At 35.6% G+C, this 144179-nt stretch overlaps 3 protein-coding genes and 2 pseudogenes across 6 annotated transcripts; 2 read left to right on the plus strand and 3 right to left on the minus strand.

Moving 5' to 3' along the window:
• Positions 1-5197: 5197 nt before the first annotated feature.
• LOC114199445 (cyclin-G2 pseudogene) lies at positions 5198-6337 on the minus strand (annotated as a pseudogene).
• A 9383-nt stretch (positions 6338-15720) lies between these two features.
• Positions 15721-60231, minus strand: CAPS2 (calcyphosine 2). 4 transcript variants are annotated; one of them, XM_028091342.2, is made up of 18 exons: positions 60135-60231; positions 56345-56447; positions 53416-53465; positions 51273-51318; positions 51059-51184; positions 48936-49109; positions 44481-44603; positions 41588-41655; positions 38643-38762; positions 35112-35186; positions 34165-34260; positions 33984-34077; positions 30876-30994; positions 29018-29094; positions 27290-27444; positions 23707-23826; positions 21582-21678; positions 15721-16015 (listed from the first exon to the last, which is right to left on the minus strand). In XM_028091342.2, exons 2-18 carry the CDS (start codon positions 56423-56425, stop codon positions 15840-15842), a joined length of 1797 nt encoding a protein of 598 aa, XP_027947143.1. In that variant the 5' UTR covers positions 56426-56447; positions 60135-60231; the 3' UTR covers positions 15721-15839. The 4 variants fall into 4 exon arrangements, with proteins under 4 accessions (XP_027947143.1, XP_027947147.1, XP_027947146.1 ...); XM_028091346.2 differs by lacking the exon at positions 51059-51184; XM_028091345.2 differs by lacking the exon at positions 38643-38762.
• Positions 60232-66248: 6017 nt separating this feature from the next.
• Positions 66249-102053, plus strand: GLIPR1L1 (GLIPR1 like 1). Its single transcript, XM_028091337.1, is given in 5 exon segments — positions 66249-66425; positions 84506-84751; positions 87893-88005; positions 97335-97423; positions 101962-102053. Coding segments are annotated over 5 exon segments (717 nt in total).
• Positions 76995-77760, minus strand: LOC114199448 (small ribosomal subunit protein eS6 pseudogene; annotated as a pseudogene).
• An 8599-nt stretch (positions 102054-110652) lies between the features above and the next one.
• On the plus strand, positions 110653-131594 carry GLIPR1L2 (GLIPR1 like 2). Its single transcript, XM_028091335.2, is given in 5 exon segments — positions 110653-110883; positions 113321-113566; positions 115385-115488; positions 131407-131512; positions 131514-131594. Coding segments are annotated over 5 exon segments (768 nt in total).
• Positions 131595-144179: the final 12585 nt, after the last annotated feature.

Here is a 144179-nt window from a genome sequence, read left to right on the forward strand (position 1 = left end):
GGAAATAAAATCTATTGGTTAGTTGAATATGGGTATGCACATGCCCTATAATCAGAAAAAAAATTCTAGGGAAATCCTTGCTCAGGTACACAAAAAGGCATCGATAAAAGTCCTCACTGAAGTACAATAGTAGTAAAAGGTTGAAAGCACTCCGGATATCAGTCAACAGAAGACTCGATAACTTGGGGGAGGTACTGAAAAGGATAATTCCAATATTTATCAAAATAAAATTTCCAGTTCTATATAGGTTGAGTGAAAATAATAAGAAATACAATGCAACACATGTAGTTATATATGAATCTGATATTTATATGAGACTTACGCAATTCATACATATATATAAATATGTATGCATTATGAGAAATAATACTATATATTTTACACTGACACCCATAAGAAATTTATGGAGGGTGTGGATTGGAAGGATATAAAGCAAGCACGAAATAGACCAAAAGCATATGAGAATGGGACCATATAGGGAGATGAGGGACATAAAACTATAAAAATGAATATTTATCAGACATTGACTGGTAATGTACCAAGAACTACACCTCAGTTTAATCAGTGTCCTTGAGATCCTCCTCAAATTGTAACATTCAGCATGGGGGAGGCCATAGTGCAACAAGCATTCATGTATGTGACTGTCAGACGATACTTTTCAGGACCTAAACTCCAATCTGTGTTTTTGGAATATATAATAACCTAGTCAGTTCCTGAGTATATAATAATGGATAGGAGCAGTTTTACCACTCTTGACTAGCAAGGCCACTTTTAACCACCTCCGTCTTAGTCTTTGTCTAGTTTCTAAGATATTTCTGTTTTATTCATTCAGTAGATGTTTACTGAACTCTAATTACATACCACAAACTCTCAGAATTTATCCCTGTCCTGTGTTGATAACCCTTCCACTTCTCTGATTGCTCCATTATTTTATTTTTTTTAATTTTAATCTACCCCTAAACCTCAAAATAGCCAAAACTAAACCATTCTATTTTTGCCTAAAATACTCTTTAGATTAATCCTCTATTCTCATAGTTTCTTCATATTGTCAGTTTGCAAATCCAAATCTATTTTTTTCATCTGGACATTGATGCTTTCATATCATCCTACTACCTCAAACTCAAATATAAATCAGTTGACTTTCATCATCTTCCCCCCAAAAATCATCTTGGATTGCCAATTACTATTGTCTTCCTTGAACACTAAAAAAAAAAAATAATAATAATTCATATATTTGTTTTGCTCTTCTCTTTCCTTCACCAATCATATCAATTCCCCATAAATCCGTATTAGTTTCTTATTGCTATTGTAACAAATCGCTACTAACTGGCTTAAAACAATATAAATTTATTATCTTATGGATCTGGAGGACAGAAGTCTGAAATGGGTCTCACTGGGCTAAAATCAAGGTGTCAGTGAGGCTGCATTCCTTACTTATTCTAGGGAAAAATCAGTCCTTCCTTCCTTCCGTCCTTCCTTTTTTCTTTCCTTTCCCTCCTCTCCTCTCCTCTCCTCCCTTCCTTTTCTATCTTCTAGAGGGTGCCCACATTCCTAGGTTTATGGTCCCCTTCCATCTTCAAAGCCCACAGTGGTTGGCTGTCTTTTTTATGGTGCCATTCCTCTGGTTCTCTTTTTTGTCTGTCTCCCTCTTCCTCAATGACCCTTGTGTATATACTGAACCCACCTGGATAATCCAGAATAATTTCCTGGAACAGCTGGTTCGATCCTCAACCCTAATTTCTCCTTGCCATGAACATTCACAGGTTCTGGGGATAAGGATTTGAACATGTTTGTGGACCCATTATTCTACCCACCACACCATTCAATCCATATCAATTCAAATATCACCCCCCTTTTTTTGCTTTTCTCCATATTTCATAATTTAGGACCAAACCCTGCAAAATCCTTTTCCTTCCAAACCCTTCTAGGGTTCCCCACCAGGTACCTTGCATGTGCTCAAACCAAGTCATTTTGGTTTAACATCTCACCTGGGCCGTTATCCTAATTCTTACGTCACAAATGTTCTTTTTCAAATTAAGTCACATCATCTTTAAGTATCCACCACAAACTCCCACCCCCTCTCAAAAGAGTTGTGAAATTTCCTAAGACAATTTAATCCATCTTTTTAAAAATTCAGTAAATATTTGATGCTTAAATGACTGAATAAATTCAGACCTTGTTTAGTAGATATACAGGCTTTATTGTACCTAGGAGAGAACAGTATCTCTTAAAAGTAAAAATTAAACAGTTCATCCTAGGGTTAGTATTACTTTATTACCGCCCCCTTCCCATCCCCGCCCACACTAGCAAACTACTGAGAACAGCCCCAGGTGTTACTCTGTCCTTTCCTGCAGGATTTAAACCAATGATTTCCAGGTTAAGCCTCATCTTGATATCCTCAAAAACCCAATTTGGCAATTCCCTATTATCATCTGCCCGTACCCAGAGCCTTTAGCAAACCTCCTTTCCTGAGGCCACTGCCTGTCTTTTTAGAAAAATTCCTTTTTCAATTCCTCCAAACTCACAGTCTTTTCCAACTGGCTTGCATTCAGTTTCTTCTGGAAATGACTACAGGTCTTTCAGGCTACACCAAAAATATAATTCTTTAAATTCCAGAATTTCTCAGAAAAAGTTTTTTATTTCACCATTCATGGCCCTTGCAGGCCAAATTACTGCTACATGATCATTAATAAATCATGATATTAGTTTATCTGAAGATAATGTGATCACTTTCACTGACAGGGAAACCAGGGACTGTAATTCAATATCCAATAACATTTGAAGAAGGAAGTATTTCTTCACAAAGCTTTCTGGGTAAAAAGTGCTGTATAATTTCAAAATAACAGAATCATTTTGGCAACAGAGGAAACGAGCTTCAAGGATTCTGGGCTATGTCTTTCCTCTGATGCATTTTTAGAGATCTCTCTGAGGGAGAAAAGTCCTAGGTTGGGGGGGAAACCAGTGTTGCTGTAATTGTTGATAAAAAATCAATAGTTCTAACAAAAGAACCAGGATCTAAGACACTGTGAGTGGAAGACCAAAACATTTGGGGACTTAAAAGTTAAGTGTGCTGAGGTGCCCAGTGCTGTTCAGCAGTTCACACGTATCTTTGCTGTTGTCAAAAGGTCAAAAAGACAAGCATCATGGAAACCAAATAGAGAAAAAGTAAACTCCCGTTTTGGGGTCTTCATTGGTTGTCTCTGACCTGGAAGAAGGAGTTACAGAGCCATAAAGTAAGTCATCTTGTCACTCTTTGAATTAATTATAAGCTACCTGGAGGGTTACGATGAGGGAACCAACAACTCGTCACTGCTTCCAGCACCATGAAAATGCCCAGAATCTATCAGAACAAGAGTTCTTGCTGAAAATCTCCTCACACGTGATCCTGACTGCTTCCCTGAGACAGGCAGGGTATAGCACTGCCTGCACACAAATGATGTGTGCAAAATTTAGAATAGGAAATATCTGAGGGCGATCGCTTATGAACACTCTTCATTCCTGTTTCAATCACTGAAAGTCTTCAACATCCCACACTTCCTCCTCCTTTCTTTGCCAGGACACCTGACTGGTACTGTTTTCAGAATTCTCTTCCTGACCTTTTTCTCTATTGAACAACCCAACGCCCCCCCAACTCATCCATTGTCATGCAAGACTCTTTCCGATGGATAATGAACTGTTCTATGTCCCTAAGCTTTCTCCCAGGACCTCTTCAAAGTTTTCCCACACAGATGACAGTGGAAAGACAGTCTTCCAAAGGAGCCAGAGGACTAGCCCAAAGCAGCATTTCAGAAGTGTAAATTTTCTTTCACATTTGCTGTGTTATCATTAACATGTGCATAAATTTTGCTTCCTACGTCAATTGTATCTGAGTTTGTATGAATCTAAGATGTATGATATTGTTTACCAACCACTGAAAATTGGTACTACTGGAAGATAGGCTTTGATTAATTATGACTTTCAGTATTCCCATAAGCCTCTTTCCTGAAGCCCTTTCTTTTCCTCCTGTCCAAGGGAACGTACATGTGTATACTGAGAGATTGTAGAGGTGACATTCCCCCTCATTCCCTAATTCTACTTCCTGACCCCTACTTTTCCAACTGCCTATAAAATTTGATCTTCATTTAAGACTATTTATCTCATATCATGCTTGTTAAGCTCACTTTATTCAATGTGGACTTTCAGACCTGGCTCTGTCTTTTCCTACCAGACTTCTACCACAATTCTGGGAGATTTCAGTGTTTATATAAACAACAAAAAAAATCACATTCTAATTTCAAACTCCCCAGACCTCTTTCACCTTACCCTTTCCTCCTCTGCACTGTAGGCCTTTTCCAAGGGACATGCCTTTAAGAGGTCACTCGAAACCTCAAAGTTCTGCATTCCCTATATTGGGTACAAATTCTTGGTTTTTCACCTCTCTCATCCTATCCTTCCCACCAGATATGCACAAGAATCACAACGAACCCTCTGGTCCCAGTTCTCCCATTGTCTTTGAATTTATCAGTTTCAACCTAGTCTACTTCATTTCTCACTGACAAGGTCTTTCATCTGAAGTTCGACATCACAAGCCACCTGCTAAACCCAAATCCTTGAGCAGTAAGAGCTACTCTGTTCTGTTTCTGCATTTTGGAAGTTGAGAATACTAGAGAAAAAGCCCTTAGTTCTTTGATCTGGCATGACTATGAATTCATGGTTTCCAACCTTAGCTAGGACCTCAGCCTCATGTCAGTAATCTTACTTGTCCTAATCAGTTCCCTCCAACTTCCCCTCAAAACCCATTCAGCACCTGCTCCCCTCAAACCTCTTCTCCTCTCAGACAGGAATCTTTTTATTTCAGTAGATTTCAGCCTCCTACTTCATACTTCAATCAAGAAAACAAATGTTCTCTCCTTCAACTTCCTACATCCTTTCTCACAAAATTTATTATCATATTAACAAATAGCTCAAGATCATTTTTATTTAAAGTGAAAAACAAAGTGCCTATATCTAAGTTATTCTCAATCATTTGAGAGGTCCTATCCTATTTGATAGCTTAGAATATGAAAATAGACCAGATCTGGTCTGAATAATTATAGACAACAGGTGCTCTAGTCTATGTATTCCTGCCTCAATGGGAGCGAGATAAAATATTACCCGGTCCTCCATTTATTGCTTATAAACCACTTACTTTAAATTCTGACATAGTACAATTAGAGTTCTAAAATGGAAAGCTCAGAGACTGTGCCACTTTCAAGTTGAAAAAGACAGTGCATCTTTGATCACTGCAATGGAGAGAGAGCTGCTGAGACCTCATTCTTTAGAATTCACCTCTTCAGAGTCCTCACTTTCATCAAAGCACTGTCTGCTGGTATCGTTTACAACTCAGGAACACCACAGTTGCTGTGTTAGTGGTCTGGGCTCTGCACCTAGAAACAATCCCAACCAACTTCTTGCAACATTCGAGAGAAAATAGTCAGCTAGACATTTGAAATTACCTCTCTCCAATGAAAGAACTCAGTGTCATTAATCTTCAAATGCTTTATCACAAGCAGGAGAACTTGTGATAATTTAATGAACTATGTTTGTACTTCCAGATTGAGAAGGCACAAAGCTAATGCAGATGGCTTTGCTTTTGAAAAGACTAGTTGAAAACTGCAAGCTTTCAGCTGAGCTTCCAGTTTACCAAGCCTCAATATTTCTTTCCTTTCTGAAATATGAAGTACAACAGCCTTATATAAGTAGAAAAACTTTAAGACAGCACTGTGTTCCATTTCATAGTTCTGAATTTTTTTTCCCAAAATTGTGTTCTCCCTTCATTTTCTGTCAGAAGCAGTGCATTTACATTGACTAATCTGGATTACTTCATGAGTGGGAAATGCATCCTTCTTCAACTATTCTGGCAAGCCAGCAAAAACAACAGACTCCAATGTGAGGCAAATTTTAGGTTTCACCTTCATAAAAAAATCAAGGATCTGTCCAAAATACTGGCAGCTAGGATAAAAGTTTACGTGCAAGTTCCCCCCAAAATGTTGGTTAAATCCCATAGATCTTGGCATTTTCCTGTCTTCAGCACAAAATGTTATCATTCTCAAGGGTAACTTTCCTCAGGCTCAGCCCTTTTTTCTTGTGGTTGGGATTTCTGTTCTTACTCCAGGTAGACTTTCAACAGCTCAGATAGCTGGACTCACTCCAGACTGCCAAGACCTATGCCCCCAGGTCCTTCACTAGATAGGAGATGCAGCCTCTGGCTTTGAGATGGCTGAGCACGGAGGAGCCTGATGGACTCCACCCTGAGTCCGGTATCCACCAGTTTAGCAGCGCCTCCAACAGGCATCCAACTCTCCACTGGCACTGACATCTCCGCCTCAGCCTCAGAGTCCCAGCTTCATGCCTCTGCCCATGCCTACCCTCCTGCTGGCTGTATCTTCTCCTGCAGACTCTGGGGTGGCAGGTCTACTAGCCCCTCTGGGGCCATGCTATGCCATCAGCAGAGGCTGAAGCTTTTTGTTCATCATATTTTTAATATCTGAAGTTAAAAACTGTTCTCTGATTTTTTTATAGGACCCCATTTTTGTTTCATTGGCAGATATCTTTTCTCATATCCTTGATGATATTAACTACACTTTGTTTTATTTCTTCTGTTGCACCGATGGTCTTTGTTTTCGTGTAAGTTTTTTTTTCCTGTTTTTGTCTCTTCTAAACTGTCTTTTCTTAACTCTCTAGTGATTCTTGGCTGTTCTTTCATTTGTATAAGTGAGAAGCTAACTGGAAGAAGTGCACTGGTGTGTGTTGGTGGGTGGAGAGTATAAACCTGGCTGTCTAGAATTCTAGGAGCTAGGCAGGAGAAGCAGCCTGCTGGTCTTGCATTTCAGTTTGCAGATTTCTGCATCCTACCATGTTTCGCTCCTACTGTGTTTAGCTCCCCACCTTATCCTGTGCCTGTTGTCTCTGAACCCAGAAGCAGCTTGGCTCAGTTTCTCCAGACTAAGCGTATTATTACCTATGACAGATGTGGGTGGGGTGGTTTCCTGACTGCTCAGAAAGTTTAAAGGACCGGGGAAATTCAATCTATTGGTATATAGATTTTCAACCAATCATGTTGCCAATCATACCTCACCCCATGTTCTAAGCATTCTGTAAGGAAAATCAGATCAATTCTTAGAGATACTCCATTTCTTGTAGGCATTTGGAATCCTGTTTCTTCTAGTCTGCTAAGACCATTAAACTTCCTCCATCAGCTTGTTGTCTAACTTAAAAAAAATTCTTTCATCCACTATTCTTCATTGATTATTTTAGTGAAATTTTTAGAGGAACTGAGGCACAAGGATGGTTAATCTGCCAAGTTTAACGGGAAGGGCTCAATAGTTAACTGTTGGTATTTCTAAAACAAGGCTTTCAGTTTCCTCCCCAGATATAAATCTGACCTAACGTTCATTTGTCATCTTAATGACAATTAAGGAAGGGAGTTAAGCCTGCTCACCAGCCTCTTAACTCCCTTCCATGCCTGTCTTTTATAGAAGGAGCCCGACATGGGGCTCGATCCGAGGACCTTGAGATCATGACCTGAGCCGAAACCAAAAGTCGGCGGCTTTACCAACTGTGCTGCCCAGGCCCCTCTCCCCCTCATCCTTTAAGGCCATCTCTGGCTTCAACTCTGAGAAGCATTTTCCTCTGATTAGCCACCACCAAAAATTGCTGGGACTTCCATAGTTCCTTGTATTTTATAATTTGGCTTATATTTTTATAATATGACTGTTTCCTACATTAGACAAATCATCACATGAGTGTAATGAGTCTGTCATTCATGTTTGCATTCTCTCAGTGCCTGGCACAGTGCCTCACATATAGTAAGTACTCAATATGTACTTGTTGAAGGAAAGAACAAAGGAGAACTACGGGCTTGCTTAAGGGTAAAAAGCAATTAGGCTAAATACTTTCAATTAAGATTAGTGTTTATCTCTAGCTTCAGAATTAACCAACCATAAGGAACACCAGTGAGACTCCTAATGAAGAAACTAGAATTCAATCATCTAATTGGAAAATAATACTGGAACAGGGACTGTAGAAAATAATTGTTTCCGGGGCACACATAGCACAGATTCTTTTCTTCCATTTTTCTGTAAGATAACTTCTTCTTACTGAGTTCTGAGGAAAAGATGTCTCAGGAAATACAATCAATAAATCCTACCTTGAGGATGGGAGAGGGAAGCTTGCAAGCTAACAGAGAAAAATGGAGAAACATTAACTTGGCTCCACTGAGAAAAAAAGATCTTTAATAGAAGGAAAGGATAGAATGACATATAAATATGCCATTTATAAGACAGACGATCAAGATTCAAGAAAAATATGGAGAACAGCAATAATTTAAGAGAATATGGAATGGATATTATATCACTGAAATCAAACCTTAAAATACATGAAGAAAACACCTGAATTACATAGAGCAAAATTGATAATCAACATAATATAAAATGGTATCAAAGGAACAAGCTGAAGTCAATACTGGGATATGTCCTAATAAAAGCCTTAAGTTTCAAGAAATAATCAAGAATTCTCTACACTTCAAAAGCAGAAGGAAAGTAAACAGATCACCATCAGGAAACCGAAGTCAAGAGCACTTCAGACTACCAGACAGTGGAGTGACATCTCCAAAAGTCTGAAAGAGAAAGTGTGTGACCCAAGGCTGCTCTGCCCTCAAGCTGTCCCTGTTACATGGTGGCTATGCGAGCTTCTAAGAGATGCCAATTTCCGAGAGCCTTTCCACTCCTACACTTCCACTTCCACTCCTACTCCACTTCTCATACTTAACAGTCACTGACTTCTACGACTGCAGTTTCTGGGACCCAAAAGGCTTCTTGAGGAAAGAAAGCATGTTTTATTCTACTTTGGACCATCAGGGCCAGGGAAACCCCTCTCTTCTTTGTTTCAGTATAAACTCTCTAAAGTCCCCTTTTCCACTTCAGGTGGGCCTATATCCATTACCATCTACTTACACACACACACACACACACACCACTCAAGGACAGGTGGGGTTCAGATTCTGAGTTAAGTTCTTGGCATTTCTGCTTCCAACCCTGGCACTGTAAAAACAAAAAGCAGGCCTGTCTTCTTGGAATGAGGCTGGAGGAATCATTTATTCTTTTCTGAGTCTTATAGCAATAGGAACCAAACATAAATGATTATCTCTACAAATTATCTTGCCATATTCATCAGAGTCCTTGGTGAAACAGAGGGAATGGACAAAGTCTTTCAGCAAGAAAAGTATATGATACTTAATCTAAGTGATAAACTCACTAATTGCCAGAACTAAAACAATATAATGAGTAACTGTTGCAAGGGTAAAATATATGTTCTGCAAAGCTTTGACTTTATTTGACAGTTCAATTTCATTTATCTTTAATAAAGTATAACTTTTGGATTCTGTGTATCACTCATTCGATCAGATCACTTTCTTCCGCCCAGCTCAGATCATACAGACTTATTGTGCCCACTTTCTTCTTTAATGTCTCAAAAGGATTTTATAAACTGTGGCCATATTAACTAAATCTCCTGAATATTTGACAAAATGTTTTTAATATCCTTACTTTATTCAAATTCTAATTAAGAATTTGTTATACTTACTATATTTATATTAAAAAATAGCCCCCAAACTTAGCAGCCTAAAGCAAGGTGGTTCTCACTTGGGGTCTGTACCATGAATATAGTGAGATGTTAGCTGGGGCTGTAATCAACTCAAGATGACTCAATCACATGGTAGACAATTGATATTAGCCAGGTACCAGCTGGAAGCTCAGATCTGGCTGTTGAGCAGAGCACTTCATATAGCGCCTCCAGTTTGGCAGTCTCATATAGTCTGACTTACTTGGTGGCTCAAGTCTTGCAACAAGCAATGAAGACACTTTATGGCTTTTTCTTGCTTAGTTTGAGAAGTCACACAGCCTCACTGCAGCCCCAATCTATTGTTACAATCAAGTGACAAATCACTTTACCCAACTAGAGAAGACATACACCCCACCTCTTGATGTGAGGTCAAGTTCACTATGTAACAACACTTTATGGGATGAGATACTGTTCCAGCCATCTTTGGAAAACACAATCTCTTATTGGATTCAAGGCAGTCGACTGTCTGTGTAGACACCAAAGATATTAGGAATGTTGCCTTACGTCTCTATAGGTATAAAATTAGTCTTCCACATATATCATCTTCCAATTAATTCCAGTAACAATAAATTCTGTTACTAATTACTCTTTCAAATTGTCACCTTGCTATAAGCTTTGAAGGAAAAGAACTGATAGCCTTCATATAAGATTTTGATTTCCTGCATGGGCTCTGATGAAGGAAGAAAACTGATCTCTCTTTAAAATAATGGTTCTAATGATGGCCATTTGGGATTAATCAGAAAAAATAAAGAAAACTCTTCATTATTTTTTTATTTCATGCAAAAAACACAAAGGAGATAAATGTATACTGAGTTACATTTGTCTGCTAGATTGTGCTAAGCACTATACCTAGATATATATCTACATCTACATCTCTAAGTATATCCATACTTACACCTATAGTCAGTCAGTCCTTCAGTAGAGACAGTGACATTCAGTAGCTTCCCAAAGTCATACCTAATTTGTAGCAGAGTTCAACTTTTGAAATTCATTATTCAGTTACTTCAAAGCTTGTGCCCTTTCCACATCATTTATGTTAAAATATTAAAGTACATGCTTTTTCTTGATGTAATGGTCATCTGAATATATCCTCAAAATTACCTTTCCTTGACAACATGTATTTTCTTAAGTTCTACACGAATCTCTTCAACTACTGGATAAGTGTGCAACTTTCATAAGTGACATATAATGATTTCCTTGAATATAGTCACGTGTTCCATATTGGCTTTCTCATCACCTGAAAATCCCAGGAAACTCAACATACAGTTGCAAAGGTGAAAATCTTTTCATTTATATCTAAACTTATTCAGCCATAGCTCAGAAATCCCATCCTAACCTGATAAAAGGAATATATAAACACAAGAGACCTTGCATAAAATTTGTCACCAGATGGGTAATTCTTTTATTCAAATCCTTCCAAATAACTTTGCCTTGCTTAGATATCCAAAAACTACACAAATTAGCTCACATAGGTTACTGAAGAAAGAAATCTGAAAATGTGTATCTGCTAATACATTTTTATAATCTACACAATCAAATCTCCAAAATTTTTACCATTTCGGCTTTTCTATAGAACATTCGAAATGCCATCTCAATAATATCTTAATATATATCACATGATTTCAGAGGGATGAATTATTATTATTATTACCTCCCTGAGATGACACAAAAAGTTCTTCCATGTTCCACTATGCCTACTTTATACCTGTGTTATAACAATCATGAACTAGGGGTATTTAAATTTTTAAGTCTGTTACCTCAGGCATTGTGCCATGCTATATTTGGATCTGTGATGTGGTGTCTGATAGAGAATTATAGCTGCAAACTGACAACTGTATTAAGAATAGCTAATTTAGTTGTGCACAATAGGGTTTTTTATGGTAAACTGTGATACCTCCCCCCAGAGTCCCCCAGCCAAAAATCTTTGAGATTGGGGAGAACTAGTTACTCCTCCTACCCAACTATAATGAAATTCAGACCAAATTCTGCCACACATACAGACATTTATTAAACAAGCATTTCTGGGGCACCTGGGTGGTTGTCAGTTGAGCTTCCAACTCTTGATTTCCACTCAGGTCATAATCTCAGGGTCATGGGATTCAGCCCCGCATCGGGCTCCATGCTCAGCGTGGAGTCTGCTTAGGATTCTCTCTCTAATAAATAAAATCTTTAACAAACGAGCATTTCTTAGCAAGGAGGCATAAGGAGATGACACAACCTAATCTGTAAACTCACTGAAATCCCAGTAGTTTGTCCCACTGGGAGCCCTAACCATCCCAGTGCACAAAAGCTCCCCAGAAGCAGCAACAGCACATGCAAGGGGAGGCATCTGGTTACCGTACTGTTATAGTTGGGCAACCAGAAGTTCTAATCCACAGGTGGACACAAGACCATTTAGGGATTCAATGATGCCCTATTTTTATGGACCAAATCCATTGTGCTTAGGAGGCTAGTTCTATAGGCATCAAATACTGACTGAATTCCAGCTGAAGTGAATATTGGTAGCCCCTGGAGTAGTGAAGTCTTGTTGATAAAGTGCTAACTGAACCACCTCCAGTCTGTGCACTCTTTGTTAGGGAAACTTACTGCCCCCATAATTGAAGCTTGCACTAATGTGCACATTCATACTATTCAATAGTCTATGCTACAGTATTTTAAAGCAACAGTGTTAAAATTAAGAACCATAACAATTGTTGCTCAAAATCACACTTACCCAGTTAGCAAATTTTGGTTGAACACCTACCACATGTCAGGCATCCTGCATTAGATACCAGGCTCATAAAGTGAAATAAGACATGGTTCTTACCCTCGAGAAGCTTACAAATCAGTGGGAAAACAAGCGAAGTAAAAACTATAGTATGAAGTGATAAATGCTGGATGAAGGGCTCATACAGGCTGCCTCTGAGATCCCAAGAAGGACAACTATATCAGACTCAAGAGTTTCTCTGTTTTAGCTTTCCAGAAGAGATGGTTCTTGAAGTAGTATTAGAAAATCAGTGTGAGTTAACTTCGATGCACTAATGGAGGAAACCATTTTAGACAAAAGCAACAGAGCAGTTCTGAAGTCACAGAGGTTTGACGCCTCACAATCTAGTTTAAAAACTGTAAGTAGCTCTGAATGGCTGGGGGGACAAGGAGAGTGGAGTGTGGAGAGGGAGTTGAGCTTAGGGAGACCAGGCTATTTAGGTTTTATGTGTTAAGGTGAGGAGTCTGAACTTCTCTTAAAGGTATAGGATACCGTGGAAGGACTTAAATCATGGAAGTACATTTTAGAAAGATCATTCTAACAGCAATGTGTAGGATGGGTTAAAGTAGGATTGGGGAGGAGGCAGAGTTGATGTGGGGGTAATACACATGAAAGGTGGTAAGAGCTTGAGCAAAGGAATAGGCATTGAGAACAGTGAAAAGGATGGATTCAAAAGTAAGAAACCAAAGGACTTGAGACAAAGTGGATATACAGCATGTGAGAAAAATCTAGACTATCGAGACTCTTGGAAATTGCATGGAATAGTGCCACACAGTAAATACTGCTGACCCTTGAACAATATGGGTTTGATTTGTGCAGGTCTGCCTACACTAGAATTTTTTTTGATACAGTATTGAAAATGATTTTAACAACTTTTTCTTTTCTCTACCGTACTCGAAGAATGCAGTATATAATGTAACATACAAAATAAGGGTTAGTCGACTATATATGTTATTGGTAAGGGTTCGGTCAACAGTAGGCTATTAGTACTTAAGTTTTGGGGGAGTCAAAAGTTATAGGCGGATTTTCAACCAAACAGGGGATCAGCGCCCTTACCCTCCGTGTTGCTTAAATTGTCAACCTTTTACATGACCGGTTAAATGAAATCATGATCAAATGAACAATGGCTACACCATGAGGCACTTATATATGAAGGCATTCAAAAAATACGTTTTCCTTATAAGTCTGTATGACCATAAAATAAAAATGGAAGGCCATAACAGGAGCTTTTCCTCATTATCAGATTCTAACCCTTTCCTATCAACCCACCGAATTCTCTATGCTCTTCTCTTGCTCGGCTTGTTATGTTGGTTCAATTCCTTCTACTTCTTTAAGCACTTTCACTATAGATGTTTGTCCTTGCTGGCCAACCTAGTAGTGACTACATTTTATCACAGTACATATTTTATTTATTCAAGCACTATAAACCATAATCTCACATATATATGCATGTTAAATAATCTGCAGTAAGTATAGCCTATTAAACACAATCTCTCCTGAAGTAATTCACAACTTTGACTGGAAATCAAAGTAATTAATAAAATGTGTTTTATAGCTGTATCAGAATTATGGATTATTTTAAGTGACTCTACCCTGTGTAGAGTCACTTGTTCATTAAGTACATATGGTCTTTTGCTATAAAATTTAAAACAGGAACATATACTTTTATCTATATTATGCTCTAGTTGTCCTATCATTCAAATGTATATTCTTTCCTAATTAAAATATAGCTTAAAATTCATAAATAATATCCTTTGTTTTCTAATACAGTTTGAGTTTTCCCAAAAATTCCGTAAAATCTTATTTATAAGAATAGGGATGCTAAAATTAATATGTAGAATTCAATAAACAGTATGGAAGCAACTCTATGCCACAAAAACCTTTTAAAGATCTAAAGAATGATGAAATATACTTGACTATAAAATTCACGTAACATCACTACAACATATAATTTCATATTTAATATTTTAAAGTTAATCAAGATATTTTAAACTCTTGAAGACTGTTAAGCATAGAATTTCAAATGTCAGTTATTATGTTGTGGGTGATTGAAAATGTAACTACGTAATTAAATGCTCTTCTAGTAAACTGGATACTAAATAATAGATCTTATTGTACCAAAATCAAAGAATTCAGACAGTAAAGCAAATGCAGAATGATTTATTGTGCCACCAATTAAAATTTAACAAAATACACAAATAACATATTGAATATGTATTTTCTAACTCTACACTGAAATAACAATGTAAAATAATGAGAAATTAACTATTCCTAAGCTCCTAAGTAGAGAAACTTTTTGTAAACACAGACGATTATTTATATTAAAAGGGTGGAGGATATTTAAGACTATGCTGTGACATTAACATGTTAAATCCCAGAAGAATCTTCCGTTTTTTTACAAGATGACAGCCTATACATTTTCTGATTATATTCACAAGAAAATATGACCTAACAACATAAGAATAGAAAGGACAATTACAATATATCTAACCATTAAATAATATCTATTTAGAAGAAAATGTTTTCGTTGTTTAGCATAACAAAAAGAGATGTTTAGAATAACATACGTTCATTTTAGGACACAAACATCCTTTTTCATTTTGTTAAGAATTACTAAATTATCCCTTAGTCCATACATGGGATAATGCACTTTTTCAGATCTTTATTTAAAAATCTAAGAAAATATTCTCCATCCCATTTTGTATTGTTTCTAGCTAAACAGTAATTCTGCATAGGTAATAAGGATTGCAGTTAAAAATAGGACAAAAGATCAAACAGATCTGATCACTTGAATAATTACATTGTGCTCTACTGGACAATAAACAGCACATAATTTAGAAGAATCCACAAGACAAGTCAGTGTTTAAATAAGCATTTTAAGGGTAAGCTTCCATCATTCTAAATATTTATGTTACAGAAAACATCTACACCGCATGGAAAATTTCTCTTGCATATCCTCTAATTCCTTTAACATTTTCATATGTTTGAAACAAGCTGAACTATTTGAAGTCTTACAGGCTTTTGGGTCCAATTCCAGTTCTTCAAATTGAGAATGGGCAGCAATCATATTTTGGAGAATGGGTAACCAAAAAACAATGGACGAGTAACTTGGTTACTATATAGAAGCTCTCATATAGTTTGATACAGATGTAACTTTCTTATGAAGGCTAATTTAAAAAATGACCTTTAAAATATATTCAAGATAAGTAATGAATCAACAAGATAGAGCTTTAGACACTTAGAAGACAGGCAGGCACACAGACATGCTCATGACCAGACACATACCCCTTCAGCTCTCTTTCTGATTTCTCCTTCCAGACTCAACCTGTTTGAGAAAAAAAAAAAAAAAAAAGAAATCCTAGAAAAATATATTCCAGGGTTTGACCATATTTTACATTCAATTCATCTCTCTTTTGAAATGCTTAGTGCTGAAGACACACTCATTCTAAAAAAACTAAATCCCCCACGGAGTACGTACGATATTAACAAAATCTTCATCATTTACTATCCCTATACTTAGACCTTCATAGTAATCTTCAAATTCACCATAGGACACTTCATCCAACTTGCTGCAGGCATCTTTTAATGTTTCTAGAAACGATAATTTTATTTCTTCCTCTGTGGAAAGGCCTGTAAGATAGTACCGACTGTGAAACAATCTCCTTAAAACACTAGTAAAATGACTGATGACGATACAGAAATACTTAATCACCTTATGAAATCTTTTCAACAGTTTCAAATCTTATGTCAAAATACCCTCCAATTTATTTAAACATTTTCTTGCATGAATCAGAATTTAATGGTGATGACTTTATACACATTTGAGGCATCTTTTAAGCCTCTGATCAGATGTGTCCTATAGGTATAAACAAAGTAACAGTCACTACTGTCCATATTCTTATATATCTTAATGTTGTAGAGGACTCAGCTTTATTCCCATTAGAAATGAGGAAAGAAGAAAACAAGTAAATAATTTCAAAGATTTATAGGCTGTTAACACAGTAATGCAATGTGTGAAAAACATCCCTATATTCAGGCATTAGTTATTTTATGAATCAGTTACTCATAATTGCAGCTAGAAAATATTACTGCAAACAAGATTCGGAAGCCTATGAAAATCTTTGTCAGAAGAATTTTCACTGGATTAAATCACTCTATTTTAGGGCGCCTGGGTGGCTCAGTTTGTTAAGCAACTGCCTTCGGCTCAGGTCATGATCCTGGAGTCCTGGGATCGAGTCCTGCATCGGGCTCCCTGCTCAGCGGGGAGTCTGCTTCTCCCTCTGACCCTCTTCCCTCTCATGCTCTCTATCTCTCATTCTCTCTCTCTCTCAAATAAATAAATAAAATCTTTAAAAAAAATTAAAAAAAATAAAAAAAATCACTCTATTTTAATCTCTGACATTAAGGAGGCTATTTCCACTACGTCATACGAAATAGGATTAATTTCATTCTATAGGAAGATGCTACTGAGAATCACATATGTAAAAAAATTACAATTCTTCAGTTTGTTATTTAAAGAGAGAACATAATTGCTAAGCAAAATAAGTCAGTCAGAGAGACAAATACCATATGATTTCATTCATATGTGGAATTTAAGAAACAAAACAGATGATCACAGGGAAAGGGAAGGAAAAATGAAATAAGTGGAAAACAGAGAGGGAGGCAAACCATAAGAGACTCAGCTATAGGGAACAAACTGAGGATTGCTGGAGGGGAGGGGGGTAGGGGGATGGGGTAATTGGGTGATGGGCATTAAGGAGGGCACCTGATGTAATGAGCACTGGGTGTTGTATGCAACTGATGAATCACTAAACTATTCTGAAACTAATAATACACTATATGTTAACTAACCTGAATTTAAATAAATAAATAAATAAATACATAAATAGAATCTAAAAAAAAAAAGAAAGAAAATTATTCATTTGACCATGCTATACCCATTAAGATTCCTAACCCTGTGTATTGCTGAGATTGAGACATTGTAGTCTCCACCCATAGATTGTGACTGAAAAGTACTTCTAAAAAGAATATTTCAGAGTTCAATTTGGGAGAAGCAGGTCAATTTTAGCAAATAAGGAAGAATATATTATGCCTGGGAATTTTATATCTCTAGAATCACCCTTTCACAGTCGTTTAAATTCAATTAAAATATGGTAAAAGTTCTTAAAAAAAAAAAAAAAAACAGGACGCCTGGGTGGCTCAATTGGTTAAGCATTTGCCTTCAGCTCAGGTCATGATCCCAGGGTCCTGGAATCAAGTCCCCGCATCGGGCTCCTTACTTAGCAGGGAGCCTGCTTCTCCCTCTTCCTCAGCTGCTCCCCTTGATTGTGTGCTCGCGCAATCTGTCTCTCTCTGACAAATAAATAAATAAAATCTTTAAAAAAACAAAAGAAAAAAAACAAAGAAAGAACATAAAATATCTGATGCAGTCTTTTAATTCATTTGATTTTTTTTAATTCAGAAAGAGAACAATAAGCTATTTAAATAAGTAGCGTAGGTTATATTGTCGTCAGTTAAAGGGAAGGAGCAATCTCACATGCTACCCTATTCACATGGATCTAGATCTACTCCCAGGATCCTAGCATGTAAAAGGAAAAAAGACATGCATTAAGTTTTTAATAAGAGGAATTAAAAGATGAAAGGAGCTACAAATATGGTCAGATAATACTCAAAGAAAATAGAGACCCATATATAAAGGCAAAAGAGTGTCAGAAAAATATAAATGACCCTCAAATCATTTTGAAATCATGTTGCATTTTAAAATAACAAACTTAAATTGGGAATACCACCTTAATTGTCTAATGAGGTGGGCAAAATTAGGATAAGAGTTGTATCTTTTTTAAAAACCAGAGGTTCTCTAATGGACTTAGATAATAATTCACTGTTAAGTGTCTTTCAAACTAAAAAAATGCTTCAGACGTTTGCTGTCTTTTAAAAATGTGTGCAAAACAGAGAACAATTATTTTATTTTTAAAAAAGGCTGAATGAACAAGGACTGAATAATTATGCTCTGCAGAAATGGTAATATAAAACAATAGAGTAAATTTGTGATTGTTAGTCAAGGATTAAAATTAACCAAGATCTAATCTATATAAAAATATATAGCTGTTAGCAGAAGAGATTTCCTCCTCTGTTTACCATCCATACTTTTGAACAAATGAGTTTTAATACTGTTTTTTAGTGCTCGCTTCAGCAGCACATATACTAAAATACTGTTTTTTAATGAAAACATTTTTTATTTAAATTTGTGTTTCAAATACTCAAGAATTTTATACCTCCACTGTATCACCACCCAAGAAATACATACATACCTTTTATCATTTGTAACTAACCTTTCTTTCTCTCTTCTTAGACACCATGAAGTATTTTAATAAACAATGATACAGAAATACATTTGGGACATCCCATTTCTATTAAAGCTGAAAATACCTTTTTCTAAGAAATTATTTAAGTAAAGTAAAAAGAAAGTATTTTCTATAGTTAAATTGTGCTCTAAAAGCCTTAATTTGAAATTAATTATAAATTGTAAATAATCTAGGGGCACCTGGGTGACTTAGTTGAGCGTCCAACTCTAGATTTGGTTCAGGTATGATTTGGGGGTCATGAGATCAAACCCGGCCTTAGGCTCCGAGTTCGTTGGGAAGTCTACTTCTTTCCTTCTCTCTCTGCCCCTCCCCCTGCTCACTCTTTCTCTCTCTCTCTCTCTCTCTCTTTCTCAAATAAATAAATCTTTTTTTAAAAAATTGTAAATAATTTATTTTACAGAGATGGACATGTGAAGAGACTATAATTTGTAATAATAGATAATAATAAATTTTTAAACTTTAAATTTTAAAAAACTGTAATGGGTGTTCCTCTTTTTAAGACTACTTGTACCTACTAGCTTATCTTCCTTAATGTAATGCAAAGATGAGGTATGGAATTTCTTAAACTAATGAAGGCTTATCCAACAAGAACAAAACCCTCACCAACAATTCAATGACATCTAACAAAACTAATGTTACTTTAGCAACTTAATTAAAATTATTAGAAGGGAGAAAATAAAGAGAAAAACAATATAGGATGTTGAAATCACCTAATTTTGAAATAAGTAAACTATCTTGTTCTTATATTTAGTAAAATTAATTAAAGAAGAAAAGCAGAGAATGACATAGGTTTAAAGGAATAGATATGCTAACTCCAATAATGCTCGAAATTTTCTTATGGCAACTGCAGTTCATTTAAAGTCATTGATAAGCAAATTAAACTATTCTGACCTAAAAGAGACTATTAGAAATTGGGAAGCTAGTGATGATTAGCTTTAATCTTTATAACAAACTGTTGGTTTTTTCACTTCATAATTAAAAGTGATAAATAAACCATTTACAAGGGTTAATGATGATAAACCAAAATAATTACAATGTATCTTCTTTTAATAATAAAATATTAAAGGAAAATTCTGGAATAATAGTATTCTGTAGTATTTAACAGTATACGATCAAAATCATAAATTAGAAAGACACTTCATAAAATATAAATTACAAATGGTCAAAAAATATACAAAAATATGTTTAACCTTCCAAATAACCAGGGAAATGCAAATAAAAATTTTTAGTCTATCAGACTGGCAAAATTCTATGCTGTTGGCATGACAGTCGGGGAAATGAATTCTCCAACTAATGGCAATATAATCTGGTATAGCCACCTCATAATGCAATTTGTAAGTATCAATTAAAATTTGAAACGTAGATATTCTAGGTATTGAAATAACCACCCCCCCCCCCCGACAGGAAACAGCAGAAAATGAGCCTAAGGAGTCACAAATAAGCATATTCACTGCTTCATTGCTTAGAAATTTAAAGTCTGCCAGTAGGAGACTAGGTAAATTGTAGTGTATTGATTTTTAAAAAGAATAATATGCAACAGATAAAAATAAGGTAGCCCAATATGGATTAATATGGCAAGAGCTCCAAAACATATTTTTGAGTGTAAAAAGTAAACTACATAGCAGTGTGTTTAGTGTACCTGTCATGTTAAAAAAAAAAACAACAACTGCAAGAAGTATTTGATATATACAGTACCTATACAGCTATGAAAATTCGTAATGACTGAAATGTATATATATTAAATGATATTAAATGTTACCTCTACAGAGGAATGTGTGATGAAAAGAGGAGAGTTACTGTGGCCAAAACTTTCTTTATAATAATTTATTTATAAATCAACTATGTAAAAATTAAAGTCAGAAGCAATATAGTAGGTAATGAATCTCTAAAATTACAGATCTTCCCTGACTTACAATAAAGTTATGTCTGATAAACCCACTGTAAACTGAAACTGTCATAAGCTGAAATGCATTTAATTCACCTATACTACCAAACACCATAGCTTAGCCTAGCCTAGCTTACTCGTGCTCAGAACACTTAAATTAGCCTATAGTTGGGCAAAATCACTTAATGCAAAGCCTATTTTATAATACAGTATTGAATATCTCATATAATTTATCAACTACTGTAGTGAAAGTAAAAAACAGAATAGCTGTATGGGCATAGAATGGTTATATAAGTGTATGGGTTGTTGACCCTTCTGGTCACATGACTGGCTACCGCTGCCAGCATCATAAGAGAGGATCGTACTGCATATCGTTAGCCAGGGCAAAGATCAAAATCCAAAATTCAAAGTTCAGTTTCTACTAAATGCACATTGTTTTCACACTATTGTAAAGTCAGAAAATTGTTAAGTCAAACCATCCTAAATTGCCTGTATATATTTGAGATATTTTCTAGATCCTCAAATTTTGATAGACGTATGTATGCCCATTATATGTGTACCTCCATTCCCAGAGAAACACTTTCACTTTCTGCCTTAAATCTTCCAAGGATACAAAGATACAGTAAAACTAACTCAGAGAACTTACACATGTAATTATCTGTCCTCTAAAACCATTCTGTCCTAACTCAAATTCCTCAAGAAATAAAAGTTCAATCTCAGTTTATAAACATCAAAGAAAAAGAGTAAGCACAGACAATAGACCTCAGAATTTTTAGTATATTGCTGCCAAAGAAGGTAAAATGGCTCTTATGTTTCTGGTTTAAAAAATAATTATTTCCTCCCTTAATGGCCTCAAGTCCACACTGTAAGTTAATATAATTTAAGATATTACTTTTACTAACTAACATTTTAGAAATGTTAATGCATTTTGACTCATAATAATTACCTGAAATTACTTGAGGATGCTTCTTTGCACAGTAACATTTTCTTATGTCTATAATAGGCACACAGCCAGTTTTGTTGAAATCCAATTTCATAAAGGCCTAAATAAGAGAGAAATGTTATTTTTTTTCTATGAAATCATTAGACATGAGAACCTAATTCTCTATTCTGTAGAAGGTTATCCTTGAGCTCTAAACAAGCCAGTTTAAAAGTACTAAACTGGTATATGAAGGAAGCATCATGAACACAGGAAGATGTCGGAGCAAGATGTTAGGTAACCTGCACTTTCTGGCACCCTGACCTTGAGACAGTAAACTAACCTCTGTTGCCCTGGCTTTCCTCCTCTTACACTGCAGAGTTGGGTAAAAGACCTTTCTGGTAACTTCCAGCTCTAGGATTTATAGGAAACTGATAAATGGCCAAAACAAATTGCCAGGACCATTTTGATTCAAAAAGTAACATGCAAATATTCATCACTAAAATCAAAAAGAAAGTACAATATTTTTTAAATGGCTTATGTTACTCTATTTCCCAAAATTTAACACTACCTTTTGATATGCCAGTTGTTTTACTGCTTCTCTAATTCAATGCAATTTCTGGTATCATAAAATAAAAAAATATTTTATGGGGAAGAGGAATGGGTATATAGAAACACACAACCAACCCAAAGCAACAGCCCACATTTGCGAAAGAGTCAAAACTAGAATCAAGTTTGTTTATTCACAATAATGTGTTCACAGAAATAGGGTACCTATTATGGGCTGAATCCCCCCCTATTATACATTGAAGCCCTAAGCCAGTTTCTACTCCTGATACTCAAATCCGTCACCAGGACATGTAAAGTACAAATAAATGCAAATTTATAAATTATTATGTGATGAATTCATTTAACATAAAGTTTTTATTGTGTCTTTTGGCCAGTAAAGATTTTGATATTTTCTATTTGAGATTTATACTTCATGTAATTGTTTATACTTTTCTATACACAAAAGCTTTGTTTCAATATTAGATATTTATACACAGGTACATATTCAAAAGAGAAAGAAACTACATTGCTCAAAAGTATGCTCTAAAATTGGCCAGCAGAACCTGAGTAATATGTACTTTCCTATAAAAAATCAGGGCCTCTTGGGGTGCTTAGGTGGCTCAGTTGGTTAAGCCTAGACTCTTGATTCGGGCTCAGGTCATGATCTCAGGGTTGTGAGCTCCGCATGCGGGGTGGAGCCTGCTTGAGATCCTCTCTCCTTCTCCCTCTGCCCCTTGCCCCACTCATGCATGCCCAAGTGTGTTTCTCTCTCTCTCTCTCTCTCTCTCTCTCTCTCTCCCTAAAATAAATAAATAAATCTTTCAGAAAAAAATCAGGGCTCCTGTTTTTCATTCCAATTTAATAGTCATTTTAATCTTCATTTGAAAGCTGGCTAATATGCATACCAGATAAACATCTCTAGTCACAATCCTAAGATAACATGTATTGAGCTTTGACACTGGAACAGCCACAATGCTAAGAAATTTACAAGTTTAATCCTTATACCAATTCTATGAGACAAAAAACTAAGGCTCAGACATATTTAATAATAGATAATCATATAACTAGTCATTTTCGGAGCCAGCAATTTATGGAACTAGTAATTTGTGAACCAAAATTTGATTTCAGATTTTATTTTCCTTTTAAAATCTGTTCCTAAAACATACGCATAAATTATTTTGCTTTATCCTGGTAGATTTGTATATGTATGTGTTTGCCTGTATTTTATTAATCTCAAAATAAATTACAGGTAAAGGAATTTAAAACATGTTCAATAGTAATTCAATAAAGTTTTAAAATAATGAACCCAACACTCTATTAAAAGTAACTATTTCAGGGGTGCCTGGGTGGCTCAGTCAGTTTAGTAGTCTGACTCCCGCTCAGGTCGGGATCCCAGGGTCCTGGGATGGAGTCCCCCAATCCGGCTTTCTGCTCAGCAGGGAGTCGACTTCTCCCTCTGCTCCTCCCCCCGGCCCCTCCCCCTGCTTGTGTGAGCCTGCGCAAGCGGGTGCGGGGGGGGGGGGGGCGAGGGTCTCTCAAATAAATAACAAAAAATTTTAAAATCTTTTTAAAAAGTAACTAAAAGATTACTTAACAAAGTTACCTTTCGAACAAACGATTTCCTGTATTCATTCATTTCACCAATAATGGCACGTTTGAATTCTCCATAATCAACCTTGCCACTGCCATTGCCATTCAGACTTTGCCACACAGATTCAAAATCCTAGAAATATTCAGAGACCACTGTTTCACCTTAAAGTTATATATGTCCACAACAAAACTCACCTTAATACTATTTTGTTACTACTTCTGTAGCTCCAAAGTAGCAGACTTAACAATTCCAAAAAGTTACATATAAACCCAAACAAAGGCACTAAGAAAACTATTTAAAGGAACTCTGTGGTGGACGGTTCTGCAAAGTTCAGGGTCATTTAAGAGTGCCAGTGTCACAAATTCTTATTTTAAGTTTGATTCCTTTCTATACAAAAATGCTCACCACCTACTTGAATTTGAACATTTTATTATTTTTAATGTATTATAAACGTGACAATTAAAAATTCACTTCAGGTTCTACAGTGATTCCAATAGCATTAGGGCCACAAGAGTATTTCTGCTGGTAGTCATGTTTCAAAGTACAGAGGATCTGAATGGCTCCAATATTATTCCACAATTCACACTGAAAGGTGTTATTTTGAGTAAATCCTTATGCCAGTTTGTTCATTTTACCGTTGCCACTTACTTCTTTGCAAATGCACAATTTAACAGAATGTTCTATTCACAGAGTTCCTAATAACAACAACAAAAAAATACAGATGGAGTTTTCTTAAACTCCAGTAAATAAATATATTTTCAAAGTTTCAGTCAAGTTGTTAGCTTTAAGTGAGACTGTAAATAAGATATCTAGCAAGGTGACTGACAATGGGACTCAAAAAAGTTCTCTTCTACTTCCTCCTACTTTTTTCAATTAAAATTTTAATAAGAAAAACTCAATCTTAAGATGCCCTGCTTCCCCCCAATTTTCAATAACCCCTAATTTGTCTGTCATAATGCCCACTACATGACTGACTTTAAGTGTCTGTAAAATGTGCTCTTAAATTTAAAAGTGAGCTTGACCTTTAAAATCATACATAATACAGATAAAAAATGAATTTGCATGCCCAACTCATGGAATACTAGAATTAAAAGATATTGCCTGAAGCTTAAAGGAAATAATTTTCAAAAATGGAATAATTTACCAAAAGTGGCAACAAATTTATAAGTCTTTCTTTCTAAGATATGGTACAGAATGGAAAATGATAATTCAGTTGAAAAAAAAACTGAGCTTTAATTTACTGATAGTATCTCTAATAAATTAGGCTACTTATGGTGCATATCAATTTTTTAAATTTCAAATTAAGGAGAATGACTATGCTTTCCCCAAACTAGTTCCACAATTAGACCCAGATTGGTGATTTTTGAGTTCTTATTTTTGCTTATCATTGCACAGGCAGTCTCTAGTGATATTATAGGGGCAAAAGGAGGGAATATTATTTTTAAAATGGGAAAAAGGGAAGTTTACTCATATTTTCATAATATATGTTCTCCCTATGTTAGAAGTCTTATATAATTATTTTAGTTTTTATTTCTGACTCCAGTGACAAAAATTTAGCAAATCAACCAAGAAGAGAAGTACTGGTTGGTGCAGAAAGAATACTAGGCTGACCTAGACTATCTGGGCTCTAGGTCTAACTCAGTTATTAATTACCTGTATGACTATGGATAAAGACACCAAGGCTTTCTAATTTTCTATTGCTGTTTTTACTATTATTATGATTATTGAGAGGAAGAGATAAAGTTAGAGGAACCCTAATATGTGTCACTAAGTGTGGGCCACAAAGTTAAACTCGGTAAAAAACACAAAGGACAGGTATGTCACAACAATGATAAACACCACCACAATGGCACAGAATTTTAGTTGAAAAGGCATATTCCTATGTAATTTTCTCATCTGATGTTCAAAGTAACTCTGACCATAGGTATTATCTGTGGATTGCCCAGGCAGAGCCTGTCAATCAAAAAAGTTAACAGACCTATGCAAGATCACACCGTTGAGGTAGTAAGTCTAGAACTTGAATCTATATCTCATAAATTCAATTCTCAGTGTTCCTGCCACAAAATACACTGTCTTGTGACAAGACCATTTGAAGCAAGAGAAAACAATTCAAGAGAATCTCTGATCTGAAACCCTTGAGGTAGATGTGTTTCAAATTTACTTTTAGAATAAAACCCAAACTTCTTAGCATAGCATGCAAGGCTTAAAGGTAAATGGAGCCCACCAGGCTTATTTCTCTCTGTTCTTCTCTTTTCCTTCCTTCCATACATCTTATCTATCCACGTAAACTGAGGCTGTTTCTTCAGCACTTGCCGTATGCAAGGTTCCATTCGAGGTGTTAGACACAGCAGGAAACCAGAAGCACCTTGGTCCCTGCTCTGATGGAACTAACACTCTACTTGCCAGAAAAGCCAGAAAATACTTGCAAAGTGGTATGAAGAAAATAAAATGGTAAACGGTATACAGAGGACCAGGGATCAGATGGGGCACTCCTTTAGACAGAGGCGTCAGCGTAGTGCTCCCCATAGAGAAAGCCTAAAGGATGGAAAATCCAGCCATGCAAAGGTCTAGTGGAAGATTGCTCACAGCAGGGGCACCTGGGTGGCTCAGATGGTTAAGTGTCTGCCTTCAGCTCAGGTCATGATCCCGGTGTCCTGGGATTGAGCCCCATTATCAGGCTCCCTGCTGAGCAGGGAGTCTGCTTCTCCCTCTCCCTGCCGCTGCCCCTGCTCGTACTCTCTCTCTCTGTGTCAAATAAAAAATAAAATATCTTTAAAAAAAAAAAAAGATTGCTCACAGCACAGGGAACAGGATGTGTAAAAGCTTTGGTTGCTTAATGGGAGGGCAGGGGGGCAGTTTTGACCTTTTGCAATTCTTAGAACAGGCTACACACCCCCCTCCCCTTCGTGCCTTCACATGTGCTTCTCCTTTGTGTGAAGTCGTCATTGTCTGACCCACGTTCTTCCTCCTCTCTTGCCTGTTTAAACTCCTCTCATCCTTCAGAACTCAGCTCAGCTATATACCCTCCTCCAGGAATGCTATGATCGTCTCTCTTCTTCCCCATAACCTGGTCTGGAATTGATCCCATGTGTTCTGAAAGCATTCTCTATTTAACACATATAGTCTTCTGTAATCCTTCATCTTTCTTTTCCTCTGATTATGAAGACCTTAAGAGTATAGAGTATGCCTTAGAGCTTAGAACAATGCCTACTTATTAGGTTCTTATTAAGTTCATGAGGGAGGAATGAATATTGAAATTTTAAAATTTAACAGGACTTGTCGCCTGATGGCTAACACTGATTATGAAGCAAAAAGAAAGAGACACATGGGGGCACCTCGGTGGCTAAGTCGGTTAAGCGTCCGACTCTTGATTTGGGCTCATCTCATGATCTCAGGGGCTCAGCACTCAGCGCGGACTCTGCCTGAGATTCTCTCTCTCCCTGTCCCTCTGCCCCTTCCCCAACTCATGCTATAAATAAATAAATAAATAAACAAATAAATAATCTTTTGTAAAAAAGAGACAGATGAACTACTAAAATCTCAATAGAAAAGTAATACCACTTAAGAAAACTATGTCATTCATTGCAGTACCTACATTTTCAGACAGTTTTAAGTGAAATACTTGTAGAGTTTGCTTAAGATCTGCCTTATCTAAAAGTCCAGTTCCTTCCTTGTCCAATTGTTGAAGATATTTTCCCAATCCAGTCAAAATACGAACACCCCTTTTGTGTAGCTGTTCTTTTAGCGCATCTGTTTAGGAAGAAGAGAAATGGAAACTGATTGTTCCTATATACAAATATATCAGTTCTCTCGTAGGAAAAATTGAAGTTGATGTAAGCGGTATAAAGGATGTGAATATGCAACTAGATGGTATGGAGGACTGACAAAAGACTTTGAAAAGTAGAACGCTTTTAGTAAAGAGTGTTATATACAAAATCACACGTAAATATACTAGAACTATAGCACCACTGTGTGGTGTAAGTGTTACATAGAAAAATAAGGCATCACTTTATCAGCATGAAAATAATCTACATGTTACAAATAAAATCTTAGTTTTTGCTTTCCAGGCTTCCTCTTCATCTAATGATCTCACATCTTTAATCTCTTTCCTCTTTGCTATAATTATAAAACTGATGTGAGGCAAGTCACTCAAAAATGAGTTCAAAATTTCTAAAATATTTGAAATCTTCAAATTGTTAACTTACATATTGAACAGCATCAAGGCTTTGTAGTGCTATCTTATACTTACACATTTAAAGCAGCCCTTTCTTTTAGGAATTTTTAGTTATATTCTCAAGCTTCTAGCATTCTCTTTGCAGGTCAGTAATTACACTTAACACAGTTTGTGTCATCTTTACTAAAGAAAATATAGTTAACTTTACCAAAGCAGTTATTAAATAATAAGGCACAAAGGTCACTGGATTCAACAGTGACAAATACGGGGCTGACCATGACAGAACAGAGAAAATGATTTACTAACAATGACATCAAGAATATTGGGAGCTTTTAAACCCCAATCCCAGACAGCTTTTAAATCTGTTTCTAGCCTTCTTATTCTCATATCATTTTTAAATGACAAATTAGGATTTATCAAACCTTATAAATGATAAGTTGACTTCTATGATTACTTGTTTAATGTCTTCCTCCTTCTTGACCATGAGAGTCATCAAAGGAACTGTCTATTTGAGCCTCATATGCTTGGGTGGTTATAAGACTGGACTCTAGAAACAAAATCCATAACATGTTTTCATGTCCGAAGCCTGCATGTATTTCATTTATTACCACAATAGCTCTGGAAAGTTAATAAAACAGGTTATCCCCATTTTAGAGATGAAGAAAGAGGTGCAAGAGATTTACACAGAGTAATATGTCTATTAAATGGCTGAGTCCAAACATCAACCTGGCTCCCAGGCTAGCATTTTTTTCTTTTACAGGAGGCTGCCATAAATCACTTTGGGATATCATCTCATGCATAAGACAAGTATTAGATTACAAAAATCAATTACATTTTATTCATTTCATGCAGAAAACCCATACTACCTAGTACTTTCTAAAATTCTTAAATTCATAATTCATACACTACTAGTTAAACAAGATCACTAAAGTGGAGGAAATCCTAAAAATATTTTTGCCTTTTTTTCAAATCCATCTGCTTTATAAAGATATTTTTAAGTGTATAAATTCATAAAAAGAAGCAAACAAGAAATATAAATCAAGTGCCTTTGTTTTAAAACTAAGAAATGTCTGGAAAATACTGCTTTGCTGCTTGCGAAGAAAATTGTTGAAAATTAAAACTGCTTGAGACAATAGTAATGATACGTACCTTGAATGGCCTTTAAGACACGCCTGTCATTGGTTTCTTGACTGCTGGTATCATCCTCATGTTCCACAGAATCAGTTCTGTAATTGACATGTTCACAGTGACAAAAATATATTGTTTTGCAATCTTCGGTATGGAAACTCTAAGCTCTTCCCTGTTCTGGACTCAAAGAAACTCTCAGAGTTGGAAGAGTGCTTAGAGGTTTCTCAAGGCCCAGTTTCACTTGCTGCTATAATTCCCAGAAAAATTAAATATGCTAAATCAAGAGCTAAAATCCTTAAACCTTGCAAGAACTACCTTCAACATTACATTCATTTTGTAACTATTTCAATGTTCTTTTAGAATAATTAAAACTATAAAATTTAAAAGCAGTTTTAACTTTGAAAGTACAGAATGTAAAAATGTTATTTTAAAAAGCCAAAGAAACTGCATTCATTTGAGAAATATGGTAAATGACAAAGAAACAGTCTTCCTTTAGCCAATTTATGGGATGTGGCCTCTAATGCACATACAGTACACCAATTATTATCATTTTGCAATGCATACAGCACCAAGAAACACTCAGCAAGAATAGCATATATACACACATATTCTGTGATTTTAAAATATATATATTTATATATATATAAAAATATATATATATTTATATATATATATATCTGGGTGGCTCAGTCGTTAGGCATCAGCCCTGGGCTCAGGTCATGATCTCAGGGTCCTGGAATCGGGCCCCGCATCAGGCTCCTTGCTCCGAGGAAAGCCTGCTTCTCCCTCGCCCACTCCCCCTGCTTGTGTTCCCTCTCACTGTCTCTCTCTCTGTCAAATAAATAAATAAAATCTTTAAAAAATATATATATATATTTTATTGATTATATGTGATTATGTTTGTTATACTTTACTTACATAATTCATATATATGAATATATATAAAATATATATTATTTATATATAATGCTGTGAATGCTATGAATCAAAGCATTTTTAAATGAATTTGAATTTTTAAAATCAGAGTACATATAAGATATATACAAATAACATATATTGCAACTGACATGTTCATACATACAATATATAATATATAATAAAATATATATATTATATATTATATATATTATATATATATAAATATATATAAATAATACGTTTTACATAATATCTATTCTATGACTTTAAAAACTCAAATTCATTTAAAAGCACTTTTTGAGGGACGCCTGGGTGGCTCAGTCGGTTAAGCATCCAACTCTTGAATTTGGCGCAGGTCATGATCTCAGGGTCCTGAGAATGAAGCCCCACATTGAGCTCTATGCTGGTGAGCGTGGAGCCTGCTTAAGATTCTCTCTTTCCCTCTTCCTCTGACCTTCTCTCCCCCAACCCCGTGCTTGTTCTCTCTCTCTCTAAAAAATAAAAATAAATAAAAATTTAAAAATAAAAGCACTTTTTGATTCATTAGCATTATTTTTTCATTATGCAAATCATCAATCAATGAATACTATAATCATGTGAGACCCAAGACATTTTTTAGTGCTAAAAAAACAAAAGCATTACACTAAAAAATGTGGAAAATGTTATAATAGTGTACTATAAGCTTACCTTTTAAAATTGACTGCTTTGGTGGCATTTGGTAAAATAAAGGTGTTATAGCACAGCAAATTAATAAGGCACCTTTAACATAAAATGGAATACTTTTGATCTTAATTTAACTATTCCTACTCATAAAGTGTATTTGAGTATAATAGAGCCCATGAAGTAGACAAATATAGTTATGCTTTGTTTTTCAAAATATAAAGTTTACCAAAGTCAAAATGCTTTGGGATAGAATATCATTTTATGATAATAAAAAACAGTGTTTTCATATTTGACTTACTTGAGAGAATCCAAAGCCATCTGATCAATATTAGTGATCCGAAGTATAAGTAATGTGTTTTCCTTTACGCTTTCTGGAAGTCTGGGATGATCATAACTCAAAAATGTCAAGTTTGCACCCTAAAGAAATTAACAGATGAATTCTTTAAAGCTAGAAAGTATAGAAGAAGTAAAATACAACTAACACTAATTTTAAATATTCAATTTAAATTTAAATATTCAATTCTCATTATGTTTGACACGGTATACTTTTATACTGATAAAAAAAAAGTATATTCAGAGAATATTTAGAAACCACACAGGCTTCAGCTAATAATATTGGAAAATAAAGGAAATAATTTCCCAGTCAATCTCTCAATTAGAACAATCTTAGATTTAACAATTGATGTGAAAAAATAAGAACTCCAACTTTTTAGGAGTCAGAGGAAGAAAGGACAAGTAATTTTAACTGAAATTATGACATCCTTAAATTCAGAAACAGACCTATTGATTCACGGAAAGATGTACTGCAAATTGATGACCTAATAGATTCATCACCCTCTTTCACCTGGTCTTTTGACAACAAACATCACATAAATGTAAAACGAACTGTAACCTAATTGGAGCAGCAAGGCTTTGGTGAAAACATTCCTATCAAAAATCCCCAAGAGTTGCTCAAATAAGTATGGCCAAATATGAACAAACACAAATTTAAAATAAGGGGCTTAATTATCTCTCTTGAAAATAAGGGGAGAGATTTCTTTCCTCTTTTTCCTGGAGCATTTACTTAAAAAACCTGTAAGTACAGTACTCTCTCCATTCTTCAAAATATCTATCAATTCTCTTGAAATGACTATATGAAGCAATTAGAGACTATGTGATAGGTGTAGCAGTGTAATGCATATGAGCGTACGTATGTATACAGCTCTGTGTGCATAGGGTCCACCTATGAGTTCTGAGTCATGCATCCAAAGCAACAGATGCATGCTTGTGAGTGAACGTGTGGGTGCACTTTTATGCATGTGCATCTATGGGCACATGCGCACGTTTACAGGACTATTATCTGAACAGCTGGCCTAAAATTCCTTTTAGGGAGTGTCTGGGAAACACCTTCGTGGGGCATACAGAAGTGAAAAGGTAAATTCCAGAGTAACACATGGAAGGCAGACAAGACCCGCCCCCACCTCCACAAAAAAGAAAAATAAGCCAAGTATTTCTGCGTAAAGAAATGGAAGATTGTGGGAAGAGCAAGAGATGGAAGGAGTCAGAAAATGGAGAGGAGGACCTATATCACGGCAAATGTTTAAGGGACATATTTTTAAGCATATGAATGTCTAATAATAAATTATAAGTTGCTTACACTGCTGCAATATAAACCTCACTCTATAGTCCCTTCAAAATGTCTGCCACACAAAGGATCGTATATATGGTTTGTGTGTGGGTTCCCTCCCTTCTTTCTTTCCTATTTTTCTTCCTTCATCCCTCCGTTCCACTCTCTCTCCCTCCCTCCCTCCCTCCCTTCCTTTTTGTTTCTCCCATCTCCCCCCCACCTCATTCTTTTTTGGAAATCATAAAACGAAGCAGAGTTCTACACCGGGTTCAAGTAATATAGAACAGGATAGTAAGAATAAATCATAAAATATACTAAATTTTTGGAGCAGCAGTTCAGAGCTAGAGGTAACTTGAATGTTGGGGTAGACATTAAACATTCTGTATACAGGTATGTGAAATGGGATTTGGAGCTGATTTTCTCTAGCTCTCGAGAGGGAGGCTGGAGTGACTAGTCTAGTGTATTTAATCCAAGTCTAAGATGTAAAGTTCTTCTTCATCCCCAACTCCTCACATAACCAGTCACAACATCCTATTGATTCTGCCTCCTGAAGACTTTAAAATTTTTTTTCTAATTAGCTTCATGGCCACAGCCACTAGCCTAATTTAGGTTGCTATAACCTCCTTCCTAATTAATAGAATTCAATCCGATCTGGTTCTTTCTCCTAGTCTTTGATCCATCCCCCATACTGTAACCAGAGAGATCTTTCTCTCTAAATCACAAACCTGACAACGTCAGCTCCCCTCACTGCACCCCCTTCTAATCTTTCAGTGATTCCCCAATACATTCTAGGTAACTCTTTAATATAAGGCTACTCTTAATAAGCTCTGACTCATCTCTTGCCAACTCCCACCGTGAACTAAAGTTCAGCCAGTTCTCCAAATAAGCCAGGCTCTTTCATGTTTGTTCTTTGTGCAAGCTGTCCCCCTCCCAGAAGGCTTTTCCTCTCTCCTGTCTATCCCAGCCTTTTCTAGATCGATGTTAGACGGCACTGTCTCCAGAAAGTCTTCTTTGACCCATCGAAACTGAATCATTGATTCAGCCACATTGATGTGGCCCTCCTATTTGACTGTATTTCCCATCAGACTGTAAACTCCATGCAAACAGGGAATTGATTTAACTTAGTCACTGTTCGATCTCCAAATGCTTAACCTATGAGCAGATATTTGTTATGTGGATGGTCAATGTGGACAGTTCTAAATTTTACTCATGAGATAATGCGAACATAATAATTTAAAATTTAAGAGCACTATCCAAAATTGTAATATTACCCATGATCGACCCCGTTCTAGGGAATCTTTGTTATACACCATAAGTCAGGAGTTGTGTGAGCTGGGGAAATCACAAGGCGGAGAAGCTAAATATCAGATATGTGATAGCTCCAGAGGCCAAGTATCCCTCCGCATAGAGAAGAACATGCATCTACAGGAGATAGGCTTGCATGACATGGACCATTACTCCTGGGACTATTGAAGTAGCCACTTACCCAGTGGTACAGCCTCTACAATTGTAGAGCTTTCAAAAGCACCAAGAGACAAGCTCTCCCAAACTTATACTGCAGATTTGTGACGGAGGGATAGAGTGTTACAAGGAATAAATGCTATATGCTTACATTCAGACCACTGGGATCTGGACCTGAGAGGCAGAACCTCCCAGGGAAAGATCAACCATTAGCCCCTGCTCTATAAGGAGTAGAGATAATAAATTGAAAACTAGAAACCCTGTTCCTTCTACCCCCACACCCCCACAAATTTCAGCATCTGGCATTAAAACATTTGCATACATATACACTTCACTTACAACATAAAAATCGCCCAGTTGGTAGTGTTTTCCTTTTCTTCGTCCACACTGATGACTATAAATGTTTTTTTGAATAAAAGGAAGCACATTTGTTCTAGAAGTTAAATGACAAAAATGTGAAGTTATTCAGCTTCTCTCAGAAGTAATCATCTTGAGAGTTGTAACAATTTTTATGGCATACCTGTTTTTCCCAAATTGCCGATATTCATAAATTGTTAGGGACTGGTCATGAGCAAAAAAGAACCCAACCAGCTCTCTGCAAGCATCACGTCCATTTCTAGAAAAACAGAATGATATTAAAAATTTTCAAATAGGGTAATTTTCAAACTAAGTAATAAACCAGAATTGTGTATGTCAAAGAATAGCTTTACTCTCTTGAATGTGCAGCAATGAGCAAGGGTTATGGGGAAACATGGCATGGCTTACTGAAGTGTCAATTTAAGTAAGATTTGGATGGAGAAAAAAGCTTTATCTTACACTGATAGGATATAGATATATTACAATGTAGATTACTATTTTGACATAGACTTTTAAGATAAAGTGAAAGACCCTAAAAAATGTTGACCTTGCAAGAAGCCACTCAAGGATAGACACTTATCTTTGTGATAGAAAGTTTAAAATCACTGAACAGACTTGATAATTTTTAAAAACACACTTCACCTTTAATATACACAAAAAACATCAGCATTGTGTATGACTGGAAGTTTCTAAGACAGAGGTAACAGATTTGAGAATCATCTTCCTTCTCACTGTCCTGCATCTATCAATAATCTACTATTAATTTAAGCCATTCAAAGAAAATCAAAGACAGCAGCTTACATAAAGGTTAATTTTTAAATGCTTTACCATCTTCTAGAAATAGTACATATCTTTAAAAAATTCCCTTCTAAGTTTCTTTTGGAAAGCCATTTTAAAATCACTTTTTAAGTAACTTTTAATTAAAATGTCTTATTTATAGGTTCATAGTTCCTATAATTTTTGTAACATTAATATTACTTAAAAACATTCATTCTAAATTCACATTTTACATTTAAATGTGACAAATTTAATCTCATTATTGTTATTTCTATTTGAAGAGAATATTGTTTTATAATCATAGGAGTAAAAGTTTAATAAAATCATAATTACCTTGATATGATCCTACCATCAAATTGTACTTTATGAGAAAGCATATTTTCAGTTAATGTAGAATGGGTTCTTATCCTGTTAAGAAATACATTTGTCAATAATTAGTTTAAAGTTTCCTATACTTGATGTTGATGTAAAAGATAAAAGTACAAAAACGGTTATGTTGATATGTTGAAATGCACAGAATGAAGATGAAGTTATAAACCTTTTTTTTTAAGAGTGCTAGCTAACTGAAGCAGATTCACATATTATGAGAAATAATCCTGAGATATAGTGTATAATACACACACACATACATTCTGTGTTAGAATGTACAGTATCAAAGTGCTATACAAGTAAATAGCACATTTGTAACTGGTCCTATTACAGTGCTACTGGCAGCCATTTCTAACCCTGTTCTCCTTTGCCTCCCTCCAATCATCTAATTTGCTTTTCTGGCCTCTTTCCATTAGAGGTGACTAAGGGACAAAGTTCTGTCCATAATCTTCGAGGAAAGACTTTCTTTTGTCCTGATAAGAGAGTGGCATGGGAACAGTTCCTGTCTCTGAACGTGGCAGGGATGTGATGCTAGGAGCCACGGCAGCCATCAGGCAACCATGTTAGAAAGGCCAATAAGATCTTGAGGAAGCCAGCCCAGAGCTGTGTCATTCCTGAACCACTGAACTGAAACCAACACTACCTCCAGGCAGCTGGTTTTATAGGAAAATAAATCCTGACTTTTTTAAGTCACTATCAGTCAAATTTTCAGTCATAGGTAGCTGAAAACATACCTTACCAAAATAACAGAATGGTGGAAAAAGTGCTAGATGAGGTTCCAGCCTTGAATAAGTCTAGCTGTAAGACCTCTGATCAGCTGTGTAATCTTTATGGCCTTCAGATGGCACTAAATGATCTCACAAAGATTGCTAGTCCTAGAATTCTGTTTAATAATATGAAACAAAACCCAAATGTCCACACTTTAGCATCCTATTACTAGTAAACTCCTTTATAATAAGAAATCTGAAGATTTGGTGACGTATCTTTACTCTCCTTCCTAAATAATTTTATGGCACTCCAATAAAGCTACAGGTATAATGAACTACAATAATGTAAATAGTAAGTAAGTGTATGGGTCATTGGGATCTTGAAAAGCAATACCTCTATAAAATCAAGGTCTCTGAAAAATAAGCAGGATACAGACAAGAGCCTATGGACAAAAGGAGTTTGTGAACAGAGTGTAGTCATGATAGATTGCTCTTCTCAATTCAATTTAATCTATTAGTATTAATGTGTTTATTGAATGCTCACTACATGCCTGAAAAAACTCTAAATGCCAAGAAAATAACAGCAATAATAACAGCTACTATTTATTGAGAACTTCCTAGACACCAGCCATTATTAAAATCACTTAAACGCACGTTGGTTCATTCAATGCTTGCAATATAATTCCATGAAGTACTATTATCCCATCTTACAAATAAATTTTACAGTCATATAATTAGTGCATGACAGAGCCCAACCTTGCTCATAACCATTACGTTATATTGCTTCTCAAAGGTGAATAGAACTCAATTTAACAGTGATATGTTGAAGTAACAGCTTCAAGGAGTCTACAGTCTCCTTGAAAAGATAAAAGAAGTAAATAAGACATTTATATTATAAATGTGTTAGTGTTTTAGGTATCCAGTAAGTAGTACCAAACACTTCTCTCTACCCAAGTTCTTAACAATACAGGAATAAGAATCAGGCAGGTAAAGACCAAAATACGAATCTTACTGCTCCTGGTGGGAATGCTAATTACAGCAACCCCTTTGAAAAACTATTTGGCAGTATTTTTTAAAGCTGAACATATGTATACTAAATGGTCCAGCGATTCCACTTCTAAGTATGTACTGAGCAGAAAGGAGTACATACGTTCACCAAAAAACATGCACCAAAGTTCATGGAAGCACCATTCTTAAAAGGCCAAATGTCCATCAACATCCATGAATAAACTGTGGTATATTTAAATACCATGAAATACTGTATGGAAATGAGAATAAAAGACAACGACAAATAACAACACGGATAAACTCACAAACATGTTGAGTAAAAGAAGCCAGATATCTAGAGTCCAAACTTTGTGATTTCAGTAGGTTTATAACAAGGCAGTTACCATCCATGCTATCAGGACGAGAGGTTAAGCTGGTGTGGCAAAGGAAGTGGGCAGTAACTGGGAGGCAGCACAGGCAAGTTGCTGAGGTACTAAGAATGCTCTATTTCTTGATCTAGGAACTTGGTACATGAGCATTGTTCAGTTTGTGGAAATTCCTATGCTGTACACTTAAAATGTGTACACTTTGTGGACATATACTTTATTTCAATAAAAGCTTACTTTAAAAAAGAGAAGTTTAGATGTGTTAGCTAAAGGATGACCCTCCAGAGTTGTTCATACCCTACACCTCAGAACATGTAAATATGTTACAATTACATGATACAATAAAAGGGACTTTGCATATGTGATTCAAGACCTTGAGATGAGGAGATTATCTGGAATTATACAGCTGGATTCAATGCAATTGCACGTGTCTTTATGAGAAGAAAGCAGAGGGATATGTTGACTACAGAAGAAGAGTATCAGAGGGGTGCCTGGGTGGCTCAGTCGGTTAAGCGTCTGGCTTCGGCTCAGGTCACGATCCCAGGGTCAGAGTGATAAAACACAGCCGTTGCTGGCTTTGAACGTGGAGGAAGGCCGGAGCCAAGGAATAAAGGATGCCTCTAAAAGCTGAAAGAGGCAGGGAAATGGATTCTCCCCTGAAGCCTCTATAAGAAATGCATCCCTGCCAACACCTTGATTTTAGGCTTCTGACCTGCAGAACTGTAAGAGAATAAATTTGTGTTGTTTAAAGTATTGTTTGTAGTAATTTGTTACAGCACCCATAGGAAGTTGATACATGATACCTTTGAATATTTAAAGGTATGGAAATAGAGTCTTCCAGAAAATAAGAATGAGACCAAAAAATTAACAGTTCTAAGAACTTTTTGGCATTTATAGCAGTCTGAAAATATGAAAGAACTGCTGCAGGAACTGATGGATTTTCTTTGTCTCTTAATGTTGAGGCTAGCTGTCAAGTGCCAGTGAAGTAGTTGAGAAATTTAAGTGGACTGCACCCCAAAACTGTGAAAGTCCAAAGATTTTATAAGCTACAAAGTGAAAGGCAAAATAATAAAAATATTAATAATAACTTGTAAGCAATAATAATTTTGAAAATATTATGAGATTCAGTATATATAAATGTCTCAGTTGCTATATTCTGTATTTTCATATACATTATCTCCCAGGTTATAACTCTTATTCCTAAATTATTAATAAAAAACCTGGAGGGCAAAGTTTACCCCTATATCTTAAAGTGGCACAAGTGGGATCCGAACTCCAAAAACTCCACTCTCCTTCATATAGAAAAAAGCAAAACTGAGCCAAAAAAATCTTTTCAGTTAGACACAAAAGTACATTTTTTTAAATTCATTTATAAAATACTATATCTTCATTTGATATAAGTATAATTTTCTTACTTAGTTTCATGTAGTGTTCTTTTCCTAAATCGATGAGGTGCTATCTTTGAATCTGGAAAGATACGAGCACTTTCTTGTCTCTCAGCAGTTAGGTTTTGTTCTGGATCACTGATTACAGCCCTATATGGGAAAATACAAAGTCTGGCAACTCAATATGATAATGCACTACTCTAGCATTCACATATTTATAAGCAGCTAGAAAAGCTCATCTACAAATACAAATTTACACTACTGTCAGAATTATACATTTTCCAGATACTGAATGAGTAAATTTAATAATTAAAAATTCTGGCCATAAAAAAGTGAATATTCCTATCAATCTCTTTTTCCATAAGTGTTATCTAAATATAAATTGAAATTTTTGAGACAACTCGGCTCCATGTCTCTCCCTTATTATTCTTTAAACAAAGAGACACTGCTGGTGACTTCTGAATAAAGACGTGAAACAAAGTAAGTAGGAAACCGTATGGATTTCTAAGGGAAAATCATTCCAAGCAGTGGGGAAAATAAATGAAAAACACCTAACACAGGAGTGAACCTGGTATGTTTCACAACAGGAAGGAAGCTGAATGTCTGCAGCAGAATAGACAAGAGAGAGAGAAGTAGGAAAAGCAGTCCAAGTTCAAATGGTGGACAGATGATGTAGGGCTTGGGTAAACTATATTACAGACCATAATTTTTTAGCACTCCTGATCCACATCCTTGCCATGGCCTCATTATAGGTGTACTGTACTAATTTCTCACCCTTTAGCTTTGAGCCTAGCCATTTGACTTGCTCTGGCCAATTATATATAGCTGGATGGCTCTGCTGATCTCAATTAAACTAACTCATGTAAGTGTGGGCTGGCTGGGGATCTGCTCATCTGGCATTATCTTGGCTAAGTGGCCCAGCTGCATTTGCAGAGTCATGTTCTTATTGAGCTCAGTGGGTTAGCCAAGCTGTGTTCTTTTCACCAGGATGGCAAAAGCGCAAAAAGGCAAGTGGAAACACATAAGGCTTCTTAAGGCCTAAACTCAGAACTGAGACCACTGCTTTTGTTCATATATAACTGGCCAAAGTAAGTAAAAAGCAAGAGCCACTTGGCCAAGCCTAGCCTGGACAGCTGATTGGAAGATACACAAGTTCTAATTAATCACTGTAGTTTTAAGATACTGGTTTTGTGGTAATATATAACCAATACATAGATTTTACTCTGACCGTGATGGGAAATTACGGGAGGGTTTGATCTGGCTTACTTTTTAATAGACGTACTCTGACTGCTGGGTTAAGAATAGACCAACAAGGGGCAAATGCAAACACAATGAGTCTAGTTAGAAAGAGACTGAAATGATCCAGGAGAAAGAAGATGATATTGTGAACAGGGATGATGGCAGCAGAAGGAGTAAATTTATTTTGATGGTAGAACTGAGAGTGATTGCTGACAAACTGAATAGAGGATTTGAGAAAAAGAGAGGCACCAAAAGCATCAGAAACATTTTAGGTCTAAATAACCTAAAGAATGGAGCTGCCTTGGAGGAAAATTAAAGAGGATTTGGTCATGGGGGATGGAGCGAAATGAACTTCGAGGAACCCAGACTGGCAAACGTTACGTTGGAACCTTAGATCAGGGAAACATTAGTGTATGAATGCTTTTTAAAGGCATGATGCTGGATGAGATCAGTTAGGAAGTCAAGAATGGAGTCTTAGAAAAAGTCTTAAGAATGGAGCCCAGTGTACTCCCATGTATAAGGACAGGGATGATGAAAAGGAACCAGAGGAAGAGACTGAGAAGGAGCAGAGGGAAGGAGGAAAACCAGCTAGGTGTTGTGTGTAGGAAGCTAAATGGGAAAGAGAAAAGTATTTCAAAGAGGAGAAACTTTTCAGTGCAGACAGATGCTGCTGATGGGTCAAGTAAATGAGAACTGAGAAATCACCATTAGTTGGGCAACACGGACGCCACAAATTATCTTATGAGGACATGCTGAGGTGGCACGGTGCGGGTGAAAACATCAACGAAGTGAGTTCAAAAGATAACAGAAAGAGGAACATTGAAGACTATAAGTATAATTAATTATTTCAAGACAGTTACTGAAAAATATGCATGTAGAGTATCTTTCTGCCACCGAAATAATTTTTTTCAAAGCTAACCATAAGTCTTACTTCTTCCTTGAAGACTTCCTAGACTATTTCAGCCTTTTCTGAAATCCTACAATATTTACATATTATCATGCAATTTTTAGCACAGCAGGTACTTACACTTTACAGTTTTCTAAGAGTTATGAAACTTCAGATTAAGTTTTAAATTTTTAACAATCCCACAGTTCCCAAACTGTGCACCATGTCACTCCAGAGTGCCACAGGGAACTCACAGGGACTATGTGGGATATTTTTAATTTTTGAGGGAAATGCGGTGATACTTGATATTTGTTGGAGACTACATGAACTATCAGCTCAAGGTCATTCACAGTTTCAACAAGATATCATTCTTTCAGTGAGGTCAAACCTTTGCAAAGCTGGATTTTCTACAGTTGCTGTGATAAATAGCAAGTGCCATGTGGAATTGAAAGTGAAGATGACAGCATCCTCAACAATCCTAAGGTTTGAGAGATTGTGCCATGCACCAGAAGGCACATAAAATAACTGTGGCTATTTAAGAGTGAAATACAAATATTTTTTCTTTTAATTTATGTGTATTATTTCTTTGAAATGGCCATTAAGTTGTCATGAAGTAAATACTTAACTTATTTAGAGAAAAATACTTAACAAAGAGAACTGTTGGGTATTTCTACTGGCCTAGGAATGCTGTAAAAAACCATCACTCCAACACCGTGAGTGCAGTGAACGGGGAACGTGTGGGAACCTCAGAGTCAGGTGAGTCACCACTTGGTGATTGACTAAGGATAAAAAAAAATTTAACGAAAACTTTCTGACTGGATTTCTGTCGTTCATTACTACTTACTCTCACCTAGATAAGTGGTCTACCATCACTTGCTCTGCAACAGTCTGTTTCTTCCTCTCTGCAGCCACAATTTCCTAAGAAGAGAAAATTTTTAAAATTTCATTATCAATAAAACATAACAACACTAGAGTTAACATGAGAACCCTAAAATATATGCTAAATTTCCAACTTTCTTCTTAAATAGAGATTACTATATCCATCATTACTATAAAAACAAATTCCAATAATTTAATCTGAAAATACCATTTATTTCCTAAAAAATAATGCACTTTAATTTCGGTAGAGATCATCAGAGATTTCTATGTTCTGCCTCTGAATTTCATGGAGTCAGAATAAAGGAGGAGGAGACTATGATATCCCTCTCCTTGACAGATGCCTTGTAAAAAGCATTTTAACCTGCTCCAAGAAGAATACCAACATTGACACAAGGAGTTTGTTCTAAAACTATTCGTAGTAGATGAAGCTAAAATTGAATTCGAATCCTTCAACCCTTTATCAAAAATCTAAAAATAAAAATCTTTCATAAAGCTTCCTGTCATTAAAAGGATAATATTTTCTATGCATAATATCCATTAATACTTGATCAACTTTTCTCAATTACTGGTTTGATTAAATTATCTTCACACTGTTTTTTGCTTTTCAACTCATTTGAAAATACTTTTACTACATTTTAGGTTATATTAAACTGAAAGATTAGTAATCGTCCAATTCCAATTAGATTATAATGTAACTATATTTACTAAAATGTTTCTTTTGAAGAGTAAATGAAAAAGGTTAAAAAATTAAGGGGTCAAAATAAAGCTTGTACACTGTACATTCCTGTCATCTCCATTGATCATGCCAGTAAATGAAATCAAGTACAATAATGTAGCTTATGGTAGAGGCTTTGTAACCTTAGGGAGAGCACTCTATTCAAAATGGACACAAAATCCAAGTAAGAATGACTAAAGGCATATCATAGAAACTCCTAAAAAACCTGGAAATTTGGGTGCAATTATTTAAATGTTAGTGTATAACTGAATTTGGCTTTTGGGGGGTTTGGTAGAAATTAAGATACAGTTTACACATCCAAATATGCCCCATATAAATATAGTTCACGTCATTTAACATATAACTGCATCTGATGTTCTCTAAGCTCATGACACTTTATAATGATTTTTGTTTAATAATAAATTTAAAACAGCAATTAAAAAGTTAGAAAACGTATGGTAACTTACAGTCACTGCAAAGTGTGTTTTATGTCTAAGGGTGATGAAGGTGAACACTGAGTAAAATATGAAATATATGCAGAAAAGGTCAGCCAGAACATAGGTGCAAAGCCCAGAAGCGAGCAGAAAAGGGGAGATTAATGAATAGAGCCCATGCAGAAAGCCCACCTTGAGTGTTGGCATTTATGGTGGCTTACTGTAGGAAAGGTCAGAACCGCCCTCAGGCACATTGATTTTGAGGTCTGTGTAAACATAAAGCAGAAGCAGAAGCAGAAGTCACACAGATGCAAAGGATCTAATAATGTTGAAAAATGACAAGCAAACTAAAAGAGATGGATATAAAAACCACAGGTTCACTGCTTCTGGTGTTCAATTAAGTAGTTAAAAATTAAATTAAAAAGTTTCCACCTACATTTTAAACATAAAGTCAGTACTAATTTCAAATGCATTCAAAATTTACTCACGCAAACATGTCCTTGGGAAAAAAACAGATAAATATGTGCTACCACAATAAAGTAAAATACTTGATGCTTAATTTAGTGCATTAAAGTGATCTTAAGTAAAAGAAATCCACTAACACCCAGATGGCTTTGGATGACACCAAGAACAATACCCAATGGGCCTTAAGTATCAGTAACATCCATTTCAAGTACAACTTCAGGAACATATCAAAATCAGCCTTATTTGGAAGACTATTTTGCCTTATAAAGTAGCTTTTTAAATTTTAGGATAATCCTGGTAATATTCCTTATTCTATTAAACATAAATGTCTAAATAATAATAGGCATAGAAAATAATGTTTGTTATTTTAGTACAAGAACTACAACAAATTGGCAACTTGAGACATCCACAGAAAATCAGTCCATGATCCAGACACTGATTACACATTGCTGTCAACTGAGAACATATTAATTCTGGGTGACTGTAATCCAAATAAAATATTTAGTGACTTTCCTCTCAGTGATAATAATAATATAACCATCTAAAACCATAACGCTTTATTATTATTTAGGCTATCTAAACCAGAGTTTTCCCAACTTTTGAACCACCACACATTGGTATTTCATCAATCCATTACAAATATGTCTAAGATCTTAATCACCTGGGGGGGTCTGGGGTGACCAGTGGACTCCAACTTGAAGCAGCTTGGTCTGATTACCCCAGGACACTATAGAAATGTAATTATCTATTTGTACCAGATCTGGCCTAAGCGATACTCATCCAACAATCTAACTGATTTTGTAAAAGACACAATTTAAAGTTAATATTGAGAAGTTTCGCTTCCCTTTTCCTAAAAAAAAAAAAAAATACTTTATTCTTGCCCTTTTCCTTAACTTGCTGGAATTTCTCTAGTCTTATTAGCTTATCACTTTCGAAAAATAACTAGGTTACTTTGGGAATAGGGCTGATGCTAAATAATCCCACTGACAAGAATAGCAGCCAATTAACATTTTCAATAGTATAAACTAAATTTTGACAAACCTTCAAAGATTCAAGACTATTTCTCCACAGTAAATATACCAAACCTCAACCATTTGTAAAAATGAGGATTCAATTTACACATTAGTGAACATTCACTGCTGAACAAATTCAATTGTTGTAATTATTTATTCAATTTTAAGTCTGCAACATCTTGGGAGGGCAAATTATCTTAATGGCTTAAGAAGTAAGTAAAGATCATGGTAACTTACAGCATCAGATTTTCTCATACTCCTTTGTGCATTGTAAGGGATGTCTGCATAACCCTGCTGTAAGAGGGCTTTCCTATCCAGAGTGGTAAGACCATCCACAATGGCTTCTTCAACTTTTATACACTGTAAGGGAAAGCAATAAATGAATTCTTGAGAGTTTATACTTAGTTCACCTACTTAGCGTATTTGTTTTTAACAAAATAATGTGTTAAATAACCTCTGAACACATCTATAGTTATTTATGTACAACTATGTATACATAACAATACATAACACATAACAATAGTTATTTGTGTATAGCGTTACAGGCTCTGATAATCAGATTGCCTTATTTGAATGCAGTTCTTCCACCTTCTAACTAGATGACCTCTCTGTGCCTCAATTTACCCATGGTAATGGGAATTAAAAGGGGAATTAATAATAGTAACTACTTCACACACACACACACACACACACACACACACAAAGATGAAGTGTCCAACACTTATAAAAGTATCTGACATACAATAAGCATCAGATAAAAAGCAGCAACTATTATAATTATTATTGCCCACGTGCGTCTTTGTAAAGTTAATAAAAATGGGCATGTTCATTCCTCTGTAAAATGAAATTCCAAAGTACTAAGAGATGGGATATACCCTTTGAGATAAAGGATCCTCTGGGATCCTAAAGATAAATGCTAAATTTTTCTCTGAATATAAGGTGTACTTATATTCTTTTAACAACAACAGCAACAAAAATGTCCCAGTAGGATAGCAACTGCCAAAAACTTAATAGATTACAAGAGTTTTTCCTCCAGGGTTTGTTCTTACTTTAGACCTTTCTTAAAAGGTCACATTCCATATTCATACTCTATTCTGTCTTCGTGACCTTTGATTGCTACATGAAATCTTATTATACGTTTGTTTATGAATGTTGTCTGCCTCTCCTGCTATAAGTTCCATGAGGGAGGGAACCTTGTCTGTCATTTTTATTTCAATATCCCTGATGCCAGAACAGGACCACACACAGTGAGCACTTGATAAATACTTATTCACAAATGAATAATGCATCTTGTATAAGTATTAACTATTAAGGGGCGCCTCGGTGGCTCGGTCGGTTAAGCGTTTGCCTTTGGCTGGGGTCATGATCCCAGGGTCCTGGGATCGAGTCCCGCGTCGGCTCCCTGCTCAGTGGGGAGCTGCTTCTCCCTTTCCTGCTCACCCTGCTTATGCTCTCTTGCTCTCTCTGTCAAATAAATAAATAAAACCTTTAAAAAAAAAGTTTTAACTATTGGGAAATCAATTTATGAGGATACTTTATAATTTTTTTTACCTCCTAATATATTTTTTCCTGCATAGTTATTTATTTTAACAGGTACCAAAAAGATGTTTAGCATTAAATAAGGTAAATTAAGCAGATTAAATTAACAGATATGTTTAAGTATAAGCAAAGGTCTGCACTATGTTCAGGTTGGAAGAAGCTTTCAAAAGATTTTTATTTTGTTTCAGGTTGTTTTTTATCCTTTTACAAAAGGGAAACAGTGACATTTCCATTCGGTATGTCAAATTTAACCTCCCCAAACCAGACTTCCTGGTGGTCTTCCCCACCCTTCCAATTGCTCAGGCCAAAAACCTTACAGTCCTCCTCCATCATCCCTTTCTCCTAAGCCTACAACCAATTCAGCAGCAAATATTCTCAGCAAATATTCTCAAATATTCAAAATCTATCCAGAATCTGGCTTCTCATCACGACCACTTCTTATCCAAATCTGCTGCCTGGGTCCAAGCCATCATCCTCATCTCTCATATGGATTATTGTGACAGCCTCCTCAAACAACTTTCTGCTTCCAACTTGGTCCTATTCTCAGTAAAACCCATCCTCAACAAAGCAAAGTAACTTTCTGCCTCAAGTAAAAGGCAAGGTCCTTACGTAGTCCACAAGGCTTCACAGATCTGCCTCCCAGGCCTCCCCCCCTTAACACCTTCCCCTTCTCTTCCTTGCTCTTCCTCCACTGACCACAATGTTTTCCTTGATATTTCTTAAACACTCCATGCCCTCTCCCACTTCATGACACTTAAGAGTTTATCCTGAGTGGCTTATGCATCACCCTTTTCAGATGTGTGCTGAAATGCTACCTTATGGGAAAGATCTTTCCTGGTGATCCTGTACAAATTGCAGTCCCAACTTGAGCCCTGCTCTTCCCAGTGCCCTTCCATCCATAGCATTTATCACCAACTGTCATACTAGATGGGTTGATTGATTGATTGATTGATTCATTTTTTTTCTTGCTAGGTCCTTCCTTTATGATATATACTCTGTAAGGGCAAAAATATTTGTCTGTTTTATTCACTGACTTAGTATTTTCTATAAAACTGAAGTTTCATGACTTTCATGCTTTATTTAAAGATGTTTCAGTATTTAAAATATAAGTTTATGACTTAGGTAACAATTTGACAACAAGAGATTCATCAGCTTTTTATACTAAATGGAAGAAAAACTCAACAAAGGAAATTTGCCATTAGACAAGCGAGGGGAACTTTTATTTTACTGTTTGATTGATTATGGTGGTTATGGCTTTAGTTATTGTCCTAGATCCTAAATATGTCCAACTTTAGCTTTTTAATTAGTAAAAAGAATCAATTTACATGTTGTTCCCTGCTTTATGGAGGGGCTTACATTTCTGATATCAGGAAGCAATTCTACTTCCAGAGATTACTATTCCAGTATTAATTAATGTAATTATAATAGGATTTACTAATAGCCCATTTATACAGTCGTTTTGATTTTCATAATGGTATATATCTAAAAAGACATCAAAAAAGTTGCTTGAACCCATTAGGTATAAAATTATTATGTAGAGAAACCAGAGCCTTTTTGTAAGACTATCAAGAGCATATGAAATAATAATCATATACATTTATATGTAGATTTTAAAAATCAGAGCAAAACAGAATTTTTTCCAGAAGAAAACATGAATATGCTGGCTTCTATAAAACACTTCATTCATACTATACAAGTATTTACCAATCATATGGGAAGCTTCACAAGCAATATTTGTTCCTCCCTTAATCAAAAATAAACAAATGCCTTCATTTGAACCTACGTTCAAGGAAACCAGTTTTACTTTAAAAAAATTTTAGGGGCACCAGGGTGACTCAGTCAGTTAAGCATCCAGCTCTTGATTTCTAGCCCAGTCATGATCTCAGGGTTGTGAGATCAAGCCTCTCATCTTGCTCTGCACTGAATGTGGAGCCTACTTCGGATTTTCCCTCTGCCTCTATCTCTGCCCAAACCCCCCCCCGCCCCCCAGCCCCCGCATGTGTGTGCGTGTGTGCGCACACGCACATGTGTGCTCTCTCTTTAAAAAAAAAATACTTTAAACCACTTTGCTGCAGCAAATAAAGCATGAGCTTATAGAAATCTTCATTCTATTTTCCCAACATTATTATAGTGACCTAAATATCACATTATAGATCCTACAACTATATGGCCAGGTGCTAAAGGGCTATGAAATTATCCTGCCTACTATTACAGACATCAGATTATTATACTTGTGTGCATCTGTTTGGATCTGGAAATCTGTCTTAGCATAAAAGAGACCAAATAATCCATTAATTTTGTTACTCTTTCCACTGAACACCATGTGATATAGTCAGTTCAAGACAGTTCCTACATGGATTAGATAAAATAGCTGATATGCTATGCCTACTTATAATCAATTCTTTTTACCTTTAAAAAATGTTAAAAAATACAACCAGCAAACTTCCCTGAAAATACATTATTCTTATAAAGAATTCACTGAATTAAGAATTATATTTAAGTATTCTCTCCTTCATGGCCAGGAGCATCATAAACTATGTTTCCAAATCTTTCTTTCCACAATTCAAGGTTGACCTTTCCTTTATGCTTATGAAAACCATTAAACTGATTATGGTTAGCTTGCTTGTATATTCTTGAATGATGAATTTACACCTAATTAACATTAAATAAAAGTATAAATTTAGAAATTCATGATGTTAAAAAATATCTCCCAACAAGAGCCAGAAGACAATCATGGAGTGATGACAGTTTGCGAATAAAATAGGGTCACTGCAACATCTGAAATGACTTTTCAACTTTAAAATTTAGACTGTGAAGCAAACAGAGTTCAAGATAGCTACATCAAAAACAGCTTTTTAATACTGCCTTATTTTCAATCTGAAGTCAAATGGAAAACTCCTTACACAGAAAAGATGACTAGGTCATATGGCTAGAGTTTTCACATTTGAAAATGATAATAATAAACTTTTAGAGTTGTTAAGAATAAACTAGTTAACGCAAGCAGAATACTTAAAATAGTCCCTAGCACACAGAAATAAATGCTAGCTACTATACTTACTATGACTAAGAGCAAAACATACCAGACAAAATGATTTCTATAGTACATGTAATTTTTTTAAATTCCATGAAAACTTTAAAAGTCTCATACATTACCTTGTCATCTACCTTGTTTCTTGGACACTGTTGTGTGATCTTTGATTTTGTCTTTTCTGCATTTGTCTGACTACACTGTTTATATCCCTCTTTCATTTCAGTTTTATATTGCTGATATTTTAGTTTATATTTGCTCGTTGGTGCTGGCAAGTTTTCAGGTATTATGTCTTGCTCCTAGATATAAAAATAAAAAGTATGTTATCTGTCAGAAAAATCAAAATAATTATTAATTTTCTTTATTAACATTAATAGGTTTATCATTTATCTTAACATTTATGCCTAAGAAACAGATTATGATCTATGTGCTAAACAGAGGTGATATTTATTTATTTATTTTTTAAAATTTATTTGATAGAATACAAGCAGGAGGAGCAGCGGGGTGAGAGGGAGAAGCAGGTTCCCACTGAACAGGGAAATATCTGTACCTTCCATTCAAACTTGCTATGAACCTAAAACTGTTCTAAAAAATAGTCTATTAAAAAAAAAAAGACAGGATGCAAAGATATGTAGCTTTAAACAAAAAAAAAGATTTTATTTTTTTATTTGAGAGAGAAAGAGGGAGAGAGAGCATGCGTAGGAGTGGTGGGGGAGGGGAAGAGGGAGAGGGAGAAGCAGACTCCCTGCTCAGCAGGAAGCACTACGCAAGGCTCAATCCCAGGACCCCCGGGATCATGACCTGAGCTGAAGGAAGATGCTTAACCGACTGAGCCACCCAGGCGCCCCCAGAGGTGATATTTTAAAACGTTTAGCTGGTATAGCAGCACTGAGCAATCAAAGCAGATGTAATTGCTCAGAAAGGGCAGCGGCCTTCAATACCAGGAAGCCTGTACCTGGTTTCCCTGCTGAAGATCAGTCCTGGTTCTAAAATAATTTGAGAAGACAAAATTTAACTTTTCTTTCTTCTTAAGAGTTTTAGATAAGCCCTTTATTCCTGCCCCAGAAAAACTCCACTGACAAGCATTTCTTCCAGAATAGTTACAGGAATTAGAAATCACGAACGCTAAGAAGCGCTGGCTGTCATTGTAGAATTTCAGATATATCACCTTCTGGTATTATTTAGTTCCCTACCACATTCCCATGGGAGTAAGAGATAACAGAGCCAGTGGATAAGTGAAATGTAAAAGGAGTACTAAGCAAACACAATGGCATATGTATTGGCCCAAAGGGGGATAGCCACTCCAAAAGGGGGATAAAGCTGGCAGGACCCTTGAAAAGTGTTGATAATATCCAAGTCTAACCCAGAGAAAGATAAAACAAAGTTGCAGGGTGAAAATTGTAGCATGATACAGTCTAGGGTACTACTGGTGCAATTTATCCAAAATGAGACAGAGGAGAACATGAATAGAACGAGTTAAGAGTCCCTGGGTGGTTCAGGTGGTTAAGCCTCTGACTCTCGATTTCCACTCAGGTCATGATCTGAGGGTCTTGAGATCAAGCCCTGTGCTGGGCTCTGTGCTGGGCGTAAAGCCTGCTTAGGCGTCTCTCTCTCCCTCTCCCTCTGCCCCTCCCCTAACCCCTGCACACACACTCTCTTTAAAAATAAATAAATAAATGAATATATACTTATATTTATATTTAAATAACATATATATACAAGTTTAAAAAAATAGAACCAGCTACAGGAGAAAGACTAACAAAGAGAAAAGCAAGCCTTCCTCATAGAATACTGGTCAGAACTTGTGTTCATAACACAAAATAAAACACTAAATATTGTTTGAAGTGTAAATATTGTCCCAAGGAGATAGCTTGGAATAAGTATAGTTACTTAGTTACTCCATAGCATACTAGTAGCCGAAAGTATAAGTTAATTTCCAAGAGACAAATCACATTGTTAAACCAGCAAGATCTGATCTAATACTCTACCATATTTTTTAAATTCCTGGATTTCCTATTAGCATAAACCTGTACTTCACTAATTGTATAAGACATTTTTAAAATACTATTACTATGTGAAAAAAATGTAAAACAAAGTAGAATTATTTCACCAACATGATTGGGATGTTAATATATACAATACTTAAACTGGACAAAACAGAGTGAACATAATAAAATTTCTGGACTAAATACAGTGCTTAAATGCACATTATAATTCTGAAAATTGGTAATAAGAAATAACTACTAACCAGTTCATTTAGATGATGCTGAGTATGTGATATTTGACATGGTGTGACCCAACTGAGAGCAGAAGATGAATTTGGTGGGTTAAAATGAATATGCGCAGTACTAAGTGGGATGTATGAAAAATCATCCTAAAATAAAATTACATAATACTTATTATACACTATATGCAATACTGTGTTCAAATGTTTATTATAGTAAATACCAAGTAAAAATTACCTCCTCATCAGAGTCAACGAGACTTCCCAAATCAAGTCGTGGAACCCTGAAAGAAATAATCTATGCATCCCATAACTTTTTAAAATGAGGCTTTAATAGTTGCAAATCATACATGCTACATCTTATATAAAAAGGTACACTAGGGACTCCTGGGTGGCTCAGTCAGTTAAGCGTCTGCCTTCACCTCAGGTCATGATGCCAGGGTCCTGGCATCCAGTCCTGCATCAGGCTCCCTGCTCAGCGGGGAGCCTATTCTCCCTCTCCCTCTCCCTCTGCCTGTCGCTCCCCATGCTTGTGCTCTCTCTCTCTCTCTGACAAATAAATAAATAAAATCTTAAAATAAATTAATTAAGTAAATAAATAAAAAGGTACACTAAAGCCAAAGTTGCGCTGTACCTACCAGCTGTAAAAGGAAATGCCCAGTAGTTTTTTGAGCTGGTTGTTAACAAAGCATTATTAAAAATAAAACTATATAAACTTATAAATAAGTAAGTTATATTAAAAACAAAGGTAATAAATACTCAAAGTCATCACTTCTTAATGACTTCACTGTACTTCACTATTGTTTATTTACATCTATGGTATTTGTGTGGTAAAATAAGGGTGTGCATCTCTTCCCAACTCTGTGTTCAGTGATACTATACACATGGGGTGAAATCGGCCACAGTGGGATCATTTGCACAAAAACTGGCACATGCTATGAATCAGGACTTGATTTATTATTTTGTTGATTTCTTTTTTTTTTTTAAGTTTTTTTATCTATTTAACAGAGAGAAACAGCCAGCGAGAGAGGGAACACAAGCAGGGGGAGTGGGAGAGGGAGAAGCAGGCTTCCCGCCGAGCAGGGAGCCCAATGAGGGGCTCGATCCTAGGAGCCGGGATGATGACCTGAGCCGAAGGCAGACGCTTAATGACTGAGCCACCCAGGCACTCCTATTTTGTTGATTTCTGAGACTTAAAACAGTCTGGAGAAAATATTAATTAAACTTAAAAGTGTATCATATCTGTAACTGTCACATTGTGAATAACAAAAAACTGAGGAAATATTGTCCCAGTAACCAAAACTATTATGTAAGTCAACAAATAAATCACTCACATCACTTTACAATAAATGAAAATATCAACCAACATTCACATTGGAACTACACTGGTTCACGGACTGCAACCATGGCTTGGCTACAGATACCAGAATTCAGCAAGAAACAAAGAATGTGAGAATCAATTGGCTGCATGGAATTTATAAAAAAGTTTATACATTTTATTAGTATTTGTAAATTGCTTACTACATATCCTCTATATCAGTAAAATTTATAACCAACTTAAAATATACTTAAGTTTATTTATAATTAACAAGTAAAATTTAAAATAAACTTATAAATACACTTTCAGGAAACCAGCTATTAAACATTTACCAGCACATGATTGACTGTCAACACATACTGAGTATCTTGCATCAAGTGCTTGCATGTACCTCGTACCCTGATTTTTTGTCTAGATGAGCATACAGGTATCTGTTATGTAGAACCACATGAAATTGCTGATACTTGCTCATTTTTCATCGATAAAAACGTCAACTTCATATGGTTCAGCCTAATAAAGTACTGGGTTTTTAACTTCTATTTTCCAATAAGCCCTGCAGTCTAAAATACTTGAAAGAATATAAAAGTCATATCCTTCCAAATCTTAAAAGGCAAAAATGTAAAATATAAAACATAAATTAATGTAGTCTAGTCCACAAATAAAATCATTTAAAGAAGATTGATAAAATTGTCATATTCATCAAGGTAAGATTAAAGCCACAGATACTTCCCATTAAATTCATTTTGACTATCCCAGTTATAAAATTCAAAATTTCACATATTTCTTTAACAAATTCATTTAGCTGAGTTTTCTAAATAAAACAATAAACTTTTTCAAGAAAATGAAAGAATATTAAAGAAAATACAAATAAGAGAAGTATTACCCTCCTTCCTATTACCCTACTTTAATTTTAGCATAGCAATTTTCAGGCCATCCACATGCACATCAATTTTTCTGTGGTTCACAATCATAACTACATATAAAATTTTGCTTTCTTTTTTTGCTTAATATATTATAAATAATTACCCATTAAATAGCTCAAGTGTAAAGAAATGTGACTTACACAGGTAGGCTAGGATTCTGGATTGCCCATGACCTGGAAGTCTGTCCTTGCTTTAATTAAAAAAAGAAAATATCAGTACATATATAACCTTTATGTATACTTTAAAAGATAAGCAATGAGTCAATGCAATAAAGCTGATCATCATTTTCAGTAAACTCCATATAAGAAATATTTACTAAGCCTCTCTCTACTATGCTTGAGACACAGAGATAGGATGAAAAGCAACACAGACAATCCTTATCCTCGTGGTGTTCTGCCTGCTGGGCAAGACATTTACTCAATAATGTGAAAAAAAACACGTGCTATGCCTGAGCAACTACATATAGCATTTTACCCAACAAGTCTAGGAAATTGAGGAAGTATTCCAAAAAACAAAAAAAAAAAGTAACCTTTAAATGGAACTCTGAAGGATGAGTAGGAGTTAGCCAGATAAAGACAGGAGAAAACTGCTTTAGCCAGGAGGAACAACTCATCATGCACTAGCCCACAGGCAGGAGTTAGCAGCTAGAGAGGGTTGAAATCCAGAGTGTGAGGAGGTAGTGGGGGCCAGAGCTGTTACATAATAATACAAGTCAAAGAACTTGGACCTTGTCCTAAAGGTAATGGGAAAACTGCAGGATTTAAGCAAAGAAGTGACAAATATATATATGTATACATTTGCAGATGTTCAGTCTTACTTCCAAAAAATTATGCAAAGATATGAAAATTAGAGTGAGCTCAGACACTATAGAAGAAATATATATGAGTCATAGAGAAAAATCAAGTTAAAAAGGGCAGGAAACAATTCATGCATCAACACTTCTGGCTTACTTCTGAAAACTGGTCATTTTTGTGGTACTGATAGCAAGTACAGAAATTACATTCAACACTGAGCTGCATCACTCTAATTGATCATAAAAGAAAAAACAAATTCAATTCAGTATAAGCTTTAATATGGCATTATTTTAAATACTATCCTAATAGAAAGTTAAAAATGTAAAAATGTAAAATCATAAAATTATATATATATTAAGTTGACCCTTGAGCAATGCTGGGGTTAAGAGTGCCAGCTACCTCTCCCATACTGTCAACAATCCATGTATAACTTTTGACTCCCCAAAAACTTAACTACTACTAGCCTACTCTTGACTGGTAATAAACAGTCAATTGACACATATTTCGTATATACTTTATATGGCATTCTTATGCCATACTTAATAAAGTAAGCTAGAGAAAATAAATGTTAAGAAAATCATAAGGAAGAGAAAATACATTTGCATATAAGTGGACCCATGCAGTTCAAACCTGAGTTGTTTAAGGGTCAACTTTATATAAATGACATACATATCATAGCCTAAAGTAGCAGCACACTTCTATCACGTATCAAAGATTTTCTTTTTTTTTTAAGATTTGATTTATTAATTCGAGAGAGAGAGCATGAGCACAAGTTGGGCGAGGCAGAGGGAGCAGCAGACTCCCAGATGAGTATGGGGCCCGATGTGCGGATGGATCTCAAGACCCTGGGATCATGACCTGAGCCGAAAGCAGATGCTTAACCAACTAAGCCACCCAGGTGCCCCAAAGATTTTCTTAATTGTGTTTGGGAAACGTCAGGATACCATCTAACTTTAGGAAGAAAATCTAAGTAGAATGTAAGTGTAGTTGTCATAGTCAAGGTCATCACCATGATTATCCCCCAGAAAGTGTTTTGACAGACTTAAAGCCTTGAAGTCACAGACTACCTATTTCAGAATGGCAGTTACCTTGTCTAATTCCAACAAAATTATGCTAGCCAATCAGAAGAAAGATAAATGATAGTTTATAAATCCCTGGTCCAGGGGTCAGCAAATATGGCTCAGTTCTGTTTTATAAATAAAGTTTTATTGGAACATGCAACCATTTATTTATTTATTTATGAACTGTCTATGTGTTCTCATTACAACAGCTAAGTTAAGTGGCTGCAACAGAAACAAGAGCCTATAAAAAGCCAAAAATATTTACTAGCTGGCCTTTTATTTAAAAAGCTGAGTATGGGGCACCTGGATCTCTCAGTTGGTTAAGCGTCTGCCTTTGGCTTGGGTCATGATCTCAAGAGTCCTGGGACAGAACCCCATGTCAGGCTCCCTCCTCAATGGGGCGTCTGCTTCTCCTTCTCCCTCCCATCTGCTCATGCCCCCCCTTTCAAATAAATAAATAAATAAATAATATTTTTTAAAAAAAGAATAGCAAGGAAATATGTATCACTTTTATATATTTCTAAACTAAAGTTTATATATACCCAATTCTACGGTGGCAACAAGGACAAAGCAGCTATAACCTTGTACTTCATCAATGACATATACATACACAGTGGTGATATTATGAAGGTTATGAGGAATAAAAGTTTTAATAATAAAAGCTCTGATTCTCTCTCTTTTTTTTTTAAGATTTTATTTGACAGAGAGAGACACAGAGAGAGAGGGAACACAAGCAGGGGGAGTGGGAGAGGGAGAAGCAGGGTTCCCGCTGAGCGGGGAGCCCAATGCGGGGCTTGATCCCAGGACCCTAGGCTCATGACCTGAGCCAAAGGCAGACGCTTAATGACAGCTACCCAGGCGCCCCAAAGCTCTGATTCTCTTTCTACCTAGCTAACACAAGATGTATACTGATATTCTCTTCTTCTTTCTACTATCCTTATTTTTTATATTTTCTGCAGATACACACAGATAATTTTTTAAATAAGAATATGAAGACAATAATAATAAGCCTGATTTTTAAAAATAAAACTAATTCAAGGAAGGACCCACTTTGAAATAATGATTATCTTCAATTTTGGCCACTCAGTTCTTCAAATCTAGGAAATATGGATCCTAAATATTTGTGAGTATAAGTTGTCATAAACATGAATAAAAGAGTCAGAAAATTATTTAATGAATCATCCCATGAGAGGAAAATTATATAGCACACGTACTTGCAGCAGCTTGTTTCTTCCAGTGAAAGGCTGAGTTTGACTCGTAGGAGAAGCAGCAATGCCTTTAACCTCTAAATCCATTCAAGTTCACGTCTGCAGTATACTTTGAAAAGGGTAAAAAACATACAAAATGATAACTCTTACTCTAATTTTAAACTAGCCATACAAGCTACATAACACTACTTCATGGAAAGAAATCATGTGGTTAATCATTCTTACTTCTTTCACCAAAATCAACTTTTTGTGGGGCAATTACATTATGTGGGGCAACTACATTATATGGGGCAACATTTATGGGGTAAATGCTAGTCTGAATAGGGTTCCTCTGAAGGTGTCTGTGTCCTAATCACTGGACTCTGTGAATATGTTTACCTTACATGACAAAGAAGACTCTTCAGATGTGATTATGTAAAAAATTTTGAGGTGTGGAAATTATCCTGGATTATCTGGAGGGCCCAATGTAATCACCAGGGTCCTTATAAAAGGGGGGCAGGATGATCAGAGTAAGAAAGAGAGGATGTAAGAAGGAAAGCCAGGTCAGAGAGGAGTAAAGATACTAGATAGCTGGCTTTGAGAATGGAGGTAGAGGTCATGAGCAGACTCTGCAAGTTAGAAGAGGCAAGGAATGAATTTTCCCCTGGAGCCACCAGAAGGAACCAACCTTGCTGATATATATTTTATTTTTAGCCCTGTAGGACTCATTTTGTACTTTTGACCTCCAGAACTGTAAAATAGCAAGTTTATGTTGTTTCAGACCACGATGTTTGTGGTAATTTTTTACAGTAGTAATAGGAAACGAACGCTTGTACTTCAAAGTGATGTAAATTTATTTTCTTTACTCTCTTCCTAAACCTTTATGAGTTTTGATTTTGCTGGAGTAAGCAGATGAAAAAATGTGTTATGCAAACAGTATTCTCTGATACAAAGAATAAAATAGAATGGATGGTCCAATTAGCAATTATGAGGCGACTGGTAAAAATGCATGTAAGAGAAGGTTGAAAACAATCAACTTGAACAAAAATGTACAAAACAAAAATCAGGTGAATATCTCAGTCATGCAAATTTTGAAGATTTTTACACTTCAATCTTATATTACTGAGGATACGTTGTTTAACAATTCATACTTTCTTTTTCTATTATTAGACTTGGGTTTATTTTAATAGTAAACTTTTTTTCTTAATGTTTAGGGAAAGATAGCATGGCATTGTGTCAGCATAGAGTTAGAGAGACTGACATTAAAATCCTCATTTTTGATACTTCCTTGTAATGTAAGCTTGGGTAAGAACTTAATCTTTCAGAGCCAATATTTCTAGGGTGTAAAATGAGTTTAATGTTAGCACCTTTCTCATCTTCCTATATTAGGTAGAACATGGTTATTCAATATACGGTAGCCATCATTGTTACTATTAAAATGCAGTTTTACTGCAGGCCCAGTGAAATCCTGAAAGATATCCCAGCTCTTCACTAATTTATCTGTATGGCTCCATTTACCCAATTCCATAGCCCCCTCCCCTAAAGCCCCACACCCCAAGACTAGATTTCTACTCTAGGAGTAACCAACCAACAGTAGACATATCCTGAAAACATCACAAATCATTCGATTTAAAAATAATTTGACTTTTTTTCTGAGTTATCTTTCACAAAGAAGCAACTTTTTTAAAGTTGTTATTGTTTCGGTGGGGGGTGGAGAGAAGATTGTTGTTTGCTTTTAATCACATCACAAAAGCTGTTGTACTTGCCATGAAGATCAGCAGCCAACAAACCCAAGTTGAAACAGAGGTGCTGAGCAATCAGCTAAGTGATTTTCTCCACACATCAACCGCACAATTATTTATACCTTAGAAACTACTGTAGCCATTTCAAATCACTATAGGTCACTTTAAATAACCATCATTCATTTGCAGATAACAAAAACAACAAAATTTAAGTCCTCTTTCCTGGATCTTCTAGTCCCTGTACTTCCCCAAGCTTGACAGTCATCATTCTTCACTTGTAATTAACTCTTTTCATGTCCCTAATAAACTGTCAAGTCCATGAAGGTTGGTATCTCATGTCCTTAATATAGCAGATACTTAAATAAATATTTATTTAGTCAATAAAGAAATTAATGCACAAACCCCTGTACACATTTTAAACATATCCTTTCTCTGAACCTAACTATGACAGGATCACAATGCCACACATAAATTCTGTCCTCAAACAATAGATAAGGCATTCAAAGCATGAATGGTAACTATTACTCTTCACACTATACTGTAAGCCTCATAAAGGCAAGGACTATGGTTCTGTTCATCTAGTATCTCAGCATTTAACAGAAAGCCTAGAAACCAGTAGGAACTTAAATATTTGTTAAGTAAGTGAATTCAGTCAACTCAGATAGGAGTTATTTCAGAATTATGTAGCATACAAATGATTCATTGGCTATAACAGGAATATTCAAGGGGCAACCATCATTTGTGGAACACTCCACGATCTATTACAATCCAGAATTAGAGCTATGAGGCTACTGACACCTGATGTCAAAAGAATCTTAAGATTTGGACAGGACTGCAGAGATAAAACAGCTCAACCTTCTGATTTTCAAACTGAGGAATCTGAGACCTCAAAACGGGCACATGTACTTTGCCAAATTATTTGCCAGTTATTACCGAGCATGAATTTACACCAGTTTCAGACCTCTTTCTAATACTACACCCTTGCTTATACAGGACAGAAGAAAGAGGGGAGTTAGCTGCAGAGACTCAAGAGCACCAGAAACCTAAACTTGGTGACAAAAGAATCAGAATTTTAAATAAATGACATGTGAACAGATCTTTGGAATGCATACCAAAGTTTGTCCTGGTCCTATAGCATGGAATATACAGTTGGGGTATGTTGGGGACGGGAGGCGGTAGGAGCAGGGAAAAGCACTTCTGAATGGCTCTGTCCCCACCCAAACTGCTGCCAAGTCATGAGATATTACAGCTAGCATGTAATGAATGTTGTTGACTAACAGATTCAAATCTTACCATATTATCTTTATTGCTACCAAAAAGAACTGAACTCACCTCCCACTTCTCTCATTTTTTAAGGATGATTATTTCCAATCGCAATTATCACCAGTTCTCTCTTGGTTAGTGACATTAGTGGCTATAATTTGCTTACACCAAATCAGAACATAATGGAAAGTGAAGAATAAATTGATCCAATCCATCCCATAATCAAGGAAAGAGGGAAGTTTTAGTATTTAACCTCCATGCAGGTGAGGACCAAGTTTATCTTGGGGCCCAGGTGATAACAGACCCAAGTATCTGAATGAACCTGGCATCATTCTTAATTTCATAGTAATTGTCTGTGCATCCACTCCCCACAAAGTTAAGATTATACATCAATGCACCTGCAAAGTACAACTAATGCTCCGCCCCCTTCCTATCTTAGATTCATGAACTGGGGTGGGGCACACGGGACAGCCAACCCGACTTGACCCAATAAGCTGGGTAAAGAGCAGGTCCACAGTGGGAAGGATGAAAAAGGTACCAACGGGGGCAATTTCACAGAGAACCTCCAGACAGGACAAGCTGGAAAGGTACAGTTCCCAGTAGACTCCAACAAGCCCAGGCCCGCGGCTGCAGGTTGCCTAGCAACAGGCGTCCCCACGCTGGGCCTCCAAACCCTCTCCCACTTCCAGGGAAGAGATGATCATCGGCCCAAATCTTTCGTTCCTTCCACGCCATCTTCTGCCCCACGCTGTGTAGGGTCGTTCCTCCGAAAACCCGGCCCGCGCCGCGAGCTACCCCGCCAAGGTACTTACCGGAGGGCAGTGTTGAAAACCTTGTAGCGGCCTCTGAGCCTCATCCGGGGACTAGTTCCGGGGCGTCTCTAAATCCCGGCGGGGATCTGGAAGAGGACTCACTCATCTGGGCTTCTTCGACTCAGAGAGAGAGAGCCAAAGCCCGGCCCGGACCCAGACAGCTGTTGTATAATTCTTTAAGTGAGTTATATTTAACATATTTTATAGAACATCTACCAGGAGTTCAGATCCCAGAGAGATGTTATGAGGGGAAAAATTATGTTGTAATATCCACTCTCAAGGAACTTGCGATTATTTAAAAAGACAAGACTGCTTCATAGTATTATAGAGAGAGATATAATTATAGATACATAGATATATAGATGTATAGAGATATAAATGAAAATACTAATACAATGGAAAGGGAACAAGCCTAGGAATCAGGAAATTTCCATTTTATTCTTTGCTCTGCATACTATGTCTTTGGTCATCAACTCATCAATAAAAGGAATGGTCTGGTTTGAGAAATTTCTTGGGTTCCATTCCACTGTAATATACCCATAACTTTTCTGAATTACACAGCCAAGTGTCAGATACTCAAAGTAGAACTAAGACCCTCTGAAGCCTAATCCAGTTTTCCAACAACAAAAATCAAGTTGTTTTTCTAATCTAGAGAGTCTTTTCAAAGTTAGCTCCCCTAAAATGTATATATCTAAATTTGCAGGTTGGAGTCAGTTTTGGAGTAAAAATACAAATATATTTGCAATGTGTATAAGGTAATTAACTCCTTCTATTTCTTCCCTATATAAAATTCATCCACCCATTCCCCCCTCACAGAAAGAAAAGCAAAATTAAACTGGAAAAAGAAAGTGAAAATGAAACAAAAAACTCAACTTCAAATTGTAAAAAGTTTTTAAAGAACTTAAACAATTCCAGTGCCCAACTAACCTCGCCCATTCCACAGATAAATATTCAAGAAAATAACATGAGGACGTATTCTTCCTGGCACTTAAACTTATTACACCTAAATAGCTTCAGTATTCCTGAATATAGTTCTCTAAGCCGTTAAGAATATGGTCTAAAAAGCACATTTATACAATCCAGACATTGTGTCTATTACAAAAGCAATAATACTGGATTATTATTGATTATATAGAGAGAGGAGAAACACATTTTCCTCTTACCTTTTGAGTTCTTCCAGCTGGTTTAAGAATTAAACTGACACAAGACAGACAAAAGGGAAAAAGAGAAGGCATGTGCACACAGGGGCCCAATAACGAAATTGAGACCTAGAGAAATGACCAAAGCAGGCTGTTTTTATACTTTTTGGACAAAGAGACAATAAATCTGTGAAGTATTGAGAAAACAAAGAAAACTTAACTTTGGGACTTTAGTAAATTATTCTAAGCAGAATTTGGGCTGGGATAGTATATTAGTAAAAAGTAACAAGGGTGGTTTATACAGCCTTCTGGGCTCTAAATTTCCTCTCTGGTAATAAGGATGTCTCTTACCTCCTGATATAGGAAGGGTACCTTTCACATGGGACATTTATTTCTTGCTTTCTGGAAACAAAGCAGGGAGCAGGTAGGAGTGTTCTTCATTGGCTGTTTTCTAAGTAACTTTTATTTAAAATAATCAGTATAACAGTGTGGCACATTTGGGGGGTAGCCTGCCTTTAACCCATACATATAAATTGTACATTTTTGCCAATTTTCAAAACAATTAATCATAAAAGTTCTGCTGTTATTACAGCCAATTAATTTCTTCATACACAAAACAATACTAAATTAGCCATGTGTTAACCTAGATTATTTGCAGATCTAAAATAATCTGCATTTGAAGGTCAGCAAACATCCATTGAACACCTACTATCTGCAAATATATCCAGTGTTAGAAAAAATAAAGTATATAAGCCAACCTAGTATTTATTGCCTTTCAAACTGTCTAAAATATTTATTGAGCCTCTAGTATGTATGTGATGAATAAGATAGTTCTTAAAGAAGCTTACAATTGTATACAACATTATTAGAAAGTTAAGGAGTACTCATTTCCTCATTAATAAATATTTATTGAGGGCATAAGTGTTCAGTAGCTGTTCTGGGATCTGTAGATAGATATAGTAATAAAGCAAATAAAACCACTGTTTCAGTGAAGGTTAAAATCTGAGGTGACAAACATTAAATAAATAAATAGATAAATAAATAATATCATCTCAGGTAGCAATTAATGTGAAGAAAAATACAACAGGTTACTGGAGAGACACTGACAGCAAGGACAAATTGTAGGATCATGTATGTCTTTGCTGAGGGGAATTCTGCAGACAAAGGGAATAGCAAGTGCAAAAGCCTTGGGGATAGAGCATCCTTTTCAAGCAGATAGATATGGCTGAGGCCGGCCAGGTGAGCCAGTGGAGAATGTAGACTAGAGGGCAGAGATTAGCCATGGTCAGATTAAATTGTGCCTTGTGGACCAAACCTAGGATTTTGGATTTTATAAGTGTGACAGAAAGTCATCAGAGGTTTTGGAAAGAAGGGAGGTTGTGATATTGTGATTTATCATAAGAAATGTATATTTGATCTTCCTCCCGGTTTCTGGCACAGAGTTCCTAAAACCCTTGGAATTTTCCTAAATGCTAAAAGCTAGGAACATTCTTTTGTTATTTTAATGAGGTGACTATTAGAAATCACCTATGGATGGAGGCTGGCTGCCAGTGAAGCCAAACCTGTGATTGGAGTTGGCAGTTTCAGTCCCACCCTCAGGCCTCCTAGGAGGTGACAGGAGCTAGAGGTTGAATTAATCAACAACGGCCAAGGAGTTAATCAATCTTGCGTTTGTGGTGAAGTCTCCAAAAGTACCCCCAAAGGACAAGGTTCCCAGAGCATTCTGCTTCCAGAGTGCAACACAGAAATTCTGCCTGAGTTTCTAGCCTTCAGACTCAAGACTACAGCATCAACTCTTACCCCAATCTTCAGCCTGTCAGCTTGCCCTACAGATTTTAGGCTTGCTAGCTCCTACAATTGTGGGAGTCAATTTCTTTAAAATCTGTGTGTATGTACCTGTGTGTGTAAAAGGGAGTGGGGTGGGAATATATGTCTATTAGTTCTGTTTCTCTGGATAACTCCAAAACAGAGGGGAAAAAAGAAATAAAGTAATAAGATATAGGATCATGAAGTGATTTAACGACAAAAGATCCCTTCTAATTGGAGGACTTCATAAAAGGAACTAATGATTGGGGTCTTAAAAGATTCATTCATTAATTTGTTCATCAAATATTGAACTTTTTGAGATGCTGGGGATACAGGAGTAGAAATAATAATAATAAGCAATCCCTGCCTCATGGGGCTTCCACTCAATTGAAGGGAGAAATGAAAATGTTAATAAATTACATATGATATGAGGATAAGGGTTATGGGCAAATATAAGGCAGAAAAAGGACAATAGGAGGCCATAGGTGTAGGATGGGTAATGTAAAATACCGCTGTGAGGTATTTGGAAAAGACGATATTTGAGCAAATATTTCAAAGAGATTAGAAACTAGCCATGTAGCTTTCTAGAAGAAAGAGTTCTAGGCAAAAGAAATGAGAAAATGCCCTGAGGCAGCAGGACCTTCACTTTTTTTTAGGAACAATAAAGGGGCCAGAGTATCTGGAGGAGAGAAAAGGAAGTGAAGGGAAGTAGATGAGATCAGAAAAGGGCCTCCTCGTTAGGGCCTTGAAGGTAATAGTGAGGATAACCTTGGGGTTTTGTTTTGACTGCCATGGAAAGCCATCAATTGGGAGGTTTTGAGCAGAGGAGTGATCTGACTTATATCTAATAGGATCATTTGGGATGTTGTGTTGAGAATTTGTATTTAAATATTTGAATATGAAGATAAATATACATAGAGACAATTGAATGAGGTCCTAGAAATGTTCAAAAAATTTGTTTTCCCTCTATGGTTTGGTATTCTTATTTTTTTAATAGTTATTCTTAAATGTTTAACATGCATGCCTCACTTAACAAAGTCAAAATTACTCCATATTTCTACTCTTCCCCAGGAATATAAGGACCTTACAATAGTTCAGCTATGATCAGTAAGCTCGCGCATCTTCCACATGATTTTTGCCAAGTATTATAGTTCCATCCTGTATTTGAACTCCTTCTTCCTTGAACACTCTTCCTCCACTAGCCACATGCTTCCCTCTTGCGTCTCCTCCAGGTATTTGCTCAGAAGTCACCATCTCAAAGACATCTGCACTGATCACCCTATTTGAAATCACAACCTGCCACCCTCACCTCCACACCCACCCCAGTGCTCCCAAACTCCTTAGCTTGATTTATTTTTTCCATATATATTATCAGGTTTATCATGCTATAGAATTTATTATGCTTATCATTTATTCTCTGCCTCCCTTCACTAGAATTCCAGAAAGGCAGATTGCTTTGTTCTATTTCTTATGGTTGGAATCCCAAGCATCAGAAATAATGCCTAGAATATAAGAGACACTCAAAAGTATTTAGTATGCTAAAGATTATATGCAATCCCTCTGACTGCTGTCTTGAGAATAAACTATAGGTTAGGAGCAGGAGAAGGAAACTCCACCAGGAAGCCATTGCAATTATCCATGAAATCAAGGAGTGTCATTTCAAATGCTGAGCAGTGATCAAGTTCTGAAAATAAAAAGACAAAGGCAACAGAATTTGCTAAGACACCAAAGCCTCCAAAGTTTGGGGGCTGAAATCAAAAAGATGAAGCTGTAATTAATTGAGATAGGGAAACTGTGGAAGGATCCAGATTGGGGTATGGGATGTGAAAAGCTCAGTTTGAACTCTGTAAGTAATGCTAAAGTCACATATATTGCAATTTTCCATCAGTGGAGGCAGACAAATATTTTCTCCACTACTCAACAGAATTTCCATAAAGATCCTTGTATTTTTCTCACATTTTATAATTTGATTTTCTGCTTTCTTTTTTTTTTTTAAGATTTTATTTTTAAGTAATCTCTACACCCAACATGGGTCTTGAATGCACAACCCCAAGATCAAGAGTCGCATGCTCCACCAACTGAGCCAGCAAGGTACCCCCTAATTTTCTATTTTCTATTTAAAAATGGTAACTAGTTGCATCAAAGTTTTTTTTTAGTGGCAAGATTTATCACCTAGAATATTCAGTAGCTATAAATATGTATTTACTTGAATTAAGTGGCATTGTAAGCCACCTCAAATCATCAAATAAAGATATTTATTTGAAACACAGAAATACTGGAAAATGTCATTTAATGTCACACAAAAAAATGCTGGTTTGTTATTAAATAACAACTGATATAATGGATTTAAAATATTAAGCCAAATGAAGTTGGTTTATATTGCAATGTAGGTAAAATAAGATCAAATGTACTCTGCCTTAGTCTTTAGAATGCCCACTAAAGCTATCCTTTCTCAGACATTTACTAGTAACCAAACCATAGGTTTGTTCCAAACTCAAATATCAAGTATGAGATTTTGTCTAGAGGAACTACTTGGCTACACCTCTCTATTTTTATCTTTCTAGGCAGTCAGTCTCCAAATGAGAAAACAAATACAAATTATTAAGTGCTCCGCAAAACAATTAATCACAGTATGTGGAGTATACAAAATGCCTATTCTTGCTTTAGTACCAATTTCTGGAGATATGGGCAGTATAATGCTGCAGTTTATTTAAAACAATGAAACTATATATGAAAGCTGAGTATGTGTAACTAATATATAGAGTTTTGTACAGGCCTGGTTCGTTTTCAGCATTTAATACATGTTGCCTTTTTACATAACACTGTGCCGCCTATTTGTTGCGATCTGGATTGCAATTCAGGGTCCCCCCGAAGTGATTCTGGGTTGGGTCCGCAGAAAGCGCCCTGGATGGTTAAAACCCTGCACCGGACAGTGACTCAGGCTTTTCTCCTGTAGCCCAGGGCTTTGTGATGGGCTAATCCTGCTGTTTGTCTTGCCTCAGGCTCTGGCCCTGCCCTCTGGGGCCCAGCCTGCTGAGCATCCCCACGCTGAGCTCAAGCTTGTGTGGGAGGATGGAGCCAGCAGAGAGCGTGGTCCCCAGGGGCCAAGTAAGTTGGCTGGCAGAACCGTTACTGGTCCACGAAGTCAGAGCATACTCTGCATCCCGCCATGGTTCTGAGGAAAAAACTGAGTTGCTTATGGACGTTAGGTCTCTGTCTGGTAGCCAGTAAATCATCTACTAAAGTCCCCTCTATCGAAGACCGGACTTTTAAAGACCAGTGCGTCAAGGCGCATAACGAAATGCGTAGCAAAGTCTGGCCCCCCGCGGCTGACACGAAATACATGGTGAGAAAGAACCGGCTGGGATCTGATTTCTCTGGTTCATCCTAAGGTATCTGGGAGCTAAATCTGATAGACTCATTTGTATAAATTCAATCTGGACTTTCAGCATGCAGTTAAGAATCACGCCTTAGCCAGGCTATCCTCCAGGGTAGTGATAGGAGTGGACGAAAAAGGAAAACTTGAAGCTGTATCTTGCCAAGGCTTAGCTCCCCTTGGGGGGAGGGGGAACGGCGGGGGAGGAAGAAGAATGGGGATGGGGGTGGGTCCAGAAGGGCGGTGTTTGGGAGTTGCTTGGTCTTCATCACTAAGACGTGATAAATGTACTTCGCAACATCTCACAGCTTTCCCCACCCTGCCCCCATATTTGGGCTAGCACTTCCCAAAATGCACAACCAAGATATTTCATATAAAAGAAATAGCACAATGATGGAGATTCTCTTGTCCTCTTACCTTTTACATTTTATGAACTCAAGGTTGAAACAGTACTACATGTGTAGTATTCATTTTTAAGAATGTTCTACAAGGATGTAAATAATGAAATCAACATTTGAATAATATCAGATTGTCATTTCCATGAAAAATAATAAATATGTGAAGTTTAATTCCAAAAACATTGAACTGATGGCGTCTTTTGCAGACTTCCATCATATAGACATTAAGGCAAAAAGTATTCTACTGAAGAATGAGCATAAAATGGATTATCAAAAATTTATAGATAATAAAAATTTATATGTAAGAATTTATAGTTTTTAAATAAATGCTTGACTATAAATTTTATCACTAGAAATTTCCCTTGCATTTTTTCTTGCATGCAGATATATCATTATGAAATTATGAATATAAATGTTGACAGCATAGTTTTGCTTATGTGCTATGCAGATGCAGCTACATTGTAAAACATATCTATTCCAGCTTTCTTCCTTTCTATCCAACAGAAAATAAAATGAAAGTATTACAAAATCACAATTCAGGCACTAAAGTTCAAAACTGCACTATTCTATATGGGAAAGCATTTTTTGAGGGAGGAGAGGTTTCAACAATGTTTGGGAAACACTGGATTAAACAAAAATAAACTGATCTCTTTAATGCAGAATTGTTAAAATAGTTTAATATATTTTATGTACTTTAATCTCCAATAGGTTAAGGTGGTCAATGACGTGGATTTGCTATACAGCATTTCCTCCATACTTATTTGAATATCTTTTTTAAGGACTATCTTATGTCACTAAAATGCTATTTAAATATATATACACATATATTTGTGTATATATGTAAATATATACATCCTATAAATATATATAAATATGTATGCATATACATATGCAAACATATGTAAATATACACCCATTCTATATAAACACCTGTATATGCTATGTTCTCCAAAGGAAGCAATAAAAGGACATACATAATATTAATTTAAATTTAAATAGCTAGCCGAAGGAGAGTGAAGAAAAGACTAGGGTGGAGAAGACATGGAAACAAGCCTTCTTTGCATTTACCTTGTTTTATAGTTTTGAGTTTGTAAACGTGCAGAAGCTTTTGTTATTTTGCCCTTTACATTTTCTGGTGCTCTTCATTTCTTTGTGCAGATCCATATTTCCACCTAGTATCATTTTCCTTTTGCCTAAATGACATTAACATTTCTTATACTTTGGTCTGTTGATTTTAATCTTATCAATTTTTTATATTATAAAAGTCTTTGTTTCTCCTTAATCTTTTCCCTATCATGCAATTTTATTAACTATATTTTTTTCCAGTTGAACTGAGAAATAATTGACATACATCACAGTATATATTTAAGGCATACAGCATGAGCGTTTGCTTTACATGTATTGTGAAATGATTGCCACAATAGGTTCAGGTAACATCCACCTTCTCATATTGATACAATTACCAAAAAAAAGAATGAAAAAAAGGATAAAAATTTCTCCTTGTGATGAGAACTCCTAGGATTTACTCTCTTAACAACTTTCCTATATATCATACAGCAGTGTTAATCATAATCATCATCGATGTGATGTGGGCCAAGAGGGAATGATCAAGAAAGAAACCTTGAAATGTTTTCGGTGCAAAAAGGGGTTTTTATTAAAGCTCAGGGCCAGGACCCATGGGCAGAAAAAGCTGCACTAGGATTGTGAGGAGCAATTGATTATATACTTTTAAGTTGGGGGAGGGGGTTAAAGACAAAGGAAGTTTCCGAAAGGGTTTGCATATGTTAAAGAGGATTTACAGGATCCTGGAGGTCTGGCTATTGTCAAGCTAAGGTTACTTTTTGCCTCTATCAAAGCATTAACATTAAAACAGTTGTGAGTGGGGCAGCTGGGTGGCACAGTCAGTTAAGCCTTTAAGCGGTAAGCGTCTGCCTTCTGCCTTAGGCTCAGGTCATGGATCTCAGGGTCCTGGGATTGAGATTGAGCCCAGGTAGTGGCTCCCTCTTGAGTGGGGAGCCTGCTTCTGCCTCTTACTCTGTTCCTCCCCCAGCTTGGGCTCTCTCTCTCTCAAATAAGTAAAATCTTTAAAATAAATAAATAAATAAATAAAACAGTTGTTTATTGAGGAATCTCCTACTCTGCCTGTCTCAATGGGCTGCAGGTTGTAAGGAAATTTAATTTTATCCACATTTCTTTTGCTTTCATTCTCCTCATCAATCATGTTGTACATTAAATGGATAGTACTTTTTTGTCTTATAACTGGAAATTTGTATCTTTGGATACCTTTTGATCTCCTTAATTTTTGCTAGATATTATTACTGTGTGTGGAATTCTAAATTGAACCTTAGAGATGTTACTGCACTGTCTTCTATCTTCTCCTACGTTATTTGTGATGAGAAATCTGCTGGATCATTTTCTTGGTTCCCATGTATATCATATGCATTTTTCCTTTGGTGGCTTTTAAGAATTTCTCTTTATCCTTGGTTTTGAGCAATCTGATGTGCCCTGGTATTACATTGTTCATGTTTCCTGGGATTCATTGAACTTTTGGGATCTGCATATTTTAATCAAAAGAGAAAAATCTGAGCCATTGTCTACTAAAATATTAGAGACTCCAGTTACACGTACATTATACCATTTGAAGTTTCCCACAGTTCACTGATGCTCCTTTAATTATTTTTTTTTTTCTCAGTCTTGCTTTGTCTACTAATTTTAACATCTGGGTCAGTCCTGGTTTGATTTTCATTGACTGATTTTTCTCCTCATTTGGAGTTGCATTTTCTTGCATCTTTGTATGCAGATAATTTCTTATCAGATGCCAGATACTGCTAATTTTACTTTGTTGGGTGATGGTTATTTTTGTATTTCTATAAATATTCTGGACTTTTTTCCTGTCATGCATTCATGTTACCTGGCATTTTGATCCATTTGAGTCTTGTTTTTAAGACTTGTTGGGCAGGAAAAAAACAATGGTTTAGGCTAGTGATAAATATCTCCCACAACTAAGCCAAGATCCTTCTGAGTACTCTATACAATTCCCAAGATTATGAGGTTTTCCAGTCTGGCTAGTGAGAAGAGGCACTATTCCCAGGACTGAGTGAGCATTAGGTAATATTTCTCTTACCTTTTTGAGTGATTCATTCCCTGACTTTGGGTAGGTTCCTCATATACATGTGCTAATCAATACTCTACTAAATACTCAAGCAGGACCCTCTGAACATCTTTGGAATTCTCTCTCCATGCAGGTCTCTCTTTCCTGGTACTTCTTTATGGCCTAAAATTCTCTCAAGGCAGTAAGCTGAGGATTACCTTGTTAGTTTCCCACTCTCAGGGAGCACTGGCCTTTTTTGCCTCTTGTTGTGTGTGCTGACACCTGCTTTTTCACATATTTTTTTTCAAGTAGGAAGGTAAATCTGGTCCCGCTACTCCAACTTGGCCAGAAGCGGAAGTGCTAACTGTTGGCTGAGTCTTCAACAGGATTCTCTTGTCTTTCACTACTGATCATCCAGGAAAACTAAGCACCTCATTTCTCATGTCAATTTCTATATTTATCAGGGGCACCCGGCTGGCCCAGTTGGTAGAGCATGTGGCTCTTAATCTTGGGGTCATGAGTTCAAGCCCCACATTGAGTAGAGAGATTATTACTTAAACTTAAAAAAACTCTATATTTATCAGAAAATGGTAGACTATGATGCTATGTTAACAAAGAAACCCTGAAAGCTTTCAGGCCTTTTTTTTCCCCACTTTTTTATTGATATATAACATTGTATTAAAGTGTACAACATGATTTGATATATGTATATATGGTGAAATGATTACCACAAGTTTAGTTAACATCCATCACCTCACATAATTCTTTTCCTTAGGATGAGAATGTTTAAGATTAATTGCTTAGCAACTTTCAAATATACAATACAGTATGGTTAGGTATAGTCACATCATCATGCTTTATTGTACATCCCCAGAACTTATTTGCCTTAAACCTGGAAGTTTGCACCTTTTGACCTCCTTCACCAATTTCATCCACTCCCATCTCCAGCAACCACCAATCTGTGCTTTGTATCTGTGAGTTTGTTTTAGATTCCACATATACGTGAGATCATGCAGTATTTGTCTTTCACTATCTGACTCATTTCACTTAGCATAATTCTTTAAACAACATAAGTTTAGTATCTCCCTCACACAAAGTCCAATACTGGTTGGACCATTCTCCACATCACCTCTTCTTCGTGCAATGCCATAGGCTGTTTATATCTTGGTTCCATCATGCCAACACATGTTTTTCAGAGTCACCATTGAGAAAGCTAGAAGATTGTATAGGTATTTGTATAATCAGAGCTGAAGGTGATATATGTCATTCCGACTCATCCGTCTGGCCAGAATTAGTCTGGTAACCCTAACCTGCTTGCATTAAATGTCTCAAGCACAGACTGCTTTTATGGTTATCAGGTATTTATTGATTGATTGATTCATTCATTCATTCATTTATTCATTCATTCTTTATTCCTTCCCTCCCATAAATAGAACAATTCAAGGCCTCCTCCAAAGGATAAAGCCCAATATCTTGTTCAGTTACTGAAGAAGAGTCTTAATATCTCTGAGTGGTATGCAACAACCCAACAAGGTTGGTTGTGGATACTCTTGGCCTAGCGACTGTGTCTGTCCTCCGCACAAACAATATTCAGTGGCAGCACAAGACAAGACAACCATAACAAATACTTCTATTCAGAAAGTGGAAGAATGGGAGCCACACAGTAATCATTGGTTTGGAATGATTCTGCAATCTTTAGATAGGAGATAGTACTATACTGGGGGCCAGAAAAGTTTTTTTGATTGGAGGAGGTAGGAGTTCCCTAGTCCATAATTTTCTGTGATACCTATCTTCTCCCTCTAAAATGTTCTTCCTTATCTGTCATCCTCCTTGGCCAACTTGAATTGGGTATTGGGAAATATGCCATCTTTGAGCCATAGCCTTCTCAGACTGCTTTCTGCCCATGGAAGTTTAAAGTCCAATGGTCATTTAAAGTATCCAACATTCACAGGCTTTTTTCATAATAGGTTTCCAATATCTTTGGAAATACATCTGTCTCAAAAGCTCTGAAGGTCTTTGAGCTGTATGCCTCCAGTCAATTCCAAATGCCAATACCCACTCTTAAAGTACCAGTTAGGGAAATTTTCAAGTCTTTTCTTTGTTTTCTCACTGTGGTGTTTTTCTTGTTCATCTTAATGCCAGTTTTCTTGAAATGTGAGTTTTGGAGAAATGGATACACCCTAATCTGTTCATTTGCTGAGGCACTTTTTAATCAATTAAAAGGATTTCCTTAGAGTTATATACTTTATCTCTTTGTCCTGAGCTTTTCTAATCACATGAAAGTTTTAGGACATGTCTCTCAAAGGCTTTTTAACATCTCATATCTTATTATATGCTAAATAGAAGCAGTGTCTTTTCCATGCCTCAAAAGCCCCACATTATTTTTTAAGATTTTATTTATTTATTTGAGTGGGAGGGAGAGAGCACAAGCAGGGGGAGCAGCAGAGGCAGAGGGAGAAGCAGACTCCCTGCTAAGCAGGGAGTCTGATGCAGGGCTCTATTCCAGGACCCTGGGATCATGACCTGAGCCGAAGGCAGACGCTTAACCAACTGAGCCACCCACGTGCCCCAAAAGCCCTACATTTCTTGATTCTAGCTTTTATTTCTGCTTCCAAGCTGGCCAGTTATTTTACTCCTAAAATAATCTTTTTGAACACACACTACAACCAACAAACACTATTGCTCTCTTTTCCAATCTCTGCTTTAGAGCTTCAAGTTCAATGAACTCATGATCTCCCTCCTGTGTTATAGATCACATTTTTTCAGATGTTTTGGCCCTGAATCATGTGGATTCCTGCCCCTGACATAAGTTTCCTCACTGTTTGCCAGCTAACTATTAAATTCCCCACATGATTCAGGCAAGCTTACCATCATCTGTGGGCTAAAGGAAGAATAAAAATGGAAGCCTACAGTCTCATTGTTTGCTCGTAATTAAATCTTTATTTAGTAAAGACTGTGTGGTTTCAGGGATTTCACCTAACTTGTTCAGATCTGGATTTGATCAGAATAATTTTGTTCATTTTCATTGATGTTATCAGTAACTAAATTTTCATTTCTTCTGAAATAATTGAAACTCTATTAAAATTAAAGGCAAAGTTATAATGGATGAATAAAAATTTTACATATTTAAAAATGTTTTTTGAAAATATAAGTCTTCTTGTATATTTTTATAAACATAAAATTATTCACCATTCTGGTGTTCATGTCCATCTAGTGGTCATTTTATAATACACCATGTTGGGGAGGGGGGTATCATATGTGATGTCCTATAAAATCTGGGCCTAGAGCAGGGATCCTTCTTACCTAGGTCTCAGGGTGGTTTGAGTTTAGATTTTTATTATGTCTTCACTCTACTTCTAGCAGCAAGTTTTACGAGGCTAGGCTAGGCTGTGGTATAAAATAAACCCTGAAATGTCAGTGGCTTAATAAAATTTATTTTTTTACTGGCACAGGTTGTAGAGAAGGTGAGTCAGGATTCAACCTCTCTTGGGAGTACAAGGCTAGCACAATGACAGGCAATATGACGAGTTCCCAAAGTCATTCATTGGATAATTGCTTTACCCAGCTAGCACAATGACAGGCAATATGACGAGTTCCCAAAGTCATTCATTGGATAATTGCTTTACCAATGTAAAGAATAAATACCTACTGATTTCTTGCTATTCTAAAATAAGAGGTTTAGCACCATTTTATTTTCTTCTCATTTCTTCCCCGTATTTTTGTTGAATTAATATGACTTTTATATTCAGATTGCTGTTCCTCTTAATTGCAAATGTTTGTTATGCTAGAAGTGACACAAATAAATTTTAATATAGCAAGTGTTGGTGAGGTTATAGAGAAATTGGAACTATTGTACACTGTTGGTGGGTATTTAAAATTGTGCTGCAGCTATGGAAAACAATATGGAGATTACTCAAGAAATTACACTAGAACTACCATAAGATCCAGAAATCAGGATCTTGAAGAGGTATCTATACTTCCATGTTCACTGAAGCACTATACACAATTGCCAAGATATAGAAACAATCCAAGGATCTATCAACAGATGAATGGGAAAGGAAAATGTGGTATATACATGCAACGGGATATTATTTAGCCTTAAGAAAAGAAGGAAATCTTGTCATCCGTGAAATAAGTCAGTCACAGAAGGACAGATGCTGCTTCATGATTCCACATTTGAGGTATCTAAAATAGTCAAACTCATAGAAGCAGAAAATACAATAGTGGTTGTCAGGGGCTGGGAGGTGAGGCAGTGGGGGGGGATTGGGGAATTGTTATTCAGAGTTTCAGTTATGTTAGATGAATAAGTTCTAGAGATCTGCCATATAGCATAGTGCCTATAGTTAACAATATGGTATGGGGCACTTCAAAATTTGTGCAGAACGTAGATCTCATGTTAAATATTCTTACCACAAAAACAAACAACACCAAAGGGACATAAGGAAATTCCAGGAGGTGTTGGTCATGTCTATTACCTGGATTATGGTGATGGTATCATGGGCGTTTGCATATGTCGAAACTCATCAAATTATACACATTAAATATGTAAAGTTTTTTCTATATCAATGATACCTCAATAAATCTGATTTTTTTCAGTATTATTTTAGTTATTTGCATCATTTCTTATAATCCTTTCAGGAATTTTTAACATTGACCGTTATACTATTTTTTTACTCATTATCATTCTTTTTATATTATCCATATATAGCATAAATTCTGCAGTAGTGTACTGACATATCCCAGCATCCTCCTGCCCTCAACCCTATGCACAATATACTGTTTCTTGTCACAGCACAAGTAGAAGCATCATGATTATATAAACGTATTTTTTTAAATATAGTGTGGAAACTCTCCATCACATGAAACTATTACAATTCTCTTTGTTTTTAGTTTATATTTTGAAGAATTTCTTAGTAGGTTTTCTTATTTCTCCTTGTGTAGAGGAGTTTCAGTGATATGGATGTAATTAATAATATAAGGACTTTTAATCAGAAGAGCTTGCAGAGTGTACTAGAGTTTAGGTTAGGCAGAAGACAGGTGATTGGGCTTTTTAAAATTTATGTCTATAAGCATGTCAAATTCTTCTGTTTACATGTTAAGGCAGAATATTACTCAATAAAATTTTTCCTGAACAGCTAGAGACTTAATAACAATTGTTAGGTGAAAGCATTGCCAGATCTAAGGAGACATTAAAATATTTTTTCTAGAAAGATGTTTAATTACATTATTCAATCAGGGGAAAAAATGAGCTTTATAGAGTCCCTGGGATTCTAAAATGCAAATAGATTTTTTTAGTTATACATACATCTAGATAATTATAATTTATCCATATTATGTGTGTTTGAACTGGCTTGAAATACATGTTTTAAATGCATATAATTCCTTACCCATCAGATATTAATTCCTACTCTTTCAAAGCCATTGTGTTCACCATTTGTATATTAAGCCTAAGTCTTAATTAGAATGAGAGAGTAATTTTCTCTTGTACCATACTTTTGATAGGGGATGATTTGGTCCAAGTTATTCTACGTTAGAACTGTGGGGTTTTTTTTGTGTGTGTGTGTTTTTTTATTATGTTATGTTAGTCACAATACAGTACCTCATTAGTTTTTGATGTAGTGTTTCATGATTCATTATTTGCGTATAACACCCAGTGTTCATTACAACACGTGCCTTCCTTAATACCCATCATTGGGCTAACCCATCCCCCCACTCCCTTACCCATTAGAACTATGTTTTAACTAATATATATATTTTTAATATATACCAGATTTAGGGGCACCTGGGTGACTCAGTCGGTTAAGTATCTGACTTGGTTTTAGCTCAGGTCATGATCTCAGGGCTGTGTGATGGAGCCCTGCACTGGGCTTCAACCTGAACATGGAGTCAGCGTGAGACTCTCTCCCTCTGCCTCCCCCTCCGGTCTTCCCCCTACTTGAGTGCTCTCTTTCTCTCTCAAATAAATAAATAAATAAAATCTTAACAAATAAAAAATTATATGCCAAATTTAAGCTGGTCTTTTTTTTTTTTTGCTTTTAAAATGAAAAAACCTCCCAATGATTCAGGCAAAAACCTAGGATTCTCAAAGGTGTTAAGAGGAGGTAACACCTCCAGAGTCTATAGCTAAACTGAAATATCTTGGAAAAGGAATGAATTGCATAAAAGCTATAGCTAGGAATATATTAAGTGAAAATGCCTGGTTTGAAAATATTTGTTTGCTATTGCTGATTTCTTGTTTGGTTCTGCAATTGTATCTGTCTTATAGTAACTGTGGAAAAAAAATGGATGTTCTATGTTTGTGGTATCTTACTTCTTCCAAGTATGTATAATTTTTGGTGAGGGGTGGTATATGAGAACTCATCACTTAGTCTATTCATTTTTTCAGAAAAGTAAATTATGAATCATCCTCTAGGACCTGCTGAAGTCTCTCTTGGCTACTGTAAACAAACTTTTCATGTAACTATTTTTGTAGTTTGAAGGAATATGAGTGATTAAAATATCAAAAAATATAAGTAGTTAACCAATGAAATTAGTAGTATGAATTTCAATCTACAATTTAAAATGGAAATGAAATGTCATTTATTTATTTCCATTAAATCATCCTAATTGTAATTTTTAGTCCTCACATTGATAAGGGTATTAAAAATGTAATCTTAAACATTTTAAGGACTCCTTTCTCCCCATTATTATACAAAAAAACCTTGTGTCTTTGTTCCAAAAGATAGGGGAATCATTTTAATAGTCAGTCAATAATCATTACTATCCTTCCAAACTAGTCACCATCGGGATGCCAATATCACTATCCTTCCAGGTTTGAACATGATCCCAGGATAGTTCTATGACACAGAAATCTTGATGGAGGCTGGGAGAACTATGTTGATAGTCTACTTTCCTAGGCTACCATCCTACTATTCCCTTTGAAATCTTGCTGTATGCTCAAGGCTATGATTCTAATACTGGTAGTAGCCTTTATTTTTAGCTACTTAAGCTTTCTGCAATGCCCACAATTCTTTTTTTTTTTTTTTTGATGTCTGATCATATTTATTTGTCACTCATAGAAAATCTCATTTTTGACTGGACTCAGACTTAGAGGTAGAGGCTCTCAGAGAGGACAGCCTCCGTCTCTTGGCAATCTGTTCCTGGCGTTTTTCTTTGGCCTCCTTCATTCTCTTGGCCAAAAGTTTAGCATATTCTGCAGCCTCTTCCTTATTTTTCTTAGTGCGCTGCTTCTTCAAAGCAATACGCCGCCGTTTGTGCTGGAGGACTCGTGGAGTAACAAGACACTGAATCTTAGGTGCTTTGGTTCTAGGTTTCTTCCCTTCTTTGTTTAGGGGCTTTCTCACAACATACTGGCGGACATCATCTTCTTTAGAGAGATTGAAAAGTTTGCGGATTCTGCTGGCTCTTTTGGGCCCCAGGCGACGAGGCACAGTAGTATCAGTGAGTCCAGGAATATCCTTCTCCCCTTTTTTTACAATGACCAAGTTGAGAACGCTGAGATTGGCATCCACAATGCAACCTCGAACGGATTTGCGCTTTCTCTCTCCAGTCCGCCTTGGTCTATAGCAGGAATGCCCCTTACTCAGCAGCAGGTGGACACGACCATGGGTCAAGACACCCTGCTTCATGGGGAAGCCCTGTTTGTCATTGCCACCACTGATTCGGACCACATAACCCTTCCATTCTTCACCCAGAGCATCAGCAGCAACTTCTGTGGCCATACGCTTCTCATAAAAGATATGAAGTTTGCGTTCATCGTCCACTTCAATGAGTTTCTGGCAGCCAGTAGCTGGGAAAGAGATGTTCAGCTTCATCCTGAAGCACAATGCCCACAATTCTTGAGGCAAGGAATTACAGAGAATCTATCTACCTGCTGGGAATGTCTTTTTTGGAGTTATGGAGATAGAAATGGGATGTACAATGCACAAAAAATTTAAGAAATCATCTTCCTGACGTGAGTAGATCCATTTGCACTATCCCTCCCATTAAGTATAGATAAAAACCTCAGATATTACATATAAGACAAATATTAGAAGACTCTTAAAGTTGTAAAGAAAAAAAGCAGACAAAGTAGCTAAAGACTCCAAGACTCAAGGAATGACACAGGGTGAGTTCCATGTATTTCCTTTTGGACTCCTGTATATCCTGGACTAAGTATGAAAGAAGCCTAAAACCCAGAAATACCAACGGGTACAGAAAATAAACCCTCAAGAAAAGACTGCTCTCTCTTGACAAAGAAAAAGGCAGTCTAGTAAGGAAGAAATGTTTTTTTTTAAAAAAAAAAAACAATAACCATCTTATTCTGGACAAGTAACAGTGGCGGTGAGGAAGGGAAGCAACAACATTTTTATCTTTTTTAACAAAGGCTAAGTGGAGAGCCTAAACTATCATCCTTGACTGATGCTAGTAAACCATCCCTCTTACCTCCTCTCTACCAATGTCGTGCCAGAGGAGGCTAAGTGAGGAAGCTTCTAGCCCTCATGAGGCAGTAATATGGTGCCCTTTCCCTTCTCAGCCAGGGGTATCAGAAGAAGCCAATCATGGAACTTGGATTTTTACTACCACCCAGCAGTAATGAAGTGGCCCTCATAACAACCTCCCCATGGTATCAGTGGAGGCCATGTCAGGGCTTCCAGTCCCACAAGGTATTGAGATACCCCTTCCTCTCCTTTGGTATTGGCAGAGGCCAAGTAGGGAGCTTAGATTTTCATCCCACCTGGTGATAAAAAGGCAATCCTTACTATCCCAGTGGGATGATGATGTCAGCAAAAGCAAAAGGGGAACCTAGATGTCCATCTCCTTCCAGTAGCAACAAGGTATCCCACATGGATAGTATGAGTGGGAAGCCTAGACTCTCATCCACCAATCAAGTGATAAAGAGGCAGTATTCCTTTTCCCCCACTGGAACAGTGTTAGTGAAGTTCTCCTAAAACAGGAGGATTAAATAAAATCTAGAGTCTCATAACATAAAATTCAAAATATCAAGCATGCAATGAAAAATCACTTATCCTACCAAGAACCAGAAAAATCTCCACATGAATGAGAAAACACAACAGATGCCAACACCCAGATGACACAGATATTAGAATTATCTGACAAAAGTTTTAAAGGACTCATCATAAAAATGCTTCAAAGATCACTTATAAAAATGCTTAAAACAAATGAAAAAGTAGAAAAGTCTCAGCAAAGAAATGGAAGTTACAAAGAAGATTTAAATGGACATTATACACCTGAAAAATATAATAACCAAAATAAAAAATTCACTGGATGGAGGTGCCTGACTGGCTCAGTCAGTAGAGCATGAGACTCTTAATCTTGGGGTCATGATGTTGAGCTCCATGTTGGGAGTGAGATTACTTTAAAAAAAAAAAAACCTCACTGGATGGGCTCAATAGCTGAATGAATATGACAAAAGAAAAAATGAGTAAACCTGAAAATAGAACAATAGAAATTACCAAATCTGAACAACAGAGAGAAAATGGACCAAAGACAAAAAAATAAACAGATCATCAGGAATCTATACAGCAAGAACAAAATATCTATTCATGTCACTGGAGTCCCAGAAGGAATGGAGAAAGATGGGGAGGGGCAGAAAAAATATCCTAAAAAATAGTGGCTGAGAACTTCCAAAATTTGGGTAAAAACATGCACAATAAATCTGAGTGAAGCCCATATATGATGAACCCAAAGAAATTCATGCCAAGATACATCATAATCAAACTTCAGAAAATTTAAGACAAGGAAAAAAATTTAAAAGCAGTGGGGAAAAAAAACAATGCATTACCTTAAGGAAAACAACAATTTCAATGTCATCAAATTTCTCATCCAAATCCACAGAAGCCCAAAGGAAGTGGTACAACATTTTCAATTTCAAAGAATAGTCAACCAAGAATCCTACCCAAAGAAAATATACTTCAGGAATTAAGATGAAATTAAGGAGCACTGGGTGTTATATGCAAACAATGAATCATGGACCACTACATCAAAAACCAATGATGTACAGTATGGTGATTAACATAACATAATAAAATGGTGATTAACATAATATAATAAAATAAAATTAAAACAAACAAACAAACAAAAAGCACTCTCAGATTCAGGAGAACTAAAATAATTTGTCAGAAGCAGACCCATTCTAAAAGAATAGCTAAGAAAAGTTCTTCAAACACTAAGACAATGATGAAACAAGACTCTCAGAATATCAGGGATGAAGACAAAACAAGGCAAAAGGTAAAAATATGAGTAAATACAACAAAGTATTCTTCCATTATGTTTCCTAATTATGTTTGACAGTTAAAGCAAATTTTATAATATTGTTTGATATGGTTCTTAATATATATAGAAAAAATATTTAAGATAATTATATTATTGGTGGAGTGAGTGGTAAAGAACATAAATGGAAGCAATATTTCTATACTTCAGTCAAGCTGGTAAAATGCAGACCCCAGTAGTTTGTGACAAGTTACATAAATTATGTAATATCTATAGCAACCACTAAAACATATATATATATATATATATATATATATATATACTAAAAAACACTATGGATAAATCAAAGTGCAATTCTAAATAATGTTCAAGTAGCTCACAGGAAAGCAGGAGAAGTGAAACAGGAATGAAAAACAAAGGGATAATTAAAAATAAACAATAAAATGGTAGGATTATGCTTCAACTTATCAATAAGAACAGTAAATGTAAATGGTATAAATACATCAATTAAAAAACAGAGAGTATCAGAATGAATTTAAAAAAAAAATCATGAGCCAACAATATGCTATTACCAAGAAACTCACTTCAAATATAATGATATAGATAGATTGAAAGTAAAAGGTTGGAGAAAGACATGTCATATGAAGGTTAATCAAAAGCAAGCAGGAGTGACTTTATTAATATCAGATAGAGTAGATTTCACAGCAAAGAAATACACCAGAGAACAAAGTTACATAATGATACATCAATCCATCAAAGAAATTTTAATAAAAAATTTGTGTGCTCCAAACAACAGACCTTTAGAATATAGGAAGGAAAACCAATAGAACTGAAAGAAGAAATAGAAAAGTTCTCAATTACATTTGGAAAATTTCAACACTCTGCTCAAAAGGAAGACAGAAAATCAGCAAGGATATAGAAGAACTTAATACCATTAACCAACTAGGATCTAACTACATTTATAGAACACTCCACTCAAGAACTAAGTAATACACATTCTTTTGAAGTGCCTGTGGAACATTAACCAAGATTGACCATATCCTGAACCATAAAATGAAAACAACAAATTTAAGACAACTGAAATTATATAGAGTATGTTATTAGAACACAATGAAATCAAACCAGAAATCTATAGCACAAAGATAATAAATTCTTTAAACACTTGGAAATTAAACACACTTATAAATAATCCATGGGTCAAAGAGGAAATCTCAAGGAAAATTTCAAAATACATACTGAAAATACAATATATCAAAACCTATGGAATACAGCCATAGCAGTGCTGAGAGGGGAATGTACAGCACTAAATGGCTACATTACAAAGGGGAAAGCTCTTAAATAATCTAAATTCTATCTAAAGAAACAAGAAAAAAGCAAAATAAACATGCAGAAGGAAGAAAATAATGGAAGAGGAGAAATCAATGTAAGTTGCAAATTAAAATGACAGGAAAAAAATCAGTGGAATATAGAGCTGATCCTTTGAAAAGATTAAATAAAAAAGATAATGGCACAAATAACCAATATCAGGAATGAATCAGGCATACTATTACAGATCCTTCGGGTGTATACTATGAACAACTCTACAGATTTTTGATATTCATAAGCAAAAGAAAAAACAAAAAAAATTTTGACCTAAACTTTACATATTATACAAAAATTAGAACAAATGTAAAACACAAAACTATAAAACTTTCAGAAGGAAAAGTGGAGAAAAGCCTCAGGATCTACAGCTATTGAGGCTTCCTAATATGGCAGATTACTTTGATTATACATGACACCAAGACTGCAAGTTAAAAAAAAGTCAGTAAGTTAAACCTCATCAAAATTAAAAACTTTTGCTCTTTAAAATACCTTGTTAATACATAAAAAGACAAGCTACAGAATAGCAGAAAATATACACAAACCACTTACCTCACAAAGAACTGCTGTCTAGAATATATATAAAGAATTCCCAAAACTCAACAGTAAAAAAAAAAAAAAAAAGTCAATTAGAAAACGAACAAGGAACTGAAGAGATATTTCACTACAAGGACACACAAATGGAAAATATGTTCAACACATTAGCCATTGGGAAATACAAATTAAAACCACAATGTGGTATTACTACACACCAATTTGAAAAACTATAATAAAAAAACAGTGACAACATCAAATACTCAAGAGGATGTAGAAAAACTATATCTGTCATACTTTGCTGGTGGGAATGTAAAATCTAAAATGTTGTAGCCACTCTAGAAAATAGTTTGGTCTTTTATTCTAAAAAAACACATGTACACTTACCATATGACCCAACAATTGCCTTCTTAGGGCACTTTTTGTTTTCCTTTTTTCCCAGAAAAAGGAAAACTTAACTGCTACACAAAAACCTGTTCACACATGTTCATTGCAGCTTTATTTGTAATAACCCAAACTGGTAAACATCAAAATTTCCATCAGTAGGTGAAAGTTAAACAAACTGTGGTATATCCATACTGTGGAATACCACTCGCAATAAGAAGAAATAAACTATGGAACACATGGAACATTATGGATGGATCTCAAGGGAATTTTGCTGAGTGAAAAAAAAGCCAATATCAAAATGGTTACATATTGTGACTGTTTATATAACATTCTTGAAATGACAAAATTATAGAGATGGTGAACATGTTAGTGATAGTGATTAGATGGGGGAATGAGTGAGTATGACTTTAAAACATTAGTATGAGGAATCATTGTGATGATAGAACAGTTTGTTATGTATCTTGATTGTGGGGGTGATTTACTTGTGATAAAACTGCATAAAACTACACAAACACACACACACACACACACACAAATGAATGCATGTAAAACTACTGAAATCTTAAGGTCTGTTGATTGTACCAATGTCAATTTCTTCATTTTGATATTGTTTTATAGTTACATAAAACATTATTGAGGGGGAACCAGGCAAAGTTTGCGCAGGACATCTGTGTACTATTTTTGTAACCTCTTGTGAATTTACAATTAATTTGAAATAAAAATATTTTAAAAAATCATCTTGCCAGGGGCTGGCTCAGTTGCCAGTGCATGTGGCTCTTGATCCTGGGGTTGTAAGTTCAAGCCCCACATTAGGCATAGAGCTTACTTAAATTAAAAAAATCATCTTGCCAATAATACCTACATTAAGACGTTGCCACTCTTGTCAAAAACTGATTCTGGACTCTATCCTGTTTCATTGGGATCTTTGTCTATCCATATCTTATACCAATACTACAATGTCTTTATGTAGATTTATGATGTCTTGATATCTGGTACAGTAAGTCCTCTAGCCTTGTTTTACTTTTTAAAGATTGTCTTAGCTATTGTTGGCTCTTTGAATTTCCATATAAATTTTGAAATCAATTTCCACCAAAAAAAGCGCTACTTGGATTTTTTTAGAAATGGATTAAATATCAATATCCAATCCTTTATCTATATTAAATCTTCCAGTTCCTAAACATTTTACATATATCCATTTATTTGTCTTTACAAATTAATCTTAATGATGTTTTATAGCTTTTTTAGTGTAGAGATTTTTTTATATCATTTATTGGATTTATTTTTATATATTTGTTATCTTTTTAATTATTTGTTTCTGAAGTATATGTGGAAATACAATTTTGTATATTTTCCTGATATCTGGAAACTGATAATTACACTTTTTTCCTATAGTTTTGTTTGTGTATTCGTTTGAATTTTCTATGTACCCAGTCTTGTTATCTATGAGTAATGATAGATTCCAGTCATTATACATTTTATGTCTTTTTTCTTATGTATTTATAGCTCATATATTTTATTATGCCACCTAACTTCCTGTATTATTTACAGGAAATAATGAGACATCTTGTTTCATTTCCCATCTTGGGGGAAAGCTTTCAATATTTCACCATTATATCGATGCCTATTGTAGCATTTTTTGCTTGTTTTGTTGGTTTGGGTAGATATTCTTGATCAAATTAAGGAAATTCTATTCCTGGTGTGCTAAGAGGCATTTTCCCTTTTTACTTATAAATGGGTACTCATCTTTCACTTATGATATATTTGCATGACCCAAATTACTAGACTGTGAACTCTTGACTTACTTAAATCACATTCGAATATATTTATTGAGTGCCTCTAGTGTACTAGGCCATCTGCAAGGTATTGGAAATTCAAAGATAAATTGCCATAGAGTGGGTACTAAATGTTTCTGAAGTAGGACTAAAAAAATGAATAACTGTAAACATAATACCAAAAAAATCTGTATTTTATTAAAATAAATTTAAACAAAATTGGATTACAATCATTAGAATAGCTTTATTAATCCAAGCAAATATGCACGATTCAATTTAAATTATTTTATCTTTCAGACTTGGGATGATGGTTTAGCGAAGGTTGCTAAAGCATAGGCAAACAAGTGCAGATTCGAACACAACTCCTGTTTATCAATATCATACAGATGCCATCCAACTTTTCAATTTGTTGGAGGAAATATCTGGTTAGGTGAATTAAGCATATTTTCACCAAAATTTGCTGTTGTTGCTTGGTTTAATGAAACTGAATTTTATGATTATAATACCCTACTATGTTCCAAAGCTTGTGGCCATTATACACAGGTAAATATTTGACATTTTGTTGATTAGTTCTTATTTATGCACATTTCTATCAAAAGACAACTTTTTTACCATTTTATTTTGAGTTTCTTTTGAGTATCTAAAAAACACACCTTCATTTGGAAGATATTTATACTGGGAATAGAATTCTATGTACTGGAATTTTTTGTTTGTTTCTTTTGTTTGTTTTTCTGGACTTTAAAAATCTTACTCCACTGTCATCTCACTTGCATTGTTTCCAACAAGGAATCTACTATGATCTTTTCTTTATTCCTTTGTGCTTTATGCGTCTTTTTGCTCTGACTTTTACAATTCTTCCTTTATTACAGGTCCTGAGCAATTTCATAATAACGCACTGCAGTTTTTTCTGCTGCAATATAATGAGCTTCTTGGAACTGTATGTCTATAGTTTAAATCAAATTTTGAAAAACATTTGCCATTATTTCTTCAAATATTTCTGTCATTCTCGCTTGCTACTCCCTTCCAGAGTTGTTACTCATGTAGAAGGCCACTTGAAGTTTTCCACAGTTTAATGTTCTCTTCTCTCTTTTCCTGATTGTTTTCTTCTGTGATTAATTTCAGATAGTCTTATTGCTTTATCTTAAGTTCACTAATCAATGACAGTATCTAGTATGTTTAATCTTTCATCTAGCTTTTTAATCATATGGGATACAGTTATAATCATTATTTTAATGTTTTCCCTCCTAATTCTAGCATCTAGGTTACTTCTGGGTTAGTTTCAATAGACTGATTTTCCCTCTTCATTATGGGTCAAATTTTCCTGTTTCTTATCATGCTGCTGGGTAAATTTATTATATTCCCAAATTTGTAAATTTTGCCTTGTTGAATACTGGGTTTATTTATATATCTCTAAATATTCTTGAACTGTCTTCTGGAATACAGTTACATTATCTGAAATTTTTAAAATTTTTTTGGTTCTTGCAAAGCAAGACTCTTGTGCATACTCTATCAATGCCCTAGAAAGTGGTGTTTTCCAGTGGCTAGTAGTAACAGGCTCTATTCCTGGCCCTGTTTAAGTCTTAGCATCTTTCCTCTAGTTTTTATAGTGGTTCTTTCCCAGGCCTCAGGTAGTTTCTTCACATACATGCTGATTAATGCTCTGCTGAACTGACCATGAGGACTTCCTGTAGATCTCTACAGTTGTATCACAGTGAGATTTTCACCTCCCCAGTACTATATTCTCTAAACTCCTGTATCCTTGGTTTCCCCAGACTCTCGGCTCTGCCTGTCAGTTGTGTGAATCCATCAAGCTTCTGCTGGTTTCCCAACTCCCAACCCTCCAGCCATGGCCTGGAAACTCTCCCAAAGCAATAATCTGGGACAATTGTACTGCCTGAATCCTTTCCCCTCAACTCGCAGAGGGCATTATCCTTTTCAAGATACTGATGTCCAGTATCTTGAAAAACTTTATTTCTCATTATTTTCCCAAGTATTCTGGTTATTTCGGTTGGAATTTTTGGTGAGAAGTGGAAGCCGCTTTTAAACTAAACCAATCCTAAAAATGGCACTGAACTCCTAGGAAGCTCCATAAGCAATAAAAAGGGCTAACTTTCTTCTCCGAACTCACTCATCTGTATAAGATGTATTAGTATATAGTGACTTAAAGCAAGTCATTTTTATCAGAGGAGCACTGAACAAAGAGATTAGCAGCTTCCATGTTCCCCTTCTATTCACTCATTGTCCAACAATAGGACACTGTAAGTCTGGAAACCCTTTTCAGGATAGATGTCTGCAAAGAATACGGTTTGGCTACTGCGGGGAAAATCAAAAGAATGGAGTCCAAATGTCAGGTGTACTGATAAAAAGCAGAATGTAATATCCCTAATATGGCATTAAGATGTTATAACTCACAGCCTTTATATAATCCTTTGTCTCTCTCTTTTGCTTCAAGTCAAAAGGAACCTGTTCCCAAATACTCCTTTTCCACTATCACTGCTACATCAGAATTGGAAGCTCACTCCACACTGGCTAATTTACACATATGCTTAAATAATTAGGAATGAGTGCATTCTTTCTACTTGTTCAGCAACTATATCTTGCTTAATGTTCTAAACAAAATGAGCTAAAAATTTCCTGCATTTTATATTCATATTGAAGTTACAGCCAATGTTCATATTGTCACATCTAGTCCCTTTAATGAAAGCAATACATTTTAAACCTATATTTACTTTTACCATTCTCAAAGCCAAAACAGAATCGTAACTTAGATACATTAAGCAAATAGAATTTCATGGAATAGCCACATACTCATGAACCAAGTTTTTAAACATGAATTCTTAGAAAAAACGTATACTTGCAGTTGTATGGCTTATTAACTTTTGAAACATTCAAAAGGAGAAGGATCTTTTAAGGATCAAGCTTAATCTCATTTTATTAAGTAGGAAACCAGCTCAGAATTGCTGTCAGTCTCTAAAGCCACACACATGGTTAGAAGCAAAACTCATCTCTTCTCTCTTACTCTTCTCTCATCTCTTACTATTACTAAAGAAATAGTAATCTTCTTCACTCTTTTCTCTCTCCCCTGTCTAGTTTTCCATAGGAGTCATCTTCCTTTTGATAACTTTGCTATTCTTTGCAACTAGACAAAAATAAACATACACCATCTCTGTGGCAGGCATCTTTTGCAGAAGACTCATTATGTTCTTAATCTCTATTCTTATCTGTCTCTTGTTTACTTAACAAAGGTAAGAATATGGTTCAGACCACAAAATTTAAAATGTGATCATAAATGAAGTAGAATTTTTCTGAGAAAAAGAGATAAAAGTTTTTATTGTTTCCATTTATAGTCTGATTTTGATATCATTTATATGATATGCCCATAGAGAAAATGAAAATATATTTCATAAATCATCTAGAAAAATATAATTTTGTCTTTATGGTATATTCTCCTTTCGATTTATGAGAAATCACAGTGAGGAAAAACTAGTTAGATAGGCCTCAGGAAAGTAGCCTTAACAAAATAATTGTTTTAAAGTTAATATTAAAATTAAGAAAATAAATAGAGAGTAAATAGTTATATGCATTCATTTTTGGTAGCATGACAAAGATTATACCTGCTCCCATAATGCATTGTTTGCATAAAGTTGTTTTGCATATTTTATTTTAAAATTCCTTTCCTTATAGGTAGTTCGGGCCAATTCATATAAAGTTGGTTGTGCAGGGACAATGTGTCCTAAACTTGGAGAATTTGAAACTGCAATATTCGTATGCAACTATGGACCTTCATAAGTTATTTTGCTATTTAAAATATTTTAAATTAAAATACATGTTAAGAATTGTTCCCAAAATAGAACCTTATACTAAAGAGGCAAATATATTTTTAATAAGTGGAAGTCTCCCTCTGTAGTGCTACTCAAGAAATAAAATAGAAGGTGGTGAGAGAACATTACCTTATGTAAAATATTATACCTGTCATGAAATACTTAAACTTGAGAATGAAAATTATGGAAACTGTTTAAGTTAAAAAAAAGAGAATATAAATACATTGCTACAGTAATATCCAAATACATGGAATACAAAATAGGTTGGCAAATGCTTCTCTAATATGACATAACGGGATGAGTAAATGATTGAGAATGACAGTGAAATGCACATTCTTCTAAGAAAAGACTACCATAATTTTTAATTGCCTTGCTAATAATTGCATATATAAATGGAAATATAACATTAGCCTATGGGAGTCCCCAATAATGAAATTCTGGAACTCTAATCCCAATAGATCTGTACAAGGAAGAAGATAAAAATCATTTAGTAGTCCAACTCTTTTAACAACCAAATTTTTTTTAAAAATGTATAAAAGATGAAAACACAGGCAAAGAATAAATATAAATAATTTGCAAAAAGGATCTGAGATGTGCCAAAATTGCCATGGAGAAGTACAAATGTGTATATCTCTGTATTTTCTTTTTTTTTTTTAATATTTTATTTATTTATTTGACATAGAGAGAGAGAGAGACAGAGTGAGCACAAGCAGGGGGAGTGGCAGGCAGAGGCAGAGGGAGAAGCAGGCTCCCCACAGAGAAGGGGGAGCCCGATGCGGGACTCGATCCCGGGACTCCGGGATCATGACCTGAGCCGAAGGCAGTGGCTTAACCAACTGAGCCACCCAGGCGCCCTCTCTGTATTTTCTTTGGTTGCCTCTCAATCAGAAACAAAAACAAGAATGACAAATACATAGCCTTAAAACCTCAAGCAAAGTACAATTTTCATAAACACCAGAGAAATTGCAGAACTACCGAACACTTATTTATTACCATCCAAAATAGAATATATAGGGAAAACAAATCCAAAAAAGATAAAAAGAGCATCAGTTATCTGTGAGATAAGTTTAGGCAGAATTGATATCCTGAACAAGGCAGGGCCAGAAAAATATTTTAAGAAATATAGCCCAAAACTTTTCAAGCTTAAGGAAAATTATAAACTCCCAGAACCAAAAAGGCTAACAAATCCCAAGTCACAAGAAACATGAAGAAAACTATACCAACTCACCTTATAATAAAACATTTCAAAACCAGTAATAAAGAGAAAATCTTAAAAGCAGTCAGAGAACTAAGACATGTTACATACAGAGGGACAAAGATAAGGATGACAGCAGATTTCTCAGTGGTAACAATGTCAGAGAGAAAACAGCAATATCTTTAAATACTGGAAGAAAAAAAATTGTCCCCTGGAAAATCTATATCTTTTGAAAATACATTTCAAAATTAAAAGATTTTATCAAACCACTGGAAATGGTAACTACATGAGTAATATAGTTTTTCTTATTATTTAATTCTGTTCCAAGGATAATTGTTTAATCAAAGATAATAGCAATGTATTGTGAGAGTTACGACTACATAAAATTAAAATATGTGCTAACTACAGCATAAAGGCTAAAAGAGAAAAATCTAAGTATATTAAGATTCTTCTACTCTGTTAAGTGCAGTAATTTAAATTGACTGTGACAGGTAAAAGATGCATACTCTAAGCTCCAACTACTTAAATAATAAAACCACTTACAGCAAAGGCATCAACAAAGCAGATAAAATTAGATTTAAAAAAAATATTCAGTTAATCCAAAGAAAGACAGAAAAAGAGGAAAAGGGGAACAAAGAACAGAGGAGATGAATGGAATAATTAAGATGATAACCTTAAACCTAACTATATCAATAATCACATCAGGGGTGCCTGCATGGCTCAGTCAATTAAGCAACTGACTCTTGATTTCAGCTCAGGTCATGATCTCACGTTCATGAGATCAAGGCCCGCATTGAGCTCCACACGCAGCATGGAGTCTGCTTGAGATTCTCTGTCTCTTCCTCTCCTTCTGCCCCTTCCCCCCACACACATTCACTCTCTCTCTCTCTCTCAAAATAAATAAATAAAATCTTAAAAAAAATAATCACATCAAATTTAAATGATACAAACATCCAAAGAAAAGGCAGAAATTCCAAGATTGGATAAGAAATCAAGAACCAATTATATGCTGCCTACAAAAGCACATTTTATTTTTTTTATTTATTTTTTTAAAGATTTTATTTATTTATTTATTTGAGAGAGAGAATGAGAGAGAGAGAGAGAGCATGAGAGGGGGGAGGGTCAGAGGGAGAAGCAGACTCCCTGCTGAGCAGGGAGCCCGATGTGGGACTCGATTCCAGGACTCCAGGATCATGACCTGAGCCGAAGGCAGTCGCTTAACCAACTGAGGCACCCAGGCGCCCAGCACATTTTTTTTTTGAGATTTTATTTTTAACTAATCTCTATACCCAATGTGGGGCTCAAACGCACAACCCTGAGATCAAGTCACAAACTCCACTGACTGAGCCAGCCATGTGCCCCTACACAAACACACTTTAAATATAAAGACAGAAATAATGAAAAATCAACCACAAGAAAAAATATATAAAGAACATAAATACATGGAGGTTAAATAACATGCTACTAAACAATGAATGGGTCAACCAAGAAATCAAAGGGGAAATATAAAAAATACATGGAGACAAATGAAAATGAAAACACAATAGTCTAAAATCTTTGGGATACAGCAAAAGTTGCTCTAAGAGGGAAGTTTATAGCAATACAGGCTTATTTTGAGAAGAAAAATCTCAAATAAACAACTTTACACCCATAGGAGCTCAAAAAGGAAAACACAACTCAAAACCAGCAAAAGGAAGGAAATAATGAATATTAGAGCAGAAATAAATAAAATAGAAACTAAGAAACAAAACAAGACACAAAACAAAAACCCCAATAGAACAAATCAATGAACCAGAAGTGGGTTCTTTGAAAAGATAAACAAAATGATAAACTTTAATCAGACTCACCAAAAGAACAAAAAAAGGGAAGACTCAAATAAATAAAATCATAAATGAAAGAGGAGAAATAACAACTGATACCACTGAAATACAAAGGATTATAAGAAAATATTATGAAAAATTATATGCCAACAAATTGGACAACCTAGAAGAAATGGATAAATTCCTAGAAACATATAACCCACCAAAACTGAAGCAGGAAGAAATAAGAAAATTTGAACAGACTGATTACCAGCCATGAAATTCAACCAGTAATCAAAAACTCCCAACAAACAAAAGTTCAGAACCAGATGGCTTCACAGGCAAATTCTACCAAACATTTAAAGAAGAGTTAATACCAAGTATTCTCAAAGTATTCCAAAAGACAGAAGAAGGAAAACTTCCAAATTCATTCTATGAGACTATTACCTTGATACCAAAACCAGATAAAGAAACCACAAAAAAAAAAGAAGTATGGGCCAATAACTCTGATGAACATAGATGCAAGTCCTCAACAAAATATTAGCAAACCGAATCCAACAATACATTTAAAAAATCATTCACCACAATCAAGTGGGATTTATTCCTGGGATACAAAGATGATTCAATATTCACAAATCAATTAACATGATATGTCACATGAGTAAGAGAAAGGATAAAAAACATGATTGTTTCAATAGATGCAGAAAAAGTATTTGACAAAGTACAACATCCATTCATGATTAAAAAAAAAAAAAACCTTCCACATAGTAGGTTTAGAGGGAACATACCTCAACATAATAAAGGTCATCATCCTCAATAATAATAAAAAAAAAAAACAACTGAGAGCTTTTCTCCTAAAATCAGGAACAAGACAAGCATGTCCACTCTCACCACTTTATTCAACATAATACTGGAAGTCCTGGACATAATAATCAGATAAGAAAAAGAAGTAAAAGGCATCTAAACAGGTAAGGAAAAAATAAAAACTTTCACTATTTGTAGATAACATGACACTATATATAGAAAACCCTAAACTCCACCAAAAAACTATTAGAACTGATAAATGAATTCAGTAAGGTTGCGGGACACAAAATCAATGCATAGAAATCTGTTGCATTTCTATACACTAATAATGAAGTAGCAGAAAGAGAAATTAACATTTACAACAATCCTATTTACAGTTGCACCAAAAATAATAAGGGCACCTGGGTGGCTCAGTTGGTTAAGCATCTGACTCTTGCTTTCAGCTACAGACTTGTTCTCAGGGTCGTGTGTTCAACCCCGTGTTGAGCTTAAAGATAATATAATAATAATAAAAATGTCCAGGAACTCAACCAAAGGGTGAAAGACTATAAAACATTGATGAAAGAAACTGAAGACAATACAAAGAAATGGAAAGATACTCCATTTCATGGATTGGAAGAACAAATATTGCTAAAATGTCTATACTACCCAAATCAATCTACAGATTTGATGTAGTCACTATCAAAATACCGACAGCATTTTTTATAGAACTAGAACAAATAACCCTAAAGTTTGTACATAATGACAAAAGACCTCAAATAGCCAAAGTCATCTTGAAAAAGAAGAACAAAACTGTAAGTATCACAATCCCAGATTTTAAGATCTACTACAAAATTATAGTAATTAAAACAGTATGGTACTGGCACAAAAAGATACATAGGTCAATAGAACAGAATAGGGAGCCCCAAAATAAACCCACAATTATATAGTCAATTAATTTTTGAGAAAGAAGCAAGGATGTGCAATGGGGAAAACAGAGTGTCTTCAATAAATGGTGTTGGAAAAACTGAACAGCTATATATAAATGAATGAAACTGGACCACTTTCTTATACCACACACAAAAATAAACTCAAAATGGATTAAAGACCTAAATGTGAGACATGAAACCATAAAATCGTAGAAGGGAGCACAGGCAGTACTTTTCTGACATCTGCCATAACATTTTTCTAGATATGTCTCCTAAGACAAAAGAAACAAAAGTAAAAATAAACTTTTGGGACTGTATCAGAATAAAAAGCTTTAGCACAGTCAAGGAAACAATCAACAAAACTAAAAGACAACCTATTGAATGGGAGAAGATATTTGCAAATGATATCTCTAATAAAGGGTTAGTATCCAAAATTTATAAAGAACTTATACAACTCAACACACACACAAAAACAAATAATCCAATTAAAAAATGGTCAAAGACAGGAACAGACATTTCTCCAAAGAAGATGTACATGTGGCCAACAGATACATAAAAAGATGCTCAACATCATTTATCACCAGGGAAATGCAAATCAAAACCACAATCAGAATAGCTAAAATCAAAAACTCATGAAACAACCAGTGTTGGTTAGGATGTGGAGAAAAAAGGAACCTTCATGTGCTATTGGGGGGAATGTAAACTGGTATAGTCACTGTGGAAAAACGTATGGAGGTTTCTCAAAAACTTAAAAATAGAATTACCATATGATCCAGTAATTCCAATACTGGGTATTTTACCCAAAGAATATGTAAACACTAATTTGAAAAGATATATGCACCCCTATGTTTATTGCAGCTTTATTTACAATAGCCAAATTATGGAAGCAACCCAAGTGTCCATCAATTGATGAATAGATAAAGAAGTAGTATGTATATACAATGGAATATTACTCAGCCATAAAAAATAATGAAATCTTGCCATTTGCAACAACAAGGATGGATCTAGAGAGTATAATTCTAAGTGAAATAAGTCAGAGAAAGACAAATATCATATGATTTCACTCATATGTGGACTCTAAGAAACAAAACAAATGAACAAATTAACAAAGAGACAAAAAAATGGATAGTTTAACTATAGAGAACAAACTGATGGGTTACCAGAGGGGAGGTAGTTGGAGGAATCAGTGAAATAAGTGACAGATTAAAGAGTACACTTATTATGATAAACACTGAGTAATGTATAGAATTATTGAATCACTATAACAGTATAGTTATAGTGAAGCTAATATAACACTATATGTTAACTATACTTGAATTTAAATAAATAAACAAAGAAACACACAGAAATAGATTAAAAGTACAAGAATGGAAAAAGGTTTACTATGCTAACATTAGTCAAAAGAAAGCAGCAGGGTCTATGCTAATAACAAATAATGTGGATTTTAGAGCAAAGAATAATACTAGAGTTAAGAAAGTCATTTCAAAATGACAGTGAGGTTGGGGTGTCTGAGTGGCTCAGTCAGCTAAACCTCTGACTCTTGATTTTGGCTCAGGTCATGATCTCAGGGTTGTGAGACAGAGACTTGCATCAGGTTCTGCACTGAGTGTGGAACCTGCTTAAAATTCTCTCTCTCTGCCCCTCCTCCACTACTCACACATGGCAGTCTCATGTGTGCTCTCTCTCTCTTTCAAAAAAAAAAAAAATGAAAGTGGGGTTAATCAATCAAGAGGCAACTTGGTGAAATGGAAAAATTCCTCCAAGGACACAAATTGCAATGAAATAAAGGAAAACCACAGAGCAATATCTCCTGTGAATATATGTACAAAAATCCTAAACAAAACTTAGTATTTGAATCCATCAATATAGTAAAAGCCTAAGACACCTTGTCCAAATGGAGTTTATTCCAGGAATATAGAGGTGGCTTAACATTCTAAATACATCAATCAATGCATTTCACCATATTAATCAACCTAAAAATAAAGATCACATGATCATCTCAATAGATTGAGAAAAAGCTAAGCATTCACTCCTGATATAAGCTCTCAGAAAACTGGAAATAGAAGGGAACTTCCTAAACCTAATAAAGGACAGCTGTGAAAAACCTATATGTAATATTATACCAAGAGTAAAAAAAAAAAAATTTATGTAAAGTACCAGAGAGTAAATATATTAAGCTTTGCATGCCATATATATTGTTACCTTCATCTTTGTTTTTATTTTGTTTTAAAGAACCCATTAAAAATGTAAAAAAATAAAAAATTCTTTGCTTTCAGACTGCACAAAAACAGGCCAGACTTGGCCTAGGGGCCATACTTCGCTGACTTCTGGTCTATAGGTCTATATAAAAAAAATCCAATGAAATCTGTGAAAATTCTTCTAAAACTAACAAGTGAACTTAGTAATTTTTCAGGACACAAGATCAATATACTCAGTTACATGTCCATATACTAGCAATAAATAATCATGAATTAAAATAACAATACCATTTATAATAGCATCAAAAAATATAAACTATCTAGGAATAAACCTGGCAGAAGACATGAAAGACCTCCACACTGAAAAACTACACAATATTCATGACAGAAATTAACAAAGATACAAATAATTGAAGAGATTATACTTTGTTAATGGATTAAAAGACTCAATATTGTTAAGACATAATTTTCACTGAATTGATCCATAGATTCAATATAATCCCAACAAAAATTCCAGATTTTTATTATAGAAATTGACAAACTGATCATAAAATTCATATGGAAATGGAAAGGACTTTTAATAGCCAAATCAACTCTGAAAAAAAATAACTGAAGGGCTAACACTATTTTTTTTAAAGATTTTTTCTTTTTTTTGAGAGAGAGAGAGCACGAGCTGGGAGGAGCAGCAGAGAGAGAGGGAGAATCAGACTCCCTACTGAGCAGGGACCCCAACACCGGGCTCAATCCCAGGACCCTGACATCATGACCTGAGCTGAAGGCACACACTTAACTGACTGAGCCACCCAGGCTCCCCAGAAGGGCTAACACTATTGTTTCCAAGAATTATTAATGCTAGAATAATCACAACAATCGATGTAAAGTTAAACAAATAGATCAGTGGAACAGAATGTGGAGTCCAGAAATAAACCTATACATGCTGGTCCACATATGTTCAACTAATTTTCCAAAAATGCACAAAGGCAATGCAGTGGAAAAAAAGGTTTTTTTTAAAATGATGCTGGTACTGTTTGTCATTCTAAGTAAACTTAGATCTATACAACACACAACCTATAATAATTAACTCAAAATGGATTATAAACCTAAATATAAAACCCAAAATTGTAAAACTGTTGGAAGAAAACACAGATGAAATCTTTGTGACCTTAAAATAGCCAGATTTTTTTTAGTTACCACAAAAAAAACATGACCCATTAAAGAACAAATTGATAAGATGGATTTCATTAAACTTTAAAATTAATGCTATTCAAAGACACTGGTAAGAGAATAAAAAGAACAGGCCATGGACGGGAAGAAAGTCTTTGTAAAGCTTATCTAATAAAGGGCTTATATAGAGAACATAGGATGAACTCTCACAATTCAATATTAGAAAAACTTAAAACTCAATTTTTTTAAGTGGACAAAAGAGTAATAAAGAAGACATGCAGATGGCAAATAAGCACATGAAAAAATGCTCAACATTATTAATCATTAGGGAAACACAAATTAAAACCACCATGAATGCCACTACACAATTAGAATGGCTAAAGACTGGCCAACACAAGCCCTGACAAGGAAGTGAAGCAACTAGAATTCTCAACACTGCTGGTAGAAATATAAAGTGTTACAACAACTTTGAAAAAACTGTGTGGAAGTTACTTGAAAAGTTAAATATGCATCTACCATATGATCTATTCATTCTTTTATCCAAGGAAACGTAGGTCCATGTAAATACTTATATATGAATGTTCAAAATGTGCATAGTAACTTTATTTGGAATACCCCAAATGTCCACCAACAAATGAATAGATAAATAAATTGCTGCATATTTTTTAAAGGAATACTACTCATGTTATTAATGGTTTCCTTTGTGTACTCTAGGTAATTAACACTTTTTTAAGTCTTCCACAGATAAAGAGATGGGGAAGAAAAGAGGCTTGTTAAAATGTATCAATTTATTTTATTGAAAAGCAGGCATAATAGCTGCCAAGTCTTATTGATACATCACCAAAAGAACTAGCAAGAACTATGGTATTGAACATAAAGCATATGTTTCCACTTGCAATTTAAATTTTATTCATTCTATTTACAAAATCAAGAGATAATGATAGTGTTTACAACAAAAACTTTGTGGCTGTCAACATGCATAATTACAATGGGTTCACATCTAATTTGTATTTTACAGAATATTTGAGAATATAACTGCCATGTGGATTAGGGACATCTTGTAAACAGTTTTAATGGTTTCTTTTACAAACAAAAGAAGCATAAAATTGGGACAAAAGTTGTTATTTTTCCTTTTAAATATTCATGAGTGAGTGACCAAAATAACTTGCATAAATTCATGCATAAAATTAGAGAAATTAATAGTCATTTGGCTAATCAATTATTCTCTTTTTTACAGAGGAAATTTTCCAAATAAGCCCCCTTACACTAAAGGAGTAGCCTGCTCTTTGTGTGCAGAAGAAGAAACTTGCAAAGAGAATCTCTGCCGTAAGCAAAAAGGAAAAAAAATAATCGTAACATTCTATTTGGAGAAGAGTTTCCATAAATTAATTTTAAAATTTGGATCCTCAAGTGCATAAGTAATTATTGACAATATTTGATTGCTACTATATGATGATATAAATCATTTGTCATAAATTATCATATTTAAACTCAGATGATCCCTCCCTTCTTCACTGATTATTTTTCCTCTCATGCTAAAGGACAGAAAGGAGTAAGGTATAACTGTGATCCAGTTTGCTACTATACTCAAAATATCTGTTCATTGAAATTTTTCTTATTTGTATTAGTTATTAGTTATTATTATTAGTTATTATCAAAATAGTGACTCATGCAGAAGTAATACATTAATCAATGTGCAAATTAATTATGATTTAAAGCAAATATGTTTCTCTTCCATTATCAGTCTTTTGGCTCTCAGAACAAAGATTTTTTTTAAACGATAAGTGCATAAATTCTTGATTGAAAAAGAATTTTCAGTGAAACAGTGAAGAGAGAAGATGATCTGAAAACTGTAAAAAAAAAAAAAAAAAGAAGATTTGGTGCCATGAAAGAAGACAGACACAAAAATAATGTATATTAAATGATTTCTTTATATAAAGTTCAAATATCAAGCAAAACTAATCTACATTTGGAGTCAGGATAGTGGTTACCTTTAGAGAGCAAAGAGGAGTTAATTAAACAGAAGAGGATACCAGAAGGACTTTCTAGACCCATAGGTCTATGTTTACCTACATGTGTTCACTTTGTAATAATTCATCAATCTTTCCATTTATGAGGCATACATACTTTCATATTGATATTATACTTCAGTTAAACAATGAATTAGAAGTATCGTCCCTCTAATTTTAAATTTCATTCAAAGCAGTTTAAAAAATAAATCCAAGGGTGCCTGGGTGGCTCAGCTGTTAAGCGTCTGCCTTTGGCTCAGGTCATGATCCCAGGGTCCTGGGATTGAGCCCCGCATCGGGCTCCCTGCTAGGCCAGAAGCCTGCTTCTCCCTCTCCCCCTCCCCCTGCTTGTGTTCCCTCTGTCGCTGTGTCTCTCTCTGTCAAATAAAATCTTTAAATAAATAAATAAATAAATCCATTGTATATCTCCTATTTGCAAACTAATGTTTTCTAGTTAAAGGGACATAACGATAACAATGATACGCTTTTTTTTTTAACTTCCCCTTCCTGCCCAGTATCCAACCCAGTTTCTTGCCTGAGCTAGTAATCTCCCACCTCTCCTCCTCCAAATTGTTTTACAGAAAGAAAATCCAGGCCAAATCCTTTTCTTAAAAATTCCTCAATTGCTTCTTACTCCAATTAAAGAAAAATATGACTCTATTCCAAGGCCAGTAAGTCCAGTTATGATCAATCTGTCCCTTGCTTTTCTCCCCTACCATTTTTGTTGCTGTTGTTATCCTCCCTTTGATACACTAAGTGCCATCATTACCAGCCTCAAATATTCCAACCTCTTTCTGAAATCTCCAGCATCTGGATCACCTGTGGGTCTGTTTCTAGTTTCAAGATTGTTTTGTTTTCTCTTGGTTTCGGTAACATACTCTGTTTCTTGGTGTGGTGAATTATCTTTAAAGATGGCCACTAATAATTCCTCCCCTCCTTTGCACATAAGCCACTCCTCCCAAAAAAGTGGACACTATTTCTCCTCCTCTTCAATGAGGCCTTGATATTGTGCCAGTTCTGGGCCTACCCTTTAGAAGAAACTTGGCAGCTTCTGCTTTTGCTATGTTGGAAGCCTCCCAGATTTCAATTCCACACTTTCCTGCTGGAGAGGTCACATGGAGAAAGGCCCTGGAACAGGAGAGGTCATCTCTCTGTTGCAACCCTAACTGAGCTCCAGCTAAATGCAACTACGTCATTGAGTCCTGATGACACTACACAGAGCAGAGTAATTGTCTTGTAGAGCCAGCCAATCCAGATAATTGTAAGAAATAATAATAAATTATTGTTTTAAGCCATTGTTCTGGAAGTTTGCGTCATAGCAGTACACAGCCAAAACACTTGGTGTATGCCTAATTAGTTTCTATTAAACATCTAACAACACGTGTAAAACAAAAATGCAGAGAGTTCTACATTTTCCTCTGCTGAACAGTTAGAGTCAAGGTTGTTTACCTTAATCTAAACACAGCTTAGTCAACACTGGGTTAGAATTTATGTAAGGCTTGTTCACCTCTGTTTGTCTCTGCTCTAAGGGCACAGACTTCCAGGGCTTTCCACTGAGAGATTGCTGTTTACTGTTGCCTTTCCCCAATAGGTTCTTAATTCTAATCCGTATTATTTTAGCATTCTGAAATTACTGAAAAATCTGCTTTGTTTTCCAGAAGGTTTCAGCCTAGGATTTTAGCCTCCTGTTCCTCATAGCTTCAAAATTAAACAAATACTTTGAGTACAGAATGGCCATCTCTTGGACTCATTCCTCCACCTTTACCTTTCACCAGGATCTTAAACTGCTCAATTCTCCTATTTTCTCCCTCTGGTCCTACAAGGCCAACAAAAGCTCCGATGGTTTCTGTTTCCCCAAAATCAGCCTCTGCCTGGGCAAAGCTGAGATTTTCAGCCCTAGACCTGGGCCCAAGATGAACAAATGGCTCCAGGGGAAAAAAAGACAGCTTTCATAACATCAGTCCATTCTCTGTGGATCTCCTGCTCTGAAATCTTGACCTTCCAGTCTTTGTTGCTTTAGCAAATCTCTGAGATTCTTAAACATTGTTTTATTGTACTTTATCTGGATTTTCTAGTTTTACTTAATGAGGACTTTTCTGCCATGAGTTTCTCCATCCCAAGATTCAAGCAGTTATTGACAATGGGTTTCCAAGAAAGCACCACACAAGCTGCAAAGGCTACAATAAGTTTTGCTACCTGGCAGGAGGTGTTCTCCCAACTTGTTTCTTTTCTAAATTGTTCAGAAATCACTTGGCTCTTCCTCAACTTTTGCTCTTGCAAATTAACCTTAGGATAACCTTATCAATTCCACAGGAGACCTTGGAATTACATTGAATTTATAAATAAATTTGGAAAGAATTAACATCTTTGGGGCGCCTGGGTGGCTCAGTCAGTTAAGTGTCTGCCTTTGGCTCAGGTCATGATCTCAGGGTTCTGGGATCAAGCTCCACGTTAGATTCCCTGCTCAGCGGTGAGTCTGCTTCTCCCTCTCCTCCCGGCTCCTGCTCTCTCTCATTATCTCTGTCTCTGTCTCTTCTCTCTCTCCAATAAATAAACAAACAAATAAATAAATATTAACATCTTTGCTCTGGTATGTTCCACTTATTTAAGTCCTATGACTTCTGATTTGTGTCTTCTCTCTTTTATGTTGATTAGTGTTTATATAAAGCCAATTTTTAGTTTTGTTGACTTCCTTTTTGAGAGATGGGAGCAGATTAATAATAGACTTTCTCCCCTTACTTTTCTGTAAGGAAACTTTATTTTTTCCTGAAAACTATTATATCCAAAGCCTAGAATTATGTTCAATACATAGTACACACTCAAAAAGTGAATAAATGAATGAAAGAAATTAAAATTTTGATTTCCTAACCAACTGCAGGATGTTGTTAAATAGAGGGAAAAAATTTGATGAGGGAAAGACACAGAGCAAAATTTGGAGCCAAAGCCACATCAGAAGTGAATGAGATATTTTTTTTTTAAAGATTTTATTTATTTATTTGAGAGAGAGAGAATGAGAGATAGCACGAGAGGGAAGAGGGTCAGAGGGAGAAGCAGACTCCCCACCGAGCAGGGAGCCCGATGTGGGACTCGATCCCAGGACTCCAGGATCATGACCTGAGCCGAAGGCAGTCGCTTAACTGACTGAGCCACCCAGACGCCTGTGAATGAGATATTTAATGGAGGGCTCTGGGAACCAAAAAGTCAACATGAAGGAATTACATTCTCTTTCAGGGAATTTAAATGGGCATGGCAGAGTGCCACAAGTAAAGTCAACTACTTTACATAGTTTTGTCAATTGTAGTCTTTTTTGCCTTCAACGTGAAAGCTGCTCTAGAAATATCTGTTGACATGACTTTGTTGGCAGAAGGCATCATATAGATTTTTAAGCACTGAGGGATTTGTGGAGGAAGCTTTCATTTTCTTAAGTTAAACTAAGTTTAAAGCCAAACTAAGTTTCCTAAGTTTATCACCTTAGTTAAAAAACCAGAAAGGCAAGTGAATGCCTTTTTTTTCTTAAGATTTTATTTATTTATTTGAGAGATAGTGAATGAGAGAGAGTATGAGAGGGATGAGGGGCAGAGGGAGAAGCCGACTCCCCGCCGAGCAGGGAGCCCGATGTGGAACTCGATCCCGGGACTCCAGGATCATGACCTGAGCCAAAGACAGTCACTCAACCAACTGAGCCACCCAGGCACCTGCAAGTGAATGCCTTTAATTCTGTAATTTTTTGTCTACCTTAGGTAATAAAGAATGTGATAAACTGGAAAGTACGTATCAAACTATTTCAATATTGATTCAATTACTTCCTCCCCTTGAAACTAAATGGAGCTTTTAACTGTTGTGTTTTATTGACAGAATATCCAGATTGGAATCCATAGGGGAAGGCACCTCAGCAGATATCATGTAATCCATTGTGCCTAGTTCCTGTTCTTCTGAGACTATTTTAATTATCATTTATATATAAGAAAAGTTCTCAGACATGACAATAAACAAGCAGTTTATGACTAAACATAACTGTCATCAGTTTAACTCTTAAAACTTCTACACTCTTATCTGTTATCTAAATTTAATGCCTGATTTTGACAAAAGATGTATTGAGTATAGAAGGGTAACTGTAAAAAAAGAAAAAATTAAGTTTTTTTAATGCAATTTTACATTGTATCAAGAGTCCCACTCTCTAATTTTCTAGATTGTCATTTTAGTTACAGTAGACTTAAAGAACATTTCAGGTATTAAATATTTTCCTTATATTCCAGTGGTTTCCTTTAAGAATATCATCAACATTATTCAGAAACAAAATGTTATTGAGGAAAGTTTCAGATAGCATGTAATGTCATATCAGCAGTTGGGGAAATGGATAGGAACAGATTAAACTAAAAAGGAAATAAATTAAATTTTAAACCTTTGAAAGGTAAATGTATGTTCTTTTAGGAGATTTTAAAATGTGCCCTGTATAAAATAACAGAATATAAAAAGTATACCTTTTAAAACCTATACAACTGTAGTATAGTTAATAACACCTCTACAAACCAAAGAATCAGTAAATTCTGCCATTTCTTTTGTCCGAAGACAAAAAAAAAAACCCACAAAAAACAACAGAAACCCAAATTATTCAATTAATTGTTTTAAAAATGAGTTATGTTGAATTGTTGACTTCTATGGGCTAAACTATCTAGATCTCTTTCTTCTCAACTAAAGTAACCACCAACTTCCTCCACTATAAGTATTAAAAATCATTTTTAAATATATTTTTAAACAGAAATTTTTTTTGAGAGAGAAAGAGAGAGCAAGCAGGAGAGGAGCAGAGGGAGAGAATGTCAAGCAGACTCCATGCTCAGTGAGGGGTCTGACGTAGGGCTTGATCTCATGACCCTGAGATCATGACCCGAGGTGAAATCAAGAGTCAGATGCTTAACTGACTGAGCCACCCACGTGCCCCTAAATGTATTTTTAACATGACTGAGAGTTGTTTTGTTTATATTGCTATATACCTAAGAATTTCCACATAGCTGGAGGATTGTTGCTATTCTTTAAAAAAGCCAAACGATTTTATATTTCAGATCTGTTTGTATTAGTCAAGGTTCTCCAGAAAAAAAACAGAGAGACAGAGACAGAGACAAAGAGGAGAGGTTTTATAGAATTGACTTACACAACTGTAAGTTAGCAAGTCCGAAATCTGTAGGGCAAGCTGGCAGGGTGGAGATTCAAGTAAGAGTTGCTGTTGCAGTCTTGCATCCAAAGTCTTGGAAATCAGGCAGAATTTCTACGTTGCAATCTGAAAGCAGAATTCTTTCTTCAGAAAATCTGTCTTTGCTCTAAATGCCTTCAACTAATTGGATGCCGCCCACCCTCATATAGAGGGTAGTCTGTTTTACTTAAAGTCAACTGATTGTAAAGTTAATCATATCTAAAAAAATACCTTTACAGCAATAGCTAGATTAGTGTTTCACCAAACACTTGCCACCATAGTCTAGCCACACTGACACATAGAGTATCACCATAGTCTAGCCATACTGACACATAAAATTAACCATCACACTGTTATTTGTCATCATGTATATGGAATTGTTATATTTTTGGTAAACTATTGCTATTTTTTAACTATTGCATTGTAAAAATTCAAATCCATAATTAATTACTCCTTAACTTGCAGTTTGAAATAAGCTAAAGGTAAACTGACACATATACATATATTTTGTATTATTTATTATTGTGTTGTCTTCGTGGATTTTTTTTAATTAAACTTTTTCATGAATAATTAAAATAGCCTCTGATTTTTAATATAATCACCTCTTTATCTTCTTCAGACACCTTATTCATTCAAAAGCATGTTTCCTTAAATCAGATTAATTTAAATTCTACGGAACACATAAAAATGAATTTTTATAGAATTATATTCTGTGATTTTGAAGAAATATTTCTCAGAATATTAAATTGGAACTGGTATGGAAACTTGCAAGTAGTGGTAGTTCTTAGAAAAGAGGGTCTCTATTTGCAGACTTCTCTATGCTTAAGTTGTGAACAGAAGCTTGATAGGTGGAGTGCCTCTGCCTTACTGAGTGGGGCCTCCCCTCATTGGCAAGAAGAAAAAATCCTGGGTCAAGGAGTTGTCTTTTCTATTCCTTATGATCGTAACCACAGACTCTTCAAAGGACATGTTGGGAGGCCTGACATCACTAGCAATTCTTTTACTCTGAGAAGATCTTGTTCTTAATAACCCTCCTATTTCACTCAGTTTGCAATTACTAAACAAACTGCTCTGGGTTTGGCCTTTTCAATTTACTGGAGGCAATTAACTCAGGATTTAAACAGTGCATTCTTTTTGGGGGATCCTCTTGTCTTACTAGGCTATGTTTGAAATTCCCACAAATTTGACTAATCACTTGGAGGTAAAGTAATCAGACTCATCAGTCTTAGCTGGGCCAGGTTTACCCCATTCTTACCCCCTGGGAAGGATCATAAACAGATGGTTTAAGCAGTAGTCTCTATAGTTTTTTTTATTACACATCCCTATCAGTAAAAAGCAATATATATATATTGACTGGTCAATAGTCCTGGTTCGCCTGGGACTGAGGAGTTTTCCAGGACATAGAAAAACACACTAAACCCAGGGCACTCCCTAACAAGTCAGAAGGTTGGTGACCCTACACTTAAATCAAAAGTATTCGTGTATCATTTAATTACATGTATTATGTGTACTTTTATAATAGAGCAATATACATTTTAAATACACAAAAATTGAACCTGAAAGGGATGACATAATAATGAATTAAAAAATAAGTGCTAAAGAGAGGTTTATGCCAGGAAGACGATAAGACTCAACTGATACTCAGGATGCCTGGGTGGCTCAGTCAGTTAAGTGCCTGCCTTCAGCTCAGGTCATGATCCCAAGGTCCTGGGATCGAGTTCCGCATAGGGCTCCTTGCTCAGCGGGCAGCCTGCTTCTCCTTCTGCCTGCCACTCCTCCTGCTTGTGCTCACTCTATTTCTCTCTCTCTGACAAATAAATAAATTTTTAAAAAAGAATGAACTGATATTGTTTGCTTGCATTTGTGTCTTTACAACTATACTCTGCAATTTCCTTTCAGCAAGATATATGATCATTTTGTAATGGCTGGCTTAGTTAAAACCCAGTAATATACTCTGTAATTAAATTTACCCAGGTTCATACACTGCAGCAAAAGAAATAAACAAATCCCAAAATCATCACTCCCTGTAGAATTACCATTTTTCCTCAGGAAAGCTATGTACCACTTGCCATTGCTCCCTGTCAAAAAACGCCAAGGACTCACCTGCACATATTGGATTTGCTCCTTATCAAAATAACTCAATAAATATGTATTAAAATGCACAAAGTATCTGACACCATACTACGGGTTAAAAATTTACTTTAGTCCTTGTCAACATAAGTAAAAATGAGATAGTATTTATTAATAGTATTAATTTAATAATAGTAATACCTAACACTAAGTAAGGTTTACAATGTGCCAAGCACTAAGTGTTTCCATATAATAATTATATAATCCTCTCAATAATCCTGTGAGGTAGATGCTATAAATTTTCCTTTCTTGAACTACTAGTAGGTTTAAACATATTTTTATAAACTTCATTCAAATTTACAGATATATTTTTTGAGAGTTAAGATAGTGTAAGGGAATGCTATCCTTTGGTCAAGGAAAGGAGTTATTGCATACATACAACCACTCTAAATAAATACTGACCTCAAGAATACAGAAGTAATATAAATTAAGGTGTCAAAATTTCATATAAATATTCCCAGATTTATATTCAATTTTATGGCTTTGACTTTTAGGCAGAGGCACACTATATTTTATTTCCTGAGGCCCAAACTCATCCTCGAAGCTGATTATATACAGTACATCTTATCTATATGTGAAAATAATAGATGCAGCATGAAATTTCCAGTTTCTGGCTCTTTTTTTTTTTTTTTTTGGTCAATTGCCTGCTTATCTCCTTCATTTATTTTTCTAATTGTGCTGTTCATTTTCTTAGGAATTTTAAATGATTCTTAAATGTACCTTGATGGCACTTCCATGATTTTAATCCTTTGACATCTATCTAGCAGACACCTTTCTCAGTTGTCTATTTACATTTTAATGAACTAACATCTATCTTTCCATTTTTGAATGTTGCATCTTATTTGTACCACCAATTGGGTTTTCATCTTATAACACTTCTCATGCACCATTATCATAATTTGAATTTTTGAATTATAGAAAAGATCAATCAAGTGAAGCCTGACATAAAAGTGAAAGAATAAGAGTAAAGTAAAAACAATATGTCTCCCCAATAACATCTCTATGGACAACAAAATAATCTTTAGACTTATTGCATGATCATTCTCCTTAAGTGTACATAAAAAATGTATTTTTAAACTTGCTAGTTTTTATCAAAATCAGAGTGTAGAATTAGAGTATTATTTACCTAAAATTTCAAGCACAATGTACAGAAACTGAAAACAAGCCCAAAGCCATCTGAGATAAGCAAGAGACTTAGCCTATATCCTAAAATTACCTATACTTTTCAAGTGAAGGCAATATCTCTGTAGACACAACAGAAAAGTAAATGGGTATTCAAAAAGAACATCTGCAGCAGAACATTAGTCAAATAAATAATTTAGTGATAATTTATTTTTCACATTGCTTGTAAAGAAATAGATGATTCTGTCAATACCCTCTAACAATTCCAATGCCTTCAAGGAATTTAATGTGTTAAATTATATCACCACTTCCAAAATTAAAAAAGTTAAAACTTCTTTGAGGGCTAGATGAATAGGCCAAAATTTCAAAGTTCAAGAAGTCACAAGCTATAAGAGCTTATGAGAAAATGAACACATCTTTTGGTACCATTGGGGAAAAAGAATTTCCTTTCCTACACATGGTCCTTCTGGCTGGACTAAGAATCAAATTGGCATGAGACAGATTAACAAAAGAAAATTAACCTTAATTTTGTATGTATGGGGAATCCAAACAGACATAGAAATTCCAAAGACAGGCAAAATAAGGTATATATGTCATTCTGAACTAAGGAGAAGCAGACAGGGATCTGGGATCTCAAAGAAAAGGAGTGCAATTCACAGGAAGATGAAAAAGAGTAAAGGTTTAATAAATGTTTGCTGGGCCTTTCAGAAACAATGGGACATGGAAGACCTTGATCAAACAGACCTTGCTGCGTTCCTCCCTGTCTATCAAAACTAGTTCATAGTACAATGTAGGAATCTATGGCAATAACTCTTTCCTCTATCTAAATTCTTTTTAGATACCTCTCAGTTGTGGGGAGGTAAAGAGCTTTTCCTGAATCTGCTGGGTTTTGATTGCTTTTGAACTCAAAATAGTCTTCATTGCCAAAGTATCCCATCTTGGGACAGCCTGCCCTTGGCCCTTACAGTACTGATATAGAATCTGTGATTTTAATACATAAAATGTTAAAGTGATTAAATGACCCTCAGATACTATGTGCCTCTTTAAATTTTTGGAAAAAATATATTTTAGAATGCACTGAAATGTTTCTTGTATGAAGCACATGATGTGGACCAATTCATTGAAAGACTGAATATTTTGCAAAACATTCTCAGCAAACCCAACCTCTTTTATACAAACCAAACTAAATGCCTTCATGTGCCCTTTCTCTGTACTTCCATTTTAGTCATTTGGGTTTAAAAATTAGCTCTACCACATACTGGCTGGTGACTTTAGACAAATTACATGACCTCTTTTTCTGAGTTTTCCATCTGTAATACAGATAATAATAGTGTCTGTTTCTTTTTTTTTAAAGATTTTATTTATTTATTTGAGAGAGAGAATGAGAGAGAGAGAGCATGAGAGGGAAGAGGGTCAGAGGGAGAAGCAGACTCCCCGCTGAGCAGGGAGCCCGATGCGGGACTCGATCCCGGGACTCCAGCATCATGACCCGAGCCAAAGGCAGTCACTTAACCAACTGAGCCACCCAGGCACCCTATAGTATCTGTTTCTTAAGGCTTTTATGATTTAAATGAGTTGATTTTTTCCAAGCATTTAAAACAGCACCAGATAGTTCTGGAAACAGTGGTGACAATTATACAATAGTGCCACTGAATTTACACTAAAAATGATTAAAAAGGTAAATTTTATGTTAATGTGCATTTTACCACAGTAAAAAAATTAAAAAATAAAATAAAATAGTGCCTGTCACATAAAAGAATTTTTGAAATAAACTAAAAGTAACATTTACTGGGGCACTTAGGTGGCTTAGTTTGTTGAGCACCTGACTTCAGCTGGGGTCATGATCTCGGGGTTCTGAGATGGAGCCATCATCAGGCTCCAATCCAAGCTCAGTGGGGAGTCTGCTTCTTCCTCTCCCTCTCCCTTTGCCCCTTCCCCTGCTCATGCTCTCTCTCTCTATCAAATTTAAGTAAAATCTTTTTTAAAAAATAGCATTTACTACTCTGCATTATAATTATTTGCTGACTTGTCTATATCACCTGTAACTAAAATCTTCACGTAGATAGACTACATATTTAGCTTGTTCAGCATTTGTAGCTCTAACACCTATCATGGACTCAGACATATAGGAGGTCCTAAAGAAATACCTATGACTGAGTGTGGTGTCCTGCAATGGAATGGGTTGCCTAAGAGACAGTAACTTCCTTCTTAGTATAATTATTTTAGGAGAGGCATAATGATCTCTTATTAGTGATGTGTCAGAGCATTTGTCCAATCCATGGGACTAATAAAATTGTCTAACATTTCTTCCTAATCTAAGATTGCATTATACTATTTATCTTGTGCTTTGATATAGCAATTTTCATAATCTAACAACAGTACCAACATAATAAAGGAATTCCATCTTTCACCACATGCCACCTTCATCCCTATAGTATGCTCTGCTGGTACTAAAACCCTTTTAGTCTTTTCAGATCTCCTGGTATATTTACATGCCTTTTTCCCTTTGTTTGAAATGTGCTCTGTCAAAATAAACAAACAAACAAACAAACAAATAAATAAAATGTGCTCTGTCACCTGTATGCTTCACCTTCTTGAGGTCACATTCTCTAGAAAGGCTTCCATGGTCCTCAAAAGGGGTGTTAATTGTCCCATACATGCTGTAATAGCATTTTGGTTTTGTTTTTATCACATAGTATAAGAGTTACCAATTTGCTAGTTCTCTAAACTATAGGCTATTTGGAAACAGAGTCTGGGTGTTTCTCAACTATCTAACACATTGCCTGGTAATAAATATTTGTTAAAAGTATAACGGCATGAATGAAACCATCTTGTGAGGTCTACTGCTTTCAATTGTATACATCATCATTTTTTTAAAGATTTATTTATTTATTTTAAAGGGAAAGAGAGACACAGAGAGAAAACAGGAACAAGCCAGAAGGGGCAGAGGGAGAGGGAGAGGAAGAGAATCTCAAGCAGACTCCCCACTGAGCGGGGAGCCCAAGGTGAGGCTCGGTCTCACCACCAGAGATCATGACCTGAGTGGAAACCAAGAGTCAGAGGCTTACCCCACTGAACCACTCAGGTGCCCCTGTACCTCATAATTTTTAAAGCACATTCTTTTTGATATTTTGACCAACCAACTGCCAATGCTTTCTTTGTGGCAAAATTCTGTCACAGTGTCAATGAATTCAAGTACCCCGGTAATGCTACTGAACACAGTACGTTATATGCAAATGTGTACCCCAAAACAAATATGTGCTTTTATTTTGTGTCTAGAACTTATATTCCTCCAAGTGAGTTTTCTTTACAAAATGTTTGAAGGCAGAGAGACCAAGCCAAAATTGGCTAAGACACTAACCATTTTGTTTGAAAGAAAGAAATGAAAACAAAAAATGAGTTCTTACCAACTGTGAACACGACAATTTGTCAGAGATGATGAATTCTGATATTCCAGGCTGTCTATACAGTGCTGGTGAGATGAAATGAAAATACTTTAACCTTATGAGAACTTGATGATTCCTACTCTACCCCTTAAAAGCTGAGCTTTCCATTCTTCCATTTATTCTGTGGTTCCTCACAAAAGATTATTAAAACACAGAGAAAATCTCAATGAGGAAGTCTGACTTAAAGAGGAAATACTTTTGTCCATGAGGATAATAAAGGGTGCGTCCTGCACTAAATTTTCAACTCAAGAGGCAAGAATGGAAGAAAAAGATTTACTGAATTTTCATCACTATCACAGAAGAATGCTCATTTCCCCTTGCATAATTAGAAAGTTCCTCAGACATATTCATTATTCAGCAACTGGCATTCAGTGTACAGATGGCTCATAAACGATGACACATCATCTGGTGTCAGAAATCAACCCTGGATAATATTTCGCTACCTTAGTTTAGTGAAAAGCCTGTACTCCTTAACCTCAAGCCTCTCTTTGGTGAGTTCTGCAGATAGCTACAACCAGCTTCTGCCCCCCACACCCGTGACTTCCATTCCTGCTTCTCCCCCAGCTCCTAGGAAAGCAGGCTCAGCTTGCGTGTGTTGCTGCGTAGATTGGTAGAGATGGGCTGGCGCGTGCGCGCTGGCCTGTCTGCGGCGGGTGGACCATGGAGGCCCCAAGGCCCTTTGCGCGGGAATGGTGCGCCCAATCACTTCCCCTGACGCGAGGAGGCCTCTTGAAGCTGCGGGTCTGGGAACTCTGGCTACTACTGCTGGATTTCGGTTTGAACGCGGAACTTCCTCACGAAGAGGACGTACACTTTATCAATGAGTACGTGAACGTCCACAATGAGCTCCGGGGCAACGTCCTCCCCCGAGGGTCTAACTTGCGCTTCATGGTGAGGCTCTAAGGCGGTTGCCCAAACCAACAACCTCCTTGTCATGATGCCACCCCTCAGCCTCAGAAACCCTGGCACTGCTTCACTGAGGCTGACGGATCGCGGGGAACTGCACTTTCAATTTGGGTTTAAAAATACACTCAAATAAAAAACATGTTACTGTGACACACGGTTATTACCAAGATTTTGCAAAGGGGTACTCAACTGAGGGAGTGTCTCAGTGACCTCATCCCAGTCCTGGACTTGATTTTGCATTCCCTTACAATGTTATTCTTCCTTTTTTCCTCCATTTCCCTCTCCTATTTCTATTTTACATCTCACCAACTGTTCTCTTGCTACTTGTCTTTGTGATTGTCATTTAAAATGGCTGCAAAATTTATTGGATAAATATTCTCTTACCAGGCAATTAGGAACTTCAGTTTACATTATTAAATGATATTGCAAGGACTATTTCCATAGACATAAGTCTTTTCTTCCTTCTGGATTAGTTCCTTAGACAAATTTGAGAAATGGGATAAATAAAGGATATGATATTTTTAATTTATATGATATATAGCAGTTGCTATTCTAAAGGACTACGCCAAATTAAGCAAATACCAGTAGTGTATTATAACTTATTTTCACACAGTCATGGGAAGCAATGACTAAATGCTTACAAATTTGGATTTAAGAGTTAAGGCTTCCTGGATTTAAATCCAGGCTCCACAATTTACTGACTATAAGTAGCTATAAGTAAACTACTAACATTTTTGTGTTTTAATTACTACCTTTGTGAAGTAAAAACAATAATAATGCATAACTCATGGGATTATTGTGAACATTAAGTGAAATAATGCATAAAAAACACTTAGAATAGGGACTAATACACAGTAAGCATGTGATGGGTAAACAATATGCAAAACAAAGCAGTAGAAGGATAGTCCTTGGAGCATTGTTTGCAAATGAAAGCTATCTAAAAGGCCATTAATAGGGGAATGGTAACAGTTATTATATATTATCCATACTATAGAATAATACTGTGTTGACTTTGTAAAACTTAGGTAGATCTAGTTGTGCTAAAATGGAACAATCTCTCTAAGTGAAAACTGCCAAGTTGAAGGCCAATTATATTCAGTCTGGTATGATTACAATAGTACAGAAAAAAATCACCCAATACCTACCTAAAACATCCCCTGATATCTTATATTTGAATGTGTTTGTATGAATATGTATATAGAGATAGAGAAATGCATACATAAGCAATTTTTTAAACAATTATTACCTTTGGGGAGAAAAGTATGGGGGATATCCTAAAGGAATATTTATTTTCTATATTTTCTATATTTGTGTATAATCTATGAAATTAACTAAGAAAACGCTAAGGAAATCTTAGTATTCGTTTTCAGAAATGTTTATTTTCAGATATATTGTAGCATGTATAAAGCATTTTGATTTTACAACTATTTTGCTGATTTATCTAAGTGTATTGTTTTTGTTCTTGTCCTTAAGTAAACAGTGAACTAAATGAGTCTCTAAATAATGATAAAATTATACATTTCTGGATCTTTCTAAATAGCTAGCCAGGGAACAGTATCTTGTGATATTTTCTTACATTTCTGAGAACTATCCATAAAACTTTACATGTGCCTCTTTTATAATATTCACCAAGTATCACTATGTGTTAAAATTTTATATTTATAAAATATAGAAGACAATATTTATGCCTGACTTTGTATTTTATTCCCCACATTACAAGAGTTTGCATATACTCGGTATTCAATAAACAGTTCTTAGATGAATATTTTAAATTATTGTATTACTATGTATAAAAAGAATGAGATTAAAAGTATATATTCTGAACAGACTACATGTAAGAGTATTATAACCATTTGCATCATCTAGCAATATGATTTTTATTTTATTTTTATTTATTTATTTTTTTAAGATTTTACTTATTTGAGAGACTGAGAGAGTGAGAGAGAGAGCACAAGCAGGGAGAGTGGCAGGCAGAGGGAGAAGCAGGCTCCTCACCCCCCCACCCCACCCCCCACCTCCCCCACCCCCGGCAGGGAGAGGAGAAGCAGCGAGAGCTGGCTTCTCCCTCTGCCTGCCACGCAGGGAGCCCGATATGAGACTTGATCCCAGGACCCTGGGATCATGACCCGAGCTGAAGGCAGATGTTTAACTGACTGAGCCACTCAGGCGCCCTAACAATATGATTTTTAAATTACAATTAAATGGATAGTCCTTTGCCTCAAGAAATAGTTATTTCATTTATGACTAACTCAAAAACATTTTCCCCCATAGAAATTCCACAAACAAGCCCATAATCACAAAGTTAGAATTGTTTTCCTTAAATAGAATATGAGAACTCAAGGAAAATAATTTAGAGAACAACATCAACAAAAAACCCTCATTATTATTATTTTGTTGTCTTTGCTTTTTGCATTTTTTTCAGACTTGGGATGTAGCTTTGTCACGGACTGCTAGAGCATGGGGGAAAAAATGTGTGTTTGAACATAATAATCATTTAGAAGAACTAAACATGGCCCATCCTAAATTTAATGGTATTGGTGAAAATATATGGGTCGGACCTGAAAATGAATTCACTGCAAGTATTGCTATCAGAAGTTGGTATGAAGAGAGGAAAAAGTACCGTTTTGAAAATGACAGTTGCTCTAGTGACTGTTCTAATTATAAACAGGTATCTAATTTTTATATTAATTCAATAGACTCCTTAATGGTTTCCTACCAAGCTTTTATTGATTATGTTTCAATTTTATAAATAACCCCAAATGGTAAAGTTATTACTTCTAATAGAGTCAAAATTCTAATCAGTCCTAGAGCCTCAAAATGTCTGTAATTCCATCTATTATGTGAACCATACAGTTAAAATATTCCTTTAAATGTAGTAAATCTCATCTCCATACCCAGAAATGAAAGGTGCTTTTCTAAAAGTAATATACACACACTGGAAAAGGAAGAAACCAGCAAATAAAAATTATCTTCAAATTATTGACTATAAACATAAGTAAAAGACTTGATAATTTTTGCACAGATCAGTACACATACTACTATATAACTGATTGATTAAAACATTTTCAGAGCAAATTAATAGCCTTATTTTCCTGTCTCCTGTCTAACAATCCATCTTTACACTTTATACTCCAAGAATACTGAACCACTTGCTATTTCCTCTACATACACTTGTTATTTCACTATCACATTATTTATAAGCATCTATTTACATATGATACCACACTGAGTACAGAGAGTTATCTTATCCTTACATTCTCAACACGACAAGAACATAACATTATTTTGGTCTTCTATAAATATTTGTATCAGTAATCAAATTATTGGATGAACTTCTAAGTTGATTTAAGAGATGATTATTTTTCAATCAATAGAGTATGATGTCATGTTTTATGCAGAACTTAAAATCTTGTAATTTTTTCATGTTGAATTCATGTCTTTAAGTTCCATCAAATGAATCATGTTTCAAAAGGCGTTTGATCCATTCTTTCTTCTTCTAGAAAGTTATAGTGGTTCTCCGTTGTTTTACTCATATCAAAGCCAGATTTCTTAATATGATTTTAATAATCCCAGTAAATTAACCAAGTCTACTCCATGATCTACTCCTGTTATTTTTTACTCTTTAATTCTGGTATACTAGATATTTTTGTTTCCTGTATTTGACCTGCTTAACTCCATTTCAACTGCTGCAGACATTCTATTCTCTATTCTTGTAACAGAGAATATTTCTTTAAGAATCACATTTTAAAAACCACTAAAACTTGGGATAAAGAGAAAAGGAAACCAGAAACTGTTTCTCTTTTCCACAGATGTTAACAGACAAGTACTTTTTTGTTATGTGGAAGTATTAGAAATACTAAAGCCATACAGAGAATTTCTGGAATATCTTCAGTCATTCTCATATTGTCACTCCAATTCAAGACCTGTTTTTCTTTTTATAGAAACCAGCTCTTTTATATATATTTTTTTAAATTGCAGGCCCAGACTCTATTTTATTTTATAATGGAATTTGCTCAACAAAAGAAGAGAAATGCTGACCACATTCAATTACTCTCTATTCTTATATTGCTTTTTCTTCCCTTCTGTAATCTTGATGTCATTTTTCTCCCTTCTAGTCACAACTTCCAGTCTTCTAAAACTTCTCTTTTTTTCCCTCTTCCTCTCTGTCAATAACCTAGAACTCTCAGGTTCAACAGGAGCTTGAAAATTGATTCAGTATGTGGGCCTTCTTTGGCTCTAAAACGATCAGTGTTTCTCAAACTCTTTATCCTAAGGCAAAACCTGCTAAAGGTTTCTCTAAATAGAGTTTGGGAAATGCTTCCCTAAATCTATGACAATTCTCTACCTGCATCCAAATAAAGAATACTTTATATTCCTTAAATTGCTTGGTTAACGGTTCTTTGTGAATGGAATATATTATCATTTATAACATGACAGAGTAAATGTTTAGAATCAAATTTTGTTTTCTTTGAAAATTTTATTTTAGCTTGTTTGGGACACATCTTACAAAGTCGGTTGTGCTGTTACTTCATGTACAAGAGTTGGACGTATTAGATATGCAGCGATTTTCATATGCAACTATGCACCAGGGTAAGTTATTTAAAATTTTAAAAGGAATATAAAAATAAATTGGGAATTTTTCAAGGTTAAGTTTTCCTACTTTCAAAATATTCTTCTAAATGTCTTTGTGAACTGTAAAAGAATTAAATATAAGATATTGAAGATTTTAAATTGAAATAGTTTAAATTCTATAATGAAAAAAGTCATATTTTGGAGATATTGATTTAGCATTCAAATTAGCCAAGTATTACTTCCTAAAAGAATTTTAACTTTAGTATTATTTCACAATATCTAGCCTAATTAGTGTAGGATTTAAGTTATTTTCCAAAACAGTTTATTCCCATATTTATAGTAAAAGTCAAAAATAAGTTTAGATGTGTTGCAATGTATGTTTTAAGAATTGTTTCAGGAGTGCCTTAGTTTTGCAACTGAAAGACACTTTTAATTGACCATCCTTTGCAAGTTGCATTATTATTTGAGGCTAGTCTTATAGGAAAAATCATAATATCTCAAAGATGCAAGAGTACTTCAAAAGTCTTCTTTTGAAGAAATTCGAATTCTTTGCCCTTACTTACCATGTGATTATTTACCCTACACCTGAATACCTTTCTATGATGGGAAATAACTACCTTCCAAAATAGCCTCCATCCCTGGAGAGTTTTGTTGGAAAGTCTGAAGTTCTCTTATAGGTCAAGATGATACTATAAGTAATATTATTAAAATGTCCAACTAAGTGAGAAAATATCCTCATCAATATGTCAAGGAAACAGTAAAAAATTGACTACACACTAGGATTAAAAAAGAATTTCTGCCAAATAAAATGTTCTGAGACTAAACCAAAAAGAAAAAACAAACAAACAAAAAACCATAGATTACTGATTACTGATTGTATTCCTCTGGATAGGGAAAATAAGAGAACTATGATGTAAATCAAATTAAGCTGAGAAATCTTCCTGACCCTGTTTTGTGACCCTGAACACAGTCACGCAAAACAAGTCCAGGATGTAGAGTCATTATAAAACTTTTTAGGCTTCCTTTCATTCCTACAGACTGAAAGCATGGGACAATATCTATTACAGCGAGAAACTTTTGAAAGCTAACTGCTGATTGGTATTGAAAATTCAGAGAACCAGGTACTGATTTAAGGGAGGAAAGAGGTTCCCTCTGAGGCACTAGTCTTCATTTATGCACTCAGCAACTCTGTACAAGGCACTGATCTATCTACCAACAAGACAAAAGAAGGCTGACCATATTTAATTTGTAGTCTTGGAAGGGAGACAAACAATAAATAAACACATAAATAAATAATATTTAATTAGATAATAAAATATGCCGTGAAACATAAAGCAAGATAAGCAGATGGAATATGGAATATAGATAGGGTATTTATAAGAGAAAGTGGCATTTGGTTTGAAGATGACTAAAGAATATTTCAGATAGAAATAAGAGCGTAGGGGCACCTGGGTGTCTCAGTTGTTAAGCGCCTGCCTTTGGCTCAGGTCATGATCCCAGAGTTCTGGGATCGAGCCCTGCATCGGACTCCCTGCTCAGCGGGAAGCCTGCTTCTCCCTCTCCCATGCCCCCTGCTTGTGTTCCCTCTCTCGCTGTGTCTCTCTCTGTCAAATAAATAAATAAAATCTTTAAGAAAGAAAGAAAGAGAGGAAGAAAGAAAGAAAGAAAGAGAAGAGCAGAGCATATACAAAACATTTGAGCTTGGAATGAGTTTAGCATGTTTGAGAAATGAATAACTGGTTAGAGGTAGAAGTTGAGGTAGAAAGTTAGGTGACAGCTATACCAAATAGCATGTTAAGGATTTTGAAATTTATCCTAAGTAATGGCCAAGTCAATGGAAAGTCTTAAATAAGTGAGTGACATGATTTTATCTATGTTTTGAAAAGAACCCTTAAAAAAAAATTATCCTTGCTATTGTATTGAGCATTGAGTGTAGGGAAATATGGGTACATTGAGGAAGTAAGCACAATTAGATTGTTTCTATATTACAGGCTATAGGCTATAGTATTCTTTTTTTAAGTAAGCCCTACACCCATTGTGGGGCCTGAAATCACAACCCTAAGATCAAGAGTAGCATACTGTACTGAATGAGGAAGCTAGGTGCCCCTAGTCTATTTTGGATTAGGGTTTTAGCATGTGCATTAGTTTGCTATTGTTATATAATAAATTACCAAAAATTTAGTGACTTAAAACAGTACCCTTTTATTATCAAAGAGTTCTGTAGTCTGTAAGTTCATGCACAGTTGTGGCTAGATTCTCTGATCAAGGTCTTAAAGGCCAGTATCAAGAACCTGACTGAGTTCTTACCTCTAAGGCTCTAGGGAAGAATCTGCTTCCAAGCACATTCTGATTGTTAGCAGAATTCAGTTCAATGTGGTTATAGGACTTGGACTGCATTTACTTGCTAGCTCTCAGCCAGAGGTTGCTCTCAGCTTCTAGAGCCTGCCCACATTCCTTAACACAAAGTTCCCCCCATCTTCAAGTCAGCAAAACCTTCCCATTGTTCAAATCTCTGGCTTCTCTTCTGTGACTAGCTAGAGAAAGTTCTCTGCTTTTAGAGTGCCCAAATTATTGAGTCAGGCCCACCTCAATAATTTTCCTATTTTAAGGTCAACTGTACCATATAACATAAATTATTAATAATGGAAGTAAAGTCCTGGGAATTATGCAAGGCACATATACCAGGGGAAGGGATCTTATGGTCCATCTTAGAATTTTGCCTACCATAGATTGGGAATTGAGAGGAAAGGACAGTTTCTGCATATATCATGGAGCTATCTGGAGCTAATTATACTAGTTGATGGATTTGACTCGAGGGACAAATGGGATACAATAATCCAAGATGATACCTATGTCTTTAGTTTGAACAACTGGGTGAATAATGATGCCATCAACTCAGATAGGGAACAACAGGAAATGTGTTTTAGATTTGGACATACTAGGTGGAAATATAAATGTGGGAAATGAAATGAATCGTGAGAAGTAGAAAGTTCTATGAAGGTCTAGGATAGGTTTCTAAGTAGAGGAAACTATTGGTATAAAGGCCCTGAGATAGAAATAAATTACAGTCTTGAATGAGATCACCTTATGTGAGAGTATAGAGACTTAATTTAAGGATAAAGTCCTGGAACACTACGGTATTTCAACTTTAGACAAAGGAGGTAAGAGGAAAACCTAAACAGTCCTAATAAGGGTACTTGGAAGCCAAGTGAAAAACATGAGTCAATATGCCCAAAGTGGTTAACCATATGAGTTGCCTCTGAAAAAATGAAAAGCATGAGGAAGGAGAGATGACAGTTTCATTTGATAGGATGAAGGTATTTGGTGACCTTAATAACAGTAGTGAATGCAGGAGTACCCCATAAGTATAGTGATAAGTATGAAGCTACAAGGTAGGATTACTCTTCTTTCCACCCATCTCTCCCATAAGCTTCTTTGTCTTGGAATTTCTATCAACCATTTTTCTTTGGATACAAATATTGGCAAGTTTGCCCCGTGAAGGATCTAGGTTAGAACATATATTAGTCAACTCAGTCCAAGTTTTATTTGATATGTACTCATAGTAGACAGTCATAGCTATCTTTCTTAAGAATAGTTAGTAGAAAAATCAACCCATCACAGTATTATGAAATAGAGTAAAAATGAATATAAGAGAGACAAATGGAATATTGGAATGTGTAGGGGCTGATTGGTGCCCCCCCCAAGATATATTCAGGTCCTAATTCATAGAACTGTCAATATTAACTTATATGGCAAGAATGAGTATTGTCTTATATGGCAAAAATGTGATCAAGATAAGGATCTTAAAAGGAGAAGCTTAGCCTAGAATATTTGAGTGGCCCTAAATGCAATCGCATAGATTCACATAAGAGAGGGAAAGGGAGATTCAGCACTTAGACACACAGAAGAGGAAGAAACAAAGGGGTCATAGAAGAGGTTGGAATGATATATCCATAAACCAAGGGACTTCTGGAGCCACCAGAAGCTGGAAGAGTCAAGGAAATCTCCCCATGAGTCTTTGGAGGGAGCACAGTCCTGCCAACACCTTGATTTTGGACTTCAGGCCTCCAGAACTAGGAGAATAAATTTTTGTTGTTTTAATTACCCAGTTTATACTAATCTGTTAAAGTAGCCACAGGGAACTAACACAGAATGGAAGAATAAAACAGATTTGCCATAGAGAAAATATAAATCAATGACAACCTTGAAACATTCTCTCAAAACACAAAGATGAAGAATAGAAATCAAAATTTGTATGAAAAAAGAAAGGAAATATATAGGACAGATAAAATCTATAAATTGGTACTCCTAAAGAACAGAGAAAAATAAATGGAATGTAAATAATAATCAAAGAAAAGAGGATGTTTCTAATCTATAAAATATTCATATAAAGATTAAGATAGCTCATAGGATCAGAAAAAATGAACTGAAACAATATTTACATATATCAATTCTAGTGATTGTTCTTCAGTTTCAAAGATAAGACTCATGTATTTCTAAACAAAATAAAGTATAATTTTAAAAATATCAATTAGATTAGCCTTGAAGTTAGATATTGGAGTTGGTACAACGAATATGACCATGAGAACTTAAGCTTCAGTGATAGGTCATTTTATTAACTAAGCTAGGAAAAGATGTAGTATGGAGGAAAAGGATTTGTTTATTTTTGGACATGTTGTATCTGTAGGGGATTGCAGGACCTCTCATTTAATTAAATATATATTTGTAGTAGGTGCACCAAACACTGACTAGGCAAGAGAATTCCATATATTTTTATATGGTGTCTATCCTGAAAGCACTTGTACTCTGTTGGGAAGGACATATGTAAAAATAAACAAATAAATAAATAAGTAAACAAATAAAAAGCAACATTAACAAAATACATATATATGTATATTTTAAATAGAAAGGAGTTGTTGTAAAAGCAGGTATGAAATCATAGAAACAATTACCTGAATATAGATTTAAAAGCAGTCAGCTTTAATCTTTAAAAAAAAAAAAAAAAAGGGCGCCTGGGTGGCTCAGTTGGTTAAGCGACTGCCTTCGGCTCAGGTCATGATCCTGGAGTCCCTGGATCGAGTCCCGCATCGGGCTCCCTGCTCAGCAGGGAGTCTGCTTCTCCCTCTGACCCTCCCCCCCTCATGTGCTTTCTCTCTCTCTCATTCTCTCTCTCTCAAATAAATAAATAAAATCTTAAAAAAAAATAAAAAAAAAAAGCAGTCAGCTTTGATGCATAGATGATGTGTATTAGAGGGGAAAAAAAGGTCAATAGGTAAGGTAAGAGATCTGGGATTGAGGAAAATGACTTGAATCTAATGCCAAAAGAAGTAAATGATAGTGTCCAAAAGTATTTAGTAAAGAAAATTTTCTTTATTTAATAGTTAAGGAAATAGAGTCTGGCAGGTGGTGCCATTTTCTTTACTTCATAAACAGATAGCTAGAATATATTTTTCCCAGCCTCCCTAGAAATTTGGTGGGGCCCTGTGACAAGCTCTGGCCAATGGAATATAGGCCACTTTCAGACCTAGCCTTTAAAAACTTCCCACATGATCCTTCACACTCTTGATCTTCTTTCATCTGCTGGCTGGACACAGAGGATCTGGTGGAAGTTTCAGTTGTCCTAAGGGGTGGCACAGCCACAGGATGAAGTAAGTGAGCCATTGCCCCAGAATGACAGCTCAGAGGAAAGTTCTCTTCTACCACTGTCAACACCTATACTTCCATTACATGAATTCTGCCTGTCATCACATGGAAATGGTGAAGAAAGGTCAGATCAGGATATAGTTTGAAGATGGAGCTGATAATATCTGCTGATTGGTTTAACTCTAGGGGTGAATAGAGTAGAATAATCAAGGATGATATCTATGTCTAATGTGAGCAACTGGGTGAGTGGTGATACTATTAAATCGGATAGGGAAGGCTTAGAAGTGAGTAGATCTTGGGGGAAGATCAGGTGTTCTGTTTCAGACACATTGGGTAGACAGACAAATGTGGGAAATGTAAATTAATCATGAGAAGGGGCTAGTCAGATGAAGGTCTAGGATAGGTTCCTAAGTAGTAAGAACTGCAGTTAAAGACACAGGGGCAGAAATGAGTTAGTCCTGCATGAGATTACCTTGTGAGAAAGTAAGTATAGAAAATAGACCAGGAGAGACTTAAGGACTAAGCCTTACATCACTACAGTATTTCAACTTCAAGCAGAGAGTTATCAAAAGGGTATAAAGAGAGTCTAGTGAGGTAAGAGAGAAACTAGAACTGTGCTGGCATTTTTTTCATTTTTTTTTATTAACACATAATGTATTATTTGTTTCAGTGGTACAGGTCTGTGATTCAACAGTCTTACACAATTTACAGTGCTCACCATAGCACATACCCTCCCCAATGTCCATCACCCTGCCACCCCATCCCTCCTACCCCCCTCCACCTCCAGCAACCCTCAGTTTGTTTCCTGAGATTAAGAGTCTCTTATTGTTTGTCTCCCTCTCTGGTTTCATCTTGTTTTCATTTTTCCCTCCCTTCCCCTATGATCCTTTGTCTTGTTTCTCAAATTCCTCATACCAGTTAGATTATATGATAATTGTCTTTCTCTTATTGACTTATTTCACTTAGCATAATACCCTCTAGTTCCATCCACATCATTGCAAATGGCAAGATTTCATTTTTGATGGCTGCATAATATTCCATTACACACACACACACACACACACACACACACACACACACACACACACATATATACATATACACACCACATCTTCTTTATCCATTCATCTGTTGATGGACATCTAGGCTCTTTCCATAGTTTGGCTCTTGTAGACATTGCTGCTATAAACATTGGGGTGCAGATGCCCCTTCAGATCACTACATTTGTATCTTTGGGGTAAATACCCAGTAGTGCAATTGCTGGGTCATAGGGTAGCTCTATTTTCAACTTTTTGAGGAACCTCCATACTGTTTTCCAGAGTAGCTGCACCAGCTTGCATTCCTACCAACAGTGTAGGAGGGTTCCCCTTTCTCCGCATCCTCGCCAACATCTATCATTTCCTGACTTGTTAATTTTAGCCACTCTGACTGTGTGTGAGGTGGTATCTCATTGAGGTTTTGATTTGTATATTTCCCTGATGCCAAGTGATGTTGATGTGCTGGTATTTTTTAAAAAATAACATTTAGACTTATTTTCCCATCAGTCTCTTTTTATTATATATGAGATTGTTCTTTTTCCATGCTTTCCTGCATATATAATAATTTATGATTCAATGATATGTTGTGATCATTTTAGACATTTTGAATAGCAGTTTAAATACATTAAGTGCAAACAATGCATAGAACCATTTGAAACGACAATATGAAGAGCTATGACAAGTTCACAAATGTTCAGTGACAACCATATCACATTCACTGCCTGGCTGTGATTTTGAGATACCATCAATGGTAACATGTATCTCATTTGAAGAGATGGTAAAATATGAGAAGATGTGCATCTTAGAATTATGAAATACATGTATAACTGAAGGAAATATCTATAAAACCATATGTATCCTTAAAATAAAAACATGTTATATGAAGTAATATTTTAGTCACAATTTAGTACAACTATTACATATTTTAATATGTTGTCTGTGAAGCACTAACTTTGATTTTATGAACTATTAAAGGCTCATGACTCGCAGTTTGAAAAATAATGCCAAATTAAAATACTACTCTATATAGATGTTGGGCAGCAGAGAGAAGAAAAAGAGGTCAGTGTGTAGAGTTAAATGAAAGCTGTGTTTTATAACCTTGGTTGCTAATGCATTTTTATAAGCTGAAGAAAGCCATCAATAAAAAAGAGAGAGGTAGAATATATTAGAACATACAAGGGAAGTGGGAAGAATTGAAGTGCAAGTTCTATATGGAAAAAAGCAGAAAAGAACTATAGGAAAAGTAAATGTAGAGAAATCTTAATAATGACTATTTTTCTTCCTTTCTTGCTTAATGGAGCTCATGAGGATTTAATCCATTTTATTGATCTTTTAAAAGAAAAGATTTCAGATTTATTCATACTTTCTGATTTCTTTGTTTTCTATTTTATTATTTTGAGATATTCAATCTTCCAAGTATTTTTTAAGAGTAGAGGCTGTTATATGTTGCTTCTTTTGTTGAGGTATACAACATTTCTTTATCTTTAATCCTACTTAATATTGAAGATATTTACAGTTATATATTCTCCTCTTATTGCAACTTCTGCTGGACCTTAAGGTTTTGTATGGTATAGCCTCTTTCTCATTACTTTCAATGGACTGTAATTTTAGGTCATTTTAATAAAATATGTTTAATACTTGATACATAGTCATGATAGAAAATTCATGATAGAAAATTCAAAAGGAGAAAGTAATGTTTCCATTTCTGTCTTCCAGTTACCCTCCCCAATATTTTATCCTAAATATATATTCTGTGCTATACAAAAGTTTATCTGTGTGTGTGTGTGTGTGTGTGTGTGTGTGTGTGTGTTTCCACAATTCAAACAGAAGCACACTACACTTCCTGTGGTGTTTTTTAATTTTTTTTTTTTTACTTAATGATATGCACTGGAAGTCTTTCCATTTGAGTACATGAACACTTTCCAGATTCTTTTTAAGATCTTTACAGTGTTTTGTTTTTTAATGGATGTGCGAAAGTTTAAACAATGCTCTCGGGGTGCCTGGTTGGCACAGCTGGTTAAGTGTCTGGCTTTTGGTTTTCACTCAGGTCATGATTTTGGGGTGGTGAGATGGAGTCCCACACCAGTCTCTGGGCTCAGCAGAGTTTGCTTGAGATTCTCTCTCCTCCTCCCTCTGCCCCTTCCCTGCCATGCTCTCTTTCTCTCTAAAATAAATAAAATGAGTCTTGAAAAAAAATTTTTTAAATAAAAGCAATAAACAATCCTTTCCTTTTCATGGACATTTAGACTCTTTTATTAGCTTTATCTCAAGCAATAATTATCCACGTAAATATGTAGTTCTCACATGAGTTAGTATCATACTAATATGATTTCATAGTCATGGAATTACTAGGTCAAAGAAGATATGTACTTTTAATTTGGGTAAATATTACTGAATATCTATCATAGTCATACTATTTTCCTTTTTTAAAAAAAAGATTTATTTTTTAATTTGAGAGAGAGAGAGCGGGAAGGGCAGGGGGAGAGGGAGAGATAATCTCAAGCAGACTCGGCACTGAGCACGGAGCCCAGTTGGAAGACTCAATCTCATGACCCTGAGATCACAACCTGAGCTGAAACCAAGAGTTGGATGCTTAACCAACTGTACTACCCAGGCTCTCCAATAGTTATACTATTTTTCTAATACAATTTTTTTACATCAACATATGAGAGGGACTATTTTTCAATTCCTTTACTAACATAATATATTTTCAAACATTTGCTTTCCTGCTATATAAGTTCATTATATTTTTAATTTTCTTCTCCTATTTTATATGAGTTTAGTATCTTTTTGTAATTTTCAGAAAATTTGGATTTTATTTTCTGGGACCTGACTGTTCCTATACATTCACTATTTTTCTGTTAAGTTTTTGGATTTTTTTTTTCAATTGCGAGAGTGTTTAAATAGCAAGAAAATTAGTTCTCTCATGTAATGTCATTCACAGATATTTTCCCAGTTTGATGTTTAACTTTTGACTTTATAATACAATTTATTTTTGCCAAAGAGAATTACTTTGTTCTTAGAAAAAAGTATCAATACTTTTTTTCATGGGTTTTGAGGTGTGTGTCTTACTTAGACAAATCTTCCCAAAGTATTTTTATCCCACATTTTCTTCTAATAATTCTTTATCTTTTTAACTTTTAAATATTTGATCCACTTTGCTTTTGGACATTATGTAATCTAGTATAAGAATTAGTCTCCTGATGAAAATAACTATAAAGATCAGGCAAAACATAATATAATTGCTTAGGCATTACAAAATAACCAATGCAGGGCTATGATCTTCGCAAATAGAAAAAAACTTAGTAGAAACCCTATATTTGCCTTGGTTTTCTCTGAGAGAATTCTCGAAACCATAGCCAGAGAAACAGAATCCAAGCAAAGAATGTGTTATTTTCTGAGCAAAGGAAATATTAGTGTTTATTGATGTTAAGATGCCTTGTATTCAGGACTAGGATCCCAAAGAAGAGAGGGCTGAAAGGAAGGACCCCCAAAAGTCTGTAAAAATTCTTTATGGGTCCTTGGTCAACTCCTAAGCTACACATTTCAAGGCAAGATTCTGGAGAGATTAAATAGGAACGGTTGTTTGGAAGCTGAAGACCTACACAGAAATTTCAGAAGCTATACAGAGTTGAGAAGACACATTTGCAGTCTGGGCTCAGCCAAGATGAAGAGATATTGGTCAAGAGCTTGGGTCTTACCAAGCAGAACATAAAAATCCAGAAAATATGAATACATTTGATTATATAAAAATTTAAAATTAATTTTTGGCTAAAGAAATACCATAGATATAGCCAAAGAAAAAATAGCATACTGGGAAAATATATTTGTGGAATATATGGCAGAATTAGTCTCATTAATTTACAAAGAATTCATACAAATAATGAAGAAAAAGAGAAACAACCCAAAAGAATGATTTGCAGAAGATATGAAAAGGCCATTTACTGAAAAGAAAAAAATATGGTCATTAATCATATGAAGAGATAGTCAATCTCCTTCATAATTTAGGTAATTCAAATAAAAACAAATATAAGCTACTACTTTTCATTCATCCATCTGAGAAGATAGAAAAGCTTAATTGATACTCTGTACATGTGATGGGACAATAAATTGGTATAATCTTTCTGGATTTGGCAGAATAACAAAATTTAAAATATACTTACCTTTTGATCTTGTAATCTCCTTATTAGAATTTTATCTTATTAATATCTTCATGAAAACTGGCCAAGATATATATACAAGGATACCCATTTTAGAATGTTTTAATAGCATGAAACTGAAATTAAAAAAAAATAAAACTAATGACTCCAGTAATAGCCGACTGAGCAATTAATTTACTGTGCATTATTATATAACCATTGAAAATACTGGTGTCTTTATGTACCAATCTCGCTTGTTAGATGAAAAAGTAAAATGCAGAACAATAAAAAGTAAGATTGGGTCTTTTGTCATAGCAGCTAGCATTACCAGAAAATATAGTGATTCAGGAAGAGAGAAATGGGAAATTTCAGTTAGGCGGGTAGCTCTGCTCTACTAGTCACTCAAAGACCCAGGTTGCTCCCATCTTGTTTTTTAACCATTCCCTAGAGGCAGAATCTATGTCTACAGATCAAGTCCATGTCACAGACAAGGGCTAGCTTAAGCTCATAGTAAGGCAAAAGAGACGTGTTGTCAGCATGACCATCTCTTAAAGCACAAGTGGGAAGTAATGCACAGTAGTTTGCATTCCATTGGATATAAAATTGATCACATGGCCACATCTAAGTTGCAAGGGAAGTTGGGAAACGTAGCAAGGTTAGCCATTAATGTGGCAAGCTAAATACTGTAATTTCTGTATTTTAAGAGATATTTAAATTGATAGCTAGCAATCTATCACAATATATAAGTACTGAGAATTTTTATGGAAAAAAAATACTTGTTTCTGGTAAGGAATCATAAGAAGCTGTTAAACAGAAGTTATCTTTGGGGGAGATGGAAGGAAAGTGGAGGAGACATTTTCCCTTTAAGGTTGCCCTTTTCTGCTTCCTCCTTTCCACCATATACTTGTAAGTATTATACATGTATTACTTACTTATTTGCTTTAACATCAAAAAAGGATATCTGGATTGAGATCAGAGAAGTATTTAAGACACTTTCAGAGGGCAATAATAACAGGATTTATAGGTCATTATATTAAGTACCAAGAAAGAGGAGGGGCGCCTAGGTGGTTCAGTCAGTTAAGCGTCAGACTCTTGGTTTCAGCTGGGGTCATGATCGAGCCCCACTTCAGGGGTCCCTGCTCAGCAGGGAGTCTGCTTGAAGATTATCCTCCTCTGCCCCTCCCCTCACTTGCATGCATGCTCTCTCTCTAAAATAAATTAAATAAATAAATAAATAAATAAATAAATAAATAAATAAATCTATCTATCTTTACAAGAAAGTAATGAGAGAGGAAATAGCCAAAGAAGATTCTCAGAATTATAATTCAGGCATGAGTGGTATTGCCATTAAATGCAATGGGAAACACTGAACCTATTGGGAGGGAAGATGGTGAATTCCATCTTGAATATAATGAATTTGAGTTGGCTGTGATTTACTGACTGAGATGTTCAATAAGCAGGTGGTTATATGGGTCAGAAGCTCATGAATGAGGCATGGCATAGAACAAAGATGCAGAGTGCCAGAGTGCATGCACATGAAATCATGTGAGTAAATGGGATTGTCTAGTGAGCGGTATAGAGTAAAAAAGGGAACAGCCCCTCCAGAATCTCATGCCAACATTTAAGGGCAATTAGAGGGAGATGAAGTAGGAGGAGGAATCCAAGAATGACCACACAGGTAGGAGAAAAAACCAGAAGAGTGTGGTGTCACAGGAGGCGTGGGGGAAAGAATGTTTTTAGAAGGAGGTAGTAGTCCAAAATTTCTAATTCTAAGATGTTGAGCAAAGTAAGGACTTCAAAATAACAGATTAAAGAGAAGTTCATTGATAAACATAGGAAGAGCCATTTCTGTGGGGTCGAGGAAATTGATGCCAGCTGAGAATGAATTGAAGGCTCTTTTATTGTTATCTTTATTTTGTTTTGTTTTGTTTTTAAAGTGGGAAAGATGTGAGCCTATTTAAATATTAACATGAAAAGTCAAATACAGAATAAAAGTAATGCTTTATAAAGAACAAAGGCAGTGTGAGTGTGTGTGTGTGTGTGTGTGTGTGTGTGTGTATACATATGTAAAGATACAAGTTCCTGAGAAAATGGAATGGTATTGAAGAGATTAGTCTTAGAAAGGAGGAGGGACAGTTCTTCAGTTGTATTAGAAAGGAAGGAAGAAGGGACTAGGTATAGTTATCATATTTAGTGACAAAAAATTTCTCATGTTCCCATCTAAAGTCTATTATATTTTACTTGAAGTAGGACAGATCATGTCCTGAGAATAAAGAGGGAGACAGTGAAGCTAGAATTTTGAGGGTTGGGAAGGTCTGAAACCGTTATTATGGAAAATGAGGGAGGAAGCTGACTATAGAAACATAGAAAGAGTCTCTACCTAGTATAATGATTTTTCCCCAGCAACACCCAGCAGCCTTGAAGTAGACATGGAGCATGCAGATAGTAAGGTTCTGTCATTTTTTCCAATACTGGGGTTTTGTCAGGTAGACATAAAGGAAAACAGTGCAAGAGAGTTTTAGGGTTTTAGCCAGATAATATGCAAAGCTTTATAGAGAAGAGACAATAGGATAGCTTTATAGAGAGGAGACAATAGGATAGACAGAGAGAAAATAGACTTGCAGACAATAAAGAAGAGACAATAGGATAGACAGGGAGAAAATAGACTTGCAGTACCAATGCACTTAATGGAGAAATATGGCAGGAGTACATGAGTGAGCAAACTGCAAGGATAGGAGGCTCCAGTCAGTGAATGGAATATATGATTTTGTGAGTTAAGAGGTAGAATAGTTTTAGGGGATAACAAGATCCAGAATATGGCTACAAAAGCAACAATTATGGACCATTGTTTGAGATGGTAAAGACATCCAGTAACAGACCAAGTTATTGGGTGAATCATCCATAAGCATATTGTAATCATCTATGTCCCAAATTTAGGGACAAGGCCAATTTTGACTGAAAAGGGAGATGGTGACCTAGGTGCCAAAGTGAATAAGAAGGCACAATCAGAAGGAAGATGGTATCTTGGGGAGGATTAAAGGATGTTGCAGCTAAATAATATCCATCTCAAAGGAGCTTTATTGGTGTTTAACTGTGGTCCCTAGACCTATAGGTACAAGATGTAAGAGTGAAGGGAAGAGATGTGACTGAGTTTTACAGAAAGCTTTGGGGCACCTGGGTGGCTCAGTTGGTCGAGCGTCCAACTCTTGGTTTCTGCTCAGGTCATGATCTATACAGTATAGCTCTATTATAAATTTGAATAATGATCTTTTAATGGACTTGGGCTTAGACATGTGTATAGTTACTCATTAGACCACCTAGGCAACACGTCCTTATCTAGGGCCTGGACACATATCCTATAGGTGGTAATACACTGAAGGTATGGCCAGATATGAGTCTAAATAATGTTCCAGAGGACTGTTCAGTCTTGACTTGGTCTCAGCAAACCACCAGGCTGATTCTTGGAAAAAACAAATGCCTAAAAGAAGAGAAATTTGTCTGTTTCTTCAAGTACTGCCAGGGCAGCTATGAAATTTCAATGGACCTTGCTGGTAATAGGTACTTAACTGTTGTTTTCTCCTAATCCAGCCCAATAATTCCAATTCAGTTGTGGAACTGTTGTGGAATTGTACTGTAGATTCGGACTCTACTTGATTTAGGTTAAACTTCTTGCAGACTCAGAACAAGAAAAAGATTGGCATGGGAGAGTATTAATCTGGCATTTCTATATAATATAAATAGTGATATGAAATTCAAATCTTAGGAAAAGAGGGCCTATTGCATTCTAGCATGATGTAAATTTATTTATTTTGATATATATATATATTTCATTTGCCTTTCCAAAGTTATTCTAGGCTGTAGTCATCAGACATTACGATCATGGGGTGATTGGCCTATGCTGCAGGTTTTAAAGGCAGTCTTTGTAGTGAGTAGCTTTTTGCATAAGTTCAAAAGCAAGGTCCTCCATCACTGGTGCCTAAAGACAGGAGAAGTGCTGCTTTTGTATTGGAGGCATCTGTTTCAAGTGATAAAGGGTTAAGGCAGGAAAAGTAGGCTAGAGTGTAGGTATAGGTAACTAGATCAAGTTTGAATCTTTGAAAGGCTAGTGTTCTGGCTAAGATCTAAACAAAATGCATTTCTCCCTCGAAATGTTTTGATAGTGGAGCAGTGACTTTAGAGAAGCAATGTGTGATCTGCAAATAACTAAAAAACCACTGGATGTCTTTGATGGACTTGAAAGCTTGCCATTCATGGGTATCAGATACCTTATTGGGTATCACCAAAAACTTCTGATAAGATATGACTCAGAAATTTGATATTCAGGTTTGCGAATATGTATTTCTTACGTTTCACCCTTCTTCCAGATGGCCCAGAGTGACCTAACCAGGGGCGTCCGTGCCTAACATTTGTTTTTAAAATTTCCACCTACACACTGAGTGAATAAGTATTCCTGTTAAATATAATTTCTCTGCCTATCTTCCCTCTTTCTTAACCTAAATCCTTCATATAAGCTTTCCAATTTGTATCTACTTTGGGGCCTCTTTTCCTTACCTAGCTCTGGACAATTGATGTAATAATTTCTCACTTCTTCCCTCTGTTCTGTACAATGGATTAAACCAAATTTGTAAAATCCCATTTAAATTTACTTGCTTGTTTATATATTTACATATTTTTAAGGCAGACCTCTAAGTAAATCATGCAGCTGGGTCTTTGGGACAATAGGCATTTCAGGATTTTGCAAACTTTTCAGAAAATTAATATATCATTTCTATAGAACTTTTTACATATTTGTACCAAGCAGAAAGCAATTAATTATAAAATATTCTATAACATCATTTTGAAAGGAAAATTTTGCTACAAACTAAAATGAAAGCAGCTTTAAAACTCGCTCAAACTTAAATTACAGTACTTTGTTTCAAGGACATGGGGATTCATTTCAGAAGAGACTATTTTCTTGGGAGAAAAAGGAGAAGATTACTTCTCCAATTTCAGTACTTCCTAAAGTCCATTTTCTTAGTTAAATCACCTTTATAACCTAACTAAAAATTGGTAGCCATATTATTTAAATGATGAAACTTGAGACTTTTTCTAACTAAATGTTTTCTGCTTTTTTGTAGAGGATCTCTGTCGAGAAGGCCTTATAAACCAGGAATAACTTGTGCTCGATGTAGCAAATATGACAGATGCACAGATTTTCTATGCAGTAAGATAAAGAAAATAACTTAAATATAAAAAGAAAATCCATAACACATTGGATGACAAGAAAAATGAAGTGTTGAACACTAGTTTTTCATTGTCATGTTAATATTGTTCTTTTGATCAGAGTCATGTTATTATATTAACAAAGGAGGGCTGAAACCATACCATCTTTAGATTTTTCTGGACCGCATAGCCTTTTTTGCTCTCTCTTACCCTTTTCCTGCCCCTAGAGACCTACCACAATGTCTGAAAGAAGGAATGGGAAGGAACAGTTATCTCTAAAGAAGCTTGCCAGTTAATTCCTGAAATAGCAGCCTGTTTGAGAATGACTGCTCTAAAGGAAAGGATATTCTAAAATATTTATAAAGAGAAAAGAAGTAAAGTAGCACACATTTAATAGCCTTTTCTTTTAGTTTTTTTCCTCCAAAATTTTCAAAAGATAAAAGTAGAAAATATGTTTGGTTAAATTTTTCTTTTAGTTTTTCCAAACACAAGAGCATGTAATCCAAAAGTACAACCACCCCTGGAATATATGATGCTTGGAAGAATGTGTTAGGGGGTAAATTGAGACAGTAAGGGGCACACTGTGATTTTATGATAAAGAAACTAATGGACAATTTCATCATAATGCCACTGCTCATATGAAACCCCCCTAACATTCTTGCCCTTGCTTCACTTGAATCAAGATGCAAAATCTTGCTCTTCCTCTTCCCCTTTTCTTTCTCCTCCTAAAAGAATTCAACCTTAAAACCATTAAGTAGGTCAGAACAATGTAGGCATCCACACAGAGGGCCAAGGAATGTGACATATTAGAGCCTAAGCAGAATGACAAGGGATTCATACAGTGCGGTGGACATGAGGAGATAGCCTAAGCAGGGCAAAGACAGTGTCCACATGGGGGTATAGTCTTATATAGGAGGCTAAGGCCTCTATGGACTGAAATGGATGTCCATGATTGAGGTCAGACCTGGGGTATCAGAGACATACCAGGATAAAGGGATCTCCATACCAAGAGGGCTCAGTATGTAGTATCTGAGCCCGAGTATATAGAGGAGGGCATCAACATGGGGTGGGAGCGAGAAGCCTGGCATATAATATCAGAGACTGGGCAGGTAAGGACTACATCCATGGAGGGATAGTTCGGCATTGGTTGTTGGAGCCCAAGCAGAATGTGGAAAAGATTCACATATAGGGGTGGCCTGGTAAGAGGTATTACAATCTGTGCAGATAAGGGAGCATCCATGTTTAGAGGTAATTTCACAGGAGGTATCAGAGTCCAAGCTAAGTGAGGAAAGTTTTAATGTGGGGGAGGTGGCCTGGCACTGGAGGGGTCAGAGCCCTCGTGGAGAAAGGAAGGAATCTACACATTGGAGAAGCCCAAAGCTGGGTTTCACAGTCTGAGCAGGGTGGGAGGGGATCCAAGTGGAGGATCAGCCTATAGGTTGCCAGATTAAATACAGGATGCCCAGTTAAATTTGGACTTCAGGTAAACAAAATATATATATATATATTTAGTATAAGTGTATTCCAAATATTGCATGGGATAAACTTGTCCAAGAAATTCTTTGTTGTCTTCTGCAATCTGAATTCAACTAGGCATCCTATATATATATATATTTTAAGTTTTCATTAAAATTACAGTTAGTTAACATACAGTGTAATATTAGTTTCAGGTGTACAATATAGTGATTCAATACTTCACTCAACACCCAGTGCTCATCACAACCAGAGCACTCCTTAATTCCCATCACCTATTTAACCCATCCCCCACACACCTCCCTTCTGGTAACCATCAGTTTGTTCTCTATAGCTAAGAGTCTGTTTCTTGCTTTGCCTCTCTCTCTCCTTTTTTTTTTCCCCTTTGCTCATCTGTTTTGTTTCTTAAATTCCACATATGAGTGAAATCATATGGTATTTGTCTGTCTCTGACTTATTTCACTTAGCGTAATACTCTCTAGCTCCATACACATCATTGCAAATGGCAACATCCTATATTTTTATTTGCTAAATCTGACAACTCTACAGCCTGATGTAGGGTGTAAGAGCCCAAGCAGAATGAGGAGGGCACCCATGTAGGGGACAGAGTAGAGGCAATAATGAAAATTAGAGACATACTGGGAGTTTGTTTAATCTAAAAAAATAGATTAAGGATAATGGAAGCCAGTTTTCTCACTGTCAGAGAATGGAGTATAAATATGTAAAGGAAGAAAACAAACATGAATCATATGATGAATTGAAATTAGAGGTATTGGAATTTAGGGGTTTCAATAAATATAAATAACATAGATGTAAATATTTGTATATGTATGTGTCTGTATACATATACTCCCTAGCTCTGAGATGGTTTTGGAGCAGTGGCCTCCCACCCCCAAAGGAATGAACACAACTAGCACCCACATCTTGGTTTCCAAACTCTAGCCTGCAGTAAAAGAAACGAGGGCTCATTGGAGAAAGGTCCCAGGGCTGGGGCAGGGAAAATATCAGATAAACCCAGACCATCTTTTTATACCTAAAAACAAAGAAGTGCTCAAAGAGTGATGGGGACTTGTAGCAAAATGGACACACAGGACACAGAAGACCTCTTAAAGGGCTCTCCGTGATCGAATCTGGGACAATTTGAGTACTGAAATAAAAATAGTAATTGATTATAACTCACTGGATACAACAGGAAACTATGATTCATACTAATATAAATTAATAAATGAATAAATTAGAAGTTTGATGAGGAACAATGTATTACATAGTTTCAAAGTAACTCCCTATAAAAATATTGAATTACTAATGGGAAAGAGTAATTTCACAATGGAGCAACCTAGCAGACACCACCCTAATAAAGTGATCCATGTGAACATCACCAGCAATGGGAAAAATCAAAACCAAAACCCTGCACCACCTGAGATGGTGCAATGAGAATAACACAGCATCACTTCTGTGATACTCCTGCCAAAAATGCACAACTAAGTCCAATCACCGGGAAGCATCAAATAAGTCCAAATTTCAGATTTCTCTAAAAAAATTGAAGATTTGTCTGCAAGATAACTAGCATGTTATCTTCAAAATATGTCAAGGTCATGAATGTGAAAGACTGAAGCACTGTCCCAGACAGAAGAGTATAAAGAGACATGAAAACTAAATGTAATGCATGAATCTGAACGTGATCTTTTGTTACAAAAGACACTCTTAGCACAGCTGGCAAAAAATGGAATGAAGTCCAAAGATTAGAAGGCAGTAATGTAACAATGTTAATATCCTGATTTTGTTGGTTGTATTACGGTCATGTAGAGAATGGCCACTTTCATTAAAATGGATCAAAATAAAAGTTATTTGTACTGTATTGCAACTTTTTTCTAAGTGAGGGATTCTTTTAAATTAAAAAAAAATATGTGTTAATGCAAAATCTAAGGAAAGCAAATCAATTTGAAGTTTTTTGTTATAGTCCAGGGGAGAGATGAGGTTCATTCTGGAGTATTTGTAAGAGAAATAGAGATGATGAGACAAATTTGATAAATATTTATGGGACAAAATTAACAAGTCTTAGAGACTAATTTGATATAGTGATAAAAAAAGAGTCTAATATAAATATTGGGTTTGGTGCAATTGATTGAGATATGAATTCAATGAAGAGAGGAAGCTATGGAAAATAGATGATGGGTTTTGATCATTGTTAGCTTTAAATACCTGTTTAATATCTGAGTATATAAGACTCATAAGCTTAGGGTACAGACCAGGGCTCTATTTCAGAATCATGAGCATGTAGACAAGTCTAAAAATATAAAAAAGGAAGAACTCATCCAGGTACAGTACACAGAGAAAGAAGAAGAATATACTAAGAATAGGATCCTAAGGGGGGGGAAACAATGAGAAATACTGAAAGAGAATGGGGGCAACAGTAGAAGAGGGACAGGGAGAGGATACCCCAGTGTTCCCTTTCATCCAAGTGTACTTATTGAATTGGCAACATGGGAGAACGTTACATCTGGGTTTCAAAGTCTGAGCCAGGTGGGAGGGGGTCTAAGTGGAGGATTAGCCTGCAGGTTGCCAGATCAAATACAGGGTGCCCAGTTAAATTTGAATTTCAGATAAACAAAAATATTTTTAATATATCTCTAATATACTAATGACGAACTGAAAATCGCATTGAAAACAGCACGAGGAACCAAAAACACTGGAAAATACAGGAAGGGATGGAGGTCAAGCCTAAGAAATGCAAGCAAGAAATTTAAAAGATTAAAGAGAAAATTATAAATAAGCACTGATAAATCAGATTCAGTATGTGAATAATTGGAGCCCCTGAAGAACAGAACAAAAATAATAGAACAAAAAACAAAGCAAAAGATAGATATACAGATATTTAAAGAAATAATAAAAAATCTCAGAAATAGAAATTCTTGAATCTAAACATTGAATGCCTACTATGGAATGTAAACTGGAAAAAAATAAGAGGTTCCTCAAAAAATTAAAAATGGACCTCATGATCCAGTAATTTCACTTCTGGGTATTTATTTGAAGAAAATGAAAACCCTAACTCAAAAAGATATGTGCACCCACGTGTTCATCGTAGCATTATTTACAATAGCCAAGATATGGAAAGAATCTAAGTATCCATTAATGGATGAATGGGTAAAGAAAATGTGTTATATCTTTATCTATCTACACACACACACACACACACACACACACACACACACACACACACACTGGAATACTATTCAGCCATATAAAAAAATGAAATCTTGCCATTTGTGACAACATGGATGGCCCTTGAGGGCACTTTGCTAAGTGAAATGTCAGAGAAAGAAAGATACCATAGGATCTTACTTATATGTAAAACCAAAAAACCAACAAACACAAAAACCAAGCTTATAGATACAGAGGATAGATTGGTGGTTGCCAGAGGTGCAAGTGGGCAGTGGGCAAAATGGGTAAAGAAGGTCAAAGGTAGAAACTTCAACTTCTAGTTATAAAATAAGTAAGTCATGAGGATATAATGTACAGCATAGGGACTATAGTTAATAATAATGTATTGCATATTTGAAAGTTATGAAGAGAATAGAACTTAAAAGTTCTCATCACAAGAAGAAACATTTGCAACTATGTATGATGACAGATGCTTACTAGATTTACTGTGGTGATCATTTCACAATAAATACAAATATCAAATCATTATGTTGTACACCCGAAACTAATATAATGTTATATGTCAATTATACCTCAATTGAAAATAAATAAATAAATAAATACAAACAACAACCTTTAAAAGATAAAAAAGAAAGAAACTGCATATTATGTGCCAGGAAAAAGTGATGCAAAATAGTCTCCATTTAGACCCTGATTAGTAAATTAGAGGAAAATAAAGAATCCTTTAAGCATCCAAACCAAAATGCAAAATAATTCATTAGAGTTTAATTCTCTGGGTTGAGTCAGGAAAACAGCCACTTTGAATATTTTTTTTCACTTTAAATATTCTGACAATATAGTGTTTAACATAGAAAATAGAGCTTACGTGAATGGTGTAACTCTAGGGGAGCAAAGATCACAGAAGTTGCTATGAAAAGGCAGAGAAACCATAGTTAAAAGGTCAGAGAAGCAGAAACAGAAGACCTTTTAGCCTTAAGCACCAAAATAGGTAGTTCTCAAAAGCTTACAAGAAAATTGCTGCAATTCTCAAGACCTTTGAGAAAGCTCCCACCAAACTGTCTCAGTGTTTGACAGCAAAGCAGGTAGTTAGTTTCCCATTCTACCAAGCAGCCACTGTGACTCTCACATCTGTTTAGGTATCTGGCGAACAACAACCCCTGGAGAATAATGATGGTTTCCACTTCTCTTAAATCTTCCAAATTTCACTTGCATTCCTCTCATTGGCAAACTCTTAACTTGAAGCTATACAACGGAAGGAATTCGCAGAAAGGTAGTTAGTTCCTGATCTCAGGTCTGCAACACAGGATCAGCTTTACACCAGTGCGGTAGAATGCTGCATTGGCAATTGACAATCCTGCACATTTTGGCTGTCATGAAACTTTTCAACAATAACAGTCAATGCCAAGATACAGTGGAATTAATTCCTATATTGTCCTTAATGCTGTACATAAATTCAGCCAAACCTATTATTCAAGTACAAGCAGATAGACAAATCTTGTGGGAACACCAAGAAATTTGTGGTACATAGTTCTCACAAGCACATTCTCAATAAACCCCTAGAAGATGGCTTTCACCAAAAAGAAGAGATGAATGGAAAATGAAAAGCTGCACTGGAAAAACTATAAGCATTGAGACTTAATCAATAGACAAAGATTAAATTCTGAAGGCTATAATACAAAACAAAATGTAAATATATTAAATTTTGGCGATATGCAAATGATATAATTAATAAAACTTGGGAGAAGAAGAGAGAGATAGGAAAATGTGCTTCATTTCCCCATCTTTTATAGCAAGGGGCCAAAAGGTACTATTTAAAGCTGATAAATCAAACAATAGAGATGTAAGTAGACTTAAATGCATTTAAATATTCAATCAAGTGCAAAAGTAAAAGAAGAATATAATCGATGGAAAATAGTGATGACAAATGAAGGAAAATGCAAATAAGAAATATGCTAATTACATCATTGCTCAAACTAAGTGATCAATAGATACACATACACGGAATGAAGTAGAGAAAATACACACTGTGTGGTAAAAGATTTTTTTAAAAGGAGTGCTAAAATAGAAAGCATTGCATAAAATATGAGGGAAAATAAGACCAAGCACAAAAAGCTAAAATAACCTCAAAGATCCAACAGGGCAGGTCATCTCTAGGATTATCTGAAGAGTGATTTCTAAATTTTCTTATAAGCGTAGTGTCAATTGCAAGACAAAGCCTCTGGTTGCCATTGGGTTCTCTATGTGTGAGAACTAAGTTATCCTTTCTCTTTCCTTCCTAATGGAATCGAGGAATGATTTTCTGATCTTCTCTGCCCCAGTCAGCAGAGGGAAGGAAATTTATTCCCTGAAAAGTATTTTGATAGCATTGGGCTAGATGGCAGAAACAATGAATACCAAGCTATAGAGTTAACTTTGCCATGTAGGAAATGAAGAGCAACTAAAAGCCCCTGAAAATAAGAATTAGATGAGGAAAGTGAGTAGATTCAGAATATTAATTTGGATAATGATCTGGGGAAAAAAAGAGAGATGCAAGTAAGAGATATTATAAAATCCTAGAATGGTAAAGCTGGAAAAATCTTTAGGGGACAGAAGTGAAGTGATTCATACAAGGTGACAATGATTTAGAGACAGAATTGGTAATAGAATCCACATGTCCTCATTCCTATACTTCTAAGTTCTCCCTAGCAGCCTAGGCTGACTTTTACTAAAAGAGAATATATTGTATTTTATGATGGGCTACTGGTTGGGGGAGGCACATCAAAGATGGCAGCATGATACCTGAGGACTAGGAGAAGAATGTCATTATTTTTAGAGAAATTATTTTATTTCTAGAGAAAGAAGGAATTTTATGTAATTCTTTATGGACTTTCTTTTTCTTTTTAGGTAATGCAGATCGTGACCAATCCGTATGTATGTATTGTTGTCCTTTATTTCTTGGACAATTTAACTACCTTATGCAAAATCCAGCTTTCAATTTTGCTGCTTTATTTACAGATTACCGATTCTGGTATCCCAGATGGGAAGTTCCCCGGCCAATTGTGTGTGATCCACTGTGCTTATTTACTTTCTTTCTGAGAATGCTATGTTTTTCAATAGGTATCATAGTTGTTTTGATAATACAGTCTCGGTTTCCAAATATATTATTGGAAGAAGAGATGATATTTGCCCCTGAAGTAACCGAGGTAGAGCCAGAAAAGTTACAAGAAGAAGACAGGGAAAAGGCGGAGGAAGTGGAGGAAGAGGAAGGAGACAAAGAAAAGGAGGAGGAAGAGGAAGGGGGTGGAGAGGAGGAAGGGGAGAGAGGGGATGAGGAAGAGGAGAGGGTGGAGGAGGAGGGCTTAGATTTACCACCATCATAGGGCAAATGTATAATACAAAAACTAAAGAAATAAAAGCAAAAAATAAAACACTGAGCTTTAACAAAAAAGAATATGTACAAACCGCTACTACAATACCTTTTAGTCTCTTTTTCTTATATTTTTCAACAAATGTAAATTTGAAAAACAGAAACAAATAAACAAAAAACATGTTTTTTATAGTAAGTATTGTAAGGCAAGCTCTTGGACACTAAGAGTAGGTAAAGACGTGATGACAGAAATACTAAAAAAGATTTGACCAGTCTAATTAGTTTTAAGATTTTACTGTGTTATCCTTAAAAAGGAAGGAATTCCCATTTTCTAAATATGTTTACATCTCTGTGTTTTGAATATTTCTTAAATGGGTTAATAAGTTTCTCAAGTATTAAGGTGCTTAGGATCATTCCAACTCAAGATAACCATTTAATAACCTTTGGTTTTGTTATTTTTATCATTACTGTTATAGTTGTTATTTTTTATTTTATTTGAAATCAATTAATTACTGTTATAGTTGTTATTGATAGTGGTGATGATGGTGGTGATGATATTGACCGTGGGATATCAAGGCATTGAATATCTTTATGTATATTTGTATTGTATGTGTTTGAAATAATTTAAGTGGTACTTGTACATGCTGTTAGGAGATACATTTTTATGTCTACTTCATGTTTAATATTTCATTAAAGCCTTGTAATTCCTTATTAGGCTATATAATTTCTTGCCACTAAGGGCAAATAAATGTCAAAAGTTTAATTATTTGTGATTGAGCAATTTGGCTGCTTCCAAATTTATGTGGTAAAATAAAATAAAAATTTTAAATGTTATTTACTTGCAGTTATTTAATATGTACGGTAAAAGTTCATAAGTTAATAATATAAAATAACTACTTACAATTTGTAGTACTAATAAATTATCTGAATAAAAATACCTAACATAGGACACATCAAATGGTATAAACTCCATATTTATTAACCTCAGTATATTAAAAGACTATTCTTAAATGGGGCAAGATGAGAATTATACAAAAGAAGCCCTGCATATATATATATATATATATATATATATATATATATATATAATTTCTGTGTAGTCAGCCTCTTTTCTAACCAACTTCCTGAGAAAAAGCCTTAGGTAGAGAAAAGGGCTGATTCTCTACAGTGCTTTTATTTATTAGTATTTTCTGATATTTATAGACTACTTCATAGCTTCCAAAGTGCTTTCACATAATTCTTTAATTCCCAAAACCACTCTGTGGAGTTGGCATTGCTTCCATTATTAAAAACGAGAAGACTGGCTTTGAGTTTGTGAAGTGTTGCAACCTAGGACTGAAAACGAATTAATTTCTGGACATTCTGATGCATGCTATAAGTCTAAATTCTTCATGTTCAGTTCCCACGATGACTAACTTACATATCTGTATATCTAACTTTACTCTCCAACATATTCTCCAGGTGATTTCATGGAATATGATTGCTATAAGCCAGTGGTTCTTAACTGGGGTGCAATTTTGCCGCCTGCCTTCCGGGGACATTTGGCAAAATCTGCAACCATTATTGAAGCTGTGACCAGGAAGGTGCTACTGGTCTCTCGTGGAAAGAGGCCGGGAATGCTGGTAACAGTCTTACAGTGCCTAGGACAGCCCCCACAGCAAAGAATGATCCTGCCCAAGGTATCACCAGTGCCAAGTTTGAGAAATTCTGCTCTTGGCTTACTTCCACCCTGGACATGTGTAAATTATGGATGTATTGTATATGTTATTGTATTTCCTTAATTTCTCATTTCTCTAAAAATTTGTTCTCTCATTCTCTTTCCTACCCTTCTTGCCTCACCTTTTTATATCCACAAGTTACCATGGGAACATCATTTTGCTTTTGTGATTCTGTCTCCTTACTTTGGAGATGGTCTGCTGACCACAGGTGGGTGCAATCATAGGTTTTGGCTTGGAGATCCAGACAGACATTCAAGACAGGTTCTCCTTGGTGGCAAAAGTTTTAATAGGTAAAGCTCTGAGGCTGTTTAGCAGACTGCATGGAAAGAATGAATACAGAGAAGCAGTGAATGGCTCTTGTCCCTGATGCCTAGTTTTATCCCAACCTTTCACATGTATTCTTTTTTCCCCAAAATATATCCTATTTCCATCCAGTAAGGTTTCCTTAGGTTATTTTGATTTGGATTCTGTAACTGACTCAATTAACAGGACATTACTATAAAGATGTTTTCATTAAAATGTCCATTATTGGGCACCTCAGTGCTCATTCGGTTAAGCATCTGCCTTCGGCTCAGGTCATGATCCCAGGGTCCTGAGATAGAGCCCTACATCAGGCTCCCTGCTCAGCAGGGAGCCTGCTTCTCCCTCTGCCTGCTGCTCCCCCTGCTTGTGCTCTCTCTCTCTCTCTCAAACAAATAAATAAAATCTTATAAATTAATTAATTAATTAAAATGTCCATTATTCTGAAACAGCATTAGCAATAATGGCACAAAAACTCAGTATGTAAAGATCCTTCATAGCATCAAGTGGTCAAAGGAATAGAGTGTCTTTTTAAGTTTTATTTCCTAAGTCTTGGTTCTTGGTATCATCTCCATCTCTCTCAGAACCATACACCCTATGTGCTTAGAATACTTACTTTTATCTTTATTACACAAGTTACAGGTTGACTCCCTGCATAAGGGATCATTAGTATGAATCCCAGAGATGTCAGGGGAAATTACTCTTACTCAGTTTCCATGGCACTGAGTTTCAGGAATATACTTTGACCAGGATGTTCTGACCTAAATGGTCTTGAGTGGTGAATGACCATTTGGTTCATTCCTTAAAGTACTATATATTCCATTTTGCATTATAAAATTCTAAGACTGTTGAAATGTTCCTGGCACTAGTAAGGTAATCTCCAACAAGTGTCTATACTACATTATGTGTAGTATATACTTGCCCTTGGTTTAGCTAAGGGTTTGAGAAAGTGTCAAAGAGTCAGTACACTTAGTCAATAAATATTAACAAAATATTAGTGAGCCAATGCTATCTTGAGTCCTTCTTTAAATGGTCAAGGATCAAGTATGTTATTCCTTAAAACTAGATAAAGGTAAAGATTGTTGGGTTTTCTATAGGTTCCTCAACTCCCCATAACAATGAACTACAGTGCTGGATGGTAGTAGACACTACAAAAAGGGAGGCTGGGGAAGAACAAGAATGAATACAGAATGTTCACAGGAACAACACACAGCAATGGGGAAGGAACTAGATAGAGTCCTAAGGGTTTGGTGACTTAGGGGGTAGGAGGATTTGCAATTATTTAGCATAGCCATGAGCCCCTTCCACAACATTCAGTATAATGTTGCTGGGAAACCAGGTTGGTCAGAAGTGGTGGGCTGGAGCAGAGTGGAGGGCATTGGACCTTTTCTTTCCCTTCCACAGCAAAAGGAATTGCCAAAAACACATGCCCACTCAAATTCAAAGTACCCCCTGAGTGAGGGAAATTTATTACGGGCAGTATTAGATAAGATCTCTAAAAATATTTAAAATCTGAGGAATATTATTGATATTCCTGTTATTAAACAGATTTGATAGACTTCAACGTTGGAGTGAGACATCTGATGGGACGCTAGCTTGTGTAGTGTTCTATTCCTGTGGATCAGGCATTCAGGAAACACACGGTGGTGTTGGCTAAGACTCTGAGGGTAGGAAAGTCACACCCATACCCAGAAAAGATGTCAGAATAAGTGTCTATTTCAGTGAGAATGAACCACTGGCTTTTCCAGGATGGAAGGAGCCCAATGTAGTCAACTTGCCACCAAGTGCCAGTTAGTCTCCTCAAACAATAGTGCCATGTTAGGGACCCAGAATTCATCTCCATTGTTGGTAGATTCTATATACAGAGGTACCTGGACCAACGCTGATAAATGAAAGTCTATGCAACTGGATCTGTATGTGGCATCCAGGCATTCTATTTGTCTGCCCATCATGCTAATTCTGGGTGGGCAAAGGATAAAATCTAGTTAATGTTAACTGATGAATTATTTCGTCTACTTTGTCATTTGATGCATCTGGTGGGCAATAATCTGTAAAAAAAATTTCTGCGTACCATTCCCACTTCTTTATTTCCATTCACATGACTCTGCCCCAGACCCTCTTATTTCTGACCTTTCAATTCTTTTCCTTCCAAACTCCTAACCTATGGCTAGATATTTGCTATGGTCCATGTGTCCATATTGATTCTCATCTCAAGCCACTTGTACTTCCATACAAAGTGGGTAGTCAGGTCTACCACTCAAAGCTCCACCCTGAAGATTTTCTCTTACTTCTGCCTTTCAAGGCTATAATGCAGTCATTGTCCATTTTCTGCTTGCACCCACATTTTGGGCCAACTGATAAATTAACATTTCGCTTTTAAAAATTACTTTTACCTAGATGTGCAGGACCCCTCTCAATATAGTCACAAGTGTGAACTGAGATAGGGGTGCTGGTATAACAGTGGTGGGTGAAATGGAGGTCTAGGTTATCTGCTCATGTACCTAACTCATGCCCTGTGGTCGCACTCGGATTTGATTCCATGATGATGCTTTGGTTCAACGTCAACTCAGATCGTGTGTCCATCAGTTTCCCAAATGTGTGGATATTCCCCCTTTTGAATATATATTCATTCAAGTAAATGTCCATGGGTTCCTTTTGGAAAATACTCAGAAAATCGTTAAAGTGCATA

The sequence above is a fragment of the Eumetopias jubatus genome, unplaced genomic scaffold (assembly GCF_037043125.1).
Source record: "Eumetopias jubatus isolate StellerSeaLion01/CBP00866 unplaced genomic scaffold, mEumJub1_p1.0 scaffold_8, whole genome shotgun sequence".
Lineage (NCBI taxonomy): Eukaryota > Metazoa > Chordata > Mammalia > Carnivora > Otariidae > Eumetopias > Eumetopias jubatus.

Coding starts and splice junctions, on each gene's coding strand:
- CAPS2 (XM_028091342.2), bottom strand. CDS start 56,425: ATGGATTTAGAGGTTAAAGGCATTGCTGCTTCTCCTACGAGTCAAACT. Junction 44,604..48,935: donor GAAACAAGGTAGATGACAAG/GTAATGTATGAG, acceptor TTTCCCTTACAG/TGTATAAAAGTTGAAGAAGC. Junction 29,095..30,875: donor ATGGCTTTGGATTCTCTCAA/GTAAGTCAAATA, acceptor TGTCAATTACAG/AACTGATTCTGTGGAACATG.